The 140,292-nt window shown below is 51.0% G+C and overlaps 6 protein-coding genes across 8 annotated transcripts in view; 3 read left to right on the top strand and 3 right to left on the bottom strand.

The window, feature by feature from the left end:
• Nucleotides 1-30,046: 30,046 nt before the first annotated feature.
• On the top strand, nt 30,047-68,611 carry CCDC167 (coiled-coil domain containing 167). 2 transcript variants are annotated; one of them, XM_084262050.1, is made up of 4 exons: nt 30,047-30,088; nt 36,577-36,671; nt 38,730-38,782; nt 68,450-68,611. In XM_084262050.1, exons 1-4 carry the CDS (start codon nt 30,050-30,052, stop codon nt 68,500-68,502), a joined length of 240 nt encoding a protein of 79 aa, XP_084118176.1. In that variant the 5' UTR covers nt 30,047-30,049; the 3' UTR covers nt 68,503-68,611. The 2 variants fall into 2 exon arrangements, with proteins under 2 accessions (XP_084118176.1, XP_084118175.1); XM_084262049.1 differs by lacking the exon at nt 68,450-68,611 and adding an exon at nt 41,147-41,990.
• Nucleotides 45,017-68,310, bottom strand: CMTR1 (cap methyltransferase 1). The gene is made up of 24 exons (XM_084261830.1): nt 68,265-68,310; nt 67,863-67,997; nt 64,457-64,599; nt 62,010-62,168; nt 61,228-61,320; nt 60,840-60,911; nt 60,179-60,273; nt 60,018-60,090; nt 59,625-59,823; nt 56,717-56,835; nt 56,377-56,473; nt 54,910-55,042; nt 54,198-54,377; nt 53,732-53,788; nt 52,723-52,780; nt 52,078-52,146; nt 51,776-51,907; nt 51,038-51,160; nt 50,388-50,479; nt 49,693-49,761; nt 48,310-48,357; nt 47,640-47,752; nt 46,964-47,072; nt 45,017-45,248 (listed from the first exon to the last, which is right to left on the bottom strand). The coding sequence occupies exons 2-24, from the start codon at nt 67,990-67,992 to the stop codon at nt 45,116-45,118; spliced, it is 2,496 nt and encodes an 831-aa protein (XP_084117956.1). The 5' UTR covers nt 67,993-67,997; nt 68,265-68,310; the 3' UTR covers nt 45,017-45,115.
• Nucleotides 68,612-73,306: 4,695 nt separating the features above from the next.
• Nucleotides 73,307-85,420, bottom strand: RNF8 (ring finger protein 8). The gene is made up of 8 exons (XM_084261461.1): nt 85,299-85,420; nt 81,783-81,911; nt 79,486-80,226; nt 78,236-78,298; nt 77,420-77,509; nt 76,276-76,383; nt 75,106-75,317; nt 73,307-73,377 (listed from the first exon to the last, which is right to left on the bottom strand). The coding sequence occupies exons 1-8, from the start codon at nt 85,386-85,388 to the stop codon at nt 73,338-73,340; spliced, it is 1,473 nt and encodes a 490-aa protein (XP_084117587.1). The 5' UTR covers nt 85,389-85,420; the 3' UTR covers nt 73,307-73,337.
• A 263-nt stretch (nt 85,421-85,683) lies between these two features.
• On the top strand, nt 85,684-102,296 carry AARS2 (alanyl-tRNA synthetase 2, mitochondrial; the record flags this gene model as incomplete). 2 transcript variants are annotated; one of them, XM_084261899.1, is made up of 22 exons in its annotated part: nt 85,684-85,911; nt 86,118-86,306; nt 87,117-87,262; nt 87,989-88,183; nt 88,683-88,827; nt 89,257-89,402; nt 89,673-89,781; nt 90,394-90,432; nt 91,097-91,208; nt 91,686-91,813; nt 92,465-92,615; nt 93,901-94,070; nt 95,069-95,182; nt 95,587-95,727; nt 96,336-96,473; nt 96,874-96,983; nt 98,086-98,194; nt 99,698-99,820; nt 100,242-100,352; nt 101,077-101,160; nt 101,284-101,394; nt 101,769-102,296. In XM_084261899.1, the coding sequence occupies 22 exons, from the start codon at nt 85,684-85,686 to the stop codon at nt 101,931-101,933; spliced, it is 2,964 nt and encodes a 987-aa protein (XP_084118025.1). In that variant the 3' UTR covers nt 101,934-102,296. The 2 variants fall into 2 exon arrangements, with proteins under 2 accessions (XP_084118025.1, XP_084118026.1); XM_084261900.1 differs by having other exon boundaries at nt 85,873-85,911; nt 101,772-102,296.
• Nucleotides 102,297-121,829: 19,533 nt separating this feature from the next.
• DRC5 (dynein regulatory complex subunit 5) lies at nt 121,830-128,165 on the top strand (the record flags this gene model as incomplete). Its single annotated transcript, XM_084261566.1, has 4 exons — nt 121,830-122,010; nt 123,912-124,480; nt 125,623-126,072; nt 127,989-128,165. 4 exons carry the CDS (start codon nt 121,830-121,832, stop codon nt 128,163-128,165), a joined length of 1,377 nt encoding a protein of 458 aa, XP_084117692.1.
• An 11,718-nt stretch (nt 128,166-139,883) lies between these two features.
• TMEM151B (transmembrane protein 151B) overlaps nt 139,884-140,292 on the bottom strand; it is a gene marked incomplete at its 5' end in the record, with an annotated part of 9,385 nt that continues 8,976 nt past the window's right edge. The window contains one exon of the mRNA XM_084262098.1: nt 139,884-140,292. This exon is cut by the window's right edge and continues 1,738 nt beyond it.

Below are 140,292 nucleotides of genomic sequence, written 5' to 3'. Positions count from 1 at the left end.
ATTGATACGCCTGCTCCAGCAGTCAGGCTTGGCTGCTTTGACATGTAGAGGTAGGGGTGAGGAGGGCTAACACCTCCGTCCTGGCCTTTGCCAGATACTTCACTTAGTGCTAAGACCTTTGGCTGCCGTCATTTTAGGACAGGGCAGTAAGAGCTTTATAACAGTATCCCCACTGCATTTGCCTCTGATTATTCTAAGGGCCGCCAGGCTCAGTTCAGAGCTCACAGCTCTGTCCCTGCTTCAGGATAGTGACAGCCAGGGACTTGCCAGCTTCCTCAGAACGCCATACCATTCGTTTCAGGACATAAGCACTGAAAAGAAACAATACCCATAACAAATATGCCAAAACACTCATGCCAGGCCTATCATGTGGGGTTGGTCAGCCCCAGCAGATCCTGGTCAGGTTTGCCATGATTATGTGAGTCCTCTGTTCCAGCTCTGGCTGCATGTTTTTCAGTCAGGGCTGTTTCTTTAAACCCATCACCATCTTTCTCTGTCTGGTTTCCTAAACCAGAGTAAGTAATTTTTCCCATGAGAAATTTCTCCTGTGTTTGCAGATTAGAGACTTGTGTTAATTAAACAAGGTAGACATACTTGGGAGGGGCACAGAGAAAGGAAGCAGAACCCCATCATCTCCATTACCCCCTGCATTGCTTGCTGCGGATGGTAGGAGGAGAGAACAGTGGTGCAGCAGCCGAACTCCCTGCCCCAGCTGCAGCCTGCTGCCCCACTTGCTCCTCTCCCTCTGCTCCCCCCCACCCAAACAGTGTCCATCCTGTGGGGCTGAGGAGCCCACTGATACACAGCACTGATGTAAAGTCTCTCCAGTCCCTCTGTGTGTGCCTGGCACAGATCACATCTCAAGGTAATCGTCTTTGAAGGTTCCTTGCTTCTGAGGTCTTGCATCTGTCACAAGGAGTATTTCCCATCTGCTGGGATTTACTCCCGGTTCCCGGGACCCAGCTGATCCCTGCCTACCCGCCCTCAATGAAGAGCCGTCACATCAATCTCCAGCCTGGCTTCAACTAATGTCCCCAGGGCAGAAACCATCACATGGGCTCGCACACCATGAGTGTCACTGCAGATTACCAGGGCAGTCTAAAAGGTCATAAAAGGGATCCCCTCTGCCCCCAGACCTCGTGCTTCGGTGCTGGTGGGCTCCTGTAGCCCACGAGGGAGGGTACACGCGATGCTCAGGCTTGAGGGATGCTACAGGACACCCTGGGGAGCGAAATACCTGCAAGCCCTTAAGATTCCCCAAGATGGAAGGGTGACATGAGGTGCAGACATCTTTTCAGACCAGGCCCCACCCACCTGCGTGGGGCCAGTGGCAGAGGCGATGCCACACTGACACACATCAGGTCAGCAGTGACTTTCAACAAACTCTTGACTGCACCACATCTAGTCACAGTGACCCTTCAGCACGCATCCCAGTCCCTCCTAGTTAGCTGGTTCCTCGGGACTTGCTGCCAGAGGACAGAGATCAGCAGCCTCCACACACCTACCTTTGCTTTCTGGAGCCCAGGGAGGAACGAGAGGTCCCTCTGAGAGTTTAGCCTCCTTCAGATGCTCTGAGCTTGTGGGCTTCCCTCTGTGAAAAGCCTTTCTGGGAGACTGCAGGCACGCAGCAACATCTACAGAAATTCAGTGTGTACTGCAGGCTCTACAGAGAGCCAGCAACGACGGGGGAGCCAAATCGGCGCTCTTTTAATATACATCAGCTTTCCACATCACCACCTTCCCATGGCAGCCAGAAATGTGAGAGACACATCTCAAGCACTGAGCAGTAATTAGAAAAGGCGAAACTCGGGTTTGTTTCCATATTTTGCGTATCAAGGCTCTGAAGTGAGGGAGGCTTTGGTGCAATGAGTCTTGAAATACTCTCTACAATCCCCCGAGTCTTAAGAAGCAGCAGCTCAGCCTGCTTCCACAGGAAGAAGCCATGGGCTTAGTGTGACCAGTCCTTGGCACTGGCTGCTGCTGGACTCTTCCAAGGGTGACAGCAATAAACCTGAAGGTATAACCTATCCCTGGTGAGTTTCTCCCACTTCAGCCAGCCCATATTACGTGCTGTGAGAGAGGAAAGAAGAGATCTGTGAAGGTCATGAGGGTTCTGTGATCCACATATTTTTGTCAATAACACTTCTATTAGTTCAGACCTCCGATGTCTGTGAGAGGTACAAGGCTTGGGATGTCCCTTGTAGCCAAACTTTGCTTATTCTGGGTTAAATCTATCCAGCACATAGTAACAGCCCGTTGCCTATGCTGGGGCAGTCTCCTGGCTACAGCTAAGAGAAGACACAGACAGGCTCCAGACCTGGTCCATTGAAACATGATCCATCTGCATGTGAGAAGCTCAGGCACTGTCACTGGTGTTGCTCTAACAGGCACCGGTGAGCATATGGGTGAATCTTTCTTCTCCAGTGAGGTCCCTTCTGGGCTAAGGCAGGAGATGCAGCAGCATTCTGGGCTGACCCCACAGTCCTTCTCATCTGGAAACCTTTGATGCACTGCTAGGCAGCCAAGGGTTCAGGCAGCTTGCAGAGAGGTGCTGAGTAAGTGGCCAGAACCCTGCTGTGCACCTGTCTTCTGGGGAGGCACCAGGAGCACCCCCACCAGAGTAACACCCTCCTGAGCTCCAAGCTGGATGCCATGCTGCCTTCGCAGGGTTCTAGGGAGGATCAAATCCAGCCAGGGCTGTTCAAGCTACAGCCCACTGTGGCAGAATCTACAGATCACTGGGTGGATCTGCTGGGTGACTCTCCACACATCACTGCTGCTTGCATGCATTAGGGTAGCACTTTGAACGTCAGCCAGCAACACAGCCAGGGCTGAGCTCTGCAAGCAGTGGGGGGAAACAGAAGGTGAACAAAGTATTTGACTCTTTACCCCATTTTTACTAACTGGAGGACTAGCACAACAAATGTGGCTGCCAGCCCTTGGCCAAGGAGCAGGTTAGCCCACAACACAAGAGCTCAAAAGCTCCTCCGGCCTTCTCCAAACAGCAGACACTGCCAGGCCCACCGGCTGCTGCCTCCTCACTTGTGTGGTGCACGGGGAGGGCTGGCAGCTCAAAAACCCTCTCTTTCATTCAGCCCCCAGCTTTGATGGGGGTTGTGGAGCAAGGCAAGGCTGGAGAAGGCTCTGAGCACTGGCTACAAGGGGGTATCCCCAGTTCCCCAATCCTGGTCAGGTGGGACTCTGGCCACAAAATGCCATTAGTGGTGCAAACAGGATCCTTTTATCATTTTTTGGATTCTGAGCGTTCCCAGCTGCACTAGAAAGCTGAACCAAAGGCCTGACACCTCCACCACCCTAAGCCTGCCCGACCAGCTGACCAGGCCCTGTACCACAGGTGGGAAAGCTGGAGCGCAGGGAGCACATCCACAGAGAGGAGAATATTTCTGAGTAACAGCCACGAGTGGCACAGCAGCATTCCCCTGAGCTGCAGCACTCGGGGTGCCGCCGCCGTGGTGGTTCTGTTAGGCTGGGGAGATGCACTGTGACACCGGCGTTCTCTGTGACGCAGAGAGCAGAGCAGCACAGATCCCCAGCGTGTCACAGGTTATTGTCTCCCAGCACAAACATCTTTCTGTTGTTCTTCTTACAGCTGAAGCTGTCAGTGAAACATGCTCCTCCATGTCCAAGGAAAAAAAAAAAAAAAAAAAACAAAGAAAAAGGAAAAGAAAAAAGAAGGAATTCTCTTTTCTCAGCTGTTAGATACATCAGTGGTTTGTTCCCTTTGGCCTGCAGTTACCTCTACGCCACAGCTCCTCCATTAGCCCAAAATAAGATGTAATACTGACCAGTACCTGAGTGCGAGCCTGAGCACTGGGACCCACTGATCACATCCTTGCCTGGGTGGAGGCACCTGAATTTCCTCTCTCTCCCTCCTGTGTTTATAAACTTCCAGCACTAAGAGTTTGGCTGCAGAAGCTGGCCCAGGGTTCATGGCAGAGGCTGGGTTGGGTACATCCAGACCCGCCTGGCATCAGCTTCTCTCTTGCAGACCTTGGGTCTATAATGCTCCAAGTCCTGCAGTGATCTGGTGCTCAGGAGGTTCTGCACGACAAGGCACACACACCATGAGCCATGCCAGGCATACGCAAAGGCACAGCAAACACAGGGAGGGACAACAGAGCCTACACCTGCAAGTCAGCTCACAGAGATCACAGAGTCACAGAATTGTAGGGGTTGGAAGGGACCTCCAGAGATCATTGGGTCCAACCCCCCTGACAAAGCAAGTTCCCTAGGACAGGTCACACAGGTCGGCATCCAGACTTGTCTTGAATATCTCCTGAGAAGGAGACTCCACCACCTCCCTGGGCAGCCTGTCCCAGGGCTCTGTCACCTCACTGTGAAACAGTTCTTCTGCATATTGGTGAGGAACTTCCTGTGCTCCAACTTGAGGCCATTGCCCCTTGTCCTGTCTCCATACGTGTCCCCAACCCTCTTCTCCCTTAGGTCCCATCACCTCCAAGTGACACCTTTACCTCTCTCCCTGCCAGCCTCCCTCCCCGAGCTGGCTAGTGACGATTCCAGGAGACCAAAGGTGGAAGCAGAGTGACCCATGAAGGGTATGAGACATCATTGCTGAGCAGGAAAATTCAAAGTGGGAATACAAAGATTCCCTGGTGCAATGTACAGAATGGGAAGTGGGGGGGAAGGGGAAGGATTTAGGTCCAGCTCATGCCATCAGAGTGCTACGTTTCTTAGCAGGCTGCCCAGAGGTGTGAAACTGCTGAATGGAGACATTTTCCCAGACAGCACCGTTAGAGATATTTGGTATATTATGGGAAAAGATAACCCTCCAATAACAAGAAATACTGCACAAATCTCTGGCACAGAGCAGGGAGCATCAGGGAGGCAGCCCAGGCCAATTACAGTGACACATCTGATTTCCCAAAACCGAGACTTTCTGCAGCCTAGAAAAGCACAGAAGATTGTATTATAAGTCTGCTCTGTCTGTACTTTTTCCCAATTTAGGAAGTCGACAGGAAAAGCTGAACTTTCAGCAAGGGCTTAAAAATTATGATCTAGAAAAGAATATAAGACGTAACGCTGGCCCGCTGATGCCAAGGGACCCTCCCTGAAGCTTCAGGTTTGGAGAAATACCCTAAAAAGTGGATTTGTCCTTCTTGGCAGTTTTAAAACACAGGCTTGCCATTGAAATACCTGAGCCTGATCCCCTGGTCCCTCTAGCAAGCAAATGACCATATTCCCCTTGTATGTTGACAAGCTCCCTCTTAAATCCCACTGGAGCTTTTTCTTCCCATTACACCTGCTGAGAAACTATTGCAAACATCACTGCTTTTGGATGCTTACAAAGCCTTTTTCCAGCCTACCTGTATTTGTAAGCAGCCCTTCTGATGGCAGCAGTAATGCCCAGGTATTTGCAGGAAATACCTTATTTGAGAGGACTGGCATTTACCTCTCTCCTGGCTGTATCATTTTCACACAGAATTGCAGGAATGTTGAGGTTAGAAGGGACCTCTGGAGGTCACCTTGTCCTACCCCCTTGCCCCAGCAGTGGCCCTGGACTATGTCCAGACAGCCTCCGATTGTCTCCGAGGATGAAGACTCCACCACCTCTCTGGTCAAGCTGTGCCACTATTTGGTCACCCTCATAGTGAAAACGTGTTCCCTGGTGTTCAAGAACCTCCTGTGTTTTTAGTCTGTGCCACTGAGCACCACTGAAAAGAGCCAGGATTTGCACCCTCCCTTCAGGTATTTGTACACACTGATGAGAAACCAGTCATCGTTTTTGCCAGCCAAGATGGTGCAGGAGCACCTCCAGGATCTCCATTTTCCTGACTGTTTGAAAGACATGGACCCCCAGCTTATAGCTGAGCTTTTCCTAAGCAGTTTCTCACACTTTCTGACACTGCATTTTGTACTATCAGACCTTATTGACTCTATATTATTCCAGTCTTCAAAGTGACCCAGTTTCTGCAGCATGACATTCTGATCCTCTTCTGTCCTGCTAATGTCTCACACCTTTGTGTGAATATCGAATTCTACCAGGGGACATCCATGCTTCCATTCATGAAAATATTAGATCATAGAATCATAGAACAATTTGGGTTGGAAAGCACCTCAAACACCATCTAGTTGCAACCCCCCTGGCATGGGCAGGGACATCCTCCACTAGCCCAGGTTGCCCAAAGTCCCATCCAACCTGGCCTTGAACACTGCCAGGGAGGCGGCAGCCACAGCTTCCCTGGGCAACCTGTGCCAGGGCCTCACCACACTCATAGTAAAGATTCTTTTTTTCTTAATATCTTATCTAACTCTACCATCTTTTAGTTTAAACTCATTACCACTAGTCCCATCACTCCATGCCCTTGTAAACAGCCCCTCTCCATCTTTCCTGTAGCACTCCTTTGGGTACTGACAGGCTGCTGTAAGGTGTCCCTGGAGCCTTCTCTTCTTCAGGCTGAACAAGCCCAACTCTCTCAGCCTGTCTTCACAGGAGAGGTACTCCATCCCTCTCTTCTACAATTCTTCCCTAAGAAATACCACTAGACCCTTAAACCTGGTCAGTACACTCTTGTGAAACACACTCTGCTGTCATCTCCTCTTGAACCAGATTTTTACCCTAATTGTCAGCTCTACCGATCCGCAAATACTTCAGCTCCACTGGTTTCTTAGTGGCATCCTATCAAAAATGTATTTGAAGCATAAATAGATCTCCCACATCTCTTTCATCTAGGAAATCAGCTGCCTTCTCAAAGAAAGATTATCAGATTGCTCTGCCATGATCTGCCCAGGGCAAAACCACGTCTCATTGAATGACCTTTTCCATTTACCTCTGCTAATTTGTCCATCCTTCACAAGTTGCTCAAAAGCTTTAAGTATTGCTGAGGTCAGACATGACCATGTACATGCCCAGAGCACATTTATCACCCTTATTAACTAGAGGTACTACCTTTGCTAATCTCTAATCAGGTGTGATTCACAGCTTGAAGGCTGTACCCAAGCTCCATGCCAGCTGCTTGCCATTTGCATGCAAGTCTTTCAGCACCTGGAAATGCAAATTGCCCGTGCTTCCCAAACTGACCACTGCCAGCGTTTGAAGTCAGCTTGCACCGTGATGCGATCGCCTGGCTCCCCGATGCTCTCAGCTGACCATCTAAAGAGGGAGAACGTGCTGATAGCTTAATGCAGCTGGCTCTAGCTGAAAATCAAGCTGAGAAGGGCCGGTGTGGGCATGAGAAGGCAGCAGCCCTCAGTGGCTGATGGCTGGCGGGTGCAGGATGCTCAGATGTTCTCCCAAGTGGCACCAATGCTGCTTTTCCCACAGGCATCTCCTACAGGTTTGGTCTGGGGCTTTCAGAAACTCCTGCACAGAAGGAGATGTTTTATTTCATTCCCTGCATTGTTCAGCTGGCAGATGGGTAACTGCTGTGGCGAAAGGTTGTGCTAGAAATAAAGTAGGTTAGGAGTAGCAGATCAAATTAAGAGAAAAACATGCTAGTAGCTTGGCTGAGGAACAAATGAGGACAGCATGTAGCATCGACAGTTAAAATTAAACACACTGTCCTCATTTGTCCCTTAGCTACCCAGGCAGATTTCTTACATGTCGTTGCCAGATTATTTTCTGTGCATACACAGAAATAAACTCCAGAAAGTCTCTGTGCAATAACCCAGCTCTCCAGAAGGTGTGTCATCAGTCTATGTCCTCAGGACGCTGTGCCGACACTGGGGGGAATGGGTACAAAAGAGGTATCATCTGGCACGCTGCTGGGGCTATCAGAACCTGCCTTCATTTTTATGGAGGTTTTTGCCTTCTGTACTAAAAACCCTGCTGAGCAAAGCAGCAGATTCTGGTGTGCCCCCAGAGATCGGCATGTCTACTGGCATTCTAAGGACTCCCCTGTTCCAGTCTGACAGCTGCCTACAATACTTTTTAAATCTCTTCCTCGCCACTTCCAAGCCTGTCCTGGTTTTGGTCAGGATGGAGTTAACGACAAAGCCCAACTGACATCATGCAGGGGGAAGGTGTTCCGATACCACTGGCCGAGCTCGCACCCTGAGGCTGTATCCGTGGGCTCTGTCGTTATATCAGTGACTATGACCGCTTCACACTCGCTGTCAGTCATCACTTTCTGATCTCGAAATGAGGTTGAACCCAGCAAACAGCTCAAGGCTCCATGTTTTATACGTAGTTAAGCAATTCACCGCTCTAGTGCGACAACGCGGTGGATTCCCAGCCTCCCTGGGCCGCTCCTCAGGGGGTTGTGGGGCCAACAAGAACCCTCATGACATCTCAAGGTGTCTCAAACAGCACAAGGTGCTTATATTTCAGCAACTAACCCTCACCCTTGCCCAGGCAGCCTGCAGAGCTGCCTGTATCACTGCATGGCATTTCCCTCTGGGATGCTGCACTGCCCTCCAGACTGTGCTGGCTGCCCTGACTCCAGTTCTGCTGGATGAAGTGAGAGTGCTGAGCCCTTGCCCGGCATCAAACACTCGATGCCTTCTCCATCCCACCCCTACCCATTAGGCAGCCCAAGCCGGATGAGCTGGTTGCCTCCCGTGGAGCACCACAGGTGACAGTATTAAACCATGTTTGCCCCATCTCTAGACAGGTTTGGACACAGGGGTAGGTAGCTATGACTCTGCTGATGAACATGGTGTGATTTAGAGGTGTGATTAGCCACCACAGCTTATCTTGTGCCAGGAAGACAGAGTATATGTTTAAATGTCGTACTAAGAGGTCTCAGGCACATATATTAAAGCCCTTTGGTGTGACATTACCGGGAAAAGCTCGGAGAAAATTCAGCTGGGGGTCATCTGTTCAGAAACCACCACTGGATTTCTGATGTAGCAGCCTCCAGGAATGGAGAAGGCTGTTGAAAGGCAGATGCATACACATACAAAATCAGTATATTAAGAGGCAAAAGACTCATTTGACAGATAGCGAGCATGAGAAAATGAAAAGTAAATGGGATGCTAAAATGTTTTACGCTACATACTCATCACAGAGAAGGGGAGTTGTGTTTTTAATGAGTAAAGATGTATCATTTCACTTACCGAGCCTTCCAGCTGATGATAAAGAGACTTGCTTTAGAGCAGCAGGATTAAACAAGGTGCAGATATGGATTATAAATTGCTATGTACCAAATGTGAACAGATTGCCCTTAAATGTCATTCTTATGTAGATAAATCAATCCTAGTTGAAAAGAGCAGTTCAGCATGGGAGGAGGTGAAGGAAAAGGCGATGTACCTGTCTCCTTTTACGCTTCCTGCAGGATCCAGTTTTACTAAGAGATCTGCCCCAGGTTTTGTTCACCCATGGGGTCATTTGTGAGGCCCTTGGCATGTGTGTCACGCTCTTTGTGGCACTGAGAGAAGCTGGGCAACAACAGACTCTTGTGCTGACCCCTGACATAGGCCATGCAACACTTCTTCAGCCTCCTGCACCTGGCCTAGGAGGTACCACGGAGCATCTCATGCTTCCAACATGAGAGACTTCTGTCTCACCCCTCCAGCATTCCCAGCACAGTGTTTCCCCCAGCTTAGACCCCCAGCAAGCCCTTCAGCCCTCCACCTAAGTAAACCACAGAAACCTTCATTCTTCAAACCCTGAAGACCTTTTCTTCTCTGGGGATCATCCCCCCATGTTGTGAGGTCTCTCAGCACTGCTGAAGGAAGCAAGAAGCAAGACGGCTGCAGTCTGCAGACCCAGAAAGTGATTTCTCACAGTTTATCCTCTCTTTGGTCCCACTGCCTGAAATGCAGGTCCTGCCTAGACACCAGCCCAGGCACATAGTTCTGCTGCCCTGGGGGAATTGACCCAGTGAAATACTGCACCCAAAAGCCTCACAGAGCACCACAAAAGTGATAGCAGAGACTCAACCTTGAAGAAATGAGCTTTACAACTAGGCAGTTTCCCTCCACAGCCTTTGTGCTCTCCTTGGGGATGTAAGAGGAGGAAGGAGTGCACATTGGCCACCTGAGACCTTACATCTGGGGGTTTCTGGTCTGTATCATCACTGGGTTAACCACAACTGTCAGCCCATGGATCAAACCAGCTGGGAAATCTCTGTTCAAGCCATCCCTGCAAGGCACTGAAAGGGACTGTTTGAGCGAGGGAAGATACTGCAGGGAAAGAAAGTGATCTCAGCATCCCCCTCAGCACACTTTTAGGGGACAGAGGAGTAAGAGGATGAGGCTAATCCAGTATCACATTTTTCTGGCAAAATGACTGAGAGTCTGAGAGAACAGGTACAGGGACAAACTAATGTGTCCACAGATCAGGAAGGCAGAGCCTCAATGGTTTATCCAGGTCTTCTAATGCTTATGATATTTCATTAAAATAAGCTACTGTATTGAAGGAGGATTAGAGGGCAATAAAAGCATATCTATCTTTAAAATTGGCATTAGTGGTGATCCTGGGAATTACAGACCAATGAGCCTTACTCTGAAGTAGGCAAATTAGCTGAAAAGATAATTACAGCGCAAAGAATAAAACATCTAGATGACAGTGGTGATATAACAGGAACAAACCAACACTGCTTCAGCAAAAGTGTTCGTGCCTCACACATCTACTAGGATGCTTTGTGCGTGTCAGCAAAACAGCAGATGAAGGAAAAGTGAGGTGGTTTATTTGGACTTTCAAAAAGCCTCCATCCACACTCCTCACACTGACTGGCACCATTTGAAAGCAAAGCAGTCAAAAGTAAGATCTAAGAGCTACTGAAGATCAAAACCAGGTTCAAAGAGCTGCTAAAACACAATCAGTGGTCAGTCTGGTGAGGGATTTTAAATGCAGCAGCACCTATAGGAGTAATAGAATTAACAGATCACAGAGGCAAGGAGACCTTAGCAATCTCCTCCCGTCTTTATGTAGCTCTATTACAAGAGTACCTCTGCCACCTCTTCAGATCACACAGGAGTGTCTGTGTTCATCAGTCCTGGAGGAAACTGTGGGAAGCCAGTTGAGCCTGTGGTATCACTCTTCACCTTTCTTCCGTAAATCTTATGCTATTTAATGTGTAGGAAAAGGGGGAGTCTCAAATCCTTGCTTCCTGGAGGCATGCTATTTCCTGAGCATCTCAACTTACCTTCTCCCTATAGATTTTCAAACCACATGATTACAGAAAAGAAAGCTGGAAGCTGCATTTGATGAGCATTTTAAAAACCCAGATAAAAGCAAACTCAACCAAAGAAAAAAAGAAGAGTCTTTACAGCAGTATGACTTTGAAGCTGACTTCATTTTGGAGCTGCCTCCTGCCTTGTGATGTGTTGGGGGACCACAGCCGTGATGATGCAGGACTCTAATGACACAGGGGGCACAGCAAGGAGTGCTGATAGGAAGCACACCTTCCCTCGCCAGATGTGGCACCCCAAAGGGCGTCCATAAGGCCAATGCCATCATGGCTCTGTGTCACCAAGGTCAACACAGTGCCTGGGCTCATAAAGGATGAGATAAAATGAACAAAAGCTTGATAATGGCCTGTCCCTGCTCAGTTGTTGTGTTGCCCAAGTGCAGCCCTGTGCAACTCTGTGGGAATGATGCCTGGGACACACAGGGGTGAGACTTGTCTTCTGGGTTTGACCACAGCAGCTCTGCCTCCAAAATGACACAGTAGGCACAGAGAGCATAGCAAAAATGACTAGAAGCTAGCAGAGCCTTCTGAATGGGCAGAGACAGGGAGACTGAGGCATGATAATACAGAGAGAAGATGAATACTAGGGATGGAAAAAACTGGTACAAAATAACATCTGGACAGGTAGAAGTAAATCTTTCCCCCATACAGACTGCCCAGTAATACCTGAACAGAGGGAGTACAATTAGAGGGAAAGGCAATGCATTTTGAACTGATAAAAAGAGAGACTATTTTTACACGATGAATAATTAACCTGTGAAGTTCACTGCTTCAGGATTTCACTAAGGACAGAGGCTTAGCAGCATTCAGAGCAGGAGAAGCCACTGATATGAATAATGAAAATATCCACTGTTAAACTTGACAGAATAAAATCTCTCTGGAAGGGATCTTAACTCCTCCTGACCCAGCATAGGTCCTCTGCTGCTTGACTAGGAGGGGAGAGCAGAGATATCTCCTGGGCACGTGCTCTGTTCTAGCCTATGGATGGCCACCACAGTGGCTGCCACCTCCTTCTCTGCAACTCTTGCTGCTGGGAAGAGGAAGAGGACAGACACCAGGCTGAGGAACAGCAGAGTCACTCTTGTTTGGTAATTCCAGCATTCTGATAGAAGGGATTTTAATTGCTTTTCATTTCCATCTCTGCATTGTTCAGACATCTGCCAGTTCCCAAGGCCTAAGAAGCTTGATGTCTCCGGAGGAGAGGAGAATTCAGATTGAGTTCTGCCAGCTGAGGCTGTTGCTTTATGTCTTGCAAATCTGACCAAATGACAGGAGGGCTTGCTGGTTTTCAGCTAGTCATCTTGACATCACCCACACCTTTAGCATTTTCATAGTAAAACTAAAGTTATACAACAACTTCAGTTATCTGAAGCTGGAGAGTAAATACTTAGGAGCTAATGACTCTTCAGTGAATTTACAGAGGAGACCGGACTTGTTGCTGTGACATTTTGCATTCAGTATTTACCCTCTCTCAGAAAAGCTCAGTCTTATTTACTGCTGTTCACTGAGATCAGCACTGATGGCTCACCATGAGACGTGTTGCACTATCTGAGTGTGGCAGAGACATGTGGTTCACCAGCTCTCCCAAAGACAAAAGCTGTAACACATCTCCCAGACCTCCACCCTAAGGCCACCTTTCCCTGCCTAGGGCTGATCACATTTCAGCTCTTGCCTCTGTGGACCATCTTCCATCCCAAGACAGCAAAACATTTCATTAAGATCACCTAGAACACACCAAGGAAGCAGGTGGGTGAATACCATCTCCATTTGGAACTGAAAAAACAACCTGTGAATTAAGCAGCATGTGTGAGCACAAAATGCACATCCTTAAAACATCCCTGCAGAGCCCATAAGCTACAATTACTGCTCCGTGAGCAGCTAAGAGAGTCGCAATACATCAACCAGGCAGCCCTCCACCTGCCTCCTTCCCCCTGCTAGGCCTTTCCAGAGCATGCTGCCAGAGCCAGGCACTGTGAAAGGCACAGCCAGGGGAAAGGGAGCTGCTGCCTTCCCTGCAGCACCCTAGCTCAGCTCAGCAGGTAGCAGGCACAGCGAAGGCATGACGAGCCGGAGTGTGCCTCCTACCTCTGCTCCTCGAGGAGAGGGGAGTGATTTACTGCCACCAGCTCTGGTGAGCTCTGGTGAGATCTGGGCTCACACCACTGGGGGCTGAACCTGTTTCCCCCATGGGATGAGGAGTGTAAGAAACACCCTGAGGTGGTTTGGTCACGCCAAAGCCCATCTAGCCAATGACCTTGGTTTCTGTATACTTAGTAAACTAATTTGGATTCTTTCTCCATGAACCCATCCACTTTCCCTTTGAACACAATTCAAGTTTAAGCACACGCAGCACTCCATGGCAAGGACTTCTACTGCTAAGCTACATGATGTGTGAAGAACAGAGGTTTCTCTTTTCAACCTGCCAGCTGTCAGCATGGCTTGATGAGCTCGTGGTTCTTGCATTGGACAGGTAAGAAGTGGAAGACAGATTGAGAAGAGGCTGTGTCTCAGGCACCTGCTTCCTGCTCTCGGGAGAGGACAACAGAGGTTGTTGTGGATGTACAAGTCCCAGAGGAAGGCTGGGTTAGCTGTGACCATCTCCCCATTAGAAATCCAAGATGCCTAACGTGGGGCTCTGTGGGACCAGGCGCTTCTTGGTGAGGTACCAATCACCTCACCACTGCGGGTCCAGGCAAGTGGCAGATGCTTGCTCGCTCTCACGCACCAAGCACAACTGAACCCAGCAGCCCATGCTCATGGGTGTTGCTGAGGGATACACCAAGTCACACCACAGGGTCACCCACAGGGAACAAATCAATCCTACAAGACACCGGGGCGGGGGGGTGTGTGTTGAGGAGAGAAGGAACTAAGAGCAGATTTCAAAGCAAATAAAAACCAACCATGTGTGATGGAGTGCTATTAAATTTTGGAAGAGATGCTGAACTTTGCCTCAAAGAACAGTATGGTTTATATCAAGCACGGGGAATAGCCCAGCACCCATGGGGGTTGTGATAAATCCAGGAAATTATTAATCTGTCTAAAGAAAAATGAAGAAAGAGATAAAAATATTCTTCCTACAGAGGATAAAGTGGATTTTTCATAACCCAAGCAGCAAGGTATCAGTGCTGTTTTTGTGGATTACTATAGGCGATTATATACACGGCTAAGTAGGATGAAGTCAGAAGAGGGTTGATCGTCTTCTGGGAAGACGTGAATTAAAGGGATTTTAGAAGATGAATAAAGAACTCCAGATAAGGCTCTAATGGATCAGAGGATACCGCAGCCATGCTGTTGCTACATTAGGGTAAGAGCTACCTGGGGGAGGCTTTTCAGCAGCAATTAACCCTTAGTCAGTGAACCTTTGTAAAGCAGGTAGCAAAGTGCTGTTGCACTGCCTACAGACTGGACCTGTCAGGCCTTAAAATGCCTCTTCCTGGGCTTTCTTGTGTAGCCCCAGACAAAAGTGGCCAGCTGAAACCCCCGGGAAGCTTGTCATTTATCCCCGGAGAAGCTGGGGAAGAGCGCTCCTCATTTCTCTCCCTCTGCCTTACAATAGATCCAGCGCCAGTTCTTAAGGCCCCAGATCCCAAAGGCTACTGGATTCTTTTTTGGCCACAGCCCGGCAAAAGACAAACTCCTGGTCTCTGACACCTACACCTACACCCTCGGATGTGAAACGAGCTTGCCAAATTCATTTCACACAGAAGCTGCCATGCATACACCAGGCCTTAATAACATTAGCCAACAAAGATTTCACTAAATAGAAAACAGACTCTTCCAAGAGAAGCTAGAAGACCCGAATCTCTTCTCACCTGAATAAAGCAGAGGACAATTAGCCTTTTCCTTGCATGAAAGATTCCCTTTACTGAACTTAGATAAGGCTGGAAAAGGGTAAAGCAAATACCTGCCCGTCTCCCTCCCATGACTAAAACCCCACTGTCCTTCACAGCAGGGCTTACGCTGGGTCTCAGGGTGACTACTCAAGCAGAGCCCCTGGAGAATAGATCCTGTGGAAGCAGTGCTCAGCAAAAGGGAAGGTGGGAAACACCATGTCTGTCACCGCAGGGGGAGGAAGCCAAGACTCAAATGCAGGGAACGTGTCCTTGGGAGAGACAAATCCTCCCAGCCAGCAGTGAGGAACAGAGCTCAGTGGAGAGGAGCAGAGGGAGCAGAATTTCTGCTCTGTGTGACTGTCCCTGCAGCTGGGTGCGACACAAGGGACCAGCAAAAAGTCCTACACCCTGTTTTATGGAGGTGTCATGAGCTGCTGGTTTGTCTGGCCTGTGAATCACCAGCTGTGCCTGTAAAGCTCTGAAAGAGCAACCTCCAGAGTGGCCACTAAAGAGTCATAGCCCCCCTCCCATCCACAGGGCCCTGTCACAGCCAGGCTGACACATGGGCCAGAAGTCAAAACCACCTCAGACACAATGCCCGGTCACCTGGAGAGTATATCCTTGGACCTATCACTCTGCCAAATAAAAGCACTCCATTTGGTGTCTATGCTGCGTTGGACAGGGGATTTGTCTGTTCTTTGTCTGCTGTTGAATGCACTGGGTTTGCAGCCTACCAAACAGAGACATGTAGGTGTGCCCCCAGCCTGCAGTGAGAAGAGAAAGGCTTGCACAAAGTCCTTCCAAAGAGGCACCAGCCACCCAGGGACAAGGGGTTTTCTTCTCTTCCTCACTCCTCTCTCCTACTTTGACCCTCAGCAGAGGAACTTTCAAAGCATCCTGGCTGATACTCTGTTCAGCCTGTCTTTCAATAGACAAAGCAGTTTTACTCATCTCTGCTTCCATCTTTCTGCCGGAGAAGGGCAGTCTGAGCTACTGCAGTTCAGGCTGAGCCAGGCAGATGGCAAGGGTCAGGGTTTCCGACCGTCCTAAAAACTCTGGGACAGTGGTCTCAGGAGATGGCTGCCAATCACCCCGAGCTGCCCATGTTCCCCACAGTAGCCTGCTCTGAGCAAGCAGGGCTGGTTGTTTCACCCCTTCCCCAGTGCCTCCAACCTGTTCACCTGCCACTTCAAGCTCTCCCAGCATCAGGTAGGAAACACGCTGTCCCTGTGCCTCAGTTTCCCCAGGTATAAAAGACTGAATTATTTTTCTGGGTTTTTTGGCAGTGTTTGCCAAGGAGTTGCAACCCGTTGCTAATTAGTGTCTGCAAAATGCTTTCAAGCTCCTCAAAGGGAAGGTGCAAAAGAAGGACTAAATATCATTAACAGCTTTATTTTACACACAGCAGAAAATTAATGAGGTGTTGGCTCCTCGTGCACTGCAACTACCACCCTGCTGAGTAAATTTTGCTTTCATAGCAGGTATTGCCCACATCTGCGCTCCTGGAGCGCTACCGTTTGGGATGTTCTCCTCTGAACTGAACTGCTACAAGCTCCTGGTGACTGCTCCCTTGCCAAGGGCTGTGGATCTGCCACACACAGCTTTTTCCTTCGTTTCCCCAGAGATGCCTGGGATGCTGGCGACAGGAGATGCAGACTGGAGTGAGAGAGCCAGGAGACATTTCAAAGGGTTTGAGGCGTCTGCCTCCGGGTTCGTGATAATAAACGTCAAGGGGAAGCAGAAATTATCTAATATCAGTCTCCAAATGGAATGGCTCTGAGGGTTTCTCCAAGCAGCTCATTCAGAGTGTTTCTGTTGCCAGTCCCCCATTGTTGGGGCTTTCAAAACGGCAGGTTTGGGTCCCTGCTGCTTGCAGGGCTGGCAGCCACTCAGGGACTCCAAGAGAAGTCATAAAAAAAAATTGTCTCTGCTAATTTAAACCTCAGATCTCCCCTTGAACACATTTGGAGTTGGAATGACCGTTGCTTCAAGGCAGACAGTTCGTGGAGTGGGTCTGAACCTCAACTGGTGTACCTGCTGCCTTCATATGCCAAAAATGGGCCTGCTGGGGAGAACATACATCCCTCAGCAGAGACAAGGACATGGTAGGTCCCAGCCGTGCCTCGGGCTCCTCTGGGGCAATGCACCTGGGGTTGAGTGCTGGGGACTCCTCCCGCAACTAGGCTCTGCAGCACCCTCTGCTCCCACAGCCCCTCTGCCCCCTTGGGAAGGAAGAACAGAGCCAAGGGATTCACAGCCACCAGTCCCCCTGTCCCAACGTTTCAGCCTGACATCACTTCACCTGCATGCTCCATTACTCCTCAGAGTCCCTCAGGGCTGCCAGGGAAAAGCAGTCAGGCTCAACATGGAGTTAGGACTGCCACGAGCTGGATTCTCCATTGTGTCATCTCTTTCTTGCCCATACATTGGGAAGTACTGGACACAGAGCGCTTAGAGAAAGCTGTCAGCTGCCAGGGCTGCCCAAAATTGGGACAGCATGCACAGGCAAGTGCTGCCCCTTCCACAGACCTGCATGTGGGAAATCCCAGGAGAGCAGGGATCCCTTCCTGTGCTCCTTGTCTATAACCCAGTGCTGCTGGCAGAGACCTCCAGAGTCAAAAGAGTGAAGCAGGAGAGTGGCACATTTTTTTCAGGGAACAAAACAAATTATCTCCATCTGCAAATTTCCCTGCATGGGAAGCCACCTGCCTCAGAGGAGCGATGGCAGAAGTGCTCTGGGACCTAACACTTTCATGGTATGGCAATGTCTCTAGTCCCACCCTGGGTCCCGCTTCCTTACAGGAAATCACAGCAACCTTAACACGCCAGAGACTGGTACTCCAGGCCAACATGTTCCAGTAAGATACAGGTCAGTTTATCCATAAAGCCCTCAAAAGAGCAACTGTCAGTGCAAGTGAGGTCAGTGAGGCACGTCAGCACTCCCCTCTGAGATAAACTGCAGAGACAAACATGTGTGGAAAACACCTGAGTGCTCTCCACCTGAGAGCAAAACATGGCTGAGCCCTGTTTGTCGTGTTTGTCTTGGCAGCAGCTGGTACACAAAATGGCTCTTTCTATCTATTTGTTTCCCCTGTAGATGCGTTCCCCTGTTGTGTGGCTCTTCTCCAGCCTCTTCCGAACCCTGACTGTGTCTCTGAAGCAATACGCTTGATGTCACTTCAAGAACTGGCCATTGGAGGTTGGAGCTAAGTAGTTTGAATAATTTCCTTCTCTCTCCAGGTTGTGAAAGCCGGGAACGGTGGAGTCCTTTTGGGAAGTCATCAAAAAGCATTCAAATCCCACCTGCGTGTGCTGCTCACAGTTCAAATCCCAAATTAGAAAAGAAAATGCATGCCTTGTGCTGCGGCCTTTCCCCTACTGCTTCCTTCCATGCCCTGGTCTCCCTGCCGCCTGCCAACGCCGTGCTCACAGCCAAGGCGGTGGCTGTGAGGCAGCCTGGAGCAGCACAGCCAGCTGTATCTGGCTCATCTTGGAGATCTGCAAGCTGCCTCAGGTTCTGAGCCATCAGAGGAGCATGCAGTGGTCATATTCTTCCTGAGCAGCTGCTTTATCCCTAATACCTGAGGCAGGAGAACCATGTTTGCAACTGCTCTGTTGTAGACAGATGGGCTTTTGGACACGTGAACCTTTTCTCAGTTCTGAGACACAAGTAGAGAAAGTCAGGTGAAGGAGGGAATGGAGAGCGTGGTGCTGATGTCTGACTTCTTTACATTCATCAGCCAAGCAATCTGAGCAGAAAAGGTAAGAAGGCTATTAGCCTGCTTCACACAGCCACAGCCTCTGCTGTCCACTGATGGAAAACCTTGGGCAAAAGGGAACTCCCCTTTCAGATCAGCATCTTGATGCTTGAGGTGCCACCCTTGGAACAAGGCAGGAGCAGATCAAACTGTGCTTGAATCGCCTCCCAGCTGAGCTGAAAGGTCTTTCAGACTGCATCCACATTGCTCTGTCAGAGCAGCCTCCAGAACCAGCAACAAAAAGGATGCTCCTGCATCCTCCCTCACAGCTTGTACACAGGACCCCATGCAATCTTTAGACGGGGTTTAACCTGTATGCACAGGTTCACCTGACCTCCAAGAGGATTCCATGTTTGAACAGTGTGACTGGGCTAAAAAAGCAATGTACTGTCAACTCTGAAGGAATGCTGAGAGGCTGGCAGTAAGGGGAGAGCTGGAATGGGCTCTCAGCAAGGGCAGACACCCTGTAAGCATCTTATGCAAGTGTGGGTTTAATTCCTGCTCCCACAGTCAAGACTGCTCACACCCAAGGAAGAGCAACATGTTCCAGTATAGCCCACAGCCGGTGGCCTGAGCCCAACTCCCCACAAGGAGGAAGATGGTTGATGCTTTGTGTGTCCAGAAACACTGGGGTTCACTCAGAGCTGGTTCCCCTCATCAGGAAAGGGAAAATAATTCAGTTCTCAGCACTGATTTCAGGAAGATGCTGGTCTAGGGACGTGCATCCTCCAATCTCACTTGTCGAGGGGAAAGGATTGGCAGTACTCCTCCATGGGCTCCTCTGATGCTCCCACTGCAGGGGCTTGCAAAAGCTGAAGGGGGTGAGAAGCAACTCTTGAAATGGGGACAGTGTCGCACTGTTAGGAAAAGGAAGGAAGCAGGAGCCTGAGCCTCATGGAAACACGGCCCTCTCTTGCTAGCAATTTCGCAAGAAGTGTCTTCATGCTGTGTCGGAAGAATCCCAGCAGCAATTGACAGGGGGATTTCAATCAGAAATCCATCTCCTGTAAGGACTGCTTTGGGGGCTGAACAGAGAAAGCAACCTGCAATCTGCTTGGTATTGCTGAGCAATAATGGGTCCAGCTCAGATGGAAAGCAGACAGAGAGAAAGTGAATAAGGGCCCCAAACACTGGGTAGAGTGGAAACAATCAGAGCACCGACTGTCGCAATACGGCCAACGCCACTTCAGCCGGCTCGGCAATAATCACGGCCCAGCTCGCTCTCCCCTCTGTATTTGCCTCATGACATTCAGCCAGTGAGCAAACATTTTCCTGACCATAGAGGAGATTTAAAACTGCTTTGGCTGCAGCTTATCTCAACAAATAAAGGACTGGGAGCTGGCCTGAGTGCGTGAGTCTGCTCAGCTCTGCTTACAGGCAGCTTGCGCGCAACGGCTTTCCGTCTGCCTGCAGGGCTGGCACCCGGCGCTGCTCTCGCAGCCCCAAGGTGCTGTCTGACCACCTCTCTGTGTGGTGCCTAAACCAGAGGTGTGGCAAACTGGTCCAGCTGTTGCTGCCACCGATGAGGAGGAAGCGAAAGGAACATCTGCAGGGCATTTGGGAGGGGAAGCAAGAATTCGGCTGCTGTGCGCGCCCCATCTCCTCTCGCCAGACAGAAGAAGCAACCCCTCTTCTTCCAGGCTCTCCCTCTCTGGGCTTGCCTTGGTTCTACCACTGACTCCTGCCCTGCTGACAGGACTCAGCCAGCTCTGCCTCAGCACCTCCACCAGCTGCCTACATGTAGACAAGCCCGAGCTGCCTCTCAGCAGGTCATCCAGGGACAGCATCACCCAGCCAGCTCTGCCCAGACACGTGCCAAAAGCTCCTTGCCCTGGAAGGAAGCCCCAAAAGACACAGCAGTCAACACAGTGCAGCAAAGCCCAGCTATTGTCTGTCTTTCTCAGGTTGCCAAAGTAGAGGACTGTGGTCTTTTTTGATCATCTCTGCACTAAATGAAAACCTAGAATGGATTTTATTCCCCAAATCCCTGCCCTGGCAGGTTTGAGGTTCAAGGGGCAACTGGAGGGAACAGAAACCATGGTTAGGTTGGAGAAAAGGCTGGAATATACCAACTGAAGTAATACAGAAATGGCTTCTTGGTGCCCAGGCGGCTTTCTGGCTGAAACAAAAGGTATACAGACCAGGTTAAGGCCCTGGAGTGTCCCATGAGGAGGGAAGCAGCATCCCACTCTCCTCACAATGTACCTTTCATTCTCCTTCCCCATCAGGCACAGTGCTTGCCATGGGATGCCCCTGAAGCCAGGGCACTGCCCATACTGGGCTCCCCATCTGTCCCAGTACCTCTGTTCTTCCTGAAGAGAGCTTTGGGAGCCCATGGACACACCCCTGTGCAGGGGAGACAAAAGGGACTGCAAAATCTCAGGAAGTTTTATATAATCACAAACCCGTTTCCCAGGAAGCTGTATTTGTGCCATCTTTGTATATTTCAAGCCTGTTCCAGTTCTCTTATCTGGGTTTTTGGGGTTTTTTTTTTCCCCTCAGCACTAGCAGCAGCGTACTTAGCCTGGTAAATAATGCATACTGCTCTCGCTGCTATGCAGACAGACAAAGGCAGGTAGTGTATCAAAGAATAAAATTGTACAGCGAATTGCAGTGTAATAGCTGTAATTTAGTGCCCTGTGGGTGATCAGAGATTCAGAAAGTATCAGAGACCCATGCTCCGCGCTGACTGGCAAGGTGACTGGAGATACAGCACAGTGTTTGACCCTTGGATTGCTTCCAACCTAAGCGGAGACATAAAAAATTCAGGAGACCACGCTGTCTCCCAGCAAAATGGTTTGTGGGGTGGATAAATAGATGGATTTTGTGTGTACGCACACACGGTATATTTATGTGGGCGCACAGAGATAATCAAAGAAACACTGATCAAGACCCGGACTACTTATATAACAGAAATGCCTGGGGAAGCTGGGGGGTGTATCTGGGTTGTTTTTTATTGTCTGCTTGCGAGAATGAAGGGAAGTCTTCGTTAGGGTGTCAGCTGGATCCCAGCTCAGGAAATCTCAATTCATTTCACATGCAGGCTAGTGGCTAATGATGTGTGTGTGTGTGTCTGTCTGATTTCAGCTCTTTGGCCATCTCAGACCTGGAGGCATTCAGATTCTTTGCCAGTTCCCATTTCTGGAGCATTTGTCTCCACCAATCACCCAGGAAGTCATTTGAGGAAGCAGAAATGATAGCAGGAGCAATAACGCTATTTTCAGACTCCCTAGTAGCCCCTTGATCAGAGGCAGCGAGACACACGTTCCCTTGGAGCTCAGTGGAGACCTGGAAGGATATAATCACTCTCTTTCTACCTAAACAACACAAGACCATGCAGGGGGCTGTCACCTCCCATTTGCAGACATCTCAGTGTAGGAGCAAACTCCTTTATTCTCCCTGCTCGGGGAGCCCCGAGCACCCCCTGTCCTTGAAAGCCTTCCACCCATTGCTCACGGGAAACGAGAAGCAAAGGGACAACCACGTCCTCCTAGGAGCACAGGGACCTGCCTCCAAGCAGCGAGCACCAAGCTATGTGAGAGGAGCTCTGAAGCAGGAGGGTGACTGGGAAGAGCAGTGCTTAGCATAGAGACTAGGCACTTTCTTTTCCAAGAGCATCCCACCATCCAGAAAACCACAGGTCACATAAAGGGGCGAGTGTCTCGCTGTCACTGCAGACGGGGACAGACCTACCCTGATTTTACTGCGAGACATCTGAGCCAGAGAATACATTTACATGGTTGTCCTCTCTCATAACAAGTGACAGCTCAGTTTGGATCAGCTGCGGCACTCAAGCAGCCTGTCGGCCACATGACAAGCCTCCAGAAGAGATGGGGTAGGAAGAGGCACGGATCTGGCTTCTCCCACCTCTGTCAGCAAGGCTACGAAATCTTGGAGCACTTCACTACTCAAACAGCATCTAGAACCCTGTAGGACAAGTGACCCACAGCATCCGGGTAGGGAAGATGGCACTTTGCACAGGCAGCATATATGGCTCAGCTGCCTCATGCCTTTCTCTGCGCCACCAACTGAAACTGGAGATCTTAACGCCCCTGGGAAAAGGAGATGGGGAAATGCCACACATAAATTGAGTGGGAGAGTCAAAATGGAAACAGAAGAGAACCCGGCACCAGCCCATTAACTCCTAATGACTGCTGGGCGAAGGAGTTAGAGCAGGTGAAGACAGGGAGTCTGGGGCAGGAAACCAGACTGTGCTCACCAAGTGACTAAACCAGAAACCAGATGCCCACCACAGAACCAGAAAGGCACAGATGCTGGCACAGACATCTGTGTGAGCTGTGTCTCACTAGGCCAACCTCACCACCCTAAATCTGTACAGCCCATTTGCCAAGTAAGTACCTTCTGGTTCCCTGGAGCCTGTTCAAGGCATTAAGTCTCCGAGAAAGGTCTCAGGCTCTTCTGAATATAGCTGAGGGACGCCAAGCTAAAAACATGGCTATAAAGCCAGTTGCCCAGTGTTGAAGTGGCACGGAAACCCAGTAGGGTCTCCTCAAGAGACTGTGCAAGACCCCAGTCGCAGGTCAGAAGCAAACCTGTCCTGGGGAACTGTGATGGCCACATTTCCCCCCCACCCCCAGCCCTGATACTCGCCACATGTTAAAAGCAGGGCACACCACTCCACTCAGTCATACCCTGATCCAGAAATGCACAGCTCCCCAATGCTCCTGGGCAACCAGCAGGACCCTGTACTGCCTCTGCACCACAGCGCCCATCTCTGTGATGGATGCACCTCTGCTGGCTGCCGAATAAACTCAGCCACGGGGTTGTGGCCCCAATAACACAGCACTTCATAAAGCTGCTTGGGTCTCTCTCAGTGTTCTCAGATATTTATAAGGTGCCCATCCCCACCATATATCTGCGCACTTCCCACTCGATCAGATATTTCTTCTTGTAACTGTGCTCTTATCCTTGCTCGGTAGAGAGGAACGATGCCCACACAGCTTCGTAGACCCTCGAGGTGATGCAGCATAATTTTAGGAGGACAGCAATGCTTTCGTAAAACAAAGCACATAAATGGCTGCAACAGCCCCAAAAAATGCCTCCAAACTAGCGCCTGGCGTAAGAAAACTCTGGCTGACATGTCCTGGGGGAATGGGCAGAGACCAAAGCAGAGGAGAGTCTCCAACTTTCTCCAAGTCATTTGGGCAAATCTGTACCCCTGTTCCCAGGTTTGCAGGGTGGGATGCACCCACTGGACTCACGGATCCCTCTTAGATCACATCTCTAAAAGCCACGGCTGCAGTTCTCCCACGTCCTCCAGACTAACACAGCTCGATTTGGAGTTCAGCCTCATTCAGCATCAAAGCGAGATCTAGGATTACACGCTGTGCCTGGCTCTGAAAAGCAGGACTCCATCTGTTCCCACTGCAATTACTGTGCTGTGTGAATAGTCATGATCTTGCATGAGGCACACAACTCCTCAGAGCCCCTCATGTTTGACCGTGGCACGTAGGACACAGGTTTTCCTCCAAACAGAATCTACTGATGAGGACAGGCATCAGCCCTGGCTACAGAATCCCATCTTGGCCCAACTTTGCATTTCACCGATGCCAGTTTCGTCTCCGGGTAGGTTGTTTTGATTAATTTCATTTAATTAATTCTATCATCTCAAGCTGTTCCCAGAATCTCTGTGGAGCCTGTCAAGGTGGGAGCAGAGAACATGATGCACACAAACTGAAGACGCAGTCCATTGGCTTCTCTATATTTATCTTCCCAGAGGAAAAGAAAACACCCCACTCCACAGGAGCATCTTTCAGCGTGTAGAAGTCTGACTGTTCTCTGTCACTCTTCTGTTCCCTGGTGCCATTTAACTCTGCAATTGTTCCTGCCAGGGGCAGACTTATCTGCACTGGAAATTGTGTTCCCTGGTCTTCATCACAATTTCAGCCTTGCTTATAGGGTCTGAGGAGAAAGGAGGGAATTTATGTGTTGGTCCTACAGGAATGAAAAACCAAAGCTTCATAGCTCAGTTCTAGCTCACAGCACCTCTCAGTTGTGCTCTCAGTTTTTGCTTCCCCCAGGAGGTAGGCACACAACCTCTGCCACTGGTGATGTTTCCTCCACATACCTTTGTGCTGGGAGTTGTCCTGTCCCTGGCATCGCCCATCCTTGGCTGTCCTCAGCAGCAAGATGCTTCCCTCCTTCTCTTCACAGGTGCAAGTGCATGGACAGACTCTTCCTGCTTCTCTCACCTTGGCTTTGCCCTGCAGACAGGCTTCTCCCTCATTGTGGAGCGGTGACTTCCTTCGGTGACCCCAGGAACCAGCTGCCATCAGGAGAGCAGGGCTGGGAGGGGAGAGGAGACAGGGCACTGGGCTACACATTATGTTGGGGAGACTGGTTCTCAGCAGGTCCCTGAAAGGTCCCCTCCTGTCCCATGGTTCATGAGGCATTGCCTGACAAGCTGAGGAAGGATATGCTTGGGGGACAGAGGACTGCTCCCCATGGTATAGGTGAGAATAAGAGATCAAGCCCCTGGATTTGGTGCCAGCCCAACTACTTAACTTGCTGAGGAGACTGGATCAGACACTGCCTCACTCTTCACATCTATAAAGTGAGATCTCTGGCCTCGTCTTCCTCTCGGATTTGTCAGAGGACTGATTAATTTGTGCTTACAAAGCACAGTGAATCTTGCAGATGGGAAGGCAAAAAGACGTAGGAAGGCAGTAAATCAGGAGTGCCCAGGAATGTTCTCCTAGGCACATCCTGCACGCTTGCACCGAATGGCTCACATCCATATTATTAAACCTTCTTCACCTCTGAAACAGAGCGACCTCAGGCACAAGCCTACTGGGAGCAGTCCCCTGCCTATGATAGCTCCCAAATCATGCCTGGAAATAAATTGTCTGGGACAGTCCTAGAGGATCCGAGCCAAACCATGCTGGGGGTGTGCTGACTCTTCATACTGCTGATTGAGTTTGTATTCTGGGAGCATTCCCTGACATTGTTTAATTTACTAGTAAAGACTTAATTACTAGCGAAGACTTAATGTCTGCTCTATTAAATTACTTTCAAAGTCAGCACTGCCCTGATAAAAATCAGCAAGTGTCCCTAAACCTTCTTGAAAACGTTGATTCCTCACTCATTAACTTTCCATCTCTTCAATGAATGCGGAACAAATTATTAAATAATCAATTTGTTAGCACTTAAAGATCATTGGGTGATAAGAAAAGGCCAGCAGAGAGAAAGCCAAGAACAAAAGTATATTGGACCAGTTACCTTCCTTTGCTGCAGTAACTGGACTAGTGAAGGCTGCCCTGATGTAAGGCTTTTTGAAGGAATCCTGTATGGTATTTGTGGCAGATACAGGCTCTGAAGCTAGTTATCAGCAGTTTGCCACCAGACTGGGAGGACTTAGGGTGATCAGTCCCAGGGGTGCCAGGCCACACCTATCAACTAGTTTCCTCAATGATTTAGATGGTGAAATAAAGTATGTTTAAAAAATACATGACTGGCCCCAAACCTGGAAGAGCTTGCAAGAATGAAGGCAGGACAGGAGAAAAAATGATCTTGACAAACGAGAGAAACAGCTCACAGCTGCAATTCCACACAAGCAGTGCAAAATATGGCACCAAGGAGGAGCAGAAATGAAATGCACCAGTAATGCATCTGGCCAGACCACAGCACTGAGGAAACAGATCAAGGAGTTACAGGACCACGAACCAAATATGAATCGTTGCTGTGAAGGTATTGCATAAAAAGGCAAATTTAATTCTTGGCTGTATTACCAGGGCATGCTGCCTGTAACACAAGGGAGGTGATTTTATTGCTTTCTCAATACCCCTGAGTTAGAGAGGCTCAGTAGGAGTGGCTCAGTCTCAATTTGGAGTGGATGAAGGTAACAGTGTAAGGGGTGCAAAACATGTAGGGTTGGAAGAAGAGGATTGAGTCTGACGGAGCAAGCAGAAGAGGAGAGATGATCATGAACCTCCAACACATAAGGCTGTTAGATGAAAGATGCTGATCACCTGTTCTCCGTGTCTCCTGGGAACAGGTCAAGATGCAACAAGCTCATTTGGATTACAGAGAGGAAGGAAACCTTCCCAGCCACGAGTCGATGGTGCCAAGGAGGGGGCAGTGTCCCTGGCGTGTCTGTCGTCAGCGTATATGACCCTGCCTCTGGGCACACAGATGGAGTGGCTTCTGAGTGTCAGACTTTCAGACTGACGCTCATGTAATTCTTAGTTTCTAACGTCACTCCATCGCTCATTTTGGCTGCAGGGGTGTGACACCCAAGGCGGTAGGGACTGCCCAACCAGCAATTCTAAGCAGGGTCTCACCAGGCCCTTACCCAGTCTCATTACTGGGTATGTTATATGACATTCACCCATGCGTTGTCACATCCTGTGCCTTCCTCTTGCAAGTGTTGTATTAAACCATCCCATACAACAGCTTACTAAAAACTATCTCATTCTTTTTGTCTCTCCCCTCTGGCAGGAGGCATGTTCCATAATCTGATTGCTCTCACAGCTAGAAACTTCTGATTTCCAGCTTAAATATGCTTGTGGCCAGGCAGCAGCCACTTGATACGGAGTAGTTCAAATTGGTAATGCCTGTGCGTATTCTAAATCACAGAATCTGATGTCATTGCACGTTAAAAACTTCCAGATCTGTTCTTCAGGCTTGAAGAAAGAAAAGATTATACATTTTCTGAGCAAAAGGAACTTTTTTTCTTTCCTGTATCAGCACGTCGATGACCTGAATGACACTACAAAGGAAATGAAGATGTAACACAGGAAGTGCTGGAGAGAGGGTGCCAGAGCAAGAGCAGAACGAGGAGACCCAAGGCCAGGTGACGGGCATTATGAGGCTGTCAGCTCGATGGATTCAGGATGGCCAAGAGGAGTAACTCATGAAGTGAAAAGCGCTGCTTGCAGTGGTGGGAATGGTGGCTTGCCGGTGAGGGAGGAACCAGTTCCTCTTTTCTATCTCCCCAAAACATGTGACAACAAAGGCCACACTCATCCCGTCCACAAAAGGGTCTGCATATGTCCCTCTGTGGAGAAGCATGTGTGTGAGAACTGACAGTCCTAACCCTGAATCAGTGCTCACCTCTTGAACAGGAGACAATGCTTTCTGCTGAACTGGTGGCTGCTTCATCCCATTGCAAACCGTAACAGATGGGTTTGCCTCAAACCTCCACGCATTTTAAGGCTGCATTTACACTTGCTAAGCAAGGCTTCTGTCTTAACAGGGGACAAAAAGTAACATTCTCAGGCTTCTTCATCTTCTCCCTTCCCCTGGTGCTCTGCTCTGCCAGGGCTGCTGGCTGGGTCCTACTCAGCTTTTTTACAGCCTTTTGAGCTGCTGCTGCTTGGAAAGCCCTTAGCTGTGGCCCACCTTGGAGGTGGGAGTTCTGGCTCCTTCAGGTTCAGCGGCATAAGCTCTGTACCAGATTGAGAGACACAGCACAGTACAGCTATCCCTTATTTTCTCCAGAGAGAAAACCAGAGCAATACTGTTACCAATGCATAGCACTTCCCATAGTAAAAATGGAGGGGGGTTTTTTTTGGAAGAAAAGTGAATCACGCTAATTAGGTACTAGGATTATCACTCCTTCTAAGAGAGGCATCTGCAGTCCTGCCATCCTAGCAAGACTTCAGTCAGCAGAGGGTATTTAGCCAAAATGAAAATTCAGTCTGCGTGTCTAATAAATGCTGCTGCTGCTGCCCAGCCTTCCATTTTCGGTCAGCAAATACCTCTGCTGTTCTCTGTCATGTAGCAGTCATCTCCTACCCTGAAGACAGATGCCTTTCAGTGGTGCTTCTTGCCTTTTTTTTTTTTTTTTTAAATATAAGATAGCAATCTTTTCATAAAAAGCTTTCTTGGGTCAGGACAAAAGCCGCCATGCATATGTAACGTTGTGATTAGCATCTTGCAATGAACTGGCTAGTGTGCACAAACTGTTGTCTCCTGGTAGATCAAACAGCTGGGTTTTTTTTTTTTTTTCTCCTGCAGCTGCTTTAGCATAAAGCTTGTGTTTGGGAACGAAGCCCCAAGGACAACCTGAAATTCTCAGTGTTCGGAACAGACAGTAAAACAGCCGTCCTGTGGGTGCCTTGCTCTTCTGAGAGACTCACCTTCTTCTTAGGTGTAGCCCTAACCCCCAGCTGTGCAAGAGCTGGGCTGGAATAGCTGGCAAAGCCCAGCAGCTTAAAGCAGGATGGAGCTGATTCCCCTTGGGGAAAAAGCCAACTGATCAACCCTCATTTGCCTTCTGACAGGCCCAGCCAGACAGCATACTTGGAGGCCCCTGCCTGAGTGCTGTCCCACAAGTGGGATCATTTGCACAGTGTGCAGTATGTCAATATACACACAGAGCAGAGGTATGTGATTTATTCTGCATCTGCACAGAGACAGGCGCTAAGGTGGTAATTCCACAAAGCTAAGCACACCAGCACACACAATCTACAACATATTTTGTCTTGTTACAGGATTAGAAAAAAACCCACCTAAATTTACACTGATGGGCTAGTAATTACTGCATCATCTACTATTGGTCAACTATATTTAAATGAGCTCCACGCTCCTTGAAGGTGCGTGGGGTTAATGCACACAGCCTTTTAATTGGGTGGGTGGTCCCAACCCCCCCACCCCCTCACCCCTTTACATTTCCACTAGTAACTGCTTTTTTTTCCTCCACTTGAGGCATCTCTGGCAATCATCCAGACTGTGGGCCTTCTGGGGCAGGATGTTTTCTCTTTATCAGTCTTTCAGCTCTCCTTCAAGGCTACTTTTTAGCAAAGCCTGCTTTTTATCAGTCCTTTGGCTTTTCTTCAAAGGTATAGTTATTAGCAGAGCTAAGTAGTACTTTTAACCCTAAATTAAGCAGTATCTAAGCACTAAACCAAACACATTTCTGCCCCGGTAAAGCGGCAAGTTCTACTTTATTGGTATCACTAGGGAGCAGGGGGCTCTGAGGGTGGAGAAGCAGGACAAGGCAGGTCTGAGCCTCGGGACTGAGTCGTCCCGCCTCAGTTTCCTGGCTTGCTGGTCCTTCCCCTACCATCCCTCATCCACTGGAGCAGGCAGAGCTGCCTGCAGGCAGCACGGGCACAAAGCAGCAGGCACCGCTCCGGCTGCCACAGGCTGCCTTCAAACCGGGTCGAGACGGGCTTGCACGGCCCAAGCCGATGCCGCAGCCATGCCCGCGCCGCCGCGCCGAGGAGTGACGGGCAGAAACTCCCTCCCCAAGATGGCGGCGGCTGCCCCACAGCGCAGCCCCTCACAAAGATGGCGGCAACCCCGCGGACGTGGCCGCGCTCGGGTGGTGGCGCGGGGGGGGGGGATCTGCGCATGCGCGGCTGCGGTCGGGCCGGGGACCATGGGGAAGAAGCGAGAGGGGCTGAGCGTGGCCCGGGAGGTGAGGCGGGGTGGTGGCGGCGGCGCGGCCGGGCTTGGCAGGGGTGAGGCCAGGGGCCTGGCACCGTCTATGCCGAAATCAACATTTCCTTGGGGAGCGGGAGGACCGGGGAGGGCCGGGGCAGTGGGGCCTGAGGGGTGCCGCTCCGGTCCGGCTGTACCAGCGCCAGGCCTGGCTGCCATGTTGGACTGCGATGGCAGCAGGGGAGGCCGAGGTGGGGTGGCCTGTGAGCGGGTAGCTCCGTGCCTCGCTCAGCCTCTGTCCCAGGCCTTTGGGTGATGGCGTTTGGTGCCCTCGCCCCTGTTGAGCCTTTGAGCCAGCGTAGGGAGAGATGGTGAGTGTGTGTGCCTGTGCAGGGTGCTGGGCAGGCTCTTGCCCGTAGCTAGCACACCTGTGTGCAGCTTGGCCTGTGTGTGTGGTGGTGAGAGCCAGCAGTGTGCTGGGCACTGGCTGCTGCTTTTGAGAAACCCAGTGATAAACCAGTGTGTGAGGTGCTGGTGAGCGACAGCAAGGAGAAGGGGAAAAGACTGTTTTTCAAGAGAATGGTTTCTTTCTCAAGCAGCCTTTTTATTGTTGTGCTTGGGTGTTTTGTAATCTTCTGAGTGGCAGGAGGGCTGCTGGTAAGCTTTGTTTGAGTTTTATATTTGGGCATATTGTGGCTGAGGTCTCTCTGAAGCAGCAATTGTTCTGGCTCCTGCCAGAATGCTGCCTGGGCACTGCTATCCAGACTGGCTTGGAGGAAGCAGTGGAGAACCTGTTGTTCAAGTTTGTGAGTTGTGGATACTTTGTGGGGATACACAGACAGCAAAAGCCTGAAGCTTCCTAACAAACTGCTAAAACCGGGCAGAACTGCTTCAGTGAATCTCACTGGTCACCTCTCTGCCCCGAAATCTTGGATAAGCATATGAACAACAGACCAAGGTAGCCAAGAAAGGGACTTGGGGCTTGTCATATATGCTTCATCAGTTGGTAATCTAAAGGTGAGTGTCCTACTATGTTGTATGAAGGGGAGTTCAGTTTGTAGTAGTTTTCTGGTCTGTTTCGTCTAGTTTGGCTTTAATTGGAGAAACTGACATTTCTGGGCACTCTAACCCAAATATAACCACCAAAGCCAGTCAGGAGAGGAATGTGCTGACAGTCCAGGCTTTTTTTCAGAGAGCCCAGTGGGGAAAGCTAAAATAATGTCTTTTTGGTAGTGGTTGTTTGAGATAGGACAGACGAGGGGAGTCAAGGTAGTAAGCTCTGCCTTACAAAAGGAGAGGCCTTAAAAAGGGTGAGCTTGTCAGAGACCTGCTGGTCGCAGAATGAAAAGGAACCGATTTAGCCGCTACAGCAAATGCTTGAAAACTCTTTGGAGACTTCTGGTATCTTTAGATTTTTTTTAATTTTTAAAATTTTTTAGAAGTTGTCCTGACAGGACACATTGCTTTTGAAAGGATTGTAGAATTACTCTTCTTTTGTGACACTTAACCAAAGATACTGCTGAAAAATAAAATTCTTCTCCCTCGCAGTGATGAGAAAGGTACTGAACAGAAATTAGCAAGGGAGAAAACGAAATCCCTTTAAAGTCAGAGGAAGAGATGGCTGTATTTCAGGTGTCATAAATGCGTTACAGCCAATATTGATTTTATAATTTAAACTTTCATTCAGGTCAGTATTACCTTCTGAGCTGTTATGATTGTAAAGAAAACTTTCCAAATGAGTCCTAATATGACATGATGCATGGCTAGCTTTGAAGGGCCTAATCTAGGCAGAGTCATGCTTGTTTAACTGAAGTCATGATGCTAAATGAATGCAATTTTCTATATGGATACTTATCAGATTAGCTTGCACTTACAAATTGCAGGTGTAATTGATATGACCTGGTTTAAACTGATATAAATGTGTCTCCATAAGGCGGCGGCGGTTTAAACTGGTGCCACTTCTCCTTTCCTGCAGCCCTGTAGTCGTGCGACAGGCAGCCCCGTTGGCAGTGCTGAGCTGCAGGGAGCTTTTGGGATGAAGCCCACTGGGGGGAAATGACACTGGGAAGACTGGTCCGTTTTGTAGCAAGATAGTGAGAATGGAATGGTTGTGAGAGAGTGAGCAAGGGCAATCAAAGGTGTGGAAAACTTCTATGCAAGAAACAGCTGAGCATACCAGGTCCTTTTAAGCCTGAAAACACGGCTGCAGGGGGACCTGACAGTGGTCTGTATCCTCCCCATGCGACTTGTAATTTTAAATACAGAACGACATTCACTGCCAATGCAAAACTAGGGCTGTGGAATGAAACCAGCAACCGACAAGCTCGGAACGAACCAGGGGCGTCGGTGCTTCCCTGTGACCTGTGGCTGTGCTCTGAATCTCCTTGCCAGAGCCCTTAAAAATACACTTGTGGCTCAGACAACAACTGGGGAGAAAAATAAATTGCGGGAAGTGAAAGAGTGGGGCTGTTAAAAGGCAAAAAGAACAAACACCCTGTGCTCAGGCAGCGGGGGAAAGGCAAAGAGAACAAACACCCCGTGCTCAGGCTGCGCAGCATCCAGTGTGTGTTTGGAGGCAGCGGTGTCTCCTGTGCTGCTGGCTCTGAGGAGGCAGCGGCTGAGCAGTGTCTCAGGAGCAGGGGAGCGGCCGGTGCAGCCTCCCCTCACTAAAGCTGCTCTTACAGGACTTCTCCCGGAGAGCCGTGGGTGCTGCCCGTGCGGCCGTGTCTGTGTGCTGTCCTGCAGACCCGCTGCTCTGAGGGGGGCTGGCTAACGGGGTGGTCTCCACAAGGCTGAAGGAGGAGGTGCAGGTGGGATCCAGCCCTTTCTCCTTTACCCACGCAGAGGGTTGATCTGCAGGGTTTATCTTGGCCTTTTGCTGTGGATCATCCACCCTCTGTTGTGCAGTAGCTTGCCCGGTAAATATTTCTAAGCGTACTGTGGGCACAGCATCTGTGAAATGATTTGCCAGCATGTAAATGATTCAAAGAGCGTGGTGAAAATTGAAGTGTGTCTATGAACTGCAAGTTAGCATTTTAATTTACACAAAACTTGTCTCTGCTGGACTGATTTTAATAATCCAGCCAAATCTGCGGACGCAGGAACCACTAATTCTTCTGTGAAAAGAATGGCTCAAGTGTGCTGGCAGGTGACAAGGCATGAGAAGGCTGCTCAGGGAAGGTGGTGGGTTTTTTTTCTTTGCCCCCACCTCTTTAGTTGGCTTTGATCTGTTTTATGAGGGTCAGAAGACGAAAACCTCATTACCTAACGCTGTTGGATGTCGACGTATGTGTGATGGCTCTGTGCCAGTATCTTAATTAGGGAATTCATAAAAGCGAAGGGTGGATGCCAGTTCTTGAAAAGTGCTTTTAGCCTTTCTGCTGGAAAGAAAGCTTTTATTAATTCATTACAAAATGTATTAAAAGGGATCCAGCTCAACTCTGTAAGCAAAGCTGCTGCTTTTTCTCTTACCCCTTTGTCTCTGCCTTTATGTAAGCCATTTCAGGCTCCCTGCCCAAGATGGTCCCAACAAATGAGATTTGTAATAAGCATGTAAGTCAGTTTGGATTGAAATCCGCTCCAGGTCTCTCTGGTTTAAAAAGGTCTCCAGATTGCGAGCGAGTGTTGCCAGAATGCAACAGAAATGGCTCAGTGCCTTGTCATACCTTGTGGAGCAAGGGAGGCATCTGGTCTTAGATCCCTGTGTGCTTCCAAGGCTCCTGGGACTTATTTTTGGGAGTGGCTCTCGGGGAGCAGAAGGGCAGCTCTGTGTGCCCCAGTTGCTGCCTGTCTCACTTGTCCCTTTTAAGTGACGCTGCTTAAAGGTGCCGCTGCAAGCAAAGTCCTGCGTCTCTGCCACAGCCCTTGTGAACCTGAGTTTCACACTTCAGCTCTCTCCCAGAGGGTCCCCTTCATGGAAAGAAGAGCCAGGAGGCGCTTGGGTTCACCTTTGCAGCTCCTGAGCTGCTGTGCTGAGATTGCCAGTCTGAAGTGTGGTGATGGCTCAGCTAAGCGAGCTCGGCTCTTAGTTTCCATGCAGGCTTCCAGTACACCGGGTACACATCCCAACTAACCTTCTCACATATTAGTAGAAGGGAAAGCTTTCCATCCACAACAGCTCAGGTGTGCACCTGCTTCTAGGATTGCTCTCCTGGAGAGCTGCTGCAGGAATTTATGCCAGAGCTTTACAGGTTTCCTTGTGCTACAGCGTTACAAACTATGCCATCCCGCCAAGAGTTTCCTCAGCAACCCAGAGAGTTATCTGTAGTTCCCAGGCATTACTCTGATTTCTCCCTGTGCTTATTTTCTATTTTTCCCTTTATTTTGTCCCACATGAAGAGGTGCATGGATGGCTGAGTTGCAGAGAGAGTCCTAGCTTGCAGGAACGGATCCGAAATCCCAAACTGAGGCACTGTCACTGTTATATCAAGATAGTGCTCTGCCTGTAGTTTGGGTCAGTGTTTGAGGCTCCTTATGTAAGTGAGCCACCTCCAGGAGGCAGATAGTATTGCCCTAGTTTACAGGTAGGGAGGGAAACTGAGGCATGGTAAATAGGTAACATCTGGGGTTTCTCATACTCGTCCTTCCTTACAACCCCTAATGACCCATAACCTGAAGAAAAGAAATAGTGAGATTCTGGAGGAAAAATACTTTGCTCATTCAGCAATGTGTTTCTCCATCCTTCCCTTTTGTCTTTTTTTATTGTTTATTATTATTTTTTTGTCCTTTGTTCCCCCAGCTCAGCAAAGCTGATGGTGCAGTTCTAGGGCGTGTGGTTTATTAGCAAATCATCCCTCTCCAGCAGGAGACCCAAACTTTGGCTTTGATTGGAGAACAGTAAAACCAGTTGATTTTTTTTAAGTATTATGTAGAATCTGGAGATTTTTAGTCAGCAGAAAGTAAAAGCATTGGCAGAGTTGGGCAGAGATATCCTCTGGTGACGTCTTGTGAAGTGACTGAAGTGTGGGCAGAGAATGCACTAGTGGGAGCAACTGCAAACAGTGCAGGAGGAGAGGAAGTACAGAGGCACTGGTGGTTCAGTGGTGGGGCTGGCAGCTGGCTTAGCAAAGCTCCCATTAAATTGCATTGTTTCACATGATTTTTAAACATGTTTCCAGAGAAGGCAAAATGCATTTTGGTATGTTTGCTGGCTCGGGAGAGGCCAGGCAACACGTGCTGAAGTACCTCTTGCTCTGTGTGTGAGGGTGTCCCACAGAGGAGGGAGCAGAGGTGTAGTCATTTGCAAGCGGTAGGAGCTGGTGAGGGAGGGACAGACGGACTGCCCGCCTCCACTCTGCTGCTCCCTGCTGTTAATAACCGGCTGAATGGCCTGGTCAGAGCTGACTGGAGTGAAACCCTTGCTTGGCCCTGAAGCAGCCTGTGGGAAATGCACCCTGCAGTGGATGACAGATAGTGATGGGCAGCTGGAGTTAACGTTCTTAACTGGCACAGCTGGAGATGGAGGACAACTATCTCTGCCCTCACCTAATGCATTTTTGGCTGACGTGCTTCAGAAATACCCGAGTCTCTGTCCAGGCAAACACAAGCCTTGCCCAACACAGGCATCATTCCCTGCTCTCTGGGCTGTGCCTTGGTGCTTCCCTTGGGCTCAGGGGAAGCCACACAGGTGCCTCTGGGGAGTTTGGAGTCTCAGCAGCCCTGGCAGAGTTGCCCCATAACAGGGGAGTTTGAAATTGCTATCTGGTAGGATGCCAAGATTTGAGGCTTATTATGCACCCCCCCCCCTCCCCAGCTCTCCTATGGTCTTTGCAGTGAGACTGTTCAGGTGAGCGGCAGAACTCCCTTTTGCAGTCTGCTTTGTTCTCCCCTCTTACTTATAATGCTGGCCTGGCTTTCCTGAGCTAAAGGTGTGAGATTGCTAATGAGTTCAGGACGGAGTTGATCCCCAAAGCAGCAATAATGAGGGATCACTGCCTCTTGATTTTGTTTCCCATATTGCTGTTTATGGGAACGTGTGTGCTCTGGACCACCTCTGAGGCTTGTGTCTCATTCTACCCCAGTACTTTACCTGGGACTGTGCTGCCTCTTAGTTTTTGGTTTGTGAGAGAAGCCAGCTTTGGCCTTGCCTGGAGAATTGGAAGCAACAGGAGTGTTGTGCTAAGGAGCTGCAAAGAGGGGTCACTGCCACCCCAGGGCACTAAGGCCATTTATTTTTTTTCAATTTAGGATTAGTCCCACTGTTTCCCCCCTGGAAGCAAGCCTGGAACAGGACCAGATTTTAGCAAAAAAGTGGTGTCCAGCCCCACCAGTGGGAGTGCTGAGCTGGTTTGGCTGTCAGGGGTTGCAGTGTCGCTGTCTGGGATTATGGTTGCTTGGGGTATAATACAGGCTGATCTGAGAGGGATGGGCTCTCTATGCTGTCATCCCTATACAGAGCCGGGGCTGTCCCTCCCTTGGTTTGGGGAGGGAGGTGGAGTGGCTGAGCTGCCACCCTTCCCATCTGAGGGGGCACAGATCCATGTTAATGGGAGAGGAAATGGTGGTGACTGGTGTGGTGTTTTTCAGATTGATGGGCTGGAGGAGAAGCTGGCACGCTGCAGACAGAGCATGGAGGAGGTGGACCTTAAACTGCGCAGGGAGAAGCTCAGCCCTGAAGGAAGGTATTGATGGCCACCTCCTTTCACAGCGATGGATGTGCACTTCAGCTAGCTGTCACCCTGCTGTAGTACTGAGCAAGGGCTCTTGAAGGGGTGGGAATGAGTAGTTCCCCAGAACAAGAGTCTCTTCCCCCAGCTTGGAGCTTCCTTGGGGAACTTGCCAGGGTGAGAAGTTCAATGATACCTAGAGAGCGCTTTACCTTATCAACAGCCTCACTCTCCAACCTGCACCGTGACCAACCAGGCAGTGCCTGAAATTTGACACTTCACTGCATAGCTGTCTCCTTGCCTGCTAGGAAACAGCTCTGTAAGTCTGGCAGAGGTTCACTGCACGCTACTCCTCCAGCCTTGGTGCCCAAGTTCAATCAGCACCAGGCTGGGATGTGACTACAGAATGGGTAGTTCTAAGGGAAATTGCTCTGTCTGCTTGTGTTGCAAAGGTGCCTGGATGCAATGACATGTTGGCTTTCCTTGGGAAAGGATAGAGGGATAATTCCTCTGAAATATGTTGCTGACATAGAAGAAGTAGCAGTAGACTTCTAGAGCAGGTCTCAAGCAAGGTCTTTGGACCTGTATTTTGTGGGAGACACAGGCAGAAGCTGCTGTTTCTCTAAAGTGTAAAGCAAGAGATCCTAAATCTCCCATCTGATTCAAAAATCTCTCTGCTAGGGACATTCTTTCAGTCACCAGCATCCCACTGCTGTACTCCTAGCCAAAAAGGTTGGGAAGCTCAGTCGCGGGCCCAGGGAGCGGTTCTGGTGGTCCTGGTGTCTGCTCTACAGTACAGTTCTACAGAACCCAGTCAAAGGTGATACTGGCATCCGTGACACCTCTGTACTGTGATACTTAGCAGTTTCAATTTCTTTGTTCCTCCTTTCCTCTCTCTCTCTCCCTCCCCACCCCTTACTGGGGGTTTTATGCTGCCATCCATATTCAGACAGTGTTCTGGCCCCTCCTGTCTCTCATCTCCCTAGCTCCTCATCTCACTAGTCCTTTTCTAAGCATGAATTCACATGTTTACTGTCTGTATTCTTTATCTGGTTCTTATGTGCTCAACAACCAAGCCTACAGTTATGGTAACATGACAGAATGGACTAAATCTGTACAATTTCTCCCTGAAATTTAGGGCCCAGAGCAAAGAATTGGGAAGAGGGATTCCTGGGGGCTTTTCTGGATTTTACAACTTGGGTGGAGGTGGAAACAGAAATTCTGTTGCCCTAATCCAGACCATTCAAAAAGCCCTGGGGGAAGGTACCATGATCAAAATTACCAATTCAGTGAGTAGTACACAAAGGAGAGCTCTGCCTTCCCGTTTTGAAGTTCAGTTGTCATGGTTTCTTCATGTCTTGTTCTCAGAGCCTCTTCCCTCGACTCGCTTCCTAAGGCCAGTTTGTAAGTGGCAGCCCGGCCATCTTGGTCAGTGTGCCTCCCCCCTTCCTCCCAGCTGCACCCCACATCGCCGTTCCCCAGGGGCCTCACAGAGCCCTTCCCCCTCTCACAGCTCTGAGGTAGTTCACTCTCCTCCCATCCCTTACTTAACCAGCTGGATCTCACTCCTGCTGCAGGCTCTTGCTCTGCCCCAAGGGGAACACCAGACTGTTACTGCCTTCTCCTGTCTGCTCTGAGCCAGGGGATAACTTGTGACTCTGTGTGTATTTATATGCCCAGTCTGAGAGGAGTGACCGTGTCCTCGCTGCCGTGATGGAAACACTGCTGCTCTCAGGCAATTTGTTTTGCATTTATATTTTAAACTGTGTATTAATTAATCATCTTGTGTAGTTTAAGACAAGGGCTGAGTTGGCCTGACTTAATTGTTACTATCCTGAGTCTTTAGTCTTAATAACAGGTGGTTTAACTGGTTGTTACTGGGCTTGGATTCAGCATCTCTTCCCTTGCATGGCTGGGGGTTTCCAGACAGTCACCTCTACACAGTGAAGGGTGAGGGGCTCCTCCTCTGAGCAGATACATCCCCGGCAGTGGGACAGTCTCTCTTCCATCGTATAAGCAAAGAAATAGGCTGTGCTGTGCCTCGCAGGTAATGAACTCCTCTTCTCATTACAGAAAGTCACTGGAGAGAGAGAGAAACTTACTAATGACCAAAGCTGACAACTATGGTAAGAGCTTCATTAAAAATGGGCCCTCTGGGCTGGATGGGTTCAGTGCTGCAGCTTAGCTTTCTCTTCAAGCTCCTGCCACCTCTGCCTTTGAATTTGGGCTCAACCAAAGAGAGCTAGACTGAGGGAAATCTAGTCAGCATATCATAATAGGAGTCTGGATCCTACTGCTCCAGCTGCCCTATCATAGGGAAGGGAAATAAGCATCAGCAAAGGAGATAGCCAAGATGTCCCTTTCACATATCAAGTTACCAGTCTCTAGTCTTAGGTTAAGCTGTTGACTGAGTAGCTTTTAAAATCCCACCCTTCATTTTGGTTTGGTTTTTGTGGGATTTCATTTGTTTGGTTTTGGTTTGTGTTCAGTTTTGTGCCCGGCTCCAGAAAAGCATAGCCTCCTTGGGGAAGGTTCTCTCTGCATCAGGCTGTGAGGCCGTGCAGCACACGAGCCTAAGGACTCCTGCTGATGTGCCACCTGCGGTTCCAGAGAGCCAGGGTCTTTCCCTGCTGCTAAAATGAGAGGTCCTCTGAGCTACTGCAGTTTGACAGCATTTCTGTTCTGCTGGGGGTGCCGCTCTACGTGTCGTCAGGGTCCTGGCGCTGATCAGCACGCTGCCTGCGTGACAGCACTCTGAAGCAAGGCAAGCGCCACAGCTCAGATCAAGGGAGAGGAGCACAAGTCTTCTTCTAGGCCTGGAGAATTGAAAGCTGGGGTATGGCCAGCAAATTTGTAACTTTAACTCACGCTAAAGGACTGTTTCCAGAAGACTAACAGTTATTTTAAACAGATTCAAAGCTGTTCCCTCAGGGCCTACCACTAGACATGGCAGAAGACTCTGCACATCACTGCCACCCTGTTACCAGCCGTCAGCCATCACTGCTAGCATCAGCACAGCAGCCTGACAGGCTGCTCAGGCAGCAGCAACAGCCTCACCTAATGGTGATGGCTGCTCCTCCTGGAACAGAACAGACAGTGCATGTGCACACAGTCTTTTTAGATCAGCGCTGTGGCCTCTGATTAAATCTCTGCTTGCTCCAGCTGACATACTGGAGGGCATGAACTGCAGTTGCTGACAACAGCACTGCTCCATCAGGTTAAGCTGGCCGTGCTGTGCTTGGGGTTATGTGACCTCCTGCCCTTCTAGCCTTGCAGACAAGCAGTTTGCTCTCTGGATGCCTGAGAATAGCTTGTACTTGTTGAAGACTGGAGCAGAAACCACAGCTCAAAACCTCTTTTGATGCCACCGGCACCAGCCTGGGAGACTGCAGCGCCCGGGCATTCCCGCTGGTGGCCGCAAGGGCAAGCTGTAGCAGCAGGAACCGCTGCAGTCCCTGGAGCCGAGCTCAGCAGGAAGAGGTGCCTGGCTCCAGCGCCAGCCTGTGCTCAGCCTTACCCTGCAAAACACTTACTGCTCTTTGGGCACGCAGCGTGTAGTGCTGTAGCCTCACTTCCTGTTACTTAGCCAATTAACAGGAGACAGGATAAGGGGAAATGGCACAAAGCTGTGCCAGGGCAGGGTCACATTAGATGTTAGGGAAAAAAATTTTACTGGAAGAGTTGTTGGGGCCTGGAACAGGCTGCCCAGGGAGGGGATTGAGTCACCATCCCTGGATGTGTTTAAATAAAAAAAGGGTAGATCAGGTACTTAGGGATATGGTTAGCATAGGACAGAAACAGTTGGAATTGATTATCATAAAGGTCTTTTCCAACCTTGTGGTTCTTGCCTACACCTCCCAGTAAAGTCTTGTGGAACGGAACTAGTGAGGATGGGGGTCTCAGCTTTGGGAAAGGGAACAGAATAGAAACAGCAGCAGGACTCTGCTTTTTGGTAGCTACTTCCTCTACGTCTCTCTTCTGTAAACTGTGACATGTCTCTCAAAAGCTGCAGGCCCCAACAGGAAGAGTGGCCAGGCTCAGACTTGTTCCACACCCATCCTTCTGGGGCACAAGGAAACCCAAATTCTGTAACACTTAAAGGTGCCCAGAGTTGTACTTAAGTAATGTAAGCACTAGGAAACGGTACCAGGCTGGTGACTGTTCTGTCTAGACATGGCTTTCTACCCTCTGTCATCTTTCCCTTGGGCAACAAGCAGTTATTCTCATGACCCATTCTGCTCTTAGCAGGGTCCCAGAACAAGATAATTTGCAAACAGGAACTGGTCTGGCCCTGAAGTATTGGCAAGCACAGAGCCCAGACTGACAGGAGGGGATTTGGGAACCCTTTCGGTTGCTGCTCACAGGTCTTGTGAGGGGCAGCCTTGCAGACTGACCCCAAAGGTAGGGTTGTCCTTCTAGGAGAGTTCCAAAGGGAGAGGCAGCTGCAACATGGAGAATATTCACAGGCAAGACTTTTGTTTGCTTCCCAGAGAAAGAACTGAGCGTGCTTCGTAAGGAGAACCGCAAGAACGCTGCCCTGGCTGTGGCCGTGGCGGTGCTGATTGCTCTTATTTACGCCTGCTGGACGATGTGATTGCACTCAAGAATTCTCCCTGCTGACCAAATGACTCTCCTGCAAGGAGCTCTTCCTCCTCTCCCCACTGCGCCCTCCCCCAAGGGTGAGGATCAGCATTTCAAACTGCTGCTCTTGTTTATTCTCCTGGAGCCCTGCCAGAGGGAAGCTGCTTCCCTGAGAACTGAGGGGGACAGGAGACAAACCAGAAATCCCAGCACACTTACAGTGGGAAGCTCGGTCAAGCGGAGCTGAAGGTGGTGCAGTCTTACCCAAAATGCAGTCAAGACCATCCAGCATGATGGAGGAAGGAAGTATGTGCTCCCTTTTGAAGAGGACCTCTGTGGTGGCAGACAAGTGGTCTCAGCCCAGCACAGCCAGAATACAGGCCACCTTCTGGGTTCTGGGGACTCAGCTGTAAGCTGAAGGGACACCTAGCTCTTTGAATCAAAGGGTAAATTGGTATTGTGACCTAAAGCCTCCCTCTGTTCCCCCCCAAGCTGAATGGAGATGTTTCCTTCTCCACACTGGCTTACAGGACCAAAGGAAGCTTGCCTCCACAAGCACAGGTGGGAGGTAGGTACCTCTTTTTCTGCAAGCAGGTAGTATCCAGTTTGGGCTGTGAGAACATCTACCTCCCTCTCCAGTGCATCAGAGCGTGATAGCCATTTTGTGCCTCTCAGTACCAACGCTTGCAGAAGAGATTAAGAGATTTTACTGTCAGCTCCCAGGGATGGAAGTGCCTTTGCAGGGCTCTAAATAAAATTATTTGACCTTGTAACTTCCTCTTTCTCTTTGTTTTTCTGCTTTGCAACGTGCCTCAGCCACTGCTTTGCTCCATTGTTCTCACCCGACGCGCTCCCCGCGGGCACGCACTGTGGCACCCCACGCAGGGACTGCAGGAGGTGCCTGGTGCCCCTGGTCAGCAGGTCTCGCAGGGTTAGAGGGCAGGTGGGGCCCGTACTGCACCTGAGGGAGTGCTTGCTTTGAGGGGCAAAGCGGTGCCGGCCCGAGTTTTGGGGGAAGCAAAGCAAACAAGCGCTCTTGTGAACTGAAGGGGCTGTATTGGTAAGAGACAACAGAAGCAGAGAAGTCAACACAAAGCAATACACAGCCAAGGAAGGGTACATTGTGCAATTAATGTACATAAACATTCCCTTCAGCCAGACCTTCCTCCCCCCTGCTTCCCAACATCATCCCTGTTACCCCACGGCAGGGAAGCAAGGAGCGCAGCGGCTCGTGCTGGCCCTCATGAAGGGGATTCGGAATCAAGGTTCAGTGCATCAAAACTGAAATTAAAAATAAAAGCAAATTAAACCCGGGAGGAGCTGGAGGCAGCTGGGTGAACAGAAAGTCCCTGCTCATAAAACCTAGACCACAGGCTGAGTAGGGGTGGGGGTTTTGCACCCTCAGAGGCCTACACTCGCCCCAGTGTGCTTCCTCGTCACCTTCTGCCCACCAGCTTGCAGGAGCCCAAAGCTCTCAGTGGAGGACATAACACTTGGCAAAAGAGCCTGGCAAAGGGAATGGCATGCTTTGGTGGCACTGGAGCAGCCAGAAAGCACGCCAAAGAGGCACCAGAACTCAAATTACTGGCTGGTTTAAAAAAGCCAGGTGCCTGTAGACCACACAGCTGGGACAGATTCCTCCTCATCCCTCAAGTCACTGAAGTGCCTTTGCCAAAACAAAGCTGCCAGGGAGGGGGGCACCAGTTATGTCATAGGTGTTTTACCAATGCTTACCAAGAGCAGAGGGGCTCTGCAGGTCAGCAGGAGGCTGCATTAGCAGCACACAGTCCTTCAGCTGCTTTGGTAGAGCCAACTGTGTTTGGGGACTAAGAATCATCGATGCAGAAGCAGCACTATTAACCGGCTTCACTTTTGGCCAGAGCTTAAGAAACAGGATAGAGCCCCTGCACGATCTTCAGGGCCACCTACTGGTAAGGTGACCTCCCATCCACTGACCGGCAGACCCAGCCACCCTCTGTGCTGCTCCTTCAGCCACGGGTGTGTTTCTGTAGGGATCGAGCCTACAACAGGAACCTCTCTGGTGCAAGGAGTTAATTTATACCAGGCTCCACAGAGTTAATACCTGGGCACATGGAGAGAATTTGCTTGCAAAGGTAGGGGAGCACTCCGAGCCCACAGCCTACTTGCAGGGTGACATTCAGCAGCATGCTGAGAAGGAGCACGAAGCCTACGTGTGATGCTGGGCCTTGGAGGGTGGAGGTGGGACCTCTACAACATGCCATCCTTGTGCTGGTTTCTTCGGGTGGAATGCAGGGCACCCATGTACATGCCTACAAGTGAATGTTTCCATGTCTTGCTACATGAAGCTTGTTCAAATCATACACGTGGGCGTGGAGAGGAAGAAAGGAGAATTCAAACAGCTGCTATAGGCTCCAGGAGAGCTATAGCTTTCTTTAAGGCACAGTTCAGACAACCCCTAGATCAGTTTCCTCCTCGCTACTAGTCTGTGTTTAAAAACAAGGCAAGAACAACAACAAAAAGAAAGGGGGGGGAAGAGAGGAGGCAGTTTTGCTGCTTGGCCAATAGCAGTCACCTCCCTGTTCTTCTGATTTACCTGGAAGACCTGGCAGAAGTGCCGTGGAAGCCAGAGGTGAAGGTAGAACATGCAACAGAAGACAACTTTGAGCCCAGCACAGAAGTGCATGGAGATGCCTGCTGACACGCAGGTGCTATGCTGAGAGATTCGCAGCCCTGTCCCTTCACCCCAGGGCAGCTCTAGGGCCGGATGAGACGCGGAGGGTTAACAAAGCCCACTCTGACATCTGGAAAGGAAAGCTCAGTAACCTCTCCAACGGGCATACAGTCAGGGCAGGATTTCTTCTGATCACCCAACATGGGCACAGGCAAGATCTCTTTTCACTAAAGCCCTGGAGTTTTTCTTCTTATCTAAGCCAGACGTTCCTGTGATTTCCTCCAAAGACCTCCAGCATCCCAACCTTCCTGCATCTTCTCCCCCATGTCCTCTTTCCTCCCTGAAGATGTGGGTAATACTGTTGAGTACCAAGAATAAAAGCACCTTGGTCTCAGAAGTACCATGAGGCATAGATATGTTCACAAATTAACCTCAGGCTGCTGGCTGAGGATCAGTCACTGACCTGGAAAGGGGAAATCCCTTGTCACAGCAGCTTCTAGACGTCTGAGAAATCCTTGGCACCAAGCACACCAAATCTGTGCCAGGAACAATCCTCATCCCCTGCACTGCCCTTTGTCCAACAGCATACCATCACACTGGTACTGTCAGTGGCCAGTCAAGCGCCTTGATAAGCAGAAGTGTTGGAGCCCCCAACAAGGACACATACTCAAGTCCCAAAACTAGCATCCCCCCATGAGTTAGCTCTCTCCCCCTGTGTAGTGCAGGCCTTTGACAAGGCCGAGGAGACAGCCACCAGGCATGTGCAGGGCCACTTCAACGTGCTGCTGCCCAGCTCCGCCACCAAGACACCTCTGCTCCTTCCCACACAGCCAGGAAAGCACAAGCCTGGAGAGTTCTGGCACACACAGAGCTCCGCAAACCTTGCTGAATGTCTGAACAGGACCAAAGCAAGCTGCCAGCCCCCTGGCCTCATACATGCAGTAGGTCAGGACAAAAGGGCATTACAGACCTTGGCTCCAGGAGTCACCACGGGCACTCCGGCAGCAGACGCTACCTGGGCCATACCCTTATATACACTGCCAGGGTAGAGCCTTGTCCTGTGCCTTCTGCATACTCCCCCCCTCCCCCCCACTGGAACACCTCCAGGAGATCGGCTCTGGAGAAGACCAGGATAGAAGTTGTGGAGCCTCCTGAGTCTTGTCAGTCCCTGAAGAATCCAAGCTGGGCTCAGACCTCCCCCCTTGCACCCCTCAAGACAGCAGGGCTAGGGGTAGTGCGCTTGGATGAAAGACAAGACATCCTCCTTCGATAGCTTCTCTGGATCTTGCCTTTTCTGAGAGTCGTGCACCTTGACACCTTCCCCCCACTCCCAGAAGAGGCGGCTGTAATGGCAAATGCTGTGGGCAGAGAGGAGAGTAAGATTAGTTTGGTAGGGGAAGGAGAACACTGCAATCCTAGCCACAAAGCGCACCACAGAGCGCAGCCCCTGCAAGGGGAGCCACGCAGAAGTAGGGCATATGAAGGGTGCCTCAGAAAGAGACCAGTGCCTTCATCCACCTTGCAAACTCTACAGCCCTGAAGGTACAGCAACTTCCAAGCCTAAGAGATTTCCATGGAAACAAACCTGTTAATTCTATCTTCACTCCAGATTCAGTTCAGCATTTGCTGGAAGGAGACAGGCCATTAGGGAAAACCTACCTCCCCCCAAGTTCCTGAGAGGATGAATCTGTCATTGCAGGCAATGGGAAGGCCGGAATGAAGAATTTAGAAAGTCTGCCCGGAGCAGCAAGCAGCAATCTAATCACTCACCACAAACCTGCTGGAGTGGGTAATGGCTGTCCTACCCAGCTCTGCAAACGAACAACACTTCATGCTGCACAAAAGCAGCCGGGATCATCCCCTCCCCTGAAATAACTCTGCTCAGCTGCTGGGAGTTCTGGTCCTACAATGCCACCTCTCACTCCATCCCTCAAGCACAGCTCTCCCTCCCTGCACCCAGTCCCAGCCATAATGAAAACAGAGCTGCTAATTACCACCAACACAGCAGCCTTTAGTTTTGTACAATTACTGACACTTAATATTCATAGCTTATTTAGTGCTACTGTTCTAACAAAGCGGTACCAGCACAGCGACAAGAGCACATGTCAACGGCTAATTACAGGCACATTAGTACTCACTAACCACAACACATCCCTTCTGGAGCCCCACACAAGCGCTTGTTCCACCTCCTCAGGCAGGCTCACGCTGCCCTGCTTCTGAGGATGCTGGCAGAACTAACTCCATCCTGGCACCGAAGGGAGAAAGCACCCTGCTTTCTGCTTTTTAAGCCCGTTCTTTCATTTAGCTGGTTAAGGAAAGCTTAAGGACTCTTTAAGAGAACTGCTGTGAGGCAGGTGAGGAGATTGAAAAGAAACCATGAGCCCTGTTTTGTGTCAAGCTCTCACTCAGAGGCACCAGCCCTGCGTGTAGGTGGTGGCGGAGAGCACCTCTTGAGACTACCCGAGGGCAGGGTGTGCAGAACAGCTCCAGCCCTGAGCCCTCACACAGGCTGGGGGTTTGTCTAATGTAGATACAATGTGGCTTTAGCCTAATACTCAACAGATGCTGACGGGGTTCAGCAGAGTGTCAATGACTGTCCAGTAACAAGCCACCCCATCCTTTCCCAAGGAGCTGCTGCTTTTCTCTCTCTCTAAACAGCTCCCAGCTACTTGCAGCTTGTTCCAGAGCCTGGGCTAAATGAATTGGACATTGCTTTTGAATTGCCAACCCCCAGCCAAGCACCTTAAAACACAGAGATGCAGCAAATCAAAGTTGGTGGGCTCAATTTCCCTTTCCTGGCATGCAGGGAGGCTCGGTAACTTGGGCAGGGGAACAGAGCTGTGAGGTGTGCACTATTCTATGATTCACAGCAATTAACCACAACATCCACTAATCACAATCAGCAGTTTCCCAAGGGTCTGAGAAGGTGTTGGCTTCTGCAGCACACCCTGCTGGTGACCGAGCTGTGCTTGTGCGAGAGCCCCTGAGCTCCCCTCCAGATACCCAGACAGACACACACACAAGCTCACACACCCCTAATCCTTCCATGGCTTCAGCCCTGGCTTGTACTCACTGAAAGGGTGCGATGGATTCCGAAGGGAGGTTGTATGTCGCTTGCTTGGTCATTTTGTTGAAGAAGAATTTCCTCTTGGAATTTTTGCTGTATGCCATTGTCCAAGGATCTTGTAGAAGAGTCATGGGGATCAGACAGAAAATGGAAAGGGGGGGGGGGAAAGGCACAGTATAAATATACATACAGTGCAAGCAGGGAGGAGGAATCTGTAAGAATAACTGTGATCTGTATTTTACTCCTTTTTCCTTCCCCCCCCCCAAGAAAAACTGCTTCCCAAGCTGTTCTCTATTCACTGAGGAAACTACCTTCTCCCTGCATTTAGAAGTTGACGTTCCAAACAGGGTATTTCCATGTATTATTACATAGAATGTACTTGTTCTATTACAAGGATATCTTCTTGATGAAAAATTATCATCTCATTAAAAAAAGACCATCAGCAGTCACATAAATAAATAGAATTACCCACAAAATAATCAACCTGCAACAGGAAATCCTATTGTATAAATACCCTAAACCTTACCCAAACCCAAGCTATGCTCATTACACACAGATCATCTGTAGCCATTAGAACACTCCCATCATGTTTTTTTACCAGATTAGGAAAAGCTTAGTCAATGCTTTTTTGCTTGAAGACACAAAGAGAAGTTCTATAAAAGCAGGGACACGCTCTGCCTACCGTTCACAGTCCGCACGATGTAGAGTCCTGTGGGCACAAAATGCCGGTCATCCCTGCCAGTGTAGGACAGCCGGGGGATCCCCCCCGAGCTCTTGATGATTTTCATCTCTAACCTACATGTTGAGAGAGAAGGCAGTGACAGAGAACCCCCATTTCTTTTTTTTTACCTCCCTCTTGCACTGTGGTGGTTCAGCCCCAACCACCCCGCCACCTGCGCACCCTCTCCAGCGCGTCACAGGGAAAACTGACGGCACCACACGGGACAGGCCAAAATCACCGCAGAGAATCCCGTCTCTTCCCTGCTCCCTGGCACGGCCAGCGAAAGCAGCCAGAGCGTGGCAGTGAAGGGCCCGGGGTGATCTACCACACTCAGTCCAAAGAGGGTCCCATTTCAGGTAGGAACGCTCACGCTTTCCAGCCACTGACACTTGCACGCACACGCTCACCCACCGCCGCTACTCCTGCTCTTGTGCAGCACCCCATCTGCGGCACTACCAGCCAGCAGGGTGATGCCCTGAGCCAGCAGCACCTGGGAAACAGCAGCCACCAGCTGCACGAGCTCTAACAGCTCTTTGGCCAGGACTCCTCAGGCGTGGGTCAGCACACCCCTCCCGCCCCTATGCGTAACCTCAGCGGGCCTTGAAGTCCGTCAGCCGTGCCCGCCACTTACCTGACAAAAATCTTCTCCATTTCCTCCAGCCTGTACACTTCCTTCACTCTGGGGAATGACAAAAGTGTGACTTAAAAAAGTTACCACAATGAAACTGTCCTTTCTTTCTGTCCCAGCTACAGGGAGCAGCCAAACAGCTCATGTTGTATGCCGCGAGGCGGTCAGGCGTGAGTGAGGTTCACCCTTCTCCTCAGCCTCATTTCTCCTGGCATAAGAAAGCCCAACACCTGGATGCTGGTGGCTGGGCTGCTGTAAGCAGGGACATCCTTGCTGTTATTTTTACCTCTGGCTGAGTACACAGAAGAGCACAGGAAAGCCATGTGCTTTTGTTTTCCCACGAGGTAAAATCACCAAGGTCAGCCCAAGGCCTGGCAGTAAAACCAGACTGCCTGATCTTCACTGTTGTTATCCTCAGGGACACCACGAACTCGCTAGCTACCCTGAGGTAAAACAGCCCTTTTTTTCCCCAATCAGTAAAGGTGATTTGGCCTCATCATTCTTATGTCAAATTGCTTTGGGTTGTGTTGTTCTGAGACACAGGAAGACAACTGGAATGTTTCAGAAGCACTGCCTCTGATCTGACACCTCAATCACCCGTTTCCCACATACTGGCATCAGGCTTCACAGGGCGCAGCCTGAAGACCTTCTCACAGACCTGCAGAGGACCCCTCTGCAATCCACTTCACCTTCAGCCCTAACATTTTGAGCTCCTGCAGTTATTACACCTGTCTGCCTTGAGTTTGAGATCCCACTCCTTGCCTTGTCAGAACATCTTTTTTCCCTTCCTCCAGCTGCTGTCACAGTACTGTGGGGTACAGCTGGCTTCTGAAACAGAAGCTGTTTTGTCCACAGTACCGATCTGATACCCAGCACAGTGACACTCTTACACTCCACCATAGCACAATTAATGAAGTGGAAGGTCAGAAGGCAGCCAAAGGTGAAGGCCTTTGTCAGGAACTCTCGTGGGACTGTAACAAATGCCTTCTCCTCAAGCTAACCATTTGGAGATGGGAAATGCTGGTGAGCACTTGATTTATCTCCTGACAGTCAGCATCTCTATACCATTGCTGATCCTTCAGGGCACACATGGACACAGAAGCCTTTACAAAATTCAGGCTAACTTGGAGCTAGACCTGCTACAGCACACATTTGAAATCAGCACCAGCAGATCCACCCACGATGAAAACATGACTGATATGTGAGAGGACAGCACTTCACTAGCAGCCCGCATCTCAGATATTTAAAGGGCTTTTAGTCTTTTTTCCACTAAACATAAACTCTAAATTTCAGCTTGAAATTTAATGCTCATTCAGCTCCTTATCTTCACCCTCCAACACACCGAAACCAAAGCACACCAGGCTGAGGGAAGGAGTTGTCACTCACCGAATGGGGTTCATATCTGGCCGGCTGGGTTTAGAAACAGCTTTGACAAACTTCTCCGCCAGCTGAATCCTGAAAATGGAAGGAGAATCCAGCAATTAAGCAAGATCTGCAACACAGCAGGTACATCACAGCTTCAGCAAAGTAACTGATCAGTCACTTCAGTACATGCAGACTGCCTCAACTGCTAGCCAAGTGGGTATTGAGCAAGGACTTTTACTCTGCCCTGCCCATTCAGTGCCCAGCAGCGCTGGCTATTTACCATGACGAACAGGTTTCCATAGTTTCCCCTACAAGCCCAGATGCTGCTGAACACATTGATGTATTATCAGGAAAGCAAGATGAGTAGACACATCATGTCCCTGAGGAAGGAAACAGGGGGACCAGTTCTTTTCCCCTCAGCCAGTTATTGACTGTGATCATTCGTATTCCCGGGACATTCAGTTTACCCCACTGTGCCTGGCTCACCCCAGACTAAGAAAGGAGCTAGACCTGCCCTCGTACACTGATACAGCATGCTTGGAAAAGGCCATGTGTGCTTCACTTCAGAGCAGGTTCATCCACAGTTCATCTTTATAGCAGTGTTTCAGCTGAATGCACTTGTCTCCCCGTACTCAGCATTCTGCTCTGAGTGCCAACACTGTTTCCCAGTCACTCCCACTCACGTGCAAGAAGCAGCTTCCCCAGAGCCTACATACCTCTGGTTGAAATGCTGCTGTCGAACGTCGTTGCCATTCAGCACCAAGACATCAAGGATGTGGATGGCACTGATCTTTCGCTGGGCTTTCCCCTAGGGAGGGCAACAGAGACACACTAATCAGACTGTTGCAATTTCAGCTTTGATTTATAACCTGGTTTTTGAAACCATGTAACTCTCCTCTAACAAGAGAGCCCCTTTCCAGTTATTAGAAGCACACGAACACCCCGCCATCCTCTAAGAACTGGTGTCTCAACCAGATGGTCCTGTCTCAGGGGAGGGGGAGAGGGCAGGACCACAAGTGCCATCACCAGCTCTCAGCACTTTTCAGGTGCCAGAGCACAAAACCCAGTGCACGACAGCATCCTCACCCGAGGTGCCAGAGGACAGGCACACTCCCAAGCAACAACACACTCTGAACACATACCAGGAAGATCTTTTCCCCTGAGGCCTGCAACTGAGTTACGTACCCAAAGAGCCACAGAACACATTAAGTCACGGAAGGACTTAACCCAAAAGATTAAGATCTCCATAAAGATCATACAGGAAAGAGAGCTGAGCCAGGCACAGATGCAACATTTATTCTGCAGTATCTTGGAGAGAACAGGTCACACTGTTCATGCTCTTTGCAGCTGCATGGCAGCCTCCTACCTCTCCTTTCAGTTCATGAACAATCTCCACAGAGAGAAGGGTATCTCGTGGCAGCTCAGTTTTCAAATCCAGCTTTGTCCAGCGATCTGACTGGCGACCATCCCAGGTGTAAATCTGCGATTTCTGTGTGTAGAAAGCAAAGACAGATTCAGCCAAAACTTCGAGAGGGCAGGGGTTGAGGAGAGGCCTCTGGCTAACTCTACAGCAGCCCTCAGAGTGTCTTTTTGTCCCAGGCTGTCACAGGCAGTTTGTTTGTCAGAAGTTTTAAGGAAGAACCTTAAACTCTACAGCAAAGGGAAAAAAACACTGATTCTCATCTGCCAGTGACTTCTCATACCCACACAAAGAACCAGAAATAGAACACCTTTAAAAGGACAGTGAAGATAATTAGAGACACTAGGAAGAGTACAGGCTGCAACAACAAAAGCAGGGTTAATTAGTGTGAAAAGCAGTGAAGTCAGGAGAAAGAAACACAACATAGTTAGCAGTCTCAGGGACTGCCAATGGAGAGCCTTTCTGGCCTTTAAGAATCACTGAATGGTTTTGGGTGGAAAAGACCTCCAAGATCATTGAGCCCAACCGCCTACCCAGCCCTGCTAGGTCCAACACTAGACCACATCACCAAGTACTACATCTACTCCTCTTTTAAACACCTCCAGGGATGGTGACTCAACCACCCCCGGACAAAACTGCAAGGCAGAACATCAGCAGAGCTGCCAGGCTGCTCTCAGCACTTACCCCCAGGCCCAAGAGGAACTTCTGCTCACTTCCAGACACCATGCACCGGTAATCTAACACCTGGCGGATCTTCTCCAGCGTACCGGAGTTCAGAGGTGTGGGTTTGTAACTGAAGGTGTCGATGTCTGTGCCCTGAAGAGCAGCACATGGAAAAGACAAATCAGACACAATACAGGTGGGTAAATGCAACTTATACACAAAACTGTAATCCAGGACTAGCTGCTTCACCTCTAAATACCGTATGGGGAAAGATTCTACTCATACGAAAAGGACTTGGAGCAAGCTTCTGGGTAAGGCCTCACCTGGATCAGCTCAAAGAACTTGGACTTGGGATCTGAAGATGAAGGAGCAACACGAGCCTGATCAGGAATCTGAAAACAAGTTCAATTGACAATAAGTGTAATTCTTTGGCACACTCCTAAGAACCTTTCTGGTTTCAATATACAACAGAGCATCCTGCCCCCTGCAACTCCTGCTCTTGGAATCTCAGTTGTTGAAGAGGTCATCTGGCAAATAAAAGGTCTCAAGTGTTTTGCAAATTTAACGTAGGTGCACTATGTCTCAGAGGAACCAACAGGCAACTACAGAAAGTTTCAGGTGAAATCTTCCATTTCGTGTTTCAATAAAATTCTGTTTTATCAAAGACACATAATCAGCCTGGGAAAGTGACAGCCGAACCTATGGCCACACTGCAGCCAAAAACTCAGGAAAAAGAAACACAAAATCTCCTGGAGAGCTCTGCTGCTTGGGAACTCAGCAAAGAAGCCTGCCCAGTTAAGCCATACACATAACGAATGAAAAACATCCTGTTTGCTTACAGCTCGAAATGGTCTCTTAACTTTCTCACAAGACCACCTATTAAGGCTCTGGCTAGGACTGCAGCTCCAGTCTTGCTTCACTGCACCAAGGACAGCTTCACAACCCACCCAGCTTGGCAGCTTGCTTACCCCCCATAGCTGGAGACACTCCTTTCGGATTTCAGCCTGTCGTGGCTCAATCAGTGTCCTAGAGAAAGAGAGCACACTTAACACAGTGCAGCCTCCTTGCTTTTAAAGCATTACACATCCCAGCCCTATAAAACTTGGCCCTTCCAATGTCTAGCTTGGGAATGACAAACACATACACTGTTCCTCAACAGGCTGCAGAAAAGAGGATGCTGCCTACCCTCCACCCATCTCCAATCCCCGTGTTTAGCTTTGTTTCACGGTCTGCACTACTGACTAGCAGCCACCAGTCCATCCCATGGAAGAACCACCAGGCATCAGTATTTTCAAGGAATTAGGCATTAGTAGGAACTTATGGGAACCCCCATGAGCTGGGTACATAACGCCATTTACAAACAGCAATGGAAACCTGCTGAAAGCCACACAAAAAACCAGTGTCAATGTCAGGGTCAACTCTTAGATAGCTCCTGGCCACCAGACTCACCCAACTTTATACTATGTTATCGCTGAATGGCACCTGAACAGAAGAGTCATGGCAGGGACATGACTATACCCTGCAGCAGCTTTAGCTTCACGCAAGAAATTGATGTCATAAGCTTTAGGTATGAAACTTCGATGCTCTGAATTGCCCCAGGACAATGAAGAGCTACAAACCACACTAAACTCAGGTGAGTGTAGAATTGAACACACCAGCTGTGAGGTACTTCTCTGCTTACATTCCTGCTAAGCAGCAGGCCCGCTTATGGTAACCTGGCATCCTGCAACGCATGTAAGCGTGCTCAGCAAGGGCAGTAACAGACCAGCAGCTTCCAGGGCACCCCCAGCCACCCACACACTTCTGCAAATAACTCAGGCAGAGACACAAACTGAGCTACCTAAACACATTAGTCACTTTCTGGCTCCAAAGGTCAACCTAAGTACCAGTTTGAATCAAGAACACAGGAATGGTCAAAGCAATTAATTTATAGTAGGTTAGTTCAGTCCTCATTGAAAGCCAGAGGAATATACTCACGTGTCTTGAACAAAGGCACGAATTTTGGCTAGAGCTTTTATCTGAACTTTGCAGTGGCTGAAAGAGAGGACAAGTTTCAGTCAGGGAGCAAGTTAAATACCACCAAAATTGCTCTACTGTTCAAAACAAGGAAGAGTGCTAGGACAACAGGAGGAAGCCAGTGTGGTCGTCAGAGCGGTGACGGATCATTGCCAACATGACTCAAGGACCACTGGAGAGAACTAGACAGTAGCCTCCTTTATGTTCCCCCCACAGTACTCAGAGGCCAAACAGTCACTAACTGCAGACAGCATTTTGTCCTGCACACGGTCCCCTCCACCCTGCTAAGACCTCCGAGACCGCAAAAGCAAAGCAGTATAGCAGCAGCAGCAGCAAGTACCTCCGTGAGCGCAAGCAGCTACAACTGAAAGCCGTGCTGGTTAACCTGTCCCCAGCCAAAAACCCTCACTGACCCACAGGCACTCACTTCTCGTTGGACTGGACAATGTAATCATAGAAATCCTGGTCGCCTTTGATGACGTTCAAAGGGACGACGAGATTCACATCCACGTCGGAGTTGCGCAGCTGGTTTAGCCTGATGTTCACCATGAAGAGATAGTCCCGCACGTCATCGATCCCCAGCTTCAGTCCTTTGCAGATCACGTACCTGCCGAACAAGGCAGAGGGATCGTGTGGGTTCAGATCTTCCACCCACTCAACGTTCCTGACACACTCCCATTATCATGACAGTTTCCTAAATTCCAGGAATTATTTCCTTCTGGGTATCCCTAGGAAGGTGCAAACTCACCTACCACATAGTCATTCGGCATTTTCTACTCTCTGGAAAAACTGAGAAACTATTGAAAAAAACCCCACAGATCTCCCTCAAATAGTAAATCAACTGCACTGATCTTGACAGTTACAATGAAAACACGATTAATATGCTACAGCTTCATTGGAACCATAGTTGTTTCATGCAAAACACGATTTGTCACACATTCAGTTCCACTGCTTTCTCCTCAGACAGGTAATTTGAGGAATATCTTCTTTAGCTTGTCAAACATCATCATTGCTAAGCATCTAAAATGTCTCCCCCTCCAAGACAGCTGCCAGTTGAGGCAGGTCTCAGAGCTTCCACTAGACCTCCATATTTAGAGGACAGGGTTTCTTTAGTGGTCCCTCACGCACAAAGACCTCACCTCTCCGAGTTCGCAGGGCGGCTTGTCACAGGTTTAAAGATGCACACTCGCTCAAAGCAGCAATACAGCAGATAAACAAGTCCCACACTGAATGGAGTAAAGAGGTCAAAGGTTTTGCAGACAAAATGTCCTCCTAGAAAGAAAAGAAAAAGAAAAAAAAGGACATGAAATGCATCAATACCAGCAGATTATAAGGAAGCAGGGACATATCAGGCACTTGATAACCTCCTCTTTTGCAGAACCGGTGACAGTGGTTTAGTGTAATCAAACACCATTTAAGATACAGGCATGAAGTGGGACAGTGGGGCTCCATGAACCATCTTCCTCACATCTCTGCAGCAAAGAGAAAGGCATTGCCCTGACCGGGATGAAATCAGTGTGCACACTGCCTCACAAACCAACCTCCTATCCACCTCCCACACTCCCCTTCCAGGCCCAAACCGTGCCCTGTGGCACGGCAGCACGCTACCCATCGGCCTCAATGAGAGGAGAGGAGCTCTGGTACCTGCAGCAAGAAACCTTTGGTCGGAGGAGAAAATTAACAACTCGTTACTAAACAGAGTAACTCACCACCTAGAAAGAAAAGAGCCTGTGTTGGCTCTTGCTCTCAAACAAGATTCCCACCTTCACCAAGCAAAGAGCAGTCAGTCTTCACAGAGCTATTATCCACACAAAGAGGAAAGATTTAAAGAAGGTTGTTCCTTTTACTGTATCACGTTTGGGACTACTGCTAAGTAGATCATTGCCTCAGGTACTACTTAGCACAGGGCACAAGATAAAAATACTCATTATGTTACTATTTATCTCCTGCATCAGTGCCAGATGCTAACTAAACTCAGCAGAAGAGAGGAGCCATGAAAACCAGATTGAGGAATAACGTCCATCATTGGGCAACAAAGAGGTACAGCTAAGAACGCGAGACATCATCTTGCTCTGAGAGTATCACTGAGATGGCAGATTTAAAAGGGAAGAGTCACAGGTTGGAGGAGAAGGATGACCTCGACAAACAGCCCTCTGTTCCAACCAGCCTGCCAGAATATTCAGTTGGTCTAGCTAGTGCCATAACACTCAATATCCTGCCTAGTTTTTGCACTGATGACCTCAGCCCAAGGCAGCTACATAACGTAACACAACACGCTGCAAGAGCTTGGAACTAATGCATTTTACCTCTTGCTTTTAATTAAAAAGCAAAGTTGTCAGAATTTTATTTTTCTGCCCCATTTCTCTTAGCTTTGCAACAACTCTCAGGATGTAGGCACACAGAATCATTGGGGTTGGAAGGGACCTCTGGAGATCATCTAGTCCAACCCCCCTTGCCAAGCAGGATCACCCAACACACACAATTTCATGCCCCTCGGCCTCACCACAGAGCAGACTTTGTGGCATGTTAACAAAAAATTGTGAGGCCCCCTTCTGCAATGCCACTCACACCTGAGAGAAGGAAGAAGATTAAGGAGTAAAACCTACCTGTCCGGACAATGGACAGCGCTGTAAGGAACTGGCAAAGCATCAGCTGTTTGCTTAGGATTTCTTGCAGATTCTCCTGGCCCTCCACTGAGAAACCCTGCAAAGCACATAGCCCATGATCAGTATATCCATAAACCTGCTGGTCAGAGGATTCTGTGTAGCTTAAATCATGGAATCATGGTAATTTCTGTTCCTAAAATAAAAACCCACTGCCACCAGGAGTTTTAATGGCAAGCCTTGAAGAATTTCACATTGTAACTATGGACTGGTGTCAAATACCCTATTATATGCACACTGAGCTGTCAGTTTTTAGCACAAGAAGCAGCAGCAATGGACCAACCCCGTCGGCCATTAAGAAATGCACTCCCTTGTGGTCGGTGTTGTCCAAAACAAAGTTCCGGAAGGCAGTAATGTTCTCCGGGCGCGTGATGTCTCCGTCTCCATCAATCCCCCCCTCGCCTAAGGGGAAGAGAGGGGACAATTAATAACACGTTTGCCAGTCTAGACAAAAGATCAGCATTAAAGTTTATAATTATCTGAATCAGGTGACACAGGGGGAAATGGCCAGCCCCTTTTCAGTGGCCTGTGGAGACAGGACAAGGGGCAATGGCTGCAAGTTGGAGCACAGGAAGTTCCGCGCCAACATGCGGAAGAACTTTTACACAGTGAGGGTGACAGAGCCCTGGGACAGGCTGCCCAGGGAGGTGGTGGAGTCTCCTTCTCTGGAGATACTCAAGACTCATCTGGACGCCTATCTGAGTGATATGTCCTAGGGAGCTGCTTTGGCAGGGGGGTTGGACCTGATGATCTCTCGAGGTCCCTTCCAACCCCTACAATTCTATGATTCTATGCACAGGTGATGTCTTGTGTTCAGTCAACGTTTGGTCAGAACTGAAACCCACTCTGATAGGCCAATAAGCATTGGGACATTCCCTGTTTCAAAGACACTTGTTAATTTAGGGAAATTATTCAGATTGGCTGGTCACCACTAAAAAATTCCCCCATAAAATAACCATGCTCAAATGACAAGTTGCACATTAGCCTCAGCAAAACACACATCACTCCCTGCCCTCCCCTGAGAGAAAAGCCGACTACATGACAACATAATATCCTCATCCAAGTAGGAATGACAGAACACTGAACCTAATAAAAATGTGAGTTTCAATCGCACGGCACCGCTCACCTGATAATAACATGTTTTTGCAGACAAGGCAAAATTATTTATATTGTGGACTAGCAACCTTCTACAAAGATGTCAAATCATTCCAAAGAAACACATTACTCTATTTACAAACACAATGTAATCTGGAATTTAAAAAAAAGCAACACACACATACCCCCCCCCCCAAAAATAAACCCCAACCTTGCAAACAAGTTCATAAAGGAAATAGGAAAACGGGGTTCATGCATGAACGTTCATCCAGTTTTCCCACATGACTCTTTTTAAAGAGAGGTACATTGCCCCCAAGGTTGATGTTTTAGAAAGCTCACCTAAGGTGTAGTCTAGAGCTCACCAATTCTGACTTTGGAGAAGCCTGAACTTCTATTTCATATTAGTCCCTATAAATCTTCTACAACTACAGCTTCTATTAACTGAACTGGAGGACCAGAAAGCAGCAGAGATCAGGATGCATGATAGTGCTTTGGTAACTAAATTCCTCATCAATCATCCTGCCGGTAAGTGAAGTGACACTAGAATTTGTTACCACTCTTCACAACACAAATATCACAGCAGTCTATCTACTTCCCATCGCTGGGAAGTAGATGTTTATATACATCTCACTAGACTCTATAGTGTGACAGACAGAAAGGGATCAAGAAGATGCATCAAAGTCATTGGGCGATTCATTTCTCCAGGCACCTTCTCTCCATAAGAACACCAGTTTGCACTGAGTCATGAAGAGCCAAATGCTGCAGCCATAAGAACAATGTGTTTATCTGCCTCGCTGCCCTTGCCATGAACCTTCTGTTTAACAGATCTAATCCCAAAGTGACAACCATTCCCTAAGAGTTCATGGCCAAGTGTCCAAAGTGGCAAAGGATGAAAAAAAAAAAAAAGGAAGAAAAAACTAAAGATACAACAGTGGAAAAGCAAACCCTCTTCTCTATGAGACAGTCACACTCGAGTTTCCTTTATACAGTCTGAAATAAGCAGCAGGAACACTAGCAATCTCTGCATTTCCCTTCCTCTACCTCGAGGCTATGCAGATAGAGGGCTCCAACACACCAGTAAGTTTAATAAATCACCATCCACGAGGGGAGATGCAGCAGTTGCCTGCATACACCTGCTTAGTCTGCCTCAACGCTGGGTACAACGTGTTAGCTTAAACCTCGCTGGATTAAGAAGCTCATTTAGTCAGAGTGATTCAGATACAGCCTCTGGCCCAAATCCGGTTTATTTATCTCTACTAAGAGCCCACTATCAATTACCAGAGCTAGGGAGGTCTGACATAGAAGTGTACTTCAAGTCAGGCAAGTAAGGTTTCTATCTCTGGCTCTAACAGATCTTTGGGCAAGTCAGGGGGCTGGAGCACCTCCCCTGTGAAGACAGACTGAGAGAGTTGGGCTATTCAACCTGGAGAAGAGAAGTCTCCAGGGAGACCTTAGAGCAGCCTTCCAAGAGAGAGACTCCTTGTCAGGGAACATAGTGACAGGACAAGGGGCAATGAGTTTAAACTAAATGACAGCAGATTTAGATGAGATATTGGGCAGAAATTCTTCCCTGTGAGGGTGGTGAGGCCCTGGCACAGGCTGTCCAGAGAAGCTGTGGCTGCCCCCTCCCTGGCAGTGTTCAAGGCCAGGCTGGATGGGCCTTCAGGCAGCCTAAGCTAGTGGAGGGTGTCCCAGTCCATGGCAGGGGGCTTGGGACTAAATGACTGCTGAGGTCCCTTCCAACCCAAAGCGCTCTACGATTCTATGTCCTCACCTCACCCACTGTGTTTCAGGCTGACACCAGTGAAATGGGAGCAGTGCTGTCAAGGACCCTAAAGCACTCTACAATAAGCAAAGCAGCCAAGTATCAACTATTCCAGCGGGGGACACATTCCCTGGGCAGAAAGGTAGTAAGTGCAGAAGTGTGACTTGACATGCAAGCTCACCAATCTTAACCCCTTTCTCAGATGACAGCCCCCTTCTACTTCGAAAAATGGTTCCCTACAAAGAGGGATCTCTCAGATCCCCATGCTCTCGATACAGAGGCTGCAGCACAAGCAAAAACATCAGGTAACACTCAAGCATGGGCTACATACCATAATAAGGTTCAAAGAGCTCACTGGAAGCAGAATAGAAGTCTTCCAGTTTAAAATCATTTGGTCCTTTCAAGGTCATGCCAAATCCTTTCGCGTGCCACTTCCGCCTCCACAGGACGTACTCGGAGAAGCCTCCGGGACCAGCACAAACATCAGCAAAGTAGAGCAGCTCAGCATCGCGCTCCTTTATCAACGGCCTCTGTGAAAGGAAACTGAGGGAATGCTACTGACCCAGTAACAGCTCCCATCAGTCAAACCACATGCAACAAACTCAAAGACGTCTCTTTCAAGTGCTTGTTTCCCCAGCGAGCTAATTCCCTAAGCATTATCCTTTCTCCCCACCTTCTCCATTCTCTGAGAAAGCACTTCTATTTGAAAGTTAGAAGCCCTCACCCCATGGAAGTCCTTAGGGTTTGTAAACATGTAGTCAAAGACATGGTCCATATTTGCCATCTTCATGGCAGCCCTGTGAACACATAAATAGGGACCTGTGAGTTTCAACCTTGGCTCCCATCAGCAGGAGAAGGGCTACACTAACCAGAGGTTCTGCAAACCTGTTCAGGAAGAAGACTCCACGAATCATCTCATAGGGGTTAGACCTTGTCCGGGCTCGACGCATCTCTTCTCCATCCAGCTCATCAAATACGCTCTACACAAACAGAAACAACACTGTGCTCAACCTGCCAGAGGCTTGAGGGATCGGTAGGAAGGAGCATTCTCCATCCTCATGCTTCTCTCTCCTTAGGCACCAATACATAATGCTTTCCTGTCACATAATGGTATTCACTCTTCTTCTAGGTCACCCCAGCTCTCAAGCAAGTTTAGTGACACTGAAGAATTCTGTACTGACAGCTCCAGCTAACGTGGTTAGCCACCTCAGAAGCAGTCCCAGCCTATGGTGTTTCACTCGCAAACAGAAACACACTGCACACAGGGAAAGAAGACAGCTTATTTCCTTAGCTTATTCAAGTCTCCAGCCTTTCAACTGGACTAAGAAAGGCAGACAGTTTTCATTCATCTCTCTGAAGGCTGAGGTGCAAAACAGGTTGCCAAACAGATTGTAGCAACCAGGATGCTAGGTCGTACCAGTGGCCAGGAGGTGAAAAAGGACATGCTGCGCTCCTAGCAAGTCACCTATATAAACTACTCAATCCTCTTCAGTTATTTCACTTGTTTCCCCAAAACTTCAATTCCTCTCTAAAGAGGGGGACTCACCTTGCACTGCAGGACATTACGTAGCAGCTCTTCACTACAGAACTCTGTTTCATCTTCAATCACCATCTTCCTCTGTAACAGGACACAAACAGGGTATCACAAGAAAAATGCCAAATTAATTTTCTTCTGCCAGCTGGGTCATCGCATACAGAGATGCCCAAACAGGTGGTGGCATTTCCATCCTTGGAGATACTCAAAACCCAACCAAACAAAACCCTGAGCAACCTGATCTAGCTGAACCTGCTTTAAGTGGGAAGCTACACTAGGTATCTCCCCAGGTTCACTCCAGCCTAGGTTGTTCCGTAACTCTTTGACAAGGCTGTTGTTTCAGGCTGAGTAGTCTTGCATCATCTTAGGTTATAAGTACTGAGATCTAAAACCACATTACCTTCCCCACAGTCATCCACTCTTTCAGCTCCTGGGCATCAGGGATTTCCGTGGTACACTCCAGGCACCAGTCTACCTCCTCGTAGGCGCTGGGCTGCAAGCACAAGACATGGGAAGAGCCTAAGAGCAAAATATAACTAACTGCTCCCCAAAAGTCTGCCTCCCAATCCTAGCATAAGGGGACAAAAAATGGTTGGGACCTTCTGGTTTTACTCTCCAGCTGCCAGATCCATAGGATTCAGTGTCATAGTTTGCTTTTTTCTTTTTAAATACAAACATACAACAGTTATTTCACACCAAATCATATCAAAACTGGGCTTTACTTTCCTGATGACATCTATTTCTATTTCCCAATGTTAAATAGCTTGACAAAAGACAGGAATAGAATATTTGAGCATTTCATTTGGGGCTATTGAACACATCCAGAAAAGATTATTATTAATTTAAAAACCAAAATCACCTATATAGGCATGAAAAATTATACAGACAATAAAAACGGTTAAGCTCATGAAAGCTTGATAACGATTTTCAATGACGTTCACCACTGCAAAAGCAGAAACAAATCACACAGATCACAGCAACAACTCATCTGAAACCAATTTTGTGCCAGAACATTAATGCATGTGACAAAAACCAAGTTTTGCCCTGCTGTTCTGGGACAAGGTAAGGCCTGGGTCTACCCAGCAGAGCCACTGAGTGCTAGGCAGTTGTACCAGACAACACTAAGCATCATTCCCAGAGGGCAAGTCCTCAACACAGGGATTCAAACCAGGAAGTACTTACCTCTGGCTCATCCTGCCAATCAATATTGAGCTCCCCATCAAATCCTTTGAGGGTCAGCCCAAAGCCTCTCCTGCCCTTTTGATTGGAGGCCTCAACAATATCCTTCCTGCCTTGGCCGTATTTTCCCAGACCTTCTCCTTCCCGGAAGCCCATCTTGGCCTATAAAAAAAAAGCAAAGGGAATAATACACTGAGGCAAGTGCACTTTATGTGCTACTCCTGGGATCAAAGGGAAAACAGCACACCACCCTGAAGTGACTTGAAGGCACTGGGCATTTTTCATTTCAGTTGTGGCTTTCAGAACTTAGTTCTGAGTTTGTTTCACTGAGACAGGACAAAAAGACCTAAAAAACATGCTTGAGAAAACAGCAAATAATTATTGAAGGTCCAGTAATATGGGAACAGCCTGTTCAAAGGGAGCAGCAGTGAGGAGCCTGGAGCTGTTCATCACAGTGTTTGGTAAGCACAGAAAGGTCAGAAAACAAAATATGCTGGCACAGGGGAAAAAAAAATCCTGTTGTGATGATATTCTTTGTTGTGACCATGCATCTTGAGCATTAGTGAAAACCTCACCTAGAACTCAGACAAGGAATGCAAGACACACTGCTCCTGAAATGCATTCCCATCCCTTGGGTTAGAAAGGCATTCATGAACTGCTGTTTTTTCAGGTTTTTTTCTTTTCATAAGTTTTAGCAACAAGAAAAGCAGAGAGAGTATGAACACAGTCAAATTCGCTTCCTCCAGTATGCAACTCCAAGCCAGGCAGTAAATAAAAGACCTAAAGGATGAAGTTTCACTTTTAGTAAACATTAACCATGGAGTCCTCCCTGTAAGGAACAACAAAAACATTGCTCATTATCACCCTGCATGAGGAACAGCATGAGAACACCAGACAGGCTCATACAGCAGGACGTTGTGCTCTCCCACTGCCTCTCCTGCCTGGCTCTGAGTCAGGCCTTGACTTAGGTACACCAAAGGTGACAGACACCCAGCCTGTTACACATCAGTGTCCTGAGGGCAGGATTCTGAACATCCAGCAGTCAAGGACTGTTGTCCTGTTACTTACCTAAGGCTACCCAATCACTCAGCCAGACTTGACACCACAACAACCTTTCTATTCAAACCTGTGAGGCCTTACAAACACCAACTGGGCAGCGAAAGCTCCTTCCTGTTTTGTGGGGGCTGAAAGCAACGCACCCCGACTGGCTCAGGGGAGACAACTCGCCAGGTAAAGGACAGCCTCGTGCTACAGGCAGGCAAATTCAGGACAGATTCTGAATGACCAACAACAGGGTTAAGCTACAGAGGGGCACAATCAGCAACCCCCAGCCTCTGGATACCATTGAGTTTAGAATTCAGGAAGAGCTGAAAGCGCTTTTTACATGCAGGGGTATGGTCCTGCTGGCCTGCAGCATCCCACCTCCTTCAGAGGCAGCATCTCCCTGTCCCCACCCCTGGGAGGTGGTGGCACTTCCCAGCAGAATGGACTAAAGGTCTAACTCAGCAAAGGCAGGTACAAGCTGACCTACCACCATGGAAGGATCACTGACTGCTGCTCCTGTGAGTACAGCATAGAACTAAAGGAGACCCAAATTCAGTCCTCCATTGAGCCCCAAGCTTCCTGCCACATTCCAAGTCAAATACAGCTATACACCTCATCTTCTCTGCTGCCCTTGGAAACAACACTTTTGTTTCTCTGTTATCAAGAGTAGAGATTATTTCAGGACTAAGATGTCTGTGCCAAAGCTTGCACCAGAAAATAAGTGCTTTAAAAGAGGCTCAGCTCCTACTACTGCCTTTAAACTTGGGCAGGAGTTGCTGAATCTGGGACTACCATTATGGAGAGATAGTCAACCATTTCCTTAGAACTTCCTAAACATACTTCTCCCCACACACTAACACTGTGCAATCAAGAGTTGACAGTCACCTTCACGGTTGCTATCGTTCACAACTTCCTTTCCAAGGAATTTCCATCCCCATGTAAAGCAGAGCAGTACTATTCAAAAGCAGAAGAAATACTTCAATAATTAAAAGTAACAGGTCTACAAGGGTAGGCCAGCCAGGCTCCAAGACCAAACAAATTAACACCAATCACAGAATTTGCCAAGGCCTTTCTCACAAGGCATTTGTTAACTCAAATGTTGTGAAATACCACACGGTAGGAACCCTTTTTCAAGCCCAGCAAGCTTTATGACCCAGAGATCCTTCCCTTCCCTTCATCTTCACCTCTCTGCTCCTAGGCCTTGAACATCAACCAACTTCCTCTTTTTATCAGATTCCATTCAAACAAGCCCTCTCAGCCTCCCCCAGTTGCTCAGTAGATAGCTCAAAGAAGGAGAAAGCCCTGCTACAAGGAGGATCAGAATCAAAGTCTCTTAAAACAGACTGGTCTTCTCACTTTGCTCTCATCAGGTCTTAATGGTTTGGTCCAAAACTATTCTGACCTACCATGAGCTTTTGGGAGACACTGTTATACATTGAGTAGCGAGATGAAGTACCCTCCACCAGAGAGTCTTGTTTGAACTCATTGCTGAAGACTGGTCTTTTTTCATCACTCTCGCTGTCAGACCCACTGCTGCTACTGGAAGACTCTGAAAACAAACAAAAAAAGAGAAAGGTGAGTATGAAAATAAAAAGAAAATGAGAGAAAGACTCCTTAGTACATACAGTGCAACTCACTGAATCTTCTCAACACACACAGAGAGAGGACACTGCAGTATCTCAAGTGTGCTGCAGGAAGCACACAAGTGTAGCAGGAAATACCCCGTGGAACCACCAGCCCATTACCTACTCCTTTGTCTCAGGGGATGCACACGACCTCTCTGAGCCAATGGATTCCAGGAACTGGATCGGGCAAACCCCATGACAGCAGCAGAGCACAGTACAGCCTGACCACAACAGCACACTGTGGTGTGCCTGACCTTGCAACGCTCCTGAGGAGCTGAGAAAGTCCACAGAGATTCTCTCCCAAGAATAACGATGCTTTGATAAAACATACTGGATTTTCTCAGTTTCCTATCTAGCTACAGGTGCAATTACATCCCTAACTTAACCAAAAATCCATGTCAAGTACACAGGCACCTACCAAAACCATCTAACACTGCAGAAAGAAGAGAGGTGGATCCCTCAGTCCCCATATTAAACTTCACTTTGACTCCACTACGCACTTCAGTTCACTACAGCAGACAAGATGGTTTTTCACCTCTAGACTTTACTGATGCATATAAACCGAAGTGAAAGGTAACTCAGAAGGCACCAATCTACCTCAAAAATACCTTGACAGAGATGAAGGTTTTAGGAAGAAGTGAATGTAGCCAGTGGTTCAATCAAGGCAGTAAGTACCACTATACACAGCAAATGCTCAAAACAAAACTTTGTCACCTGAAAGTCCCCTGACCCTGATGTAGCAGACCCTTCAAGGGCACCAAACAATGAAGCTTTTTCTGTGTCCTGCTCTACCCTGGGACCTATTTGGGAAGAACCCAGGCTGGTGCAAGTGGTGCTCACTGCTGCTCTACAGCTGTGAGATGCCCAAACCTATTTGCTCTGGGCTGGATGTAACTGGGATCAGGGCAGGAATCGTGGTAGCTGTATCATCTGCCTCACTGCCTGCGCCGCACCAGGTGGGGAGCAAGGGAGGCCCTTTAACCCACCAAGCCCTTCCGCTTCTCCTGTGGTACCACGACTGTGAGGATGAAGCAACGGCAGAGATTTCCTTCCTGAAATTTGCCTAGCACCTCACCAGTCACACGAACGTTAACGCTGCAGGGCGGGCCGTACAGGCTGCTGGAGCAGCCACCCATGGCAAGCAGAGCCACGCTGCTCACTGGACATCCACCCTCGAGCCTCCCTCATTGGCTGAGTGCCAGAAACCATTCTGTGCTCCTTTGCACATCCAGAAGTTGAACTACAGAAGCTGCCCTGAGAGAACAACGATTTTTCCACATTAGCAGAGTTAATCTTTCTCTGCTCATCACTTTAAAGGAATCACTTAGCTCCACTGAAGCGTTAAAAAAATATATATATTACCTAGAAAAGAGGATTGAACCTCTCTTACATTTTTCTGACTTAAGGAAAAACACAGGTTATTTCTCTCCCAACTCACAGATCTCTGCATTCTCCTGTTGCAGAAAGCTGGGCACCACTGCAGTAACGGGAAACAACTGACGAATTAGTAAAGAAAGGCCACTGAAAGAAAGTGAAGTGAAAACGAAAGATACCATGGTGAAATGCACAACTGTAGTGAAAAGCCTTTCAGGTGTTGCTGAGCTATCAGGTGTGAAGCAGAACTTGTGTCCCCCCATGACTACTACACTCTAGGGACTACAGTCTCAACCTTTGAGGCTTCCGGCTTGAGCCACAGAAGGCTGTGATTTAACCTGGGTTCCAAACATTACATACCCATCTTGATTTTCAAACCTCTGTCACAAAAGCCACATTTTTGTTTCCTTCACAAAGTTCTTAAGTGGGAACAGACCCATAAAGGATTTTGCTTTACGGTCAGGTCCTGCTTTCTGTTTCTCCAACACACAGCTTCAACCGCCTTTGCTGCCCGCTTCTGAACAGTGTCTCATGAGGTACCTCAAACACAAGACCCAGCTCCTAAATCTCAAGAAAGTCCCTTCACAACTCTTCTTGACTGCTCTCCCCCAACCTTCTTTCTGTCACTGGAAACCACAATGGGTTGAACCAACTGCTGAACAATGAACCTGATCCAAAATGTTGTCCTTGAGCTGTATCAACTTGCTTTGTAAACATTAAGACTCACAGCCTATTTTGACCCATATAGAAAGTCAATAACCTGGGGTGGAGGAATTTGAGAACATTGGTTTGAGTTCTCTAGCTCAGCCACAAGTGCACACAGTGTTCCCCACCCCAGCTCTCACACCCCTAACATCCCCACAAGACCTCCAAGCCTTGCCAGACAGGTACACACACCCCACTCTGTCACTACAGCTACTCCCAAGCTGACCCACTCAACTTCCATACACATCCCCTTCTACTTTCAGAAGACAAAGGCTTCTTTATCTGCCCAGGCCCTTCTCACCGACATTTTACGACCACAGGAAACCCTGAGACTCAGAAGCAGCAGGCATGACCATGGGGCAACATGAAGCACCCTCCTGGGTGAATTTAAGGTGCCCCACAACAGCCATACCAACTGTGTAGGGTGCTCGCCTCACCTTTGGCATACCCCAAGCTGCAGGTGAGGGAGCACACCCTGACTTGAGGAAAAAGTAGGGAATAGATTTAGTTAACTCTCAAACCAGAGTTAACTAACAGGAAACCGTTTCAAACACCTGTGAGTTCTCACAACTCCCCCCAGAAATCACACTGAGACAGAAAAGAGATGGTGCTACAATCCAGGAGTCCCTATCAACCCACCCTTCTATTCATCTCAATTTCTTGCACCTGCAAAAGGGTAAGAATATTACTGAGACTTTCATTTTTTAAACCATAAGGAATTATGACATTTAGTTATGGCACAACCCCCAGTACTCCTCCCCACGGGAAGTTTCCAAAACAGAAATAACTGCCGAGACTGAAAAGATGAAAGCTGCTCATCTATAACAAGAACCTTTACAGCTTTGGACCACACACTTGTCATCTCAAGTTCTACGTTCTATGCCTGAATTCATACAATTCCCAGACCAAACTGTTCAGTGAGATTTAAAAAAACCCTAAACATTACACCAATCCAAATTTGTGAACAGAAATAATACAGTTTTTCTCCTAAAAAGACAGTATGCCCTTGAAGTTCAAGCTATCAACTAGGATTTAAAAGAGATGGGTTCAATTCCTAGCCATTATTTAGATTCCCCACAGAGGCATATACCTTTATTTCCAACCTTACCCTGAGTAGTATGATTACTAAGTTGAGTTTCATCATCTGAAGTAGAACTGAGGGTCAATCCCAAGTCTTCTATCCTCTTCTTCTGCTTCTTTTGGGGGCTGCTAAATTCAGGTTCGTTCCTTCTCTTCATTTTTGCTGAAAGCAGATGATCACACTTAGTTAATTTCCTTGATGTTTACCTTCTCCTGCATGCTGAAGGGTAAGGTGAAGCAGCAGGGTGGCACAAATCATTTTATGGACTACTTTGTATTAAGCTTCTCAACTACAGCTGAGGAAAAAGCATTGGCTTCTTTTGTACTGGCCTTTTTTAGCAACTAGCTAACTAAACATACACAGAATCTAGCCAGATGCTTCCCTATTTCTCATGACCTGGATTTCACATAATTCCTACAACCTACTTACCATTAAATGCTAGTAGCTGAAGACAACCCAGATGTCAGCACTTTGGTAACTAAAATATATGACAGTTGGTTACTACAACTGAATGAAAGGTTCATTTTATCAAAACACACTACAAAAATACAGAACTTTATTAAATACGTGTCCTCAAGTTGGAGGGGAGTGACAGTGTTTGTGTTTTCCACCAGGAATTACTGGCAAGATATCAGACTCCTGGATGTGTCTGATAAACCTTGGATAAAACCAGAAGGAGGACTGACACTTATGGCAGAGCTAATAGAAACTAGCTGGGAAGGCCTGCAGAGGACAACAGCCAAGGAACAAGTAAGCAGGTGAAAGTTAAAAGGCACAGACACAGAGCACTAGCTAAACCTCCCTGTTGTTGATAAAAAGCAATAAAAACCTCGTTTTGCTTTCTTTTTCTATATAGGAATGCTAAGCTAGGAGGAGTCACCCCAGGTCATTGATTCTAGCCCTCTGTTATCAAACTTATCTCCACAAACACAGGCTGAGGGAGCTGGGCCTCTTTAGCTTGGAGAAGAGGAGACTGAGGGATGATCTTATTGATGCTTATAAATATGTAAAGGGTGAGAGACAGGAGGATGGAGCCAGGCTCTTCTCAGTGGTGACCAGCGATAGGACAAGGGGCAGTGGGTGCAAGCTGGAGCACGGGAAGTCCCATGTGAATATACAGAGGAACTGTTTCACTGTGAGGGTGACAGAGCCCTGGGACAGGCTGCCCAGAGAGGCTGTGGGGTCTCCTCCTCTGGAGACATTCAAACCCACCTGGATGCGTCCCTGTGAGATTTATTCTGTGCGATCCTGCTCTGGCAGGGGGGGTTGGACTAGACGATCTTTAGAGGCCCCTTTCAGCCCCTCACGTTCTGTGATTCCGTGACACGGGCAGCTTAAAACCGGCGCCTGTATCCGCCCCCACCGCCCTGCCTGCAAAATCACCCCGCGACTCGGCCACGCCGCGGCAAAGCTGCCTCAGCAGCCCCTTCAGAGCCCGCTCCCGCCCACCGCCTCCCGCGCGGCTCCCGGCGCTCCCCAGCGCGGACAGCAGGCTGCGCTTCCTTCCCCGGGACCCCCCGGGAGAGGAAAGCGCCCCGGGGTCGTCGCTGCTGCCTCCCTCCCTCCTTCCCGCCCCTTGCCCGCTACGCTCCAAACCCCGCCGAACGAGGAGGGAGCGAGGGACCCCCGCGGGCAGCGGCGAGGGGAAGCCCCAGCCGCACGGCCCCGCCAGCCGCACGGCCCCGCCGCCCGCCCGGGGCCCCTCCGTCCGCCCCGCCGCCGCTCCACGGGCCGGTCTGACACGGCGGCCCGGGAGCCACCGCTCGGGCCGGCCTCTCGCTCGCACCGCGCCGCCCGGGAGCCCCGCAGACCCCCCTCACCGCGCCCGGTACGAGAGGCCACGCACACCGGCTGCGCCCCGCCCAAGCCGCGGGCGGGCGGCAGGGAGCCCGCGGGGGCTGCCGGAGCCCGCGGACGCGGGTTCGTTTGACCGGCCGGCACTTACGGCAGGAGAAGGAGGAGGGGGAGGGGGGCAGCGGGATCGGGCCGGGTGGCCGGGGCCGGCTCCGTCTCCCGGGCGGGGGATGCGGCCCCGCTCCCGCGCCGCTACCCGCAGTTTCGCTTCCCCGCTCGGAGCCGCCGCCGCCGGCCCCGCCCCCGCCCCGCCCCCTTTCCCTTCCTTTCCCTCCCCGCGGGTCCTGGCGTGCCCGCCGGCGCGCGGCAGTGACGCACCGCTCCGCGCCGCCATCGAGAGAACTGTTCCCGCAGGCGCGCCGCTGGCAGCCTCGACCCGGAAGCGCCCCCTCCGCAAGGCCCCCACCCGGTTGCTAAGCAACAGCGGCGGAGTAGCGGCGTGGCGGCCGCCGCTCCCGGGCCGGCCCGCTCGCTCCGTCCCTCGCCGTAGTGGCGAGGTAGGGGCGCACAGGGGTGAAAACGCGTTTAAATTGCGTGCGAGATGTTACGTATATACGATTTCTGTAAATATATATATATTACAAGTGTCTAAAGCACCTTCACGGACAAACAATTCGCCCACCGCCGTACGAGCCAGCGCTCTGTGTGAAAACCAGGGGCCGAGGGCCCGGCGGCACCCCGCCGCCGCAGCCACCGCACAGCCTGCGCAGGGCCCCGGGCTGCCCGTGCCGGCTGGAAACGGCACCGCGCCCACGGGCAGCCCAGCTACCTCAACGCCTGCCCACTTGCGGGGAAACCCAGGCCCTGCTCACGGCCCAGTGCTTCTTCAGTACCTGACTGGCAGCTCCAGCACGGGTGCACACACGAGGCCAGGGGCGATAAAGCTTTTCACACAATGAAAGCCCAATACACATCGAGAGATTATTTGCCATAAGGATTTCAGGCACTAATTGAGCTCCTGTAATTCACGTTAAGCTTGAAACCCAGGGGCACGCAGCTCAGTACGCTGGTACAAGTGTTTTAATCTTCGAAGCCAAAATGAATGCAGCATGCTATTTGGAATGTATGGAAGTACTTGGGGAGCATGCTATTTGGGAAGCATAGTTTGTAATTACCCCATTGCTGTAAGCTTAGTATGCGTCCCAAGTACATGAAGTTACTGCAAAAGGGAGTGAGGGGTGGGAGGGAAGAAGGAAGCAGCAAAACCAGCGACTAGGCAGAGCTTCTTTGGGGGGAAAAAAAAAATAAAGAAAATTGCAGAAGGGAGGGGGAGAGGGTTGGATTGTTAAACTACCTGTTACACACTTTGCACAGCTGCAGGACAGTTGTTGCTAAGGCTCACAGATTACATGTGCAAGAGACAGCACATCAGACTGATCTTGGACTCCACAGTCCCACAGAAGTTAAACAGCATGCATCTCTCTCTGCACCAGCCCTGTTCCATAATCCATTAGGACTCCTGCAGATTACTTAACCTCTCTCCCTGGACCTTTATGCACCATGTACCTACTGGTAACAGTGGAAAAGGTTTAGGTATACCACTTCATGTTCTTCAGGTTCTAGTGAAAAGATGATACACTCAGGAAGCACAATGAGCAGCATCCTTCTCTGCAATGTGCACAAACACCAAACAAAATATATTCAGGCAACATGAAATGAGAGGGGGAAAAAATGCTCAGCAACACGGAAGGGAGACATGGTAGAAGAATTTGCAGGCCTAAGGAGCCAGAGTATTTTCCTCCTACACCTCACTGGGAATGCCTACTCCAACATCAGGCTCTTTCACATGTGTTTTGAGGAACCCCCTTCTCCCAGACATCCTAGAGAGCATATACTCACACAAAAGAAACTTTCAGGAGCCCAAAGAGAAAATGAACATTGAAAGGGAAAGAGGAAAACTCAACATGTAATGGCTCCTTCACCAAGATTTTAAAAAAAGCTGCCTGGCCCACGGATCAGACCCACCTCCCCTGTTTAAGTCCCACCAACCAAATCTGTCAGAATGCACTGCTTCCTTAGGACAGCATCATCATTCATCCACCTTTTTAATGAGATCTTTCTTTAGTGTAAGAAGAGAAGGGGTGTGATTGTATCTACTAAATTGCCATGAGGGTAGCCATGGGCTTGAAGAGCTGGGTTGTCTTTTTTACCAATTCCTGAACACAAAAGTCTTTCAAATAGCTTTAAAATAATAGCACTGCTTACAGCAATCAAAACATGAAGCAAAGTCAGTAAAATGAGACAGTAGGTGTTTTTTCAGAAAAAATAATAACCTAAGACAGCTAAGAGAAGGACATTCAGCTCAGCGGTTGCACCAAGGACAACTACTGCAGAAACAGGTTTATATTTTCCTTCTTAAACAAAATCAACATAGAAACAAGAAGGTACATACAAATAGCTGAATAAATATGACAGGTGAGAAGGGATTTCCCCCATCCTCTTCTCACAGTGTCAGTCCTTTCCGTGTAACAGCTGAGTCAAAACCAAACACCGCTGAGAAAGGAAATTCATAGATGGATCCGTGACAGGATGAGGCAAGACTTGCCCAGTACCTAAGGGACAGGTGAGCTGCTGCGAGGTCAGTACACGAGGGTCGCACAACCTGCAGTTCACAGCAGTGTTTTGTAAACAATAAAACTAAATGCTTCCTCCTGTGCCCTGTGGTGTCCTATGGGTGCTGCCTTCCTACCCTGCCAACAGGGCACCACACAAATTCAGGGGCAGATGCTCCTCTCTGCTGCTGACAAGAGCTCTGTGTGTTTAACTCACTGCTAATACCTCCTGGATGTGCTGGTTCCTAGTTCTAAAACCCTTTATGCAAAAGCCTGAAGAAGGAACAAACCAAAGATACTATATAAAAAAGGTAACTGGCTAAGGAATCCTGAAGATTGAATCTTCTCCATCCCTATCCAGCAGGAAATAAGTAACGCCAACAGAGCAATCTGACGGCCAGCGGCTTAGCTCACAAGGCATTTAAGCACTTAAGGCTGCCAGGGTCCACAACGCACTCTGTGTTACACCTTTACTGCCAGACTCCTGGGACAACTCTAGCTGCCATATGAAATTCAAGAGGAAAACCCATGTTGGTGCTTTTTCCTGCCATACCTCTCCTGCCTGTTGGCTGGGGATGGCCAAGTTCTCAAGCACCTCAGGCCATTCCCTCTGCTGCCTGAAATAAGGGAAGTTGATGGACATATTTAAACATGTCATTCACTAAGGAAAGGGCAGTGATGCATACAGATGATTACATTACACCAAACAGGTCACAAGTAACCATGGAAATCTAGGGTTTGTATGTCAACCATCTAGCATAACAGCAGCTTGCTCTCCCAATCCCAGCTGGGTTCTGGAGAGCAAGCTTCCGTACGTTTGTTTAAAAAAAAGAAGTTCCTTCTTCCATCCCAATGCTGCTAGCTCTCAGCTCCATCCTCTTCAGAGAGTCTCTCCTTCCAGATGTCGACTCCACTCATCCAGTAGTGAATCAAACACCGTTAGCTTTGTTCTGTGCAGCACAGAGGGAAACGAGTTCACACTGACAGCATTTAGATAACGTAGTAGCGTTCACTGTGGTAAGAATCGCCCTCAGAGCCCTCGCTGTCACAACTGCTCATCAACAAGTCGGAGTAGATGGAAGAAATGACACCGCTGTCACTGTTTGTGGCTGGTTTCACCAACACATTCTGTTTCTCTGCATCCAAAAAAAACCACAAAACACAAAAGTTAGTGACCACTCTACGCACAAGCCCAACACAATTACTAGTTCTCTTCCAAACTCACAGCCTCTCGCTGCCAGTTTGCCTGAGGCCTTTCAGGCCACAGGCCTTTTCTTCTTTCCAATTTTTCAGCATGAAAGAACAAAGGGGGCAGTTTGTTTTCTTAAGTTTCCTACTGCCTTTTCCCTGACATGAAAGCACAGGTGAGGAGACTTCTCCATCCTTTCACTGGCAGCCATTAGAGAACCATGCCAGGTCAGAAAGAGGGAAGCAACAAAATGTGGTAAGGAGCCCTCAAACAAATAATGCTTGTTCAGGACACCTAGGGCCCCATCCAAACCTCTGCACCTTTAGGAGTGCAAGCTTCCCAAGCGCCACTGTACCATCATTTCTCTTTCAGCTGGTTTCTTCTTTGGAATTCATGTTTCAATAGAAACATGGTTATCTTGGTGTCAACGCAGCATTTCCATCACTGGATAAGAAGACTGCACACAGCAGCAGCTCATCCTTCCCCCTAAACTGCAGCACGGTAAAGCTGAATGATTTTCTAACAGTCACCTCTGCATCACAGAGGTACACTATTTCCTGTTTGCCCAAACAAGCATGAAGAGCAATGGTTTATCACACAGAAACAAAGTGGGCTCCACTGAAAGCACCACCTGATGAGACGTTTCAGTGGTGCTATGGCACGCTCTGCAGGTGTGCACATGCTGAAAAGAGCAGTCTGGGCTCTGCAGAGGCAGAAGCGACTCACAAAGCCAAGCCAGGCAGTGGCTGCCCTGAGCAGCGCAGCATTTCCTGAGGGAAGCGGAGTGGGTTGGTTGAACAGGTAATAATTTCAGGTTTGAACTAGCACTGCTCAGCAGCATCATCTACATCACCATGGAGAATCTGAAACGCTTCCAAAGCACCTTTCGTTAGGTAAAAGGCTTGACACTGTAAAAGGAAGAATCATGCACTCACTTCTACAAGGGGAAAACAAGACAACTAACTTAAGGGAACATGGCGATATAAATATAAAAGGGGTGGCAGGAAGAGATTGCTACTTTTCAGTACCTAGATACCCATGGCACACGCTCTAGAAGTAAATTTGGAAGAGGGAAGCAGAACAAGAACATCCCAGACTTGAATTTTTACATAAATCTGTCACTGCCACACAGTCCTTTAGCTACAACTACGCAAAATGTTGTGCATTTAAGCCACAGTGGCTTTAATTCCACAAAAATGAACATAGCAAAGCAACTGCCAGTTCAACCATACACTTCATGACACGTGAACATTCCCTTCAGATTTCCCACATAAATTTAGCACACAGAAGAGAATCCACAGCTTCTCATCAGGCATGGCTCTGCTGAGTTTTTGCACTGATGTAGTCCATAGTTTAATCAAAAGGTGCCCGAAAAATTTTTAGAGCCCAAATCCATATAATATTGCTTTTATTTCGTGATCTCTTTGAAACAACATAACCTTAACACGGTTAAGTTGTCCCACTCAACTGTGGAATTCATATTGAAGTATTTTTCCAAACTTTTGTTACTTTTATTTTACTGTGCAGTAAAGCTAGTTGCACAATAAATCTTACAATTCATTTTCTAATGGTTCTGCTCCATTCCCCAAGCGTGTCCTTGGTATATAGGTGCCAGAGAAAACTGTACAAAATAGATGGAATGAGAGATTGTACTCATCATGCCACATCCACCCACCTCTCACCTTTCCGCTCTCTGATAAGGGTCAGGCGATGCTCTTTCATTTCCACATCCAGCTTCTCTACCATCCTGTCAATGCAGTTGTCCAGCACCAGAGAGCGGGTCTTTGACTTGATCTCCTGCCTGCAGATGGGACATTCCACTTTACGCTTCGTCCACTCGGTGATGCAGTCAGAGCAGAAGCTGTGGGCGCAGTTCAGAGTGACCGCCTGCGGGATTCAAGAGGAGACTCAGCAGAGCAGCTCACACCAGGGAAAGAAAACAAGTCACAAGAACATGAGATAAACACCTCCTGCAAGGGAAAGGGTGGGGAGAAGCCCAAAGCCTTTGTGGGGTTACAGTAAAGCTCTCCCATGGCAGAGCGCAGACAAGCTTTACAAGTCGGCTAGTGGAGTTCACCGTACAGAGCAGCAGGTCACAAAAACAGGCAAAAATAATTAATTAGATTATATGTTTCCCCAACTTGAAAAGGATAAATTATGGAAAGCTCAGATATTCTGCAGAATAGCATCTTAAATTACTGGGAAACCAGAAATTACAATTTCAGCTAGTTCTGAATTCCTTATAAGGCGGCTAACACGTTAGTTTTCCTGTAGTAGGAGGTAATGAAACTGAAGTTCTAGCAAAGCACAAACAGAAATACAGTCTGTGTTTCAGTCACAGCTTATCACCTCTAGAATCAAATGAAAGGAGGTTGATTCCTCAAAGAGTTTACATAGACTACATAAACTTTCAGGACTTGACCAAACACTGCATCTCCCTGCCTTTCCTTACCTCTTCCTGTAACTAAACCTGACCCAGGCCAACCCAAGTCAACTTAAAAGCAAGGTCCACCACAGAGCCATTCTTCCCCAAGCAGGCGGCCAGCAGCAGCTCAGCACACCAGTTCAAAACCACCCCAAACTGGTGCAAGTCTATATGCACCTTAGACTTCAGCACTCATCCCCGTGCAGGTACAGACATTCAAGCTGAGCTTGCTGCCCAGAAGAATTAGGGCAGGCATAAAGGGTTTCTGGACCAACCCTTACCCATAACCCACTGTGGGTCTGTTGGGACTGTTAGACTAGCCAAGTGAAGAAATAAGCTTGACTATTACTTTCACAGAACCAGGGAAAGCTTCTCAAGAGGAGTGTCTCTACTGGCAAACCCATACTGGTTTAAACATACCTCGATAAAGTACTCAGAACAGATGGTACACTGCAGCTCGTTCTCCAACACATCATTCATCTGATTCAACACCTCCTCTTTTTGGGCTTTCACTTTTTCCTTCTCCTCCTAGTAGAAAAGCACACACAGTCTCACATAAACAAGTAATGAGGTTTTTGCTCAGCACAATATGGGCAGGAAGTGCACGTGCAGGTAGCGCAAGGAGAAAATCATACAGCTGCAAGCCCCCATGTGTCAAGTCCGTGCCTATCATATACTCAGATCTGCAACCTCTCTCCTCTTTGTAGTCACAACAAGATTGAGAAGATTCCCACCCACTGTGGAGAGCTTAAACCAAAAACCACAGCTGGTGCCAAAATTCCCCTCAGCCTAAAGACACTACCAGTTGGATCAATCTTTTCAAAACCTCTTTCATCCACTTCCTAGCATGAGTTTGGCTTAAGTCAACAGAGCAGTTCTTTTGATGCCTGATGTAACCAGCAAAACACCCAACAGGCAAAATACCTATTAAAAAAGAACATCGCCCCCCCCCCCCCCCAAAAAAAACACCCCACCACAAGAATTTAAATCATGTACTTGCATTTAATGGCCAAATATTTTTTTCTGTTTGTTTGTAGCCAAGCTAGACTCCTAGGTACCCACTCTATCTCCTAAAAATAACAAAGAAATTCTTCCAACTAAAGCTATACCTGAAACAGCAACAGAATTGTAAAGATGACATTAAAAAAACCCCAAACACAAAGCAAAGAGGTGGATAATGATAATGTCCAAGAGTAAGACACAGGAAAGAACCTCCTTAATTAGTTTCCACTCATCACCTTGCATCAAGGGCAGGAAGAACTGTGGCTTATCTCATTCATTATTCAAATTCTACGGTATTCAAATTCCTACCCCACCTCCTAGGACTGCTGGAACACCGCAGAGTTTTACCTGAATGCACTCTAACTGAAAATGCAGCACCTCACTTGTCAAACACCTTTTTTATGGGGCCACTTCTCCTGCACAATCCCAGCCCACGTGCTCTGGGCTCTACGACTGAGAAGGATCTGGTATTGACTGTTCAACACTACTTTATGAACAGGGCAAGGTGCACCCTCATCATGTTAAACATACGAATAAAACTGAGTATTCAGTTATTCCTTACCTTGGTTTCTTCCAGCTCTTTATTCTTGGCTCGAATTATCTCCTCAAAATCTTTTTTACTACGGTTCAGTTCTTCCATCAAAGCATGGTGCTGTAACAATACCATCCCAAAAATTACAAGAGTGCCATTATCAGCTACCCTATTAAATACACACGGCCATAATCATGAGGGTCACCATACTTACCTCTCCTAATCTCCTCCTAAAATAAGCAAGACATGTCCACACAGATCAGACCGTTAAGGCTGTTTAAGCTTAACCTTTAATTGCAATGTGGTGCCAGTTATCAATGACCTTCCCGGTGTCGTGGTACCATTTAGTCCCTTTTCCCAGGTTGGCCTTTCTTTCCGGTAAGGTTTTACAGCCACCATTTTGAGTGCATCTGAGACAGAATCACAGAATCATAGGGGTTGGAAGGGACCTCAAGAGATCATCAGGTCCAACCCCCCTGCCAAAGCAGCTCCCTAGCACATATTGCACAGATAGGCATCCAGACGGGTGTGGAATCTCTCCAGAGAAGGACACTCTACACCCCCCTGGGCAGCCTGTCCCAGGGCTCTGTCACCCTCACTGTGAAACAGTTCTTCTGCATATTGGTGCAGAATTTCCTGTGCTCCAACTTGCAGCCATTGCCCCTTGTCCTGTCAAACCAAGACCCTTGGCAAATAGCAACTCCCACTTTCTGACAGAAATTTGGCCTATAGATGAAGATCGTTCCATTTTCACCTGAAGTGAAGTCCTAGTCTTCTATCAAGATGCCACAGCACTAGAAAAGACTTAAATATCCAAGATGCACATTCAAACTCATAAATACTTGCCTCTTCCAGGACCTGAGCCAGTTGCTCCTTCAGATTCTCTTCCCCATGTTGCCACATGCCTCCCTGAAGGAAAAACACAACAAAACAAGAGAAAAAACACAAAATAAAACCTTTTTGCTGGGAAAAAAAAAATTAGAGGGGGGAAATAAAACTAAACAAAAGGACTTGAGGAAAGTAAGGGACAGATTTACTGCATTGCACGCTCTCCAGAGAACACCCTTAAAGAAACAACACTGTTTCTCAGGGAAGCCTGAGATGTTCCAGCCATGTGTACAACAGAAATCAGAGCCTTCATTTACTGGGCAGAGTTCAAATGGACACACTCAGACCACCTCCACCTTATTCTAGCTGTACAGACCCTGGCGTGTGCGTAGCAGCACAGAGGTCATCAACAAGGCAACCATGAGAAAAAGCTGCAACTGTATCTCTGAGGACATCCCAGCAGGTCAGACACACCTGCAGCTCCAGCCCAACTTCCCCCCTGTGCCTACGCACACAACTCCAGACTTCCAGTACTTCTGATACAGGTACATTGCCTTTAAGCAGCAGACCTTAAAGGAAGTAACTCATCAATTATGAAACTTACTCCAAGATGAATTCTTACTTCCTTTAAACCAGATTTCAAGCAAGCTTAAATAGAAAAACTTGAGTTTGTTACCTAAAAATGCTATTTATTAACATACACATACTGCCTGAAGATGCTTGAAGATTGCAAGAAAAGGGTTTTGGGTTTTTTTTGAAGGTATGAAAGAAAAAAAAAAAGAGAGGGGGAAAAAAATAATCACCAATCCTCCAACAATTAAGACATACAACAATTCACTTGCTGGGAAATGCCCATGCAAACAAACTGGGCATTAAGCCTGCCATATACTACAGAAATTCACACTCAAGGTGAATACTGTTCAACTTGCCCTCTCTGTAACCACAAGAAATCAGGCAGAGATTTTTATTTTAACACATGGTTTTTCAACAACTGCTTTACACTAGTGCTTTACTACCTTCCTCCAATGAACCTGTTTGTAAGAAAATGTTTTAAAATTGTGTGGTTTTTCCCTAATTCCCCATGCAGCCCAATCTCTTCTATCTCTGCACTTTGTTTTGATACATATGCCTGGAAATTAAATATTTCCATGACAACTTCAACAGGAGGAATTCAGGCAAACATTATTTGTGTTACTGTGAGGTTCAAGATCTTCTGAATCAGTGTCTTCTATTAGGCATCCCATAAAAACTGATGACTGCCATCATACCTCTAGCTTCTCCTGCTCTTTAGAGAATGTCCTCTCCAGCTCTTCCACCTGCTGCTGATGATGCTCTTGCTCTGTGCACAGCTGGTCCTGCAACTCCTGCAGCTCCTGCTCCATCACCAGGATCTCCTTCTGCGCACACTTCCTGTGCTTCTGCTTCACATTCAGAACTGCTCTCTGCTTCTCCTGCACTTTGACTTTCAACTTCATGATATCTACTAGAGTTTTCCTCAGCCTTTCCAAGCCAGTCCACGACTCTGCAAGACCAGAGCCTTTCCGGTCCTCATGGCGGGCAGACATAGCTTCCTCGGAGTGCCCAGGGCTGCCACAGACTGGACCACTATCCTCCTCACTTGGTCCAGGAGAAGGCCACTTTACATCCATCTTCTCTGTTAACCGTTTGGCCTCTCCTGGCCTTGGCCATGGGTTACCCAAAGGTTCGCTGTCATGGAAGACATGGTCTCTTTTGGATCTGGAGTTTGAGGGGCCTTCTAATTCAGATGCCTCCAATTCCTCCAAATTAAATTTACGTTTAATTCTTGAAACCTTAGCTTTCCCCAGGTCATTCCTTTGGGCTAAAAAGGGTCTGATTTTCTCCCATTCCTCTTTAATTACTTCATACTCATATTCAGCAGTCTCTTTGTTTTCCAAAGGCACTCCCAACTGGATACGGTCTCCTTCAGCAATGGGATAGGCTTTTGAGGGGTCCAGGCGCTGTTTGTTAAGCCAGACTCCATTTAGACTCTGCAAACGGACAGAGAATCAGCAGAATTTAATATGCAGCTACAGAGTCCTCTGCAAGTTATTTCTGGCAACTGTAAACATATCCAGCCTCTTCTGTGCTGCAACCAGAACAAGCCACCTCTGTAACTAACTTGCAATGTCCAATTTAGTGCCCCATTTATTACAGTTACTGCATTATACTAGTTACCTTGTTATTCTCACATTACAGACTTTGTGTACAAGCACTAAGATCAACAGTAACATATGTGCAGGAGCAGAAGGAAAAGAATGACCTTTAAGGGGAAAAAGAACTGCCCAAGAACTTCAGAAATAAGAGCTAACCAATGTAAAGACTCCAAAACAGGTCACTGTCAAGAACATAAAATATTGCAGTGATTATTCTTGCCAATTAATGCCACTTGAAATGCAAGAAACTAGAAGAGGAAAAGGAGCATAGCTTATATTGCCTAAAGAAAGAGACAGTTCTCCATAAACACAGGGAGAACACAAACAAGAAGGAAAATGTTCAAATAGGGAAAAGGGGTTGTAAATCAGACACTAGCTCAAGAAAAAGTCTTTCAAAACAGCAGAACTCATCTGTGCTCAAGATGAACCACATCATAATTACAGCTGATGCACCTCAAAGACGGGTCATCATTTACAGCAGCAATAACACAAAGGAATCGTTAGTGGCCAGCATAGCAGAGATGTTTCCAATCATCTAAAAATGGCAAGTTTGAAGCTCATGCAAGTGCCAGAAGAGTTTTGTTTAAAAGCAACATAATTTTAACAGCAGCCACTCCCTTCCTTCTGACTAATATACTGTCACCCAAACATGGAACCAGATCATCTTTGAGGTTCCTTCCAACCCAAAGCATTCTGTGAATCTATCTATGATCCTTCAAACCTGCATAACATGTTGAACATTTTTGTTCTACCACTGCTGGTTTTTTTAAAGCAAGCTTCTGATCTTAATTTTCAGCCTGAACGAGAAAGCGGAGAGATCAGCGATTTAACAAACAGATTACTGAAGCCAGTGAGAGGTAGCTGAGGACTCTGATGTCAGCACTTCAGTCAGCTGAGAAGACCTCAAGAGGAAACTCATTTGAGCATGGCTTCTCTGCAACAGATTCTTCTTGTAGTTGGTGACAATTAAGGCAGTTGTGTCACCACAATACGGAGCATCAGTTTATCCTTTCATTAGCCCTATAAGCACATTCCCCTTTTGAACACTGACAAATTTCACATGGATTTTTTTCTTAAGGGAGTAACACAAAGCAGGTTCACAGACTGCAAGGTGCATTTGTCAACACTGCAATTGTCTGAAAAACGCTAAGCCAAATGCTAAGACAAGTCTACATATAGCAAGACAGTTTGCATCCCAGTTGCAGCCGACAGACTGAAGCTTCCTGCTGGCAGTGCACAACAGACAAGACACAATTCCACAGGCCTCCTCCTGTAACACTTACACCACACTGTATCATATTTATACCACTGCCCACGCATTGCTTGAACCCAAGCAGGGCATCCTCCTCAGTGAACCTCATGAGTAGAAGGTCTTTAGTCAGTCTTTGTACCTTGTTGTCCTTGACGGTCCACTGCCCTTCTTCATTTTGCTGGAAAACACAGTGCTTACGAGAGATCATCAGGGGGCAGGTTTTTGACACCAGCTGGTACGTGAGATCTAATCCTCGGCCAATAGTTACCTAAAAATGAAGTAGTTTAGGAACTGAAATCAGAAGTGACATAGTAAATTGAGTTTATATGGTTTCAATTAAAGTACAAATAAATCAACCTCAATTACCACCTTACAGCCATTTCCAAAGAGTTCAGGATTTTATGATTTTTTTTTCCCCATTTAAACTCAAGAATAGAAAATGGAAGCCTACAGAGTTTGAAGTATTATCTTTCTCTCCCACTGAGGAAAATTTGATTACTCTAAGGCAGGTAGCAGCCTCAGTTTCACAGAAACCTTTGTTAGTGGCAAAGGCGCTCAAAGCTGCTCTCAATCAATCTGTGTCCCACCTTATTCATTACCTAGCTAACCACCATTTCTTCAGACCAGGACAATTGCTTGTGGGTCTCAAGGTTACTTTTTACCATTTTCTTTTGCTCCGTGCATCTGTTCAACTGTCTGTAAACAGGAAAAGGTGCAGGTAAAAATAGCCCAGAAAACTGCCATTAGAAATAAAATACCCAAAACTCACACACATAACCATGCCCTAAATGCACAACACTTTTGTAAATCACACCACTGATGTCCAGGCTCAGAAACCAAGCTACATGCAGTTCATAACCAGCAGTGAAAGCGATCTGAGTAATCTGATTAGACTCTAATAGCATCTTTGGAAGAAAGGGCATAATTTAATCGTATCATTTCATAGACTCTTATTAAATCTGATCTAATTGCAGGCTGCCATTTAAAGCATGGCTCTGCTCTCCCTCCCTCTGCTGCCTCCTTTGCGAGACCTGCAACATAAGGATGAATAAGTTTTCAGTCATCTTATCACGTAATTAGACAACTGCCTGATCCAAGGTAACACAGCAGAAAAAGCTGAATAAACATCCTTCAGCAGGAGCCCACAGTCAAATCTGGTGAAGGACATTATCAAAGCGTGCTCTAGTTCTCACACGTTAGGTGAGGGCTGCCCTTATCCTCCCCTGCAATCCCAACTCATTTGCATCACACCTTCCAATGCCAACAAGATGACAAGACACTGCAGTCAAGAGAAGTTCATTCACTACACGTTACCTGAGCAGGTGCTATCCAAATTCAAAGCAAGAACTCAGGCTCCCACATCATAATTAAATGCAACTAAGCAAACCAAGGTCATGAAAGCAAACTTAACCTCTTAAATGCTTCATGTGTATTAGCATTCTGTCAGCTAGGATCTGTAAGAGGTACAGAGACCACAGTGGGTAAAGACTCCTGTTATTAACAGCTAGTCCTATATACCTGGCACAATTAAGATCAGGTAGGGCCAGTCACAAAACCTCCCCTGACCAAACTGGCTGGAGAGCTGGGCAGTTAGAAACCAGATGAAGTTCAACAAAAGCAAGTGTAAAGTCTTGCACCTGGGAAGGATCAACCATTTGTATCAGTACAGGCTGGGGGATGACCTGCTGGAGAAGAGCTCAGTGGAGAAGGACCTGGGGGTCCTGGTAGATGACAGGTTGGCCACGAGCCAGCAGTGTGCACTGGTGGCTAAGAGAGCCAATGGGATCCTGGGGTGCATCTGGAGGAGTATAGCCAGCAGGTCAAATGAGGTGATCCTCCCCCTCTACTCTGCCCTGGTCAGGCCCCACCTGGAGTATTGTGTCCAGTTCTGGGCTCCTTTGTTTAAAAAGGACAGGGATCTCCTGGAGAGAGTCCAAAGAAGGGCCACGAAGATGATTAGGGGCCTGGAACATCTCCCCTATGAGGATAGGCTGAGTGAGCTGGGACTCTTCAGCCTTGAGAAGACTAAGGGGGGACCTAATTAAAGTTTATAATTATCTGAAGCAGGGGATGCAGGGGGAATCAGCCAGCCCCTTTTCAGTGGTCTGTGGGGACAGGACAAGGGGCAATGGCTGCAAGTTAGAGCACAGGAAGTTCCACACCAACATGCGGAAGAACTTTTTCACAGTGAGGGTGACAGAGCCCTGGGACAGGCTGCCCAGGGGGTTGTGGAGTCTCCTTCTCTGGAGATATTCAAGACCCGCCTGGACGCCTGAGTGATGTGTCCTAGGGAGCTGCTTTGGCAGGGGGGTTGGACCCGATGATCTCTCGAGGTCCCTTCCAACCCCTACAATTCTGTGATTCTCTGAAATTCACTGAGCGCTGGGGGGGGCTGAGATGGTGCTTCTCGCCTGCCAGAGTTCACTGCTGCCACCGCAGTACTGGCGAGGCCAAGGCACGTCTCCGCACCTCAGCAGCACCGCACAGCCCTGACATTTAACTGCCCAGTGAAGCAGCCTGTGCTGACACACCCGCCTGTGACCTGCCAGGCCAGCAGTACCCCTGCTGCCTGTGACAAAGGCAGAGCACTGCGCAGACCACTGGAGTAATAACGTCTTGAAGGAGACTCTCAGCGCAACTGACAGAGCCCTGGCTGCAGGCTTTGCAGATGTATTAACTCAAGTCCCAGTGGAACAAGCTCACACGCCCCATGGCTTCAAACCCACGGTGTAACGAGATTGTACCTTTGCTTAAAGAGATGCCTATCGTGGAAAGACGAGTTAAGAGGGAGGGTCTTTTGCAGTGCATGAACACAAAGGAACTGGGTATGAGGCGAACCCACACCACCTAACTGCCTGACTTCAAACGGCAACCCTCTTACAGCACCCCAACTTCAGTGCAGTGCTTGCCCGCCAGGCTTACGGGAAGGGGCACAAGGGCCCTTTTGGCCTTTCAGTTTAAAGTTTCCTACACTGTACTGAAACAGATTTAAAACATGGCCTTGCTTACACCTGAACTACCGAAGCTGCAAAGCTGAAGTACATCATGCACTGCCAACCCTGCCGCAGCATCACCCACCTCAGTTCAAGGTAGGGGCTCCTTCCCCCCCCCTCCCCCGCGTTACCGTACCGCACGAACAGTTCCTGCTGTATTAAATACGAGGCGTGTTTAGTAAGGGCTGACGGCCCACGGCTCGGCCAGCGGGGCTCAGATACCCGCTCTCCGCTCCTCCGCACGTCACCGGTGCTCAAACGCCGCCGTTATGGCCGCTGCTCCCCAGCCTGCGCCCCTGGGAGCCCGGGGCAGCGCCCACCGAGCGGAGCGGGCGTGCGGGAGGCTGAGCAGCCGGCTGCCCCGAGCAGCCGCTAACAACGGCTGCTCGATACCCGGGGCGGGGCTTTCTTTCCTCTCCCGGGAAGCTCCTTACGGAACGCGGCCGCGCAACGATGCGCGCCGGCGGCCGCTCGCCCCTGCCCCAGGCCAGGCCGCCACCGAGCTCACGTCGGTGCTGGCCCCCCAGCCCAGGCGGTACCGGCGGCTGCGCCTCGGCCATCCATCCACCTGCCACCCCCACCCCCCGGGGCCGGAGCCCGCGGGAAGCAAAGCCCAGCCCAGCCCGGTCCGGTCCGGTCCGGCCTGGCCCGGCCCAACTCACCTGCGTGCCGGCCTCCAGCAGCAGCCACTCGCTGCTGGCCCCGACCCGCCGCAGGCACCAGGTCAAGCGCGGAACCCCCCGCGCCGCCATGGCACCCGCCCGCCACGACAGGCGGGAGCAATCGCTGCAGCGGCAGCGCCGCCGCCCTCGCGAGGCAATACGCGGCGTCAGTCGCCGCGCGCCGCCCACCAGCCAGGTTAATCGAACGCGGAGCGCGGCGAAGAGGCCACGCGTGCGCTACAGGCGCTAGCCGGAGCGGCTGCGACCACCCCTCCAGCAGCCGTATGCCCTGCTGGTCCTCCGCTATCCCACCGGCCCTCGCTGCCCCCGCCCTTCTTCCCGCCCCTTCCGGAGGCCGCCGCGCCGCTTTCCGCCCTCGGCCACTATGGCGGCGGCGGCCGGCCGGCTGCGGCCGCGGTGGCTGCTGGCGGTGCCGTGGCGCTGGCGCTGCAGCCCCCGCCGCGGGGGCGCCGGCTGCCCGTCGGCGGGGCAAACCCGCGCCGCCTTCCTCCGCTTCTTCCAGGAGCGCCACGGCCACCGCCGCCTACCCTCGGCTCCCGTGCGGCCCCGCGGCGACCCGCGCCTCCTCTTCGTCAACGCGGGCATGAACCAGGTGCTGCCCCCGCCTCCGCTGGCCTGCGCTGGGCACCGGGCCCGCCCCGCGCCGCCGCCTCCTCGGAGGAGCTCGGCCCGTCTCTGCTGGCCCCTCTCACGGAGGTCTCCCGCCCCTCGTAGCGCTGCGTCCGTGGTTGAGGAGCCCCCGGCGCAGGTCCGAGCGGCATCTGACGACAGCGGGTGTTTCTCTGCCTTGGTTTGTAGTTTAAGCCCATCTTCCTGGGCACGGCGCACCCCCGGAGCGAGCTGGCGCGACACCGGCGGGTGGTGAACAGCCAGAAGTGCGTGCGTGCTGGAGGGAAGCACAACGACCTGGAGGATGTGGGCCGAGACACCTACCATCACACCTTCTTCGAGATGCTGGGGAACTGGTCCTTTGGGGATTACTTCAAGGTGAGGCAGGAGGAGCTGGCCCTCTCCAGGGGGAAAAACGGCATTTCCTTCAGAGCTGTGCCATAGAATCATAGAATGGTCTGGGTTGGAAGGGACCCCAAGGATCGTAGAGCTCCAACCCCCCTGCCACAGGCAGGGCCAGCAACCTCCAGGCCTGGAGCTACACAAGGCTGCCCAGGGCCCCATCCAACCTGGCCTTGAACATCTTCAGGGACGGGGAATCTACTACTTCTCTGGGCAGCCTGTTCCAGCACCTCACCACTCTCTCTGTAAAAAACTTCCCCCTAATATCTAATTTAATAACGTAGTGATGTGGGACTGCCTGGAGAAGGCATTCTGGTGAGCTCCACGTTACTTCTTGGAAGCTCTGTGACCTGGGGCTGAGCTAGTCAGCTGGCATGCTGAATCTCTACACGTGCCCTGCAGACTGAAAAAAACCCACTGGGCCTTTCGGAGCTGTGAACAACAGGTTCAAATCCAAGTTCTTGGTGTGAATGCTAGTGTTGACCATTTAATATGGTGAAAAGAGGTTTCTGCTGCATTTAATGCTTGTTGTCAGAAAGTTTGAAAAGGGAGGAAGGTTCCCAAAGGTCTCTCAACATTTTAGGAATGTCAGTTTTCCACACGTAGCAATGAGCTGGCTTGCTCACCTGTCCCTTGTCCCACTCTTTGTAACATGCCTTAAAATTGGGAAGGGAGAGAGCCAGTGAAGTGAACTTCTTTGGAGTTCCACTGCCATTCTAAAGAGCTTCCCTGCATTGCTACACATCCTGGATGACGCTGCTTTGTTTATGTTGCCTTCCTGCTCAGGAGGAAGCGTGCAGCATGGCCTGGGAGCTCTTGACAGAAGTCTACGAGATCCCCAGAGATCGTCTCTACGTCACCTATTTCGGTGGAGACCCCTCGCTGGGGCTGGGCGCAGATGAGGAGTGCAGGGACGTGTGGCTCCGCCTGGGGTAAGGCTGTTGGAGGAGAGGCTCTGAGCACCACGCGCTGACCTTGCCGTCTCCGGGCTCTCCCATTTGCTCCGTAGTTGATGGGAATTAGAAGTGGGGGCTGAAAGTTGTGATACTGTTTCTGGTTCACCTGGGCTGTCAAAAGTCAGCTGGGCCCAGTGTGCTCTGAGGCACTTGACCTGCTTCTCAGTCTGGGGGGCTCTGTACCTAAGGCTGGCTGGTAGGGATCTCTGATCCTTTGCTTCCTCACCCTTGTGTGCTGTGGAGAGTGTATTCTCCTCTGAAAGCTAGCAGTGGCTGCATACATGTGAGGGTGAACCCCCTGCAGAGTGTAATGCTGTGCTCTGGGAGCTCGTTTCAGGCCGTATGTGGCCTTTGAACCCAAGGCAGCCAGCTCTGTGCCACTCTTGGTGTTCAGCCTTGTCTGCTGGAGTTCCCTCCGAGGAGGAAGGCAGCTCCATGGACCCAGTGGAGAGCCAGTCTCCATCAGCAGGAGCCAGGCTGAGTTTGCCAGCCATTTAGGCTTTGAGTAAGATCCTGTCTGGTTTGGTGCAGCTTGTTCCTGCTAAGGAGAGCAATATGCTTTGTGAGCAGAAGCAAAGGAATCCTAGTGAGTTTGGTTCTTGAGTTTGCAGTAGTCAGAAAGGATCCCTGCCTCCTGGCTTTGCTCCTGTGTGCTTTATGTGAGTGCCCCAGCACTGCCACCTCTGTTGCTTGCCTTTCCAGGGTGCCTGCCAGTCATGTGCTTCCTTTTCCATTGAAGGACAACTTTTGGGAGATGGGGGACACAGGTCCCTGCGGTCCCTGCACAGAGATCCACTATGACCATGTGGGTGGTGGCAGAAATGCTGCAGCACTGGTGAACCAGGGCAGCCCCGATGTAGTGGAGATCTGGAACCTGGTCTTCATGCAGTACAACAGGTATGAGGCACCTGGTCTGAACTCCAGAGCCTTCTTCTCTTGACTGTTACTGAAATCCTATGTGTGTATTCTCAGACATCTCACTGCTTTCCAGGAGGTGGCAGTACAGGAGCAAGAGGGAAGCTGTGGAGATGTGTCCAGTGTGGCTCTAGCTTTATTTGTCCTGTCCTCCTTCAGCCTCTGCTGCCTGTTCTCCCTTACTGCAGCAGCCCGGAGAAACCTGCAGATGGAGAAGGCAGCCTTGGGCCACTGTTCAGGGAAAACCCTTTTCCCAACATTGCAGTCTGTCTTGACCATCTGATTGTCAGATTCTGGCTGCCCAACAGTGCCAAGGCAGGCTCCTGTTAGTCCTGTCCCTGAGTGTCCTTTTGTTGTGTCACCTGTTGTTTCCATCCCTTGTCACCCTCCCATTCTCTTTGACTCACCAGCTCCTTTCCATTGCCCCTGAACTGACCCTTGCTTCTCTTTTGCCTTTTATTTTTTCCTGGCTGGCTGACAGAGAGGTGGAAGGGAATCTGCTTGCCTTGCCACAGCACCACGTGGATACAGGAATGGGCCTGGAAAGGCTGGTGACAGTTCTGCAGCACAAACGCTCCAACTACGACACGGATCTCTTCACTCCCATCTTGGATGCCATTCACAAGGTGATGGTGCTTCTGCTCAGAGCCACAGCTAAGCAGAGCCCCTTGAATGCACGCTGCTTGCCTGCTGCTCGGGTACAGCCTTCTGTACGCGTGCTCCGGTGAAGTATTTTGAGACAGGAGGTATGCCCAGCAAGGTTCAGAGCATCATTCTAGGGAAACTGGGTAGAATTCCAGGCTGGAAATCCACTGGAATACTGGCACTGCTGAGCTGGTTTTCCTCCAAAGTTTCTTAAACTCCTTGGTGCCAGAGGACTGGCTGGCCTGCCTTAGCTACAGAAGTCTGTCATGCTCTGGAAGGATTTTATGAGTGCACCTTCAGTTCAGAAGCAGTTGAGAACATGACGTTAAGTGTGGCTGGCTGCTTCTTGCATTGAAACTTCTCCTTCTGCAGCTGTTAATGTTTGCTGACCTCCTCTCTGTCCCTTCTAGGGCTGCAAGGCGCCCCGGTACCAAGGCCTGGTCGGGGATGCAGATGTTGGGCATGTGGACATGGCCTACCGTGTGGTGGCAGACCACGTGCGCACCCTGTGCGTGTGCATCGCTGATGGCATCTACCCAGGCCTCTCTGGAGCAGAGTAAGGGCCTAAGGACATGGCATGGGGTGAACTGAGCTAGTTCTGGAAAGGAATGTGGATGTGCAGGGGGGAGGTTCCAGTGCGGGCCCAAGATTTGGGGCGTGTGAGCTTTGGGGAGGCAGGGAGGTTCCAATCTGCAGGCTCGCCCTGGGGTGCGTGTAAAGTGTGGGGCACAGCTGGCCTGGGAGCTGGCAGGGGCTGCGTGCTGGATGTGGGAGCTGGGCAGGGAAGCTTCCCATGGCCGCCTGGTGAACCCTGCCCTGGTTTCAGACTGGTGCTGCGCCGGATCCTGCGCAGGGCTGTCCGCTTTTGCTCTGAAGTCTTTCATGCCCCACCTGGGTTCCTGGCCTCCCTGGTACCTACTGTACTTGAAGTGCTGGTGAGTATACACTGCTGCTTTTGGTGGGGAGGAAGGGGGGAAAGATGTCCTGTTCAGCCCCGTGTCCCTTACCTGTATGCTGTCAGGAGACAATCTTGGATGTAAAGGAGCTATGGGAGGGTCTTTCTAATGCTGTGCACTGCAGCAGTAAAAATCTCTTGTCTCCTGATCGTTTGTGATGGGAGGGAGAGAGGGAGCCTTGTCTGAGCAGTGCTACAGTCAGCAGAAGTGTGCACCCAAGTGCACGTCATTGCTTCCCGAGGGTGGTGGCTTCCAAGCTGTTACACCTGGTTAGGACCATCTGAGATGGGTCCCTGTGAGTGCTAACAGACATCCTAAAAGGCAACATGCTCTTCCTGTTGTGAACGGAGGTGGTTGCCATGAGTTGCTCTGCGGGGCCAAGCAGAGGTGGGTCACAGGGAGACAGCCAGGAGATTGAAGCTCTAAATCCACATGTGGTTCTTCCACCTGTGCCGCTCTCCCTGGAGCTGCGTGCTGGGGCTCCCTTCACACACACCTGCCTGAGAAACTGCTGTAATGCTTGTGGCATGCTGTGAGATATCCTGATGAAGATGCCGAGGATGTTACCACTAACTGCTGCTCACTCCGCAGGGAGATGCCTATCCAGAGCTGACGAAGAATGCAGACCAGGTGAGCCAAGTGTTGCCTTTGTAAGGCACTGTTCTCAGGGACAGAAGTCAGCCCTTCCTTGGGATTTAGCTGGAGGAGTTTGCATAGTTTCTTCCATAACCATGTTCTCGTGAGTGGGCTTGAGATATCCTGGGAACATGTTTGTATCCTGGGCACAAGAAGTATCTCTGGTAGACTTCCTTGTGGGAGTTCTACTAGATATTTACTAGGGACTGTTTGTGCTGGTATGAGGCAGCTGTTGCTCTAACAACGCTAGAGTAGCTCTTGTTTCAGTGCAAGTACAACCTCTCCCAGCCTGGGTGCCCTTTGTCCAAAGTGTAGCCGTGGTTTAAGGCTAGTCTTGCCTTGCTTCTGACAGCATTTGTGACGAGCAATTTCTTTGCCTGTTCCAGCCTTACAGTTTTAACTGGGTCACAGACAGGGAGCATTTGGCAGCCTCCAGCCTTCTGCAGGTGGACAGTCAATATTTCCTTGACAGGAGTGGTGATAGGAGGCACGGTGACTTTGGCACTGTTCAGTACTGTACCTGAGCCACGTTGTGATGGATACTTGCAGAACAAAAAGGCTCGTTCAAGCAGCTTGATTTGCTTTGAGCTGACTGTAGGCTGAGCTGGGGAGCTTCCCTGAGGTGTTGTGCCTAACCCTACTTCTGATCCTTGGGCAGATCATGGATATCATTAATGAGAACGAGGCCGCCTTTCTGTGCTCCCTCGAGCGTGGGAGGCGCATCATCGAGCGGACAGCGCGGCAGATGGAGCCCTCCACAGACTTCCCAGGCGAGTCTCCCTTCTCTGACAAGCTGTGCCTAAAGATGCTTTGATCCAGGTCCTCACAAGCTTTGCAGTCAGAACTGGTGGTTGTCTGCCTCCCCCGCGTGTTTTCAGTGACCTCCTGGCCCCAGGCGGAGGAGCAGATGTTGCTCACATCTCCAGATTGTAATTGTTCTCTAGTACTTGGTTCTCACAACAAACTGGACACCAGAAAAGTTAGAAACCTTCCTTTGCTGCTTGGCTGACACTCTAGATGTGCTGCACTGAGTGTGAGCAGGGGTGGGGCTTTGGGTCATCGTTAATACTCGGTCCCAGAGAAGAACAACTGTGTGGCTTCTCTTCCCTTCCCTGTTACCAGTGCAGCTGCACACAGCACAGGTGACTCCAGTTAACAAGGGACACATCCTTGGTCCCATCCCATCGGATCTTGAGATGCCTTTGCTTTTAGCATTCACCCAGAGTTCTGTCTTTTTTGTCCTACAGTTGAAGTAGCCTGGTCTCTCTATGCAAATTTGGGATTCCCTCTGGATCTGATTGACTTGATGCTCGAAGAAAAGGGAATCAGTTTGGATTCAGCTGCTTTTAATGAACTTGCTCTGGAAGATGCAAAGGTAAGAGGGTGACTTGCCTTGTCAGAGTAATTCAGAGCCTTCCCTCCTGTGAGCCTAGAGGCAGAGCTGTACTCACTGCTGAGGCTCTTTGAATGCACCATAGGGGCACCACAGTGTCTTTTCCCTGAAGGAGGAGGGGTCTGGAACAGCAGTGGGGTCACAATGCCTTTGTTTGTGGGTGTGAGACTGAGAAGTATGGACTGGTGATTGTCTTTGGATCAGAAGTGTTTTGTGATGCTGACTGTTGCTGGAGAGGAGGTTATCACAGAATTACATATTTTGAGAATGTCCTCTCATTTGTGTAGTTCAACTCCTCTCACAAAGCAGAGCCAGATTAGCCCAAGCAGCAAGCAGTTTACAAAGAGTTTACAACACCTCCTTGGTCTCTGTAGTGCTGGAAGACTTGCACTGTCCCCCCCGTGCAGTGATCAGCTCCAGGCTTTACTCTCCTGAGCTGAACAGGAGGGCTGTGTTAGCTGTAGCTTGTGGCCTGCCTCAAGGCTGGCGCAGGGTACTGGCACCATGCCTGGGGTTTGAAGGAATGGGGTTGGGATAGCAATAGCCAGGGCAGCAGAGGAGCGGTTCCTAGCCTTACAGCTCCAGGTTTGAGTGCCCCAGGTGTCTATCTAACTGTGCCTTTGCTCCCTCTAGCGGAAGGCGGGTGGCCCACAGGTGGGACAGCGGGAGGACCGGAACACGCAGCTTGATGTGCACTCGCTGGCTCAGCTGCAGAGCAGCAACGTACCCGCTACTGATGACTCCCCAAAGTATGCCTACGCGCTTGGGCAGCACGGGCAGTACGGTGAGCAGCCTGGTCCTCTTGGTAAGGCACGCTGCTCTGCCTCAGGGCACTGGCATCCCTCAAAAGATCGCTTTTGCTGCCTGGCCTCCTGTGTGCAGAACGTGTGGGGTGTGGTTCAAACCTGCCCACCTTGCTGGGACATCTTTTCTCTGCCCCTGTACCTCATCCCAAAAGTAGGTCCCTTATTGCTGTTGGTGTGTCTCCAGGACAGCTCTGGGTTGGTGACAATGCTGCGAGCTCTGGGTTGGTGTTACTGTGCTGTGGTGAAGCAGGGACTGATGATTTCTGCCTGAAATGAGCTTGTCACCAATAATTAGGCTTCAGGGTGTGAGGATGAAGAGTAAATGCACAAAGGGTTTAGGTAGCTGCCTGAAGCTGTGCACTTGCTGTTTCTTTGGCAGACCACTAGATGCCATTGCAGGCTTTTTGTCTTTTGAGGCAGCGGGGGTTGCTGATGCTCTAGGGAAAACCTGAAGTGAAACCCCAGAGAGTAAGAGGTGGTGTGGCCGTCACAAACAATTAGAGGTGGCTGTGTACAGCCAGCTCCCTTTTACCCAGTGTGCTCTGACAGCCCACACAAAGCAGAAAGTGAGGCAACTTAAGCTGTGGATACTACAGCAAGAGCACAATGGAGGAAAAAAGCCCAGCAGTGACGTTGGTTGAAATCTCCCAATTATGATGGTCCCACCTCCCAAGTCTCTGAATTATGTAATAGTTCCAGGTGATGGGATCTCTGGATGTCCATTTTCCTTTGATGAACTACTGAGCAATTCTCTGTGGGGCCATCTGTCCAGCCAGTTATACATCCACCTTATGGTCCACCTGTCCAGTCCATATCACCCAGGTTTGAAGGGGCCTACAGGAGAGCATGCTAGAAGCTTGCTGCATCAAGGAAGGTGACATCCCTGTTGTCCCTTGTCCACCAAGTCTGTCATCCCTTCATAGAAGGCAAGCAGGTCTGTCAGATTTGCAGTATAGCAAGATGCAGATGTGTCTGTGCCACATCTTGTTCTGCCAGGCTCACGGGGAGCCACGCTGGGCACCTCCACCTGCTGACCTGCTACCCAGCAGGTCTGTCACTAGATAAGCGAGGGAGGGGTGACTTATTTCCAAATAATAGATCCTTTATCCTTTCTGCCAGTAGCTGTTCCTCTCCTACCAAGACAGGAGAAAGTGCCAGCTTTCAGTATAGACTGGGGGTTGGCAGGAGGAAGTGACCCCTCCTTTCCTGTTGCAGTGTGACAGAGTGTGTGTGCTAACTGCTGCCATTGTCTTCCCCTGACAGAGTTCAGCCCATGCCAGGCCACCATCCTGATGCTGTACAGAGATCAGTCTCTCAGGGAGGAGGTTGGAGCAGGCCAGCGCTGTGGTGTCATCTTGGACAGGACTAATTTCTACGCAGAGCAGGGCGGGCAGGCCTGTGACCAAGGCTACATGATGTGTTTAGGACAGCAGGTAAGATCCTTTGCTTCCTGAACCCAAGGTTGCTGTGGGCCCTGATGTCAGGCAGAAACCCCCAAGTGATGGGCTGGTTCACTGTGTCCATTGCAAGCTGCTGGCTCTTGACAGTTCCCTTGGCTTTGTGTTGGGGTTGTGGGGTGAGGGAGGAGCGGCAGTAGCTTCACAGAGGTGCACTTGCTGCTCTGGTTGTCTCAGCCCTTTGCAATTTCTTTAGTCTTCCCTAGCAATAAGTCATCTTGGGTCTCCCTTCAGCATGCTGCACTCTCACCAGCTAGGATTGCAATGCAGGGAGAAGGCAATCAATGACCAGGGAGTCCATGAGCTGAATAATTTGTCTCTGGCCAGTCCTGCATTACTGCAAGCAGTGCCCAACCTGAGACCCAGTGCAAAAACTCTTATCCCTCCCAAAAGCCTCAGAGAGGGCCTCAACTTCTGCAGTACCTTCCTTCAACCTTGCCAGAGGCAGGCTTTTAACCATCTCCCGGGAAGTTACATGGGGTGCAGCTTTCTCTCCTTCCTGCATTCCAGCTCTTGAGAACCATCCCAGGGCATTGAGGCTGCTTTTTTAGCCTCACAGAATGTGATAGTGCCTTGCTCAGCACTTCTCCCCAAGCTGAAGCGGGGTTCAGGTTTCTGTGGCCAGCCCAGTAAGGCTGAAATGGCACCTTGGATGTCTGAGACAGGTGCCTTGGCAGCTGCTGTCCCGTTTTCTCATGGACAAGCATCCTTGTTAGGAAAATTCATCAGCATGGGTGGTGTTGCTGCCCCTCCACTACAAGCTGGCTGCCTCAGCATGTTGTGCAGTGAGAGACTGGGTGCAGGAAAGGTCTGAGGCCCTCCAGTTACAGTTGCAGTAAGCTTCTCCCTCTTTTCCCACCCCATCCCTATCTTTTAGGGATTGGTGGGGGTTGGGTTTCCCAGTCAGATAAAGCAGATCAAATTATTTGGATTTTCCCTGTGTCCTAACTCACCGTTCTCTCTCCTTTGCTCAGGACATACTCTTCCCTGTAGAATCAGTTCACCTCTGTGGTGGTTATGTGATCCATGAGGTCACCGCTGTGGAGACCCTGCGTGCTGGGGACCAAGTGCAGCTCTTTGTGGATGAGGTGGTAACTCACTGCTCATAACTTTTTCCAAGCCTTACTTTGAGAGTTTTGTGATGCCCCAAGTAGCATGGGCACAGCAGATCCTTGTCCCTTGTATTCCTGAGACTGTTCATCGTGATGTACAGTGGGAGGGAGAGCTCACAAGTCACTCTGATCTTCTGTGAGCCACTGGTCTATTCAGAAGTGTCCACCCTACCCTTTGCTGTTTTACAGAGGTGATCCCATGGGGAAAGAAGCTAGATCAGTGCAGTGACGTAAATTAATCTGTCTGCTGTACTCCTCGTTGTTTTTCCTCCATCTTGTCCCATCCCCTCACACGCAGCCTTTCCCCTATCTCATGTCACCCCCTGCTCCCCTGAGCTGTGGAGACCCAGCTCTCCCTGCCAACCTGTCTGTGCCTTCAGGCCCAGCGTCTGGCCTGCATGACGAACCACACTGCTACCCACCTGCTGAACTTTGCGCTCCGCCGCATCCTGGGGGACAACACTGAGCAGCGAGGGTCCCACGTGACAGCAGAGCGGCTGCGCTTCGACTTTGATACCAAGGTGACTCTGGACTACTTTATCCTTGATCTCAGCAGTACCAGTGTCCCAGTACAGGCCTTCTCTCCAGGGATTTTTCTCCTCACCCTAATTGCTCCTTCAGAGACAGGTCTCAGTGAAACTGGCCCTCTGGAGACGACTGGCTCTGCTTTGTGTTGACCTGATTCTGAGGAGGTGTTGCTGAGGGCATGAACAGGGATCAGAGAGGAAAGGATTTAGCAAGGCCATTGGACATGGGGCTGACCCAGGTGTCTGAGAGGTTCCCCAGCTTGGCTGTGGCATGTGTTTGATGTCTGTGCTGGTCAACCAGAGGGGTTGGGAACTGAAAGTGGTTGGGTTGGACTGAGCACTGGCTCTGGTAACCCATCACTCATTGTAGCATCTCTCTTAACGAGTTTGGCTGATGTTCTTGGATCAACAATTGCTTACAAGAGGAAGAGGGGGTGGGAGGGTGACAGTGCCCATAATTGCCTTTGACAAGTGTGGGAACTGAGACACGGGGAGAGTGGTGTGCCCGAGCTGAGTTCTCCAGGGGCCCTTCCCCAGTTCTCCCCGCTTTGTTCTGTGCCTCTGGGGAGCTCCTCCGTAAGGTGGCTGATTTACTTTCTCAGGGCCCTGTGACTGTGGAGCAGCTGCAGCAAGTGGAGCAAGTGGTCCAGGATCTGATCCAACGGAATGAGGTTGTGCATATGGCCGAGGTCCCCCTCGCACTGGCGAGAGGAGTTCAGGGGCTCCGTGCAGTGGATGAGGTATGATGGGATGGCAGTGTGCGCCTTTGCGAGCCTTCTCCTTCAGCAGGAACCACCTGGGTCACCAGAGATGCTGACACAACAGGTTTCTGCAAGGGATTGATTCCCAAAACTCGGGAAGGAAACTAGGACCGAGATAGGCACTGTGGTGTGTCACCAGCCTCCGTGTTTTACCTGGGCTTTCTGCTCATTTCTTGAGACCAGAAGCTTGTAGTGTCACCTGGTTGTTTGCTTCTCCCCATGGTGGCTGGCTGTGGGGGAAGAAGCAGTGCTGCACCTGACTCTGGGGCTATTCTAGCATAGGGGAAGAGGGAGGCAGGGACCTGAAGCCATGTAGTTAGTCTGTAAGTGCCCCTGAAGGACCATCTTGTTAGCTGCTGATCCCTGTCTCCTCTGTCAGGGGTATCCAGATCCAGTGAGGATAGTGTCCCTGGGGGTCCCTGTGGAGAGTGTGCTGACCCGCGACTCTGAGGCTGCAATGCAGACCTCTGTGGAGCTCTGCTGTGGGACGTAAGTGACTTCTACTTGCAGTCAGAAGGTGTTTTTGTGGGTACTGGTGGCTGAGGTAGACATGTACTTGCAAGCTCAGTTCGTTTAACTAAATTTCCTCACCAGAAAGGTCTCATGAGAACCAGATGGGCTAGTTACAAAGCCTTGGAAGTCCCATGGTGAGAACTTCAGTGAAATGCAAAGCATTTTTCATTACTCCATAGTCTGAAGCCATCCTGGAAGCTGCAGGGCACCAGCAGAGTGTGGGAAAGGGGTGTATTGCACTGGTTAGCAAGAGTTAGCAAGGCTTTGGGATTGCAGGAGAGCTGAGGACCCAGCAGGAGATTCCGAGATGGTTATGAGATCTTGAGACCCCTCTGATTTACTGTAATTATCTCTACCCTCTTCTGCTTTTAGCTGTAGTGAGAGTAGAAGAGTAAATCAATCTTAGGGCCATGCTGACACACACAAAAAAAACCCAGGAACAAATAGGCATTTGAGCAGATACAGCTGAAAATGAGCAAGTTTCTGACATGAGATGGTTCTTGTGGGAGTAGTGGGACAAGAAGCTGCCTGGGAGCAGAGGTGATTCTTGTGATGCTGTGGGAAATGGTTACTTGTGGTAACAGGACCTGAGACAGTGTTGCTGTCTTCATATCCAGCATTGCATAGCTGAGAAGGAAAGGGGAGGTTGTCAGCATCCAATAACTGCACAACTACGCTGTGACTGCAGTTGACTGGCCTGAGAGGAGAGTGGTGGAGTCTGGGGGAAAAACTGCTCTTTACAAGGCTCAGTAGCAGCTGAGTAGAAAAACAAAAGCCCAGTTCACCCTAGTGCTGAAGAAAAGGAGCACAGAGCATAACTTGGCTGTCAAGTGCTGTTGGGCTGCAGCCTGCCTTCTGGGCAGGTAGCACAGAGGTTCCTCTGCAGTAGCCTCAACTCTGCTGTCTCTTGCCTGATAGGGCGCCATCGGGATTTTAGGGATGGGAAAGGATCAAAGCTGTTGGGGTTGGGGAGGCACTGACAGACTTGAGACTTGTCTGAAAGGAAAGCAGGCTTCCTGGTTTCTGTTCCTAGAGAGCAGCTTGGGGTTTTTATTCCTCCTCTCTGTTGACTTTGCAGGCACCTTCTGCAGACAGGAGCTATGGAAGACCTGGCCATCATCAGTGAGCGTCAGCTTGTTAAAGGGATTAGCCGTGTCGTTGCAGTGACAGGGGGACAAGCCAAACAGGTAAGAAAGGGTGAAACTGAGATTTCTACAGTGTCAAGGCAGTGCCAGAAGCAACCAGCTTTGTAGGTTCCTGCTTAGGCAGTTAGCTTCTCCTGCTTTGGCTGGAGCCTCCCCACTATCCCTGATCTGGCTTCCCCCTTCACCCCTGGGCACAGCTCTGCTGCCATACCACATTATTCACCTCCATTCCCCCCCGTCCTAGTCTCCTGTCTCCTTGACCTTCATTCTTCTCCTCAGATCCTTTTTCCAAGATAGGAACTTGGCACAAAATGCCAGGAAGCCTCTAGGCTATAAATGTCAGTCCCCAGGTAGGAATTTAAAGGTGTCATCCTTTGTGCTTCGGTTTCACCTCCTACCTATCACAGTTGGACTTGCACTTTATGATTACAGGGCTCTGGCCTCATTCCTACAGCCCTTTTGCTTCTTTTCTTTAGTCCTTTGCCTGCTGAAATGTGGTCCTGGTCTGGCTGGGTCTGTATAAAAAGTAAGGAACTTACTGTTGTGTCCCTGAGATCTCTCTGTCCTTGGAATATGTGGAAGCATTGGGGGCCCCGCAACCCTGCCTGCTTCCCTTAAGGCTGCATCAGGGGAGAGTGGCTCGCTGCCAGTGGAACTGGGAAGACTGAAGGCAGAGCCCACCCCTGCAATCCTGTTGCTTTTTGGCTGGCTTGTCCCCTGCACTGTGTCTGTGTCCCTAGCGAGGAGGGTTGGAAAGCTGCAGGGCACATCTGTGTGCTTTGCTGGGAGTGCTGACCTGGAGAGCCCCCCCAGAGGAGTGCTGTTAATCAGATAAGGGAGACTTGCAGGCATGAGGGAGTGACCTGAAACAAGGGATGTGTATCCTAGCTACACAGAGGAGTACTCATTATCCATGGCTTTTCTTATGTGCTCTGCTGTCCTGGTCTAAAGTCTTGGAGGACCATTATGGGCACAAAGATGCGTTGGGGGGAATGCTCCAAACCATAAGGATTGCCACTGGTGAAAAAAGCTCATATTGGCTTTTTTAATTAATGGTGGCATTGGGGTTGGCAAAAGCAATAAGGGATACACCAAAATCAGCTGGAAGTATGTGTGAACAGCTAATGGGGTTTCTTTAGTTTTAGTATTTCTTTTCTTTCTTCGGTCGGTAGTTTCAGGAGTGCATTTGCTAATGAATAAGAGCACTAAGTAGTAAAGGAGGTTCCTGGGTCTTTCTCAGTGAAATCCTGATTATTTGGTGCAAGACACTGAGGAAACCCAACTGCACCACAGCTTGGTCACCTGGGTGTGATCATTTAGTGTCAGTTGCAAATCTGGAGAGGAACATTCGGTGTCATAGTCTTTCAGGGACAGTCATTCTTAAAGTCTCTGTAGGTGCCTTCCCACTGGGTTCTGAGCAGCACTTCAGTGTTTATTGACCCTGCCACCTCCCACCACCGTCCCACACGCACCCCTCCCCCAGTTTCTCTGTCCCTCCTCATTCTTTCTGTTGTTGCATTTGAAGTGTTGTCTCCCTCTCTCCAGGCCCGGGAAGTAGGCCAGTGCTTGGCAATGGAAGTGGACTCTGTCTCCCTTCGAATGAAGCAGAGGAGCACTTCTATTCCTGAGATGCAGAACCTCTCCAAAGAAGTGGGCCAGTTGACCAAAGTAAGGGTTACACTCCTGTAGAGAGAGATCCTAGCATGGGCTCTATATGCTTGAGGCAGATGATGTCTTCCCCACCATGTTTTTGCTTCCTTGCCATGGGTTAGTAGCAAAGGCAGGTTGCTACCTGCTGGTGGTACTTTGGTCACAAAGGTTTCAACCAGTATTTAGGTGCCTGTGTTGCAGATGAGTCGCTGGAGTAATGTGAGAGAAAGCAGTGGGGAGGGGGGCTAAAGCAGTGAAAAATGGTTCCCAGGCTCTGGAGCTGAAAGGAGAAAGCTTCAGACCACAGGGACTGGCTGCTCTGGTCACGTGTAAAGGAGAGTCTGGGAAGAGGCCAGGCTCCAGCGTGCCCTCCCAGAGAACCAGCAGTTTGTTTCTAGGTATATAGCTTAGTGCCCTTACTGAGCAAAGTGTCTTGCAGATGGTGGCTAGCACTGCGATGCCCCAGTGGCAAAGGAAGCAGCTCCAGAGCATCCTCAAAGCCCTACAGCGAACAGCCAACACGGCCATCAAGAAACTGGAGGTGCAGCAGGTATGTGGGCAACAGCACACTTACTGCAGCCAACTGACAGCAGCTGTCCTGGTGTCTGTCACACATCACAGCTGCTCAGCCACCACAGTCCCATTAGAAGGCAGGAAAGAGCAGGTACAATCACACACAGCGCAGGCCTGGGGTTAGGTTGATTGCTCTGATGTTGGCCAGGGCTGTCACTTAAAGTGGCAGTGAATGGCCAGGCTTCTGGCACCTGTAAAATCCCCGTGTGCCTCTGCCTGTGAAGATGGAGACCCCCTGTCAGCACTTCCAGATAACACCCAGCACTCAGGTAGGCGTCACCTCCCTGTTTATCCACGGAGAAGCTAAGGTGGCTCTGGCAGTGGGCTTAATGAGGTTCTGCAGTGAGACAGTGGTGGGACAGCTCTTCTCCCAGCTGTGTGGATATTGCTGTGGCTTCCCCCTCCACTTGTGTTCTGTTAATTTACGTTAAAAGCCCTTTGGGAATGCTTATTGGTGACTTAGTGTTCTCAGCAAGAATTACCCTTCAGGTGGGAGCGTCTTGCCGCAGGAGCTGTCCTGAGACATGTGGCAACGTGTAGGTGTAGGTCCAGGAGAGAGACTGGGGACCAAATGGGTCACCAGCTATTCCACTTCTGAAAGGGTTTGGTTTTGAGGACGGAGGCATGTCCGGGTCTCCATGTGATCCAGCCTACCATGTGCCACCTGCAGCCCCTCAAATGCCATCTGTTTCTTCCTCCAGGCTGAAGAGAAGGCACAAAGCCTGTTAGCAAAACATTGCAACCAGCCTGTCATCATCGACACTGTCCCAGCTGATTCCCTCTCTGTGAGTGATCCATGGTGCTTGTCGGCCCAGCAATACCCAGTGCTGTAACAGGGAGCTGCTGGGCACGTGTCCTGCTGCATGCCACTGCTGCAGCCTGAGCCCTCTTCTCCGTGCTTCTCCTAGATCCTGATGAAGGTGGTGAACCAGCTGTGTGACAAGTCTCCTGGCACGTCTGTCCTGCTGCTCAGTCCTCAGGCTTCCGGTGAGGTACTCTGTGCCTGCCAGGTGTCCCAGGTAAGCAGAACCCTGGTAGAGCCACAGGGAACCTGCCTGCAGGGGCTCAGCAGGTGAGGCTGAGGCTTCTCTGGGGGTTCTGCCCAGCGTTGGTGGTTCATCGCAGAGAGGTGGGACCTGAGATGACCATACTGGGACCAGATACACTTTCAGTCTCTGCTGGGCACAGATAACCCTGGATCCTCTGGGCTGTGTTTGCCCAGGAACAAAGCTTAGTGTTATGTAAGCTCAGCCTTTGTGGTCCTCACAGCCATGACTGCCTCCAGGTTAGGGGGGGCCCGGGCTGGGTGAGCAGAGGGTGTTGTTACCTTTCTTCACCCAGACCACCGAGCGCTGCGCAGTCCACGTGACTTTCCTCTCTGTGTCTTCCCCAGAAGTGCCTCCCCGTCTTCTCTGCTGCCGACTGGGCCGTGGCTGTGTGTGGGCAGATGGACGGGAAGGCAGGGGGCTCTCCCATCGTCGCTAAGGGCAGTGGGAGCGCCAGGGGCATGCAGGGAGCCCTCTCCGCTGCGCTGGAGTTCGCTCAGAGTAAGCTGTGATGCTCTGGGGGCAGGACAGTTGCACGGGCCCCGGCTGCAGGCTGCGTGGACACTCTGCTCGTCTGGAAGGCTTAGCAGCTCCCAGGCCAAACATGGCTGCAGCCGCTGCAGCACTGGAGGACTTGACTTCTGACCTCCTGGGATCTGAGAGATCCCGATCCCAATCCCACGGCAGAACCAGGCTGCCTGCTCTCAGCATGAGCATCTGGGCGTTGAGCCTCAGAAAGCACCAGCTGCAACGGCAGGTCCTGCTGCTTCCAGAGCAGCGCAGTTCTTGCCACAACGCCTGCACAGAGGTGGTGTGGCAACGTGGAGGGATGGCACAGTGTTATCCTAAAGCCATTAAAGGGTAGAGACTGATCACCTGATGTTTCTTAGCTGCACCTTTTTTTCTCCTCTGCTCTAGCAGAGGGGTTTGTTCTGTCCCTGCAGCACGCGCTCTTGTCTAAGCAGTCCCGTCCCACTGCAGAGCTCCGGACACCCCTCTGATTTAAATGCTACTCTAGTAGTTTGGAAAGGGGAAGAGGAGTCCCACTCTGCCTGCAGGCTCAGCCTAGGCTGTGCAGTAAGGTAATGCTGAAGCCAGTCCTCAGTACTGAAGCACAGAGGGAACAAAATCATCCAGCCCCTGCTGTGGATGGATGTTCTCACCCTCGTTCCTTCTTCCCTCTCCCTTGGAACTCTGTCATGGTTTTACCCCAGCTGAGAGCCGAGATCCACGCAGCTGCCTGCTCCTTAAAGGAAAAGAGCAGGGGAAGAGGGAAGGGGGGGGTGAGAGGCAAGAGAAGGGAAAAGGAAGGGGCAAATAACACCAAAACCAAGAAACCAAAAGCCCATGGGTTGGGATAAGGATAGTTTACTAAAATAGCAGAAAGATACAATATAACAATGCTAACAGGACTTTAGAGCAAAAAAATATATGAAGCTGTTGATGCACAATGCAGTTTCTCACCAAACCCACAACTCAGGCCGTGCCACCCAGAGCCGTCCCGGAACCCAACCGTCGCCCAAAAACTGTGCGTCCTGGAGCCACCCCTCTGCTCCTCCTCCCATCAGCCCCCCATTATACTGAGCATGACATAATTGACACGGCTAGTTTGGGTCACCTGTCCTGGCTTCGTCCCTCCTTTCTCATGAACAGAGAAATATGCAGAGCTGAGAAAGTCCTTGACTGTCTGACAGCAACTAAAAACATCAGGGTGTTATCAGCACTGCTTCCATTTTAACTCTCAAACACAGCATTCCATCCGCTGCTACAAATGAAGTTAACTCCATCCTGACTGAAAGCAGGACACTCTCCTCCTCACGCTGCCTTCTGGCTGCTTACTGACCAGCACCTACTGAACACCCAGCGGGGAGCCAGTGGGTGGCTGTGCTGCAGCGTGGATCTTGGGACACTTGGCCTAGATGTGAGCAGGTCTCTCCTAGACCGGCCATTTCCCACAAGAGCTGTCAGACCCAGCACGTTCAACTCACAGCAGCGTTTCAGACTTCATTCAGTGATGTCTAGAGCACCGTGAGGTTTCGAGGTCCCTCCCAACCCCTAACATTCTGTGCTGGAAGGGATGGGTGGAGTCCCAGGGGATGGTTTTCCCTATCACTTGAAAGCAATGTTAGTGCCTGGTGTTGTGCATCTCCTGTGTTTCACTCCAGCCACAGTGATCCCAGATGTGGGAAGGGATGCTCTGGCTCACTGGGAATATGCTTTTATATATGTGTGTGTGTGTGTGTTACTGTATTAATAGCTGCTACAGGAGATGATGTCTCCTTTTGGTATTGGAGAGTAGGTGTGAGGAGGAGGAGGAAAGGAATGCTGGGTTAAGCTGTTCCTGCGCTGTGCTCCAAAAGCAGAGCCTGAGCTTGCCAGCAGCAAGTTAACCCTCTTCAGCCTGGTTTCTTTAAACTTGAAAATCACTGACAGCTTGTACATACTCTAAGGTGATGTCTTTACTACTGGAGAAGGTGGAAGTTGAGTCCTTGTCATCAGCAGTTACAGCTTGGCCAAGTTACGGTGGAAGGTGGGCAATGGGAAAAGCCTACCACAGCCTTACAGCGCTTGCATGCCAGCTAGGAAGGGTTATATGACTCCTAAAGCAGAGTAGGAGCATCGATGTGTCCATCCTCCACAGGGTCTGTGGGTGGTCTCAAGGGACCACAACAGCCAAGCATCCCAGAAGATGGGCCAGGATGGCCTGAGGCCGTGGAAGACTTAAGTCCCACAGTGTATCAGACTGGAAGAAGGGCTGGCAGCATATCCTTGAGCAGGGAGTGCTCAAACCTGCACTGCCCTCCCCCAACTTCTCCCTGCCCTTTCCTTTTCTGTTCTTTGCATCTGCAGCAGCCCCAGCACCCCATGCAGCCAGGGGTGCTGCATCTCCTGCACCATCTTCCCATAAATGTTACAAACCACCTGGTCAGGGAGTGGGGCTGCAGCAGCTGTGCTGGCTTTTCTACCCTCAGCCAGTGCAGTCCTGGGGGGAACCTTCCAGCGTGGAGCCCATTTTCTTGCTCCTCTGTTACTGCTCTTGCTATTGAAGTGGGTCACCAATGCGGTCACAGCATAACCAAGCCGTGATCTTAGTAGATCTCAGAAGCTCAGTAACACTAAACCTGCCCTGTAACTGCAGGAGAAGGAGGACCTGACCTTACCCTACCACAGAGTAGGTCTGTGGAGCCATCTGTGGTGCCTGTGTCGCCCCAGGCTGGTAAGGAAGGTTGCTGCAGGGGAAGTGCTGGGTTTTGAGTCGTGGCCGTGTCGTGTCAGACTCTGGGTGACCCGTGTAGGGAGCGTTTCCTGCCGTTCCCCTGGACCACCCCACCCTGTCCCCGCTGCAGAAGGACAAAGCAGTCATGTCCCCGCAGGAGCTGTTGTGTTTCTGTGTGGGGCAGCAGCTGTTTCAGCAGCAGGTCAAGTGATGCTCACTGGGGAGAGCTTGGGGGGATGAAACACGCTGTAATCATTGCTCTCCAGCCAAAATAGCAGCCTCTATGCCCCCCAGTCATCAGGGATCTGAGGTGCAAGCAGAGCCCTGGGTGTGCTTTTGCTGCTCCAACCACGGGCACACAGAAGGGATGGCAGGAAGTGGGAAGCTAATTAAAGAGATGATGGGGAGGGGGGGGTTGCTGTGAACAGGTGCTTTCAGGTTGGCAACACCTCCTGAAGTCCAGATGGACCCCGAGGTCCCCTAAGGGCCTGTGCAGCGTGAGGGCTTGCCAGCCCCAGTCCCAAGCAACCACCTGACTTGAGCAAAAGGGGAGCCAAAAGTACGTGCTTGCCTCCTCTCACCTGCTCTGTTCCAGGAGCTTTGGTCCTGGTAGCCTGGGCTGCAGCGTGAGAGGCACCTGCGCCATGTCTGCCTCTCCATCCACACCCCTGCCATTCCCAGCCCCAGGGCTGGCAGCTGTAGGGATGCGAGGTGTTGGACCCTGGATCCCATGGCATTCGCTCCATGAAGCTGCTGTTATCGTGGTGGCTGCTGAGCCGAGCTGAGCCACGCAGAGGATGGTGAACACATGCTGAGCCACATGCTCAGAACCCATCAGGCTTGGTCGCTCGTGCCTGGAGCTGGGCATCTCCTGGAGACACTTGGACCTAACACAGCATGTCCCAGCTGAGCCCTGCAGAGAGGGAGAGCAGCTCAGGGGCTGGGGCAGGAAACCAGAGCACAGCTCCTCCCCGGAAGGAATGCCTCACCCCTGCCAGCAGTGCCTGCAGAAGGTGGCTGGTGGGCTGTGAGGAGCAGCTGGGGGCTCCCCAGCACCCATCAGCCACTGCTACCCCCCTGCCCTGGGAATAGCAGCAGCTCCCCCCGCTCGCAGCCATGTGTGGCACTGAGCACCCCAGTCCGCCAGCTGAGGACAGTGCCCAGGGATCAACCTGCAGGCAGGTAAAAGCAGCAACTCCCCTGCACACACAGGGACACCCTCTGTACACTTGCTGTATGGATTTGCAGCTGCACTTACACAGATGTCCCTTCACACAATTTCAGGTGCAGTTTCCCTCACGCCGCCAGGAAACACTGGAATAGGTTGCCCAGAGAGCTCGTAGATACCCCCATCCCTGCAAACATTCAAGGTCTGAGCAACCTGATCTAGGTGGAGATGTCCCTGCTTGTTGCAGGGGAGTTGGATTAGATGATCTTCAAAGGTCCTTCCAACCCAAACCGTTCTGCACCCCTGTGTACGCAGTAAGTGTGCACCGAGCTGGTCACCTCACACGTGTACTCAGATGTCACCCAGAAACCCACACCTACGTGGACATGTGGGTTTCTGGGTTACACTTGTAGGCTCTGACTATCACCTAACCCTTTGGGCAGGCTCCCAGCTCCCACAGCAGCCAGGCAGCCCACCCAGCAGCACCCGTGCATGGGCAGCTGCCCCACAGCACGCACAGTGCCACGGTGGTGAATCCATGAACCCAGAACACTCAATGCAAGGCAGAATGTCCCACCCCTCTGGAGCAGCTCAGGGCCATCTTGAGCTGGTACTGCCGCTCACCTTCTGCATCCCAGCTGCCTGGGAGCATCCCCTGGGCAGGGCGATGAGGGGCAGGGCGTCGCTGAGCCCCACCAGCTCCTATGAAGCATTGCTGGGGAGAGAGCTGGGATGGCAGAGCACGGGCCACAGCAGCGTGCCAAGAGCCTGCAGAGGCCGGAGATGTGTTTCACAGGGAAGCCCAGCAACCCACCTTTGCCACCTGCCCTTCAGGGCCAGCCCGTTCCCTCCCCTGGCACCTTGCAGTCAGCTCCTTGGCTCGGGTTGCAGCTGGCATTTCCCTGCTGCTTGCTGAGGGAAGCGATTTGCCTGGCTGCAGTCCCAGCTCCCCTCTCATCCCATCCCATGGGGCTGGGAGATGGACCCTGCTGCCCCTCCATCCTCCCCGCCACCAGTGCTACCACCATCCCAACCACCATCAGGAGCAGCCTGCTCCCGAGCCCACCGTCCTGACCGGGGCATAGTCCACTGGAGAGAAATCGAGGGGTGAATTTTGGTTGATTTACACCATTCTGGTTCTTTGTCTACTGGGATGCTCCAGCCCAAGCCTGCTGCAGAAGCCCCTGAGGCTATACAGACACCAGGTTACTATTCCAGTCCCTGGCCAAGATCCGTTTCTTCTTATAATCCTTGCCCAGCCTTGCTTCACGCACCTCCCTCTTGCTCTGCATCAGAGGTTGCCTGGGCTGGAGCTCCAGGAATGGGAAGATAAATCTGAGCCTACGTAGACCTTCTTTTCACATGGTGAGGAATTACTTACACTCGGGTTGGGATTTGCTGCTCTACTAATTTTGTTGTCTCCTCGTTTGCCTGTTTGTCCCACATTTCAGACGGCATTCCCTCCCTCCCCCTTCCTTCTCTCTCTGCCCCCATGTGCCGGTGCCTTTCCTCCCTCCTCCTCCCAGCCAGCCTGGTTAGGCAGGTGCAGGAAGAGGCCGCACAAGGAAGATAATCCATCGCCTCAAATATCACCGAGTTTTCTGCAGAAAGGGGAAAAGAGATGCAAAACTAAAATGACCTTTAAAACAAGTGAGGTCTCCGACTCCCTCCCCCACCCAGAAGCGGCTCCTCTGCTCCACTGTAACCTTCCCCTCCCCATCCCAGCATTTATTTATAAGCACCATCAATAATTAAGGAGCTGCCTGCCTGCCTCGGCTGCCGTGTTGACAGAGGCACCGCTGACGGTTCCTGGCTCAGCCTGGCTGCTCTGCTCGCTTGGGCTTTTCATTTCCTTCCCCTGCCTTGTTAGACACACACGAATCACCCACCTGGAACGAATGGGAGGGGGCTGGGAGAGCTCCCTGCTGTGGGCTGGTCACCCCAAGAGCAGCACGGGGTGGGATGTCTGGGGTCTCCCTGCCACAAGCACAGTAATTCCCTGCCAGGGTCAAACTCTGTGAGAAGACACCCCCCCCTTGTCCACATCCAAAAGCCAGGGCAGCTCCCACACTGGTGGCTCCTTGCTGATAGAACCACGAAGGAGGCTCTGTGGCTGGATCCCCCAGCCCCAGGGGAGCAGCATTACCCTGGGCACCCAGCCCCAGTTATTCAGCCAAGGAGAGGGAAGATGGAGAGACCCACCAAGGAGTGCAGCCAAAAAGCACTGGCCTGGCAGAAGCACCGTGGGGCATAAACCCCTGGGACAGGCCGGGCACAAAAGGCAGCAGCCGAGCTTAGCACATCGCTGGCACTTCAGGAGCCCTTGGGAACACTCCGGGTCAGTCCTTGGGGGTTCAAAGCCACCCTGCAAGCATCAAGCAAGCTCTGGCCCTTGAGCAACACCTCAAGCATGCGGTTTGCAGGCAGCCTGGCTTAACAGCCACAAGCAGGACCTGCACCGTGCCAGGGCACAGCCCAGGTCCCTTCGCTGGTGCAGTCGCGACACGGTGACAGGGTGCAAGAGGGGAGCCCATTGGTCCTCCCCGAGCTGGCCTGCCACGCTGCTGGACGTGGTGGAGACAGGCAGATGAGCAGCAGCAGGTAGCTGGAGCCAGCGGTGCTTGGCAGCGCGCTCCCAGCACGCAGCGGGACGCCTCGGGCTTCCCCGCTCCGCCAGCCGAGCCCTGAGAGGGACCATGAAGGGGGCTGGGCCTCTGCTGTGGCCCCCGCACCCGGCTGCGGGGCCGAGGGTTGCCTGGGAGCCGGGTGCAGGAGCGGTGGGGAGTGGATCTGTCACACAGCATGGCTCTGGAGGGACAGTGATGGCAGCTGGCAGCTCCCCAGCCCCGCCGGTGCCGGGCTGCGCTGGGGTGGGAAGAGGGCACCAAAGGACAGTGTCGACTCAGCAGCCCTTGGCGCGCAAGCTCCCAGGCTGTCCTGTCCCATCAGCGTCCCACTCCTGACACAGCCACCGCCCTGACATTGTCCTTGCTGCGGCAGGGTGGACAGGTTCCCCCTTGTGCCCCCGCCCCCCTCCCCAAGTCCTCCACGCCAGACCCTGCAACTGCTGATGCAGGAGGTATGGAGCTGCTGCTGGGGGACGCCAAGGGCCTGGGAGATTGAAAAGGCACCTTCTCCCCCAGGTACCCCCACCTCACGCAGCCCAGCCAGCTCGGGGGGGGGGGCTGGAAGAGCTCACGCCCCCCCCACTGCTCTCCCTTTCCCATGAGTCAGGCTCCAAGGAGCATCCCCAGCCTTCAAGGGAGGGGATGGCCCGCTGCAAGTGGTGTTAGGTGGCCCCCAGTCACAGCCCTGCTGCCCTCGGGGGTAAACAAAGCAAGCAGGGATGAGGCCTCATTTCCTGTGTAACAAAGCCCCGGGAACCTCCGAGCTGTTTCCCGGTGGCCTCAGGAGATGCTCCGCCCCTGCCCTGGGCTTTTCCATATCTCCCCATGCTGTGGGACCCGGCCACCCCTCCAGGTCCTTCAAGAGCGCCAACCCTTTGGGTTTGTCAGAACACAGCATGACAGGGAAGGGTGGAAATTGGGGCAGAGGAGGAATGAGACAGAGTCACAAGCTGAAACGTAACGCATGGACCAACCCCGGGAGAAGAAAAAAGAGACCACGCCAAACCAACGGAGCGTCTCCATGAGAGTGCTGGAGAACAGCCTCCCACCAACTCTGGGAAGGGAAAAGCTTCACACCTGCTCCGAATGTCGTGAAGGCTGCCGCGAGCCCAGACAGGAATAGAAGCCACTAACTAGATGCTTTCCCTCCTCCAAGCACAAGCGCAGCCAGCTCTCCTCTCCAAGCCCAGCTCGGCTCCCGCTCCTGCTGCCAGGTTTGTGGAGTGACGTCACACTGTGCCCCTCGGAGAGCCCCTGCAGCCAGCGGGGCAGGGATGGACGCGGCGAGGGGGCTGAAGGGGGCCAGACAGAGCAGCACCCTCAGTTGGGACAGGATTGGAACCCAGACACTTCCTGTGGGATGGCTGCTCGGCTTTTCCCTTCCTTGCTTCAGTACTGGTGGGGCTGGGGGCCGGTCCTGCCCAGGAGAACCGTGCTGAACCTGCAGACCTGTGCTCTGCAGGCAGGAACCTGCCCAGGGGTGGTGGGCAACCCGGCCAAACAAGGAGGGAAGGAAGGAGGGGAGGAGGGAGGGAAGGAATGGAAGGAAGGGAAAGGGGGAAGGAAGGCAGGAAGGCAGGCGGGAAGGGAAGGGAAGGGATGGGAAGGGAAGGGAAGGGAAGGGAAGGGAAGGGAAGGGAAGGGAAGGGAAGGGAAGGGAAGGGAAGGGAAGGGAAGGGAAGGGAAGGGAAGGGAAGGGAAGGGAAGGGAAGGAAAGGAAAGGAAAGGAAAGGAAAGGAAAGGAAAGGAAAGGAAAGGAAAGGAAAGGAAAGGAAAGGAAAGGAAAGGAAAGGAAAGGAAAGGAAAGGAAAGGAAGGGAGAGGGAGAGGGAGAGGGAGGAGACCATGACCACATGGCTGTGGTTGCATCCTAGGCATTGCTTGTTAATTGTAGCATGGCCTGGGAGCTGGCCGCATGGGAGAACTTCAGAGGAGGTCCTCTCCTCCGCAGTTCTGCCAGCGCTTCCCGCTTCAATCCCACTGTGACTGGGGCTGAAGGGCAGGGAAGCTGGAGCTGCGTGCTCAGAACCTGTCTGTGCTGGTTCTCCATCTCTTTTCTGTCGATAGAAGGGTGGAGAGAAAGGGAGGGGAGGCTGGCACAGCTCCTGCCCAAGCCTAGTGTGCCATCTGGCATTTGGATGCAATGCGGGGGCTGAGTGGGAGTCAGCAGAGGGACCTAAGTCTGCTGGCCTGACGTTGGAGGGAGCTCAGAAGGAAGGAGAGAGTACTCCAGCAGCAAGCAGAGAGGTGCTTGCAAGCAGGAGCCAGCAGGTCCCAGGGCACAAAGCCTGTCCACAGGAAGGTTTTTGTGATTCAGACAAGAAAACATATAATCTGGACCAAAAAAAATATTAAAAACCAAGAAGAGGCAAATAAACTGTGTTCCCTGGGGAGGTTCAGCTTGGCAGAGTGAGGAGTGTGTCCACCCTTTTCCTCTCTGCTACAAACAGCAAGGATCACTGAAGGAAAGGGGTCCCCATGGTGGAAAGTGTTGCCAGCTGCTGAGCTGACCTAAACAGGGATAGATCCAAGTTTTGGGGGAGCAGCAAGGATTGGTTGAGACACTGTGGCTGTTCAGGACAGCACAGATGACTCAACCTGTAGCTGGGGTAGTGAAGTGGATGGGAAGGGAAGATATACCAGCCATCCATCTTTGCCTCTGTCTTCCTGGGATGTGACTCCTGGGAGGCACAGGGATGTGCAGCTCAGAGGAGGGAGGAAACCTCTCACACCAGTTTTACATCTGAGTCAAAGTAACCTGGATGAAATGAACCTTCCTGCTTCAGAGTTCAGACTAGAGGTGCAGTGCCATAAGAAGGGAAAAAGATCCCCCTTGGGCAGGTCACTAACCCCTCTAACGTCATCTCAGTGGTAGCTGGGCTCTGCTCTGTGGAAGATGGGGGGCAACTCCAGCTGCATCCTGGAATCAGCTGGCACTAGCAGCAAAGGAAGGATGCCCCATCTCACAGACCCCGGTGCAATGCCTGCTGGTGGGGGTACCAGCCACAATGACAGGTCAGATCCCCCAATTATCACTCCCTCTGCCTTCTTTCTTTGATGAATCTCAAGGAGAGAGCATCCAACCCTCCCACACCCTCAGGCTTTGGTGGGATCATTTATCTCACTCCCCGGGGGGCTCCTGGGTGCCATCTGAAAGGCCAGGGTGAGACAGCTGGCAAGCTCTGCCTCCCGCTGCCCTGTGCCCAGCACCCACCAGCAGGATGTCCTGGGGAGACAAGCCCCTGCTCCCGCTGCCAAGCCCTGCTCCCCACAGAGCCAGCACAGCAGCAGATGGGCCGGTCTCTCCCTGCCAGCGCAGGCAAGGGGGCTGGAAGGTAGGAGGTGGAACCATATCCAGTTTAATTAAGGGTAATTACCATTCATCCCAGGAAGCAGTAGGAGACAAAACCCACGTTCTCACCAGCTATTAATAGCTGTCAGCAGCTGCACGGTTCCTGCTGGGACCCAAGGAGAGCGGAAAGCTTTGGGAGGAGCAGCAGCACGGAGAGCATCCTGCTCCCCCCATCCTTCAGCGCTGGCTGTGCAGAGGGCTTTTTCCTCCTTCCAAGATGCTGTTTCCTTTGCTGCTTCCCCCAGGAGTCCAGGGGATACCAGCTGCTTTCAAGCAGTGTTTTCCAGCAGGAGCTGCAGGGAGCCTGCTGGAGGAGGGCCCAGAGACAGGGCTTTGAAGCAAGTCCCTGCTCCTCAGCAGCCTCAGTTTGCCATGTCCCCTCAAACAGTTTTGGCAATTTTTCTGTGCTCCTCTGAACTTTCCAGGGAAAGAGCAGAAGGGGGGGCTACCCTGATGCTGAGGACAAGCCCCACCAGCTCCTGCCCAAGTGAGTCTCTTTGGTCTCAGGCAGGTATTGGACATCAACAGCCTCCTCTCAAACCTGACCTTCAGCTGTGCCCACGGTTCTTCCCCTCGGAGATGAAACACATCTGACAGATGGGGGTTGCCTCGCTGAAGGCATCAACCAGAGAGGTCACCCCACTTGGCATACAGGACTTGAATAAAATGTCCTGAATGGGTACAGTGACTTCTGGTCATCACAGCATGACGTGAGGACAAATGGGGCTGCAGGAGGTGCACCAGCAGGGATGACCAGGAGGACACACGCACAGAGGGTTTGTGTTTTTCTCCCCTTCCACGCCTGCTACCTCCAGTTGCCACTGTGAACAAACAGTCCACCGCTCGCTGTGGGCAAAAACCTCACCAGATGTGACTGTGCAGTCCCCGAGGAGACAGCTGGCACTGGTGCCATCCCACGGGGGAGAATCCAAGAAGCAGATGGGGGGACAGGGGAGCTGCTTGGCTGCAGGGTGTCTTGGTGGCCAGGCAAAGCAGCCTGCAGGAGGGAAAGGCACGTTTCTGACCCTGGGCACTGTCCTCTCCTGCTCCAGCACTAGGCAATGCCTGGCAATAGTCTCTGTCCTGGGGACACCCAGCCCAGCTTCACTGCCAGGGCTGTACAGCTGTCAATAATCCTTGAGCTCTGTGCTACTGGGACAGGAGTCCCCTTCTCTTAACTGCTCCCCTCGAATTGGAGGATGCCAAGATTGAGAGGGGCCGCATCCAGCATCTTCTCCAAGAGGAGCAAGGCTCTGCTTCTTGCTGAAGCCTGTTGCCAAAAGAAACCAGGACAGCAGCAGAGAAGGGAAACTTCGGAGCAGAGGTTCAGGTCCAAAGAGGGAGCTCCAAAGACTGGCCTGGGTGGGCAAGTTGGTCTTCAACTTCTGCAGGTCCCTGTCACCAGTCCCTCTCCCTGGATGATCTTCGGCAAGCACAACCTGCAGTGCTATGAAAGACCGTTTGGGGATGGAGCAGAGGTTTGGAGCTCTCTGGCAAAGCCTGAGCTTCTGGTGCCACAGCTCGAGAAATCACATCCAGTTATGAGCTTTAAGAAGCGGGCAGATAAAGCCCTGTTCAACCCTTTCCAGGATGACATAGTGCTGCCTTCACCCCCACATGCCTCATCTCCCAGTGAGCCCTTACAAATGGCCTCGAAGGGACAATGAAGTCAGAGAGGGAGAAGCCAGGTAGCGTAATGTGTTTCTAATCCATCATGCCTGGGACACCTACAGCCTATGATTCACCACCCGATCGCATCCAGTTCAACGACTGACTGCAGCGCTCGGGCGATTGTCTCTGGGATCAGATGACTCTGGGCAGACACAGATGGATGACGTTGGCCCACGACATCTTTAGGACATGACATTAGCTGTGAGGTGAAGGCTCAGCTCAGAAATTGAGTACAGCTGTGGAGACAATTCAAGGGGGCTGTTTCTGTGGATCCGGTTTGGCTGTGTCCGTCACTGTTCCAGAGTCAAACCGAATACGTGCGTCAAAGTCAGTGCAAGAGGAAACCCCACTGGTTTTCTGCTGCTCCCAATCCTGCTTCTCAAGATCTCAAAAGCCCTGAAGATGTGTTCCCAGGAATAGCATGGTCAGCGTGGGGCCGATGTTTGTAAAGGGCTTTGCAAGGCTGCTGGCACCCCCGCTGTGTTAAACACCAGCTTGACTCACAGGCGGTGTCACTGTCTTCTGGGGGATGAGTGACAGAATCAGGCTGCACCTAGAGAAGTGGTGCATTGCTGCCCAAGTCACACAGAATCACAGCGTCACCTGGGTTGGAAGAGACCCTTTAGATCATCGAGTCCAACCACAGCCTAGCCCTGACTAGCCCACCTCCAGGTTATGTCCTTAAGCACTTCATCTTTTAAATGCCTTTTAAATGCCTCCAGGGATGGTGACTCCACCACCTCCCTGGGCAGCCTGTTCCAATGCTTGACAATTCTTCCAGTAAAGAAATTCTTCCTGGTATCTAACCTAAATCTCCTCTGGTGCAATTTTAAGGCATTTCCTCTCATCCTATCACTTGTCTCCTGAGAGAAGAGACCGACCCCACCATCTCTGCAACCACCTTGCAGTTAGTTTTAGAGTCTCCTCAGCCTCCTTTACTCAAGACTAAAAAGCCCCAGCTCCCTCAGCCATTCCTCATAGGACTTGTGCTCCAGACCCTTCACCAGCCCCATCACTCTCCTCTGGATGTGCTCCAGCATCTCAACGTCCTTCCTGTCGTGAGGAGCCCAAAACTGGACACAGCACTCGAGGTGTGGCCTCACCAGAGCTGAGTATAATGGAGCAATCACTTCCCTGCTCCTGCTAGTCACACTGTTCTTGATACAAGCCAGGATGCCGTTGGCCTTCTTGGTCACCTGGGCACACTGCTGGCTCATGTTCAGCTGGCTGTCAACTAACACCCCAAGGTCCTTCTCCTCTGGGGAGCTCTCCAGCCACTCTGCCCCAGGCCTGTAGCGTTTCCTGGGGTTATTGTGACCAAAGTGCAGGACCCAGCACTTAGCCTTGCTGAACCCCATAAAGTTGGCCTCTGCCCATCAATCCAGCCTGGCCAAGTCCCTCTGCAGAGCCTTCCTGCCTTCCCACACAATTTGGTGTCATTTGCTAAGTGATGGAGCGTCTAACTCCCCATCTTTGAAACTCACAAAAGGGGGCCTCAAATTCTTGATCCTTTCTTTGTAATCCATGTATCTTCATCTTTGCACTTACTGTTTTGCTGCTGAGCCTTTTGGGGTAATCTTGGATCGCATCTTCTTCATGATCAGGGGGTGTATTTTAGATGAAAGTCGGTTTCCCAAAGACGCCAGCTATCGTGGGACTTGCAGGACCACCATGAGAGCTGGCACCAGGATTATGTGTACCCCACAGGGCACTGGCTAGCTACACTCATCACGTACCCACTGCTGAGCGCATCAGCATTTTGAGGGAGCGAAAGAATGCCAAGTTGCAGCCTGAAAATCTGCTGGCAAATGCTGGAATGCTCAGACCTGAGAAATGGGATAGAGGGGATGTACGTGTTTGTCCCTTTGGTTTCTCTCTGCATTCCACAGCACTGCGTGTGCAGTCATGGCTGTGCCTGGGATTTGGGACTTTCCCCTGCTCTACAAGAGGGTGCTCCCTAGCAAAATGGGAAGAAAAAGCGGACCGAGGAGGAGAGGGATGGGCATGCAGCAGATGCACCAAGACCTTGCTGTTGGTGGAACTCTCAGGTTTACCCCCCCTCCCCCTGGGACCTGCCTGCGATCTGTCATTCAGGGGTAACAGCCCCAAAATATGAGGCCTTGAAGCAAGCCCATTCCAAGCACCCACAGCCTGTCTTTCATTGTGGAAGTTGCTGCAAAGACTGATGGACCTCAATGCACAACTGTGCAACAAACCCAGCACCTGGAGCACGGCGAGGCGTGCAGCCTTTGGATACTGCACCTGATCCCTCACAGAGCACCCTTTGGATACTGCACCTGATCCCTCACAGAGCACCCTTTGGATACTGCACCTGATCCCTCACAGAGCGCTGCGTGCCCGGCTCTTTCCCTGCTGCTGTAGCACCGACCACCGCAGGAGCCTGGGGGGCCTCGGCAAATGTCCCCACCAGCACCCCTGGGCCAGTGTGAGGTGTGAGGGAACCTCACCCAGAGTCCACCCACCTCTTCCGTGCTGGAAAAGAGGGTTTCGTCTGACATCCAGCGCCGTGGGCCCCCAGCGCTGGGTGCCAGCGGCTTTGGAGGGGCAGGGTGAGAGGGGAGCATGCTCCCACCTCCCGTCCCTCTGCCTTCCTGCAGCGCCTGGCAGCAGGCAGAGCGGGAGATCCCCCCACCCGCGACCCCCCACGCCACGTGGGATCAGCCCCCCAAGAGCCCACGCACCCCGCGTCCCGGGTTGCCACGCGTGCCCGGGCCGGGAGGGGCTCCCCGCAGCCCCGATTCGCCCCGCAGAAGCCCCCGTACCGCCCAGCGCTCCCGCCCCGGCAACGGCCGCGTCCCCAGCGACCGGTAGCGACGGCGGCGGCGGGTGAGGGGCCGTCCGGGCCGGGGGGAGGCGGCCGGGCTGTTCATACTCCCCTTCCCCGCAGCCGCGGGCAGGGACAAGGGGCAGACGAAACCCGCCCCCCGCTTCCCTGAGCCGAGGGGCGAGGAGGGACCCCGGCGGCATTCCTTTCCCGGTGACCTCGGTGGACACTCACCAGCCCCCCCTCCGACAGTGCGCGGGTCTTCTTCACCGAGCGGCTCGGGTAATGAGCTTTCTTCTCTTTCGGGGCCTGTGGAGAGGAGCTTTGCTGGGAGCAGGGTGCACAGAGTCGTGCCAGCAGCGTTTCGGGGCACTGGGCTGATGGGGCTGACGGGGTGCTGGGACGTTTGGCAGTGGCCAGGTGTTTCCCTTGCCTCCCGGGGGGGCAGGGGCTCCTGTCCCACTTGCTGGGGGCTGACACGACAGAGCCAGATGTGCAGAGTGACCCTCCACTGCAGTGGGAAAGGCTGAGGTCCTAAAAAGGGCTTTCGTGTTTCTGGCATCCCCCTAGGGCGGTGGCCCCTACCTGGGCTTGCCGGCAAGTACTGGGGACCATGGTGTTGGCCCTTCACACCACCCAGATCACAGTGATGACACTGACTGTACTGTGAAGATGTGAAGGCCTCATTCCGCCCCACCTCCCATTACAGGCAAATTCCATTATATCTGAGGCTAAATAGACCCCTTGCTTGGCACGCCCCACTTCTTTTAACTCAGCTTAAAGCTCACCACAGAGACTCAGCCCCGCGCTGAGCCTGCAGCACGCTGCCCCGGTGCACGCTTGGCATCAGCAAGGCCCCGCAGATGGCAGCAGGGCCAGCGGTGTTAGCCGGCTCGCTCGCCAACATCACTGCTAGCCAGCCTGGAGTAGAGGTGTCAGCAGAAAGGCCAGAACACCTGCAGGAACAGCTGGCATTTTCCAGGCTCTGCTGCAGTGATGCAAGAGCTTCCTCGATTTCTGGGTAGACCGAGCTTCAGTGCTAAGAATCATAGAATCACAGAATCATAGGGGTTGGAAGGGACCTCGAGAGATCATTGGGTCCAGCCCCCCTGCCAAAGCAGCTCCCTAGGACATGTCACTCAGGCGTCCAGACGGGTCTTGAATATCTCCAGACAAGGAGACTCCACCACCTCCCTGGGCAGCCTGTCCCAGGGCTCTGTCACCCTCACTGTGAAAAAGTTTTTCCACATGTTGGTGCGGAACTTCCTATGTTCCAACTTGCAGCCATTGCCCCTTGTCCTATCCCCACAGACCACTGAAAAGGGGCTGGCTGATTCCCCCTGCATCCCCTGATTCAGATAATTATAAACTTTAATTAGGCCTAACTCTGAAATCTCTCCTGCCCTTACAAACTCTCCGCTAAACATGGTGTTTACAGTTGCTCCATTTCTTGGATTACCGTACCACTGGCAGGAGGCATCAGCCAAAGGTCACTGGTTTCCATGCAACTCTCCTTTTTTTTTGGTCTCTCTGGGCTTTGGTGTGAATCAAAAGGGCAGAAGTCTTTTATTTCCAGATCAAAACAGGTCCAAGGGAAGCAGGTTTGTTAGGCATGGTAGGTAGCAGCGCGCGTTCGTTCTGTGACTGGATTTCTGAAACAGCTCCTCTTCTTTTTTGGCTTTTCCCCCCCTCAGGAGATTCAGTACCATTTACCTTTCAGCCTCATCTGGGCTGGTTATGACATAACCTGGGACTTCACTACATGACCCCGTTCATCATGTATCAGTTAGTGAAAGCCTTTTTAGCGTAGGTGACTGCTGTGCATGTGGGGTGGGTGGGAGGCAGCGTGCATTAAAGCTGTCAAATCAGCTTATTGATAGTGAATTATGATGCTTCCCCAGTGTTTAAACACACACTTAGCAAGCACGCCACTGGAAACCCACTCCGAGTCTTAGCTCTGCCTGGAGGAGACTCCTGCAGCCAAGGCGGAGGGGATGGGGCGGTGAAGGAGACCCCCTCCCCTGTCAGGCTGGGGTGTGCTGGGGGCAGTGGGTATGGATGTGGTGTAGAGCTGTGAGTCAGTGTCAGACTCAGCCCCACCGGCACGGGGCTGATTCAGGCACGTTGCGGGCTGGCTGTCGCACGCCCGCAGCCTTGCTGCTGCTGACTTCACGCTGAATGCAGCCTGGGGATGGCAGAGTCAACAGAGCTGACATGGTGCATAGCTTAGGTGTCCTGCTTTCAGTCAGGATGGAGTTAACTTCATTTGTAGCAGCGGATGGAATGCTGTGTTTGAGAGTTAAAATGAAAGCAGCGCTGATAACACCCTGATGTTTTTAGTTGCTGTCAGACTTTCTCAGCTCTGCATATTTCTCTGTTCATGAGAAAGGAGGGACGAAGCCAGGACAGGTGACCCAAACTGGCCTTGTCAATTATGTCATGCTCAGTATAACGGGGGGCTGATGGGAGGAGGAGCAGAGGGGTGGCTCCAGGACGTGCGGTTTTTGGGGGACAGTCGGGTGGCATGGCCTGAGTTGTGTGGTTTGGTGAGAAACTGCACTGTGTATCAACAGCTTCATATTGGTTTTGCTCTGAAGTCCTGTTGGCATTGTTATATTTTATCTTTCTGCTATTTTAGTAAACTATCCTTATCCCAACCCACGGGCTTTTGGTTTCTTGTGTTGGGGTTGTTATTTGCCCCTTCCTTTTCCCTTCTCTTGCCTCACCACCCTCCCCCCACACACACTTCCCTCTCCCCCTCCTCTTTTCCTTTAAAGAGCAGGCAGCTGCGTGGATCTCGGCTCTCAGCCAGGGTAAAACCACAACATTAGGTTGGGGGGAAAGCTCCTCATCACCTGGTGGGACACAGACACCCCAATTTGTCCACCTCTCCTTTCAGTCTGTGCTGGCCCACACCTGGGCAGCACCCTCTGGCTGACCTCCCATTGCAGGTGGACTTCGCTCCGTGACCTTCATCCAATGTATGGAGGGGCTGTACTCTTTCTAGAGAATCCTCAGCTCTGCCTGAGGACAGCTGTGTCTCCGGCAGCCCTTTTGGCTGTCCCTCACGCACTGTGGGTTACGTACCCTCCAAAAGTTGATCTGTCCTCGGTAAACTGGCAATCTGATCATCTGCTGGAACACAGCCATGAAATAATCCTAGCCCACCGACGCTGCACTGGCTTTCCCCAACAGCTGGCGTTCAGCAGTTGCTCCTAAAAGGTCAGGAAAGCCATCAGAAGCTCCAATTAGCTGTGACTGGCCTGGGGGACAGAGTGATACAGATGCATTTTGAATAGGACAAAGGACTGAGCAAGGAGAAAGCATTTTTCCCAGTCACTACTCTGTTAATGCCACCTCACTGCCCATCCAGCGCTGCTTTGCCCTTCTGCTGAAGTCCTTCAAGCAAGAGATGGGTTTCATCTGGGTCAGTGTGCTGTGGAGGATCGGGACTCTCGTCTGCCCCCTCAATGGTGGCTGCCATCACAGCACCTTCCTTTGCAGGCAGGGATCTTCGCAGAGAAAGGACTCACAAGTCCTCACATCTGTCTGTCACTGGATCCTTCTCCTTCCACACCCACCGGTCTTCAGCCCAGGCTCCCTTTTTCTACAGTCATCCAGACACCAGTGCCGCCCAGGAAATACAGCTTCCCTGCCCTGGGTGCCCTTTGTCCTTCCGCTCCTTGCTCTGTCACGGCCACCTCCACCCTCTGCCCTCTCACTGTGAAACAGTTACTCTCTTCTCAGACCTGCTTCAAGTGCATTTGGAGAAGCCTCTGCTGACACATTTGCTGCAGAACAGGATGAATCATTTTTTGTTCCTCTCTAGTTCTCGGCATTTCACAGATCTTCTCCCTTTTGCAGCTTCCTCTGCAGGACCCTCTTCAGATGTCTTCTGGAGGGGGAAGGACCAGAGAGAGAAACACTGGATACAAAGCCAGACACAAAGCTTTCAGGGAGATAAGGGCTTGTACTGGCCGAAGCAGCAAAAACTGGGAGGGCAGAGGAGAAGGGAGCAGCCTGGTGCGGGAAGAGGAACCAAGATGTTTCATCTGGGCAACACTGACCCTTCACAAAGGAGAAGCTGCTTGGGATCAAAGCACTGTTTGGCTGAGGGGTGTTGTGGCACAAGATACTGCATAGCAGTTGGTTTCTCTGCAGGATGTTTCACAGGACCATTTTGATTCTGCTGTGGTGCAAGGTCACCTTTCCCCTGAGGCATCCTCTTGGTCCCCTCCTCTGACATCCATCTGTCTCATGCTTCTTTTAGGTGTCCCACAGTCTCTAACTGCCCAGCTTCGTGCTGCAGCCCTGTTACGTCCAGTGAGCCCCAGTTAGGATCAGTAAGGTCTGCACACCCTGAGAGATGCTCCCCAAGCCTGGGCACTCCTGTTGAACCCAGGACTTGAGAGACAGACTCCTTCATAGTGTCTCCTCTGCCTCTTTCAGACTGGGGGAGCTGGGAAGGGAAGCACTGAGGCTTCCAGTCAGTAACTATGCACATGGGGTCCTGACAGCTGAGAGCACTGGTCCTGAAGCTGGGGCAGGAAACAGCAAATGGGAAACTCTGGCCTGGGAAAGCTCTGTAGAGCTAATAGGACTGGGCATCGTGCCTTCTGCTCCAGGCTGGTTCTTTTAGCTCATATCTGCTTAGGCTTAGTGTGGTCTGAATAGGTCTGTCTGACCCATCCCTTCAGTTAATGGATGTCTGGAAGGAGTTCAGCTGGAGAGTAATTGGGAAAAGCAGGGGGAAAAAAAGCCTGAATACACTTAGAGTGTATTTGTCTGTAAAGCATCTGTCTTTAAGGAGCCATAGGAACAGACATACTGCACCAGACCTGGACATGGTCTGGCCCAGTATCCCATCTCTGACAATGGCTAGAAGCAGATGCCAGGAGAAGGGTAGAAGAACAATTCAAGTACGTGCGTTTCTTCCCTCCTGCACTCTGCCCACCCGCCCTCAGCCTCCAGCTTTGCCTGACTCAGGCTGAGCCAGAAATGTGGTCCACCTGTTGAGCCAGATGTGGTCTCTGTGCACTGAATCATTCTCAAAGGGTTTCTTTTCCATGAATTTGTCCTGGAAGCCGCACAGCTCTCAGCATCCACAACATCCTGCGGCAAGAAATTCCCCAGTTCAGCTGCAGAAGGTGTGAAGAGCCATCATTTTCCTTCGCTTTAAGCCCAGCTCCTGCCAGCTTCTCTCGTTTCTTTTATTGGAACAGGCAGTAAACAATGAACTCCTGACCATCCTCCTCAACAGCCCTCTGCATTAACACCTCGTTATTATCTGCTGATAACACCTGGTACCTAGAGACCTCTTTGTCAAGGGCAGTGCATAAAGATAAAGCTGAATGAGAACTGTTTTGCTGCAGGGCTTCCAGGGCACGCAGAGGAGGAGGCAGGCAAAGGGCAGGGGGCCAAGTGCCCCCCGGGAGAGCAGCGTGAGCAGAGCTTTCTTACCACCCTCCTCTTTCTAAAGTTGTTTTCTGTTTTCCTTTTGCAGCCCAACTGGAAAATGTGCCGGTGACTCCTGCTCCCAAGTGCGCCTTCCTCTTGCTTCTCCTGAAGGAAAAGTGGGTCCAGAACAGGATGGAGCAGCCAGCAGCTGGTAACAGAAGCACAGCTGTTCCCTCACTGTATCCATCCCTGCCCAGCCTGATTGCTGGTTTGAACTATACATACCGCACCGTGGAGGATCCCGAGTGGTCCCTTGCCACTGTCCCCCACCTCACTGAGCTCTGCCTCCAGCACATCATTCACAATTTTGAAAGTAAGTGGGAATGCGATGCCCCTTGGGACACATGGAGGGAGAGTGTTGGTCCTGGGGAGCAGAGGGTCAACAAGGCAGGCAGATGCATCTGAAAGGCACGGTGTGGTATCCAGCCCTGCCAAGGGAACAGATGGGGAGAAATAACCCCTCAGGCAGGTAGTTAAACAAACTCTTTAGTTGCTAAGTATGCACACCCCGGGGATGGCTGTAGTCCTCTGGGCTGCTCTCCAGGGCGTGATTCTGCCCTAACCTTGTCCTATAGATGTGGAGTGCTGGACTCACTTACCTCAGCCATGGCTGGGGCTGTGGAGTCACCGTCTCCCCCCCCTCCAATTCCTGTACACTTTATGGTAACACTGAAGGACGGAGCCCCGTTGTGCTGAGCGCTGTACAAAGAGGTGGAGCGCTGCTCCCTGCTCAGAGGAGCTACCATCTCAGCTACGGACTGTACACACAGTCTCAGGCCTTCTCCACGGCTTTCGGTGGTGATGTGACAAGTTATATCCGCAGGCAGAGAATGTGCTTTTGAAGCAGGTGGACTGATGAAACACAGCAAAACAGAAAGAGTGTGTCTCTCCTGGGAACTGGCTGGGAGGGGGAAAGAAAGGGCCTAGTTGGCTTTTGGGCTGACTCAGTGAAGTGGCAGCAAAGACCTCTAAGGATGTGTCCACACTGGGACTGTAAGACAGTAGGCAGGAGCTCAGTGCTGCCTTGGGCCAGGACCCAATGGTACATGGGGGTCTGAGCTCAGAGACCCTTTACAGTCCTGTCAGTCCGGTCAGTCACTCCAATGCCAAAGGGGTTGGATCTATGTTGCACGCACCTAAAAGCAACCTGCTTGGTGCCTTGGGGACCCCTCTTCTCTTACCTAAGCTGTGGAGCTGCATCGTGCCCACTGGTGCTGCCTGTGTGAGCAGGGGTGAAGCTAGCCCAGCTCTGCCCATACGTGTCCCACCTCTGCTTGCGTGTGGGACTTTGCAGAGAAGGTCACTATGGTGCCAGCTCTAGGACACCAGAAAAGAAGCTCTGGAAAGAGGCTGTAGTAGAATTCTGGGTGCTCTTGGAAAGAAATGCCACAAAGAGAGCGGAACTATAAAGCCAACCCCACTTCATATCTCAAAATCTGATTTCCCATGTGCAGATAGGCCTCCCCACTGATGATTTCTGTTGCCCAACACTACTGTGTGCATGTCACCAAGCATTCACAGTGTGAGTATGCACGGTTTTTCTCTGGTGTGTCTTACCACAAAGGACCTCCACCAGACAGAAGCCAATTGAGACTTGGCACAAGCATCAGGAAAGAGACCGAGGGGAGAAAACCCCTGGGAAAAGAGAGCTTTTACTTAAAGAGGTGGATCTAAAAGCTAAGACTGTATCTTAGTGGAAAGGAAAAGGAATCAGACACCTGAGTTAAGATGAAAAGGCATGAGGACTTGCACGAAGAGCGCGCAGACAGGTGTTCTCAAACATCCTCCTTCGATACGCTTAGAAACCAAAGGGAGAGAGTTCAGCACACAACAAGCCAAGCTCTCCCATTGCTGTAGGGCTGAATTAGCTCTCCTGGGAGCTCTGGGAGTCTTGCTCTGAATATCAACTACATTCAAACTAAATGTAAATTGGCAAGCAAGTTTCCAAAGCAGTTCTAAAATATTATGGGAGTAAACCCAATGACGTGGATGTTTCATTGTAAAAGTTAGGAATCCTACACAGAAACGTAGGAGATGAATCCTACATGTTTTTTGCTGCCTTAGCTCCCTGCACCAGTGTTGGCAACTGAGAAGAGAGGCAGTATCAGGAGAGGGGAGGGCATGCACACACAGCTGGGGGCCTGGGCAGATACGTCGTGCCAGGCATGGTTCCTACAGCCCAGACCAACCCCTTGCCCTCTTCATCCCTTCCAGAGAACCCTATTTTGGACCGTCTTCTGCCTGAGCACCAAAGGAAGGTGCTGGACAGGCTTTCCACTGGCCTTCCGCTTGCTGTGACTGCCAACCTAATAAGTGACGAGGACTACTGGAAGAAGTGCTGCACCGAGCGCTGGCAAGTCTGTGACATCTCCAACTATGGAGACAGCTGGAAACGGATGTTCTTTGAACGTCACCTGGAGAGCATCCTGAAAAGTTTCATCCCTGACACCACAGACCCCAACCAGGTCCTAGAGCTCATCCCCCTCTGCAAAGACTATGTGCGGAAACTGGAGGTGGATCAATTCCTGCCCCCAGTAAAGGTGGACCAAAAGGAGGAGATGGATAATGTCTCTGATACAAGAAGTGTCTTTGGGTTTGGTGAGGTCTCTGTGCATCACTATGACCTGGGAGTCCTCATCACTGCTCTCCCTCTCCTTGAAGAGCTTCATCTCACTTACCGCGTGAAGAACTGCGGCATGAACTTCGAGTGGAGCCTCTTTAACTTCACCTACCAGGATTGCTGCAACCTGGCTGCCGCTGTGAAGTTGTGCCACAACTTGAAAGTAACGTGTCCCAAATGGAACCTTTCTTCCTCAGCTAGGGCTTCAGATCGCCAGGGGGTAGAAACCCAGGGATGAGTTTTGCTTTCTGGTAGTGCCCTTCCCTTTGCAAGCTGCAGCCTGGCAGAGTGCAGAGGTGTGAACTCACTGGCCTAGCGCTGAGTGTGTTGTTCTGTGTATGTCCTTGCTAGAGCAGGTTGTCAGAGGGGCAGCAAGAAAAATACTTTATCCCACAAAGCATGTTCCTTGTCACCCAAAAGAAAGAAATGCTCCTGTATTAAGCCTTTACATAGTTCTGGGAAGGGGGAGAAGCCCAGAGTTTTTCTTTAAGGACAGTTCTTGGTGGTTATGCATGTTATATCAACATGACCCAGGGCAGCAGAGACCCCCAAGAAGAGCATGGGGAAATATTCCCATTTGCCTTAGATTGATGAGGCTTTATTTTTTGCCATGATTTTATTTTTTAATGGGTGCTAATGCAGTCTTCAGCTCGATGGCAATCATAGAATCACAGAATCATAGAATTGTAGAATTGTAGGAGTTGGAAGGGACCTTGAGAGATCATCGGGTCCAACCCCCCTGCCAAAGCAGCTCCCTAGGACATATCACTCAGATAGGCGTCCAGACGGGTCTTGAATATCTCCAGTGAAGGAGACTCCACCACCTCCCTGGGCAGCCTGTCCCAGTGCTCAATTGCGGTGCATATACTCAGCCTCTCCGAAACACCAGCGGGCATTGCTAAGCAGGGCACAGTCAGAGGGAGCGGGCTGAAAGCCCACCCCACAGGGCAGCATGCTTTGGGAAATACTTGCCTGCTTGGCTTCCAGAGGAGAAATTACCTGTCCCGTGGCTGTTGGGGTGCCTGGGCTTACCTGTGCTATCGGGGTGCCCTGGCTCCACGGGGCACTGCACAGGGAGCACTGGGGCTGCCACCAGTGCATACACTCATTCAGACAGCGTGCGAGTGCGAGCTGCCGCTACTCTCCGCAGGCATTTGGGTTCATCTTGGTTTAATTTAAGGGTGTCTGAAGTGAAGGGAGATTAATCCTGTCTGGTAGGCCAGGGGCTCAGTTCTCTTGAGGTCCTGTACAAGGCTCAATCCAAAATGCTGGCTGGTTTAGTGTCCCCGTCCTTCGTCCCCGCAGGTTCTCAAGCTGACGCGCAGCAAAGTGGATGATGACAAGACCCGGCTGCTGGTCCGTAACCTGCTGGATCACCCCGGCCTGGTGGAGCTGAACTTGTCCCACAACCTCATCAGGGACAGAGGCGCGAGAGCTGTTGGCAAGTTGATCAACCGCAGCAGATTGGAAACCCTTGATCTGTGTAACAACCAGATCTCTCCCCTGGGGGCTCAGGCCCTTGCTCAAGCCCTGGCTGAGAACTCCACCCTGACCTCGCTGAATCTGCGCCTCAACTGCGTGGAGGACGAAGGCGGGGAGGCGCTCGGCCGTGCCCTGCTGGCCAACGCCACCCTGAAGTCCATCCATCTGGGAAGTAACAACCTGTCAGGGCCCACCGCCACGCTTTTCTCCCAGGTCCTGGCTCAGAACAGCACCCTGACAAACATCAACTTCTCATGCAACCACCTGGGACCGGTAAGAGGAACCCCTTCTCCAGGCAGTTTGTGAGCCTGCGCGGCGGCCACACAAAGCAGATGCTGAGCCTGCTCTGCCTTGGAGCCACAGGGGAAAATGCATCCCTCCCTTTGCACTCTTGCTCGAGGTGATAACCATCAGCTGCAAGCAGCAAAGAGGCTTCAGCAGACGCCAGGAAGGTGGACATCTTCTGTGCACGCACTCGCATCCATCATCTCACTCGTTACATCTAGCTCTGTTCACAGGGCTGGATCTGGCTTCCAGGCTTTGGGCTTTTGGGCAGAAAGGGATTTCACACCCCCACCCAAGGAAACTGAAAGCCAGGGAGTATGCCTGGGAAAAATCACGGCCACTTCACGCACGTGGGAGTAGATAATAACGATAGGCGGCATGAGACGAGGGCCTTATGCATATCCTCCGTGCTTTGGATCTACTGTGCCATCTGTCACTCATCAGCACACAGATAGTGTCACCCTTCCCAAGATCTCTCCCGCCCATCACGCGCTCAGAGGAGACTGTTAGATAATTGGCTTGCTTGTTGAGCTCCTCTTAACTGGCCCTGCAGCTCTGGAGGGGTACAGCAGGTCAAGAGTGTCACGTCTGGGTGCTGCTAAAGTGGCTCCTAAAGCACAGGCTTAACATTTTCTAGGCAGAGGAGCATCCACAGATCTTACTGCATCCCTAAGAGCTGCAGCATGCAACATACCCACAAACCAGACTGCTTCTCTTCTGCTGATTAAAAAGAGCTTTAGAAATCTGAAGCTAGACAGCCAAATGCAATCACGCTGGCTTTTAAACTTTCTGCACTGCCTCAGTTTTTCTCACTGTCATAATAAAAAGACAGCAAGACCAGCTGTCCCTGCTGGCAGGAATATTGGCATCGATGTGTCTGACAATGGTTTTTAAAGGATCTGATGGCAGAAAACCTTTTATGAGTTCTGAGTTTTATGATCCTGGATGTGGAAAATCATTTGAATTTAATGATACAAGGGGGCAAAGGTTGGGAAGGAGAGAAGGGTTGGGTTTTTTTTGCTTTGCAAATAACAATCTCTATGTTTAGCATCTTCCTTCTGGTACCATTTGTGAAGCTCCGCAGCAGCCCAACAAGTGGGCTGGTGGTATTATCTTTGGGGGAATGAGTGTCTTTGCTGGAGAGGCATCACATTTGGCCTCTGTACCCCGTTAGAAAGAAACCCCTTCCCAGTCGTTTTTTGCTCTGTCCTTTTTGGCAAAAGGTCCACGAGGCAGGGTGCTGGGATGAGGGGACCGCTTGGATGGAGGAGGTGGGGGCCTCCACAGACAGTATCTGTGGGGGGAAATAAAGTCACATTGTCACATCCTTAAAGACAGTGCTTCGAGTAAGGGAGGGAAATACCCCAAAGTGGGTTGCCTCCCTAAGGCTACCTACTGTACATTGTCTGTCCTATTCGGGCTGGACTTCAGTTGTGTGAGATGTTGCCCCCCGTGCCCAGGAAAGCCAACCCAGCCTGGGAAATGGCATCCAGGCAGGAGACTGCCAGCACGGGGGCTCTCACCACTGCCGAGATGAGGAGCAGCACAGCTAATCACACTGCCCTTTGTAGTGAGCTGGGGACCAGGGGACAGGGGAGAGCAGAGACTGCTCTCAGGTCATCATCGCCTGTGAGCCAGCGTGAGCTTGAGGACTCCTGACACGGCACCCAGAGGGAGTCATTAGCATGTGTCATATCACCCAGCGTTGCATAAGGTTACACTCCTGTGTGCTTCGCTGGTGATCAACATTTCAGGCTGGGAGAAGGCCTTTGGCACCATCTCACGGACTCCCCATCACTGCCACCAGGAGGTGGGGGAGAAGTTGCCCTGGGGAGGAGGAAAGGAGCAACGCACTTCACTTTTTGGATCTCCTGCTTTAACCCCCTCTTCTCACTCATTTGCAGGACGGTGGGAAGCAGCTGCTTGAAGGGCTGGCGAATAACAAAGCTTTGACCGAGCTCGACCTCCGCCTGGCAGAGGTGGGCCAGGTGACCGAGTACCTCATTCACCAAATCGTGTGGGCCAACCGAGACGCCGCGAGGCCGGGGTCTCCGCAGCACCCCTCCACCGAACCCCTCTGAAGAAAACGCTCTGGGGAGCAATGAGCTTGGCAGGCACGGTGTTGCACATACTTTACTTCAGGGGGTTGTTTTTATTTGTATTTCTGAGAAAAACCTCAACTTGTGGGCACCACCACAGCCTTTCCCAGACCTCCATCACCCAACCTGTGACTTCACGTGAGACGGGCACTACACCTCATGGAACTCTAGCAGTGTTATAGAAGCGATTTGCCTCTTGAGGTCTCTCTGTACCTGAAACTAAATCATACATGCTCCAGCAGCAAGCTTACTTCGGGCTACCGGATGTTGTTCCACCTCTAAAACAACTGAGGCAAAGTTTCTGCCATCTAAATGGTCTAGTCCAGATCTAACTGTTAGGACAAACAGCTATTTTAGGCTTTTTCCTGAGGAGAACATGAGATGTCTAGAGGATAGAGGGAATGTTGCTTCTAGTTCTTCAGCAGTTTGGGTTTTTTTCTGGCTATTTCTCCGTTCAAGGATTTATTTGTTTTTACAGCAAGACCTGTCTGTAATCTCAGATGTGGGTGATAAAAAGTAAAAAAAAAAAATTAAAAAAATCAATAAATAAAAGGTCTCTCCACCAGTTTCCTGCTTTGGGTTGCTATGCCATTGGTCAGTGCAAGCCTGCTTTGCAAACAGGCGAATTCTTTACAACCAGATGCTCACCTTCCCCAGCAAACCTCTTCTGTGCAAATTGGTCCAAACAAAAATACTTTGTGTTTCATGTAACTTCAAGCTAGAAGGGTTCCCACAGGACTGCTAGCCCTCACATCCCACAGGGCTGAAAACAGAGCAGCTTCCTTGGGTCTGGAGGAAAAGAGAGCAGCTTCATTCCATCCCCACAGGCTGTGGCCACATGAGGACAGGGCAGGGCACGAAGGAACCCGCTTCTCTCCATCCTTTCCAGGAGCAGTCAGCAGGGAGTCAAGCACCATGGGATGACCTCCATCCCCTCCCACCCTCTGAGGGTCTCCCAGCCCTGCCCAGCACCAGCGCTCACAGACCCACCACTGGCAGCCAGCCACCTCAGTGAATCATCTGAAACTTTTATTACACCGATTTGGTTTACAATCTTTGTACTTTTATATTTCCAACAAAAAAGGCAACATTGTGATATACTGTTTGTACATATATAGAGAGACAGACAGAGCTAGATCATATTGACAGAGTTGAGAAGTAAAAACTGTTTCCCAGTGCTCACAAAAAGGATTTGTTCGCCACGTACCCGCTTCTGCACTGCTCTGCCTGATGGACGCTGGCGCCTGTGGCACCGCTGCCCGCCGGCCCCCGGACCTGTGCCACACCACCCCCTTGCAGATCGGAAAGGATGGGGTGGCCGTGCAAGGGGTGCCGATGGGGCTCAGCCCCGAGCCCTCACAGGTCTGCGTAGCTCCCTTCCCAACCATTCACGGAAGCTCCCGGGGCTACATCCACAAGAAAATCTTCACCAGTGGCAGCAGCTGTGACACCTCCCCGCCCAAGCACCTCCCACTACTTGTTTCCCATCCTCGAGACCGAGGTATTGAATAGATTGATTTCTTTTTATTTGCATTTACAAAATATTTCCACTGAATGACACACCTGAATGAGATGAGAACTCGTGTTCCGAAACAGCAGAAAAGACCCAGATCAGCATCAGGCTGATGAAGGAACAGCTCCAGCAGCGAGGGTGGGGTGGGGGTTTAATGGGGGTGGCCTGGTATTGGGCAAGCGTGCCTGTAGCTCCAAGTACAGGGCTGTGTCTGGTCAGCCAGTTGTGCAATGACAGCTCGTGCTGGGAGGGCAGCAGTGAGGTCCCTCAGGCATGCCAGCAGACACAGGAGGAGGAACTGACTGCCACAGCCAGTGAGGAACAGGGTTGGAAAGAAAAGGGCTTGGGAAAATTTATGGTCCCCGGACGTGCTTTCCAGGATATTCACAGCCTCTCATCCTGACAATGGCTGAGACTGCTACCACCACCTGAGCACCCTCCAAACCCACCCCTGGGCTGCCACACGCAGGAACACCTGGCCAACCCTTTGCCTTCCCTCTCACCAACCTCCTGGCCAAAGAGCGAGCCCAAACCAAGCAGCCTGCAGCACTCACCCGCACCCAGTCCACTGTCTGCCAGTTCTCAAGGGCTGAAACTATTCCAAACCCTGTAGGTGTTGGTAAGAAGGCCTGACAGCAACTGCAGGTTGTCCGAGTGTGAACACTCCCATCGTCGGTGGGTCATTTGTCACCTTCAGGTCTGGTTACTGTGGTGTGGGACTGCCTTGCAGAGCCATAGCTAGCAGGTCAATCTGTGCTGGGAAGGGCACGTACCAGTACTGGGCTGGGATGGACCTCTTCACTCTCCAGTGAGACCCACACCTAAGGAGTACTGTGGGGCTTGAAGGGGGGGGGGGTCAGCTGTGGGCCTCTGTCTGGAGGAGGGAACGACCTCCAGCACCTTGCTTGGGAGCTGGTCTCCTCTCCCACTGCCATCCACTGAGGCAGTGTGAGCAGCAGAGGGATTCCAGCCAAGCTGGGAGCATCCCCCCTCCTGTGGGTCTGTGCCAGAGTGATGGGGGGGGGGGGTGGGCGAGATACAGAGGGGTGCCTAGGTAGTAAAGGAGGGGGAATGATGCAAGGGCTTTCACATGAACCATGCCAGCGGATGCCCCATCGGGCTGGCGCAGGGGTGCCCGGCTGTCTCCCTCCTGGAGCAGATGGCGAGCCCTGCTTCTGCTGCCGAGCTGGTGGCCAGCTTCCCCAGCCTGGCAGCTTCTGCTCACAGCGGCCCAGGCATGGATTTGCAAGGTGTCATGCTGGCATATGTCGTAAACAGGACGGCAGGTTGATTTGGAGCACCGGCTGGGGGTGGAGGACCAGGCTGCCGTGGGGGGGTGGCGCAGAGGCTGTGCATGGAAATGGTTGCTGTGTGCAGCCTCCCTTTGCACCGACAGGATTTGTCCACGTCCCTGCATGGCAGGTACCTGCCGGCTCCCTGCACAGCCAGCTGAGGTGCTGGTGGCTGGGGTCCAACAGCAGCAGGGGAAGTGGGGTGGGCTGTGCATTGCCCTCAAACAGCATAGCAGAGCCATGTCTCCGCAGTGGGAGAGGGCTTGGGCAGCCTCGGAGCATTTCCAGGTCAAATCTTACAGGGACAAACCACGAAACTGAATCGAGGAGTAAATGGCACATTTGTAGGCGCCAAGTACTGCTGGCCTGAAACATGGATGGTGCAGGCCACAGCCCTGCACCCCAGACATTTGATGGAAGCTCTCCTGGTCACAGGGGACCGACCACTTTATCCCATCCATTCCTATACCACCCGTCTCCAGTGTGTGCAGCAGCCTCCTGCCAAACTCCCTCACCAGCCAGCCCCAGATGGGACCCAGCACTGCTCTGCTGACAGGGTGCTTCTAGCTAACCTGCCTCTTCCCTTGGGTTGCAGTAACAAGGGAAGGGATGAAGCCTGGACTCATGCAGCTGGGAAGCCGGGGAGCAGCTCAGAGCCGATCCCTGCATCCACTTCCCTGGGCGGAGGGACGGCTCAGAAATGAAGCATCCCTCCTCCCTACAGGCTGTGCCTGAAATAGCCAAGGCTGTCAGATCCCTGTCCCCGGCCATGATGGATTAGCCTCTCCGAGGCACAAGGCAATTTATTCATTAGTGACATTTACACCTTGTGGCTGCATTAGCCATCGCGGTTTAGTGACAAGTGCTCGAGCTGTCAGTGCTGGGCTTGGAGGCAACATCACTGCTCTGGCAATGCAGCCAGGCTTGGCCTGGGCACCTCAGCTTGGTAATACCTCCCACCTGTCTCCTGGGCCAAGGCGCGCACACCCTGCTTTGAAAGCACGCCTTTGTTCCCGGGCTTCTCCACCCAATGTCCCACTCCCCCTATTCCCTCCCCCCAACCCTCCCTGCCTCACAGCACTGCTGCCCCAGCACAGCAGCCTCCTGCCCTATCTCTCCTTGTGTCCTCCAAAAAACCCCCCCAGCACGCACAAAGCCTTTAAAAGCTGTTCTTGCACAGCCCCTCCTCCCCACACGCCTTGATGAGCATCCACACACTATCCTGCCCGCCTCGGCCAGCTCCTCCTCCAGCCGTGCCTTGTTTAGCCCTCAGCAAAGCGGCCTTCTGCCCCAGAGGAGAAGCACAGAGCCGATGTTCGGAGACTCCCCTGGCAGACATGCTGCTTTCGCTGGCAACGCTGTTACCCGGTCCCATGCTGGCACAACAGCCAACCTGCCTCTCCTCCCCAGGGACAGCACCTCTGGAGATCGGGACCCCCAAAATGTCAAGGCCTGCTGTTTTCTAACTTCGGTCTGTTGAACTCAGCCCGCCTACGAAGGCCCAGAGAAGCGCTGTGAGATTCTCTGGGAAAGCTCTAAGAGACACAGAAGCGCGCCCGGGATGTGCTGCAACGCTCTGCGGGCTGTGCTGACTCTCTACCAAGCCAGCACAAGGCATGCAGGGGCAGGGAGCACTGCTGGAAGGCTCCATGGAAGGCAAAGCAGCAGGTTACGGCGAGGTCTGGCCACCGGCACACCTGAGGCCGTCACACATCCACCGGCATTTCACAGCCAGCTCACAGGGCCTAGCCAGGGAGAGGACCGAAACGATGCGAATGCACGGCCTCAGAGCAGCTCAGGGGAAGGGGGTGCTTTGGCTAGCTCAGGGGAATGACACTTTGCACACTGGGTTTGGGGAGGGTGAGAGCTGGAGAGTGTTGGCCGGGGAGCGGACACGGCAGTTCTTCTATTTCAGCCAGCCAGCAAGGGATTAGATTGTTCTCCAACACAGCTTGCTCCATCCCTTTTATCCCTGCTGCCTGCCACTCGCTGCAGCAAATGTGACACTTCGCACCATCTCCTCACAAAAACCAGGTCAGGAGATTCCTCTCATGAGGAACAGGCAACGCTCTGTCACCCCGCAAAGCTCTCGCTGCAAGGATGGATGGGTGACACCAGGCTAAAGCCACAAACACACCGACCCTCTGCAGGGCCACGGGTCCCTGCCATGCACACGAGCACGCAGAAGTGCACCCAAGTCCACACATGGGTGGACAGCAAGGTCACACCTCCTGGGGCAGAGGAAGACTTTAAACTCCAGCCTCCGTTCCTGACCAGCCTACCCCACTGCAAAGCCACGGGGCCACCATCCCAATCTACCACAAGCACTTCTTCTCCACCAGCACCATGCATTTCTAACAGAAGAGCTGGCTGAAGTGCTTAAAACCCACATCACTGACAAATAAAATTAATTTTTTTAAGCAAGGAACAGCAAAGCTGCAACACCCCTCACAGCTGGTAAGACCTTTTAAGTCTCATTTCAGTTTGAAAAAGCCACTGGCGTTTCCAAAGTGAAATCCTGTTATTTTTGGGTCTAGCTGTCACTGCTTCTTCCCCAGCTGGCCAATCAGTGCTGTGCACGCTGCTTCGTTAGACACACCATCACTTTCATCCCCATCTGCTCAGCCCCCCGGGACAGGGTCTCCCTAGGAGGGCAAGTGCAGCACATGCAGAGCCCACCAGCGCCAGGCCAGGCTGAGCAGGAGGCAACATCTGCTTTCAGCTGACCCTCTCTCTGCATCTGCTTCTGGAGACAGGTATAGGCTCAGGCTTGGGACTTTCCCAAACCTTTTCACCCCGGCCAGTTCGTGGGCTGCCGTCCCAAGCCTGAATTCATGGCACGGCAGCTGACGGCGCTGCTAATGGACATTGGGACCATGGGACTGATACAAAATACTAAGTCATCTCACCACATTCTAGCTAGGCTTTTTCTTTCACTTATGTGAGTAGCTAAGGTTGCAGAAGCAGCTTGTGCTGATGGAGAGTGAAAGAACCTCGTGTGTCTTGTGTGTGAAGTTACTTTGCTCTACAAAGTCCGCTAAATTATAATCACAGTAGGTGATCCATCCGTTCCCGAAGTTCAAAGGACTGGGGAGGGCTCAGGATGGGCACCAATTTCTCACAAGCTTCATTTCCCCAAATGAATTTTACAAAAACTAGACGAACGAGCAAAAAGCCCCAACGAAAACAAGTCTTCCTTGGGAGGAGGAGAGGAATAAAACCCACTTAGCTTTCCAGCAGCCGCTGTGCTTATTCTCAGTGCTGGATGTCCACGCTGCACGTTGTAATGGGCTCCTGAAAACTTGGCAGCTTCTGGAAGCGTTGCATAGGTGGATGATATACCTGTCAGTAGAGCCTGGTTATGAGCTGCAGGAAGAGGAGCTTGCTGAACTCCACAAAGGAACTGTCCCTTCCCTAAGACAGACAGACGAGGTGATAAGGGAAGGAGGAAGGGGAGACCCTCAGGCCAGGGGTCTTGCAGGTTCAGTTCTGTCCTCAGGACCTCTTTTCCCTCATGTGCAGAAAGGCTACTGTCCTGTGGGAGAAGACTCCTCTACCAGTGCAGTGGAGGTCAGTTTGCTTGTTAGCTTGCTTTTGAGGGAGTTGATGAGATCGCATCCATGAGCATAACATTTCCCTTGGCGGAGCAGCTGTGCTGGGGGCAGCAGAGCAGAATAATTCAACCCACTGCTTGCAGAGACAGTAGATATTCAACATTCATTCATGTTGGCCAAGTCCCAACACAAACTCCATGCATCAAACAAAGCAACACTGTGACAGATCGGTTTGCCTGGACTCAAGGACAGACCACTCTGAGGAGCTGCTAAGCCAAGCACACGTTGGTACTGTACCACTGGTTTCAATAAAATGACACTAGGAATGAACACAGCCCATTAATCCCTACCTGAAACGTGACTAGCCCCTTTCCCCTTTTTCCAGAAAGCCCACAGGAAAAAGTGCCCTAGGCGAGCTCAACCCCACTGCGCTCCCGGTCCTGGGAACCAGCCTTTGGTCCCCACACAAGTCTGGTTCAGTGGAGACTCCAGGCCCACAAACATCACAGGAGGCAACATTACCAAAGAGAGACAGTGCGTGAACCACGTCCCGCTTCTGAGATGGTCTGCATCCAGATCATGTTCACACAGACTTTATGCTAACCACCGAACACGGATGAAACATGATTAGAAGCACGTATCACAAATTGAGACTTGGAGCTCTTTGGTAACCCAACTCCTTGGTGGTGGTGTAGTATTTCGGACCCATGCCCTGCAGCTACTGCGGCAGAGCAGGAGCACGGTCGCAGCAAGGTTGTACCCTGCTAAAAAGTAAGGCAGCATCCTGGTGGTATTACACAGCAGTACTGAAGCCATGGTTGGAAAGGCCGAAAGGAGAACTCAAAAGGTACAATTCTTCCCACAGGCTAACCAGCAGGCACGGTTTGACTGACACTGGATGCTATCTAACTTTCTTAAACTTCCACTTAATAAACCTCATCCTGCAGCCCTTTTCCCGTGGGCAGCCATCAGAGTTACTAAATAGCTCTGCAGCCTCTTGAGCACAAGTGGAGAGACAGCAAAGAGGGCAGGGATGGGATGGGTCTCTGATGTGCATTTTATGGAGAGTGGAAAGGGACGAGGGTGTGCTTGTTTGAAATCAGAAAAGCAGCCACTTCCCTAGCACCAATCCTGAGCGTCTGCCTGGTGTGTGACTCTACAAGGCTTGGTGTTGGCCCTAAGATGAGATTTCTTCTCTTTGTCCTAACAAAGGCTGTTATAAGTTGCTGAAGCCGAAAGGCCTCTCTGAAATCTCCCTCCTTGGTGTGGTCTGCATTACACGCAGCGGGCTCAGGAAGTGCCACCAGGCTGGCTGGTGTCACCGCCTGGTTCCGCATGAGCAAAGAGCTGGGAATCTTCTGCTGTGGATAAATGACTGGTGATGTGTCTTAAGATCAGCGAATCCAGAGCCCCTCACACACTTGTTCTTCCTCTAGTTCAGGGAAGCTGAAGGGCTTTTAAGTACCTGGCAAGTGTACTGGCAGCAGCAGGGAACACAGCCCAAAGTGACTGTCCAGCCTTGCAGCAGCATGGACCAGCTCCCTCCTAGGGATGTGTTAGCACCATGTAGGTCCAGGATGAGGAGCTGGCAGCGTTCCCACCTGGCTCATCCCAGTACTGACAAGTGCAATGCTGAGCCTGACTCTCAGCTCACGGGAAGCTGCAGTGGGTGAATGACACATGGAAAAACACAAAGCTATCTGACTGTGGAGATCCTCCAGTTATTGCCTTGTACTGACAAGTACCTGGCACTCACCTTCCCAGAGGGCAATGAGAGGCTGTCCTGCTTTCCTTGTGGAAGGTGTCAGCAGCTCTGTGGACTTCACTCACTTTGAAGAGATCTTCTGCATCAGAAATGAGGACACAGCCAGCCTGATGGACCAAGGAATTGCTTGCACCTTTGGCCCTCTCCTCTCGCCCAGCCAGGCTCAGAGCAGGATGGATATACTTGCTACACAGGGAGAACTTCTGCACCACCACGCAAGCCAGGGTTTGCCCAGCTTGATCCTGGGAGAGAGAAGACCCTGGAAACAGTGAAGAGAAGGCTGCAAGAGACCAGATAACGCCTGCTTGTGTGAGGAAGGCCATGAGGAAAAGGAGCAGAGCCAATTACACTCGCCAGTCAATGGAGGAGAAGTAATGGGATTAAGATACAGCAGGGAGAATTCAGGTTAGATACAAGGGAGCAGGCTATCATGAGAGGAGCAGACTGGGCCATCGACTGAGCTGCCAAAGGAATCGTCGTCAGCGGCACAGACACGGCAGAGAGCAGACACATGTCTGCAGGAAGAGCGGGCGCCTGACGGCTGCTCCGCCTGGAGCAGTGGCGGGTGGATGGATGTCTGTGTGCCGGGGGAGACGGGACCACTCCACCATGGAGAGGCCGTGCACCAGAACAGGGACAGGCGGTCTTTGGGTATCTGTGCTGATAACCTGAGCTGCAAGAATTGAATCAGCTGCCCTTTAGCCCAGCGCTTTGGGATTCCTCGCCAACGCTCAGGAGGGAAACTATACACACCACACACACCCCTCTACCCCCCACAGGCTGCATCCCACGCTGGAGGTGGGGTGGGAGAGCCCCCCTTGTCTGCCATGAACACCTTTGCCTGGGTAGGCATGCTGCCCTGCCATTGCAAGTAAGGAAAAAGAGAGAACACAATCCTGGCTTCTTCAGCTCCACCAAGCCCCCAGGCAGGTCCTGTCCTTCCTGCCCAGTCCTGCTCCCCGCTATGCCCAAGCATGCCACCCCCCTTCCCGAGCCTAAGACAAAGCAGGAAGGTCTCCAGCTGGGCGAGAATGGAGTAGGCTGGACTGGAGCAGAAGGGCAGCTCCTTCAGGTTCAGCAGGGTAGCAGGGCCAAGAATACGAGGAAGGGGATCTCCAAGAAATCCTGGCATGCAGCAGGGAGCACTGACTAGAGAGGTCCCACATGTCCTCAGGGTACAGACTGTGGCACTGGGACTACATCTGGGACCTGGCACTATGTGCGTGGGAAGGTGTTCAGCAGCAGGAAGACTCTGTGTGGATTCTGCAGGCCAGAGCAGCAGCCATGCCTCAAAGATACAGGTATCCACCTGAACAGACCACCTCCAGAATAAGACTTCATGGGTAAAAATGGGCCCAGAGGAACAAGTTGAGGCAATCTTAGGAAAAGGCCCAGAAAGAGACAAGGACAAGGTGCCCAAAATCAGAACACTGCTGCAGGTCCTAAAGGACAAAGGCAGAGAGACCCTACTAATCCATCCCTATTCTGAGGACTGTCTTTGCCCCAGGGAGCTAAAAGGCCTGCCAAATCTTAGCTAAATCCATCTGTCCAAGGCACCTTGGAGGCTGGAGATAGAAAGAGGAGCCATCACAGCCTAATTTAAACAATGTGTAGGGGAATTCAAAAAGAACATGTTTGGAAGGACAAGCAGACCACATTCCTCACTAATGACCCATTGCAGCTCCACTGACTGAACATCTCTTGATTCACCAGGACATCCAAGCACACAGCATTATCTCCCCAAAGTCACGAGGATCCTCAGCACTGGCCTTGGCTTACATCAGGCCCTCAAGAGAGAGAAGCAAAAGCGCACAGCGAGCCAAACAGCATCACTAAGCAAAGCAATCCCAGAGCAGCCAAGGGGGCTGCAGCCGCTTTCACCCAGTCTGAATCTGTGCCAGCAATGAGAACAAAACACAGAGAAAGATGTGCCCACCCTGGAGACCTTATGCTTCCCTGTTCTCAAAGGGAATCTCTTATTTAAGCCAACATCTAGGTCTGGCAGCAAGAGTAAGCGCAGACAAGAAGACAGAACCAAAACGGAGTGAGATTTTACGGAGCTTTCTGCTTAAGCTGCTCTTGTTTGGAGTCTAGCGCTTGAGACCCAGGAGGACAAGCTGTTTTGAAGGGCAGGAGACGCTGACCAGGACACACAAGGCAGAAAGAGCAGAAGAACAGACTGCTCTGTGGGCCAAGTCAAGCAGAGCCTTACAGTTCCCACAGGTGCTGACTGCTCCGGGCTTGCCAGCCACAGATGATTTTTTTAATAGAGGACTAATGTGATGGAAGGGTGCATCTGCAGCCTCCCCAAGACCTGGGAGGTGAAGCAGTACAGAAGCATGACTAGGGAGGGAAACAGATCCTTCATTAACACAGTGGCGGCAGGAAGACTGGCTGGACTAAGCGTAATGCCTCGCTGTTTGCTGCTACATGCCTCCCGTCTGCCCCAGATGCAGAGGCAGGCACCGAGCTCAAAAGGTGCCAATGGACTTGTTCATCACCCAGAACCTGCTGCTCTCAGCCACTTCTTGCCCCAGCAGAGGGGGGAAGCAGCTCCCAGCAGTGGCTGAGGAGCAGTGCTGTCTGGAGAAACCTCTGGCTGATTTGGCTTCCACTTCCCTAACGAGCTGATGGAAGAGGAGACAGCTTTTCTGAGAACAGAGACACAAGAGACCTGGGGATGCACTGATGGAGAGGAAAAGCTGTGTGTCTGGGTGCTGCAGCCCCTGGTGATGGTTCAGTGACATGAAGACTTCTTGCCCCATATCACCGACATCCTTCCCGGCAGGATAGAAGGAGCAGCACAGATCTGGGAAGGTCAGCCTGCCTGGCAGAAGAACCCAGAGGCTAACAGGCCACCTCAATTCTTACAGCCTGACATGTCTCTGCAAAACCCTCTGTAGTGCAAGCCGCTCCATTTTAAGCAGGTTCCCCTCCCACAGATCCCCAGTCTCTGCTCTGCAGAGCATCCCTCACAGCAGACACCTCCCCATCTCCCAGTTGTGGGGCCTGCACCCACAGAAGGAGAACCCCTTTGCTCCTCATTTCCCCAGCCCAGGTTCTCAGAATGCTCCCATGTGCTTTTGCATTTCTCCCTCCCAGCTCTCTCTGCCAAAGCCAGGCTGCCAGGAGCCTGCAGCTGTGTCTGCAGCCAGGGCCCAGCCTCATCTCACACTAAATTCACTCCTACAGACATGCACCAACCTGCTGCTCTATTATCAGTGGGTCAGCTGCAGCTGAACCCGCCAGAGCCTTCATCGATGCTTGTCTGAACCAATTAGGACTCACTTCAAAGCCACAAAGGGACCCCAGCCACTTGACGTGCTGCCTATCACCATGATGCCTGTCCCAGTGCTGTCCTCTCCCCCTTTCCCTGCTCACCGGGGGTCTCCCGGTTTCTCTCTCCAGCAAGCGGATCAGTAGTGCCGCGGGTCTCCGCTCCACCTAGGTTTGCACAACCATCCCTCTCCCGGCGCTGCCTGCCTGCTGCAATCCCAAACCAAAAGCCCTTTACCTAGGGGATGCTGATTCTGAGAGCTGGCATGCCGAAGAAGCTTCCTAAGGAGCTGAGCCTGGGATCCTCTGGAGGCGGTGCCATCCCCAGCAGTGGGAACAGAGTAACAGTCGGAGCGTGGTCTAAAAAAAAAAGTGGGGAGGGTGGGGAAGGGTGGTGGAGGGGGGGAAGGGGAAGAGCTGGATTCGTGGCTTTCAGCCTTTGCTCTAACCTGCCGCTCAGCTCCACGTGCCTGGGCACCCCAGACCTTTAGGCACAGCAAGTTACAGGATGCTCCCAAAGGGCCCGTTCCCCTCCACCCTGCAAGGGGTCTCGCTCCAGCGTGGGCAGCAGGGTGGGCAGAGGTGCAGCAGGGCGCTTTCTGGTGGCTGCTGGTTCCTCGCAGTATGAGCCAGCCTGGAGACAGGGCTGGGAGCCAAAGCACACCCCTCCCTGCATCAGGCCTGTCTTTTTATTCCCTCCTCTGGACCT

Source organism: Gallinula chloropus (genome assembly GCF_964237585.1).
Source record: "Gallinula chloropus genome assembly, chromosome: 3".
Lineage (NCBI taxonomy): Eukaryota > Metazoa > Chordata > Aves > Gruiformes > Rallidae > Gallinula > Gallinula chloropus.
Note: the sequence above shows the minus strand (reverse complement) of the source record. Positions and strands in the feature narration are given on the sequence as shown.

Bases quoted from the DNA above. Each gene is read 5' to 3' on its own strand.
- CMTR1 (XM_084261830.1), bottom strand. From the start codon at position 67,992: ATGAAGAGAAGGAACGAACCTGAATTTAGCAGCCCCCAAAAGAAGCAG. The intron at 59,824-60,017 runs GTGAGGGCTTCT...TTCCTTTCACAG, and splicing joins ACCCTAAGGACTTCCATGGG to AGGCCGTTGATAAAGGAGCG. The intron at 52,781-53,731 runs GTGAGTATATTC...CTCTTTCTCTAG, and splicing joins CGTGCCTTTGTTCAAGACAC to GACACTGATTGAGCCACGAC.
- CCDC167 (XM_084262049.1), top strand. From the start codon at position 30,050: ATGGGGAAGAAGCGAGAGGGGCTGAGCGTGGCCCGGGAG. The intron at 36,672-38,729 runs GTATTGATGGCC...TTCTCATTACAG, and splicing joins AAGCTCAGCCCTGAAGGAAG to AAAGTCACTGGAGAGAGAGA. The intron at 38,783-41,146 runs GTAAGAGCTTCA...TTTGCTTCCCAG, and splicing joins GACCAAAGCTGACAACTATG to AGAAAGAACTGAGCGTGCTT.
- RNF8 (XM_084261461.1), bottom strand. From the start codon at position 85,388: ATGGCGGCGCGGGGGGTTCCGCGCTTGACCTGGTGCCTGCGGCGGGTC. The intron at 76,384-77,419 runs GTAAGGAATAAC...CTTTTCTACTAG, and splicing joins AAGAGCTGGAAGAAACCAAG to GAGGAGAAGGAAAAAGTGAA. The intron at 73,378-75,105 runs GTGGGTGGATGT...TTTTGGATGCAG, and splicing joins AGAGAGCGGAAAGGTGAGAG to AGAAACAGAATGTGTTGGTG.